General features: G+C 46.2%; 1 protein-coding gene across 2 annotated transcripts; it reads left to right on the top strand.

Moving 5' to 3' along the window:
• The first annotated feature begins 11056 nt into the window (after nt 1-11056).
• On the top strand, nt 11057-106125 carry WNT3A (Wnt family member 3A). 2 transcript variants are annotated; one of them, XM_054390027.1, is made up of 4 exons: nt 11057-11127; nt 66247-66488; nt 101722-101987; nt 105646-106125. In XM_054390027.1, exons 1-4 carry the CDS (start codon nt 11057-11059, stop codon nt 106123-106125), a joined length of 1059 nt encoding a protein of 352 aa, XP_054246002.1. The 2 variants fall into 2 exon arrangements, with proteins under 2 accessions (XP_054246002.1, XP_054246003.1); XM_054390028.1 differs by lacking the exon at nt 11057-11127 and adding an exon at nt 60951-60967.
• Nucleotides 106126-143739: the final 37614 nt, after the last annotated feature.

Here is a 143739-nt window from a genome sequence, read left to right on the forward strand (position 1 = left end):
TGTAGGCCCCCCTCAGGTACTGGAAGGCCACAATAAGAGGTTGAGAGCAAACTGGAGTGATGCAGCCCTTACATCCCCATACGCTAAATCCCCTGGTAGAAATCCCTCTCTAAGGTGCCTTTTGGGTCCCTACAGCACCCAGCACACATCAGTCAGCCCATCTGGGAGCACAGCCCTTCCTCAAAGCACCCCATGGACTCATGCAACCATCTTCACCATTGCTTAGACCAGAGCAAAACAGGAGCAAAGAACCTGACTGGTGGCATTTTGCCTGGTTTTTGACACATGGGCTTGGGTGCTGGGTTATAAAACCATCTGCAGGTGTCACTCCTGCACATGAAGTCAAAGCCCCAGAAGAGAGTCGCAGGCAGGTGGCCACCCAGCAAGTACATTAAGACATCATAACTTGGACTAATTTGTAAACAGACTGAAAGAACATCCACCCTCCCTAGAAGGGGGAGAAGTGTCTCTTCAAACCCTGGGGATATGACCTCTTGTCCTCTCTGTTTATAGGAAGGAGAGGAAAGGGATAGGGGAAGAAAAAAACAAAAAAAGAAAGAAAGAAAAGAAAAAAGAGGAAGGAGAAAGGGAGAGAAAGTCAAACTAGTTGCCTTGTTCAAACTTCTCCCCCCTACCATCCTCTTTTGTGATGAAAATGGTGAGGGACACTCTCCAGTGCCTGTTTTTTTCTCTTTGTCATTCAAGCTTTGCAAGGGAGAGCTCCTTTCTGTTTATTTATCAGCTTGAATCCCTTGTCAACACCTCACTTGCCTGAGGTTTTAGCACCTTGGGGGGGGATCCTTTGTAGGTTTTTTGGTTTGGTTTGGTTTGGTTTGGTTTTAGCTCTCTCCAGCCAAACCCACCTGGTCTTTTTTTTTTTCCTCTTCTGTGCTCAAGCAGCTCTTTTCTTCCCAGGACTTTTGCAACAATACTTTGTCTCTCAGCGTGAGAATGTCCTACAGCAAAACACCAGACAATCCCCATCCAGCCCTGTCCAGCCCTTGACACTGAGAGTGGTTTTCGGGGTGCATGAGAGACACCAACTGCTTAATTCATTCTTTCACACCACACAGCAAAGCTCTGGCCCAGCTCATTGGCCGCCATTGAGTTCCCCTCCTGCATACTGCAGAGGGCTGGTACCCAATGCAATGCATCACAACACTGGAAAGAGTTGCCCAGGGATGGGGTGGAGGCTTCATCCCTGGAAGCATTCAAGGTCAGGCTTGAGGGAGCTCTGAGCAACCTGATCTAGTTGGGGATGTCCCTGTTTACTGTGAGGGTGTTGGACTAGATGGCCTTCAAGGGTCCTTTCCAACCTGATGCATTCTATGTCCCATCAAACAAGCAAGTAAGTTAGAAAGCCTTAGTGTTCTGGGTTCTTGAAACACACTCAAAAAGAGCTTGGAGACCTCGACCAGGGCACTATTGCAATACTAGGCAGTAACAGGAGTACCAGTCTGGCAGATCATGGAATCTCATTAGAATGGGGGTTGAAAGGGACCTCTGGAGATCACCTAGTCCAAACCTCCTGTCAAAGCAGGCTGCCCAGGATCACAATGTCCAGGTGGGTTTGGAATCTCTCCAGAGAAGGAAACTCCACAACCTCCTCAACAGCTTGTGAGGTGTCCCTGCCCATGGCAGGGAGGTTGGAACTAGATGATCCTTGTGGTTCCTTCCAACCCTGACTGATTCTATGATCCTATGTTTCTAACCTCTCTGGGCAGCCTCGTCCAGTGCTCCTCCACTTTCAAATTTCACCCTGTGTTCCTACTCAGTGGTTTTAATGTATCTTAATTAGCTTAATTCTGTGTCTGAAGAGAAGACACTCCAGTCTGGGTAGTTTTGTTTTTTTTTTTTCAGTCCAGTGCTTGTCAGCAGCACTGAATAATCCTTGTTTAAAATGCACATTGATTTGCAAGCAGAAGGCTGAATCCCAACATTCGTCTCCAGCGATGGTATCGCTTGGGTTTCAAAGCGAGGTGTTGTGAGTGAACTCACAAAAGGAGACAATTCTGGTTTCCATTTTAATCCTTGCCTTTTGTTTGCACCTGCAGCAGGAGCGTGGCCAGCCCTTTGAAAAGGGATTTTTATTTTTTTTTTTAATTTTTTTTAACTGTTTATTAGAATGGGGTTAGAATATTTCAACATCAATGCATCAATGCATCAATGATTTAACAAACAATTGCTTCTCTTATTGATCTGTCTCACAAACACTTGGGTTTCCACTTTTTCTTTTTTTTCCTTAATCCAACATATATCCCCTCATTCCCCCCCCCCCCACTCCCCCCCAGAAAAAAATAACTTCTATAAAGAATATAAAGAAAGATTGGACAGAGCAGAGTAAATGCTCCAACACCCTGGATGGAGGTTGTAGTTAGGTGTGGGTCAGTCTCTTCTCCCTAGCATCAGGTGATAGAATGAGAGGAAATGGCCTGAAATTGTGACAGGGAAGGGTTAGGTTGCACATTAGGAACAATTTCTTCCCTGGGACAGGCTGCCCAGGGCAGTAGTGGAGTCCCCATCCCTGGAGGTATTTAAAAGCCTTGTAGATGTTGTACAGTGGGAAATGGTTTAATGGTAACCTGGCAGCGCTGGGTTTGTGTTTGGATTTGATGTTCCTGAAGGTCTTTTCCAAACAAAAATGAGACTATGATTGCAATGGAAGTGGGGCAGGAAAGAAGGACCCCCCCAAAGGACATTTCTCTCCACCCATGGAAGGAACTGTACTCCCAAGGACATGAACTCCCTCTGAATGTGAATTAAATTTTCATCCCCCTTTTAGATGCTGAGACTTGGCAAGATGGCTATCTCCAGAAAAGGATGCAGGATTGGCTCCTAGGGGCCAAAATACCAGACCCTAAAAGTGTTTCTCTCCAAGAAAGCAGGAGACTACTATGACTCTCTTGGAAAGATGTCATTGTCTGTGGTTATTAACACCAAAGTCTGCATTATCCTGGGAATGGTTAGGTTTGGACCCCTGGAGACTCTCATCTTCTTCTTCTTCTTCTGATTAATAGTTTTTTAATCTGAATCTGGCCCAGAGAAACCCCACATCAGCAAACATGCTCCACACATGTAGGGCTCAGGTTATGGTCACATTTATTGAGTTAAAGACTAGGAGAAGGTTTACACTAAGCAGATTCTTCAGTTCCTATTTTGAGTTACGTCCTCCATGAATCTGAAGTTCTCAAGGTACCAGAAAATCAGGACAGGCTCCTTAGGTACTCAGAGAGTTAAGCTTGCTTTCAGATGGTCAGTTATTCAAAACAAATTGGCTTTCTCCAAACCTCCTCCTGTGAGGAAGATCTCAACTTCATCTTCAGTGTTCCTTTGCCAGAGGATGGTCTTCACAAAGTGAATTTGCTGGTGGAGCCCACCTGGAAAAGGCTTTTTGATCCATCATCAAATGGACCTACTGAAAAGAACACTGATTCCTCTTGCCATAAGCCCAAGGTGCTGTGAGAAGCTCTGGAGAAGATGGTTGAAGGTGGCCAACTCAGTGGGTTTGGGTAGCAGGGACAATGAGAGGCAATGTTTCTCTGAACACAGACTTGACACTGACTTCTTTTCTGTAGCTCTCTAACAAAACTGGACGTGCACATTCAGTTCCTTTCTGTTGTACTCTGCTGGGACATTCATTCTGGTTGCCTCTCAGATGTTTTGCCTGCCTCTGAACCTACTCTTCACCAGGGAAAAAGGACAGGGTCAGGGCTGCTGTTGTCCTCACCCTCCCTGTGCTGCTGAGGGTGTGGATGACAAGGAGACAGCTTTGTGGTAGCACCATCCTAGAGCACTGATCTCTCCTGAGCATGCATGGAGGAGGCAAGGGAATAGATAGCACCCATAGTTCACCCTCCCACCTGTCCAAAGCAAGACCTCACCATTCTTCTGCCTACCAGGCCTCTCTGATGCCTCTGTGTCCCCATCAGTGACCTGGAGGCAAACCCCTTCCTCATCTTGAGCTATGCCAAGTCTTCTGTGGTGAGAAAAAGAGAGTCCTGAAACTGCAGATCCCTGGGCACTGGCTGAGCTTTGGTCTCCGAGTTTGTTCTCCTGCTGCACCACTAGGTGGGCCAAAGCTACACCGCTCAGAGTCCTGTTTCTCCCGCAGAAGATGGCAAGGCAGGTGCCTGGCTGATCCCTGCTGGCCAGGGCACAGCCAGCTGAGGAACAGGAGATGGAAGAAGGAACAGGGAAGGGAGTCAGAGAGCCCCGTGGCTCACCTCAAGTATTTCAAGCCCTCGAATGAGAAGAGGAGAAGAGTCCTATCCCAAAGAAGTGTCCGTCTCAGGGCTACCAACCCAGCTAGGACATAACAAGAAATCCTATCATAGACTGGCAAAGGCATGAGCAGAGCTGCCAGCACCAGATCAAGGCCTTCCCAAAGCAGCTCCTCGATGGCCAGGACATGCTCTTCAGAGCCTGCTGTGGAGCAAACAGCCAGCACCATTGCCTGCAGGTAGTAACTGGGAGCACACACAACATGAGAGAAGAACCCTCCTCAAAACAACACTTTTTATTTCACCCAAGATGAGGGGACAGAAGGTCCTGTAGACAGAAATTCAAAGGGAAGGATCATCACCCATGACAGATCTGCTCTGCAAAACGTCTGGCACACTGCTGTGCAGCTCTTTGGGTGCTCTGCCTCTGTTAAACTAAAAGCCATGCCATGTATATCTAACCCTTCCTGTCCTCCTGGGGACACACCAGTACTGAACCTTGGGCTTGCAGCCATCTCTCTCATGAGCTCCATGAGCAGAAGGTAACACCTTCAGATGGAAATGTTTTGATGGGAACCCAGAAGCAGCCAAAACCGCAGTCTGCCATGGGCATAGAATAACCTGGGCAGATCACAACCATAGCCAAGGGTGCTTTAGACAGGATCAAATGTGTGTTGCTCCCTTGCAGTTGAGGACATGTCCTTTCAGCCTAAAGAGCTGAGAAAGCCACCTGGAATGTGCTCCTGATTTGCTCAATGCTATCAGTGTCTCTTTAGAGCCCTAGGAGGCAATGGCCTGTAGGCATCTCACCTAGCTTAAAGTATGTGAAGATTAGGCACCAAGTCTAAACTAGATCACATCAAAGAGAAAAGCAACTCCAGAAGCAATTCACCCCACCTACCATAGACTAGTATCTACAGGGGGCTGAGCTGCTCAGCTCTCCACAGCACCATTGACCACAGGAGCAGCCAACATTATCTAAGCAGGAATGATGAAACTCATCCTATTAGTAGAGTTGGCACGTTTCTAAAAACCCTTCCCACCTCCAGCACTGGCAAAGCCTTCACTTCTGGGCAGCAGTGACCTTTCTCCAGTGAAACCAGCTGGTCACAGAGATCTGTTTTGAAGGGATGACACAAATTCAGCAGGAAAATCCATTCTTTCACTAGCTCTGCCACTGAATCACACCAGGAGCTACCCATTACCCATCTTCTGCCTTCTTCTCCACAACTGATGAGGTCATTATTCACCTACCTTGTTGCTATTTGCATTGCTTGTGACTCCTGGTCAAGGTGAATGGATGACATGGGTGGCAAAGATCTCAGTCTTCAGGGACCTTAAAAGGCACAGGGGCAAAAATGAAAGAGGGAAGCAGAATGACATGCCACAAGTCAACAGGTCCCTGGCACAGCCAGCCCTCCAGCAAGCCAGCACACAGGCATTTAAGGTCTCCAGAAGTTATATGACACTTTCTAAGCACTGGTGGAAGGAGTAGGGATAGTGCTCCCAGCGTGTTTTGATGTCTGGGTGTCCAGATATCTGTAGCAACTCCTACATGCTCCTGGGATTCCTCACCAGCAATGGTTTTAGGAAGGGTGGGTTACAAAGCTGCCTGGTGGGGATTTGTTGGTGCTTACATTTATGTGGTGTGGGCTTCCTGGCACAGAAGGAAATATAAGCCCTGGAGACCACTGTCAGAGGGGGATGTGCAAGGCAGACTGAGTAAACTGCAGGTGGGGAAGAGGAACCATCATCCAGCAAGAACTGTTTCCAGCTGCAATTTGCAAAAGAAGATAATGAATCAGATTTTGCTAGAGGGAGTTAAAATATTAAAGAGGCAAGGGGCAGCAGAATGCACTTCTGTCCTCCACCAAAATAACAAAACCTCCTACCCCATGAGAAGCCTTCCCTGGATCTGTGCTTGATCTCACTGAAGCTGATCTTCCCATCCTGCTCCATAACAAGCCTTCTCCATGGAGGGCAGAGGAGGACAGGAGAGCAAGAGAGGTGGCACAGAATATTTGAGAAGAGTCACAGGCTGCATTGCACCAGTCTGCTCCTCCAAACCTCCTCCCATTGACCCTGATCTCTTTACATAGACTTCTCTGGGGTGGAAGCACCCTGGCCATCCTTTTTTTGAATGTGAGTGAGCACAGCTGTTCCTGCTTGTGACCATGAAGCAGTCATGTTTCTAAATCCAGCTCTATTTACACACTCAAGTGGACCCTATAGATGCCAGCTGGGCCATCCACATGAGTAAGCAAGACAGGGCCAGACTGCAATGCCTTCATAAGGCATCCTAACCCCATGACCACGAGGCCTGCTTCATCTCCTCCCATCCCCTTTTCCCCATGCCAGCTTGCTGATGGAAGTCACGAACCCCCTTTCATGCCAGGCTTAGGGGGTGAGGCCCCCATAGCACTGCTATGGCCCCACAGCACTGTCAAGACTTTATTCTACTTTTGGACAGTCAGGGTGATGGAACTCCATCTCCCAGGGAAGTAATGAACCAAAACTGGTGTTTAGAAAATATGTACAAGGCAGGTTGGGACTTCATCAAGCCTGAGGTTTGGTGCCTACCACTGAGGATTCACAACGCTGCAAGCTGGACTTCCCCCAGAGCTTCTCCCTAGACACTGATAAGCAATGCCAAGAGCAAAGAAGCCAAAGCCATGCTGCTGTCACCCCTCTGAGGACCAGATCCTGCCCACTACAAAGCATATATGCCTATGAAGAAGGCAGAAATTATGCTTTTCATGATGAAGACTTAAATAATGTTCACGAGAATTGTCTCTGTATGTCTTAACTGGGGCTGGAGAGCATTAACTATGATGTTGGGATGCTCCTGCTCTAGCAGGGCACTTTGACAAGTTGATCTTCAGAGATCCCTTCAATTCCCACCATTCTGGGACTCTGTATGCCTGAACACATCTTTGGATATTTGTGAGAAGGATGGAAAACAGCAAACCAGCATGGATGAACTTAGCCAGGGTTTGACATCAAGCCCAAAACTCAATTGCTGGGAGAAAACACCACAGATTTAGGCAACCCAGTGCCAGCAGTACCACATCCATAAAGGCCATGGAAGTCTTTTTTGCTGCTTTAATGGACTGCAAAATCTGGTCCTTGAAGGGTTTGGGTTCGAAGGTAAGGTTGATAGCAGATGACTAATCTCCTGTGGTGGGAATAACTGTGGTACAGCTTTTTATCATAGAATCATTAAGGTTGGAAAAAATCTCTAAGACCAAGTCCAGCCTTCTGCTCAATACCTCTGTGACCACTAGGCCATGTCCCAGAATGTCATAACTGCTCACTTTTTGAACACCTCCAGGGATGGTCACTCCACCACCTCCCTGGCCAGGAAGTGCCATTAAAAGCAGCTGGTGGCAGAGTAAGTAGCAAAGCTGTCTGCTGCAGAAATCCACCCTCCCCTGTTTGTGTGTGTGTGTGTGTGTGTGTGCTGTGTGTGTCTATGACAAAGTGGATTATCTCCATCCTCCCCAAAGAGCAGCTGCAAGAGCAAAGAGGAAAAAGGGAGAGTGGCTGAATTTGTACCTCCAGGTAAAGTTGCCTGGTGCTTCCTGGTGGGAGGGGCAGAAGCTTTGGGAGAATGTTTAAATCTCTCCCCAGGGACAAAAGGAAGGCAGATTAGCTCGACCCCTGGAAAGGATGTGTGTCCTTGTCCCTTCCTCCCCCTCCATCCCTGTTTTGCTGAGACCCTTACACCCAGTGTCTGCAGGTCCCTCTGTGTGTGTGTGTGTGTGTGTTCCAATCTGCAGTGTGAGCAATTTCACTTGAAAAGACAGAGAAATCCCCTCCTTTGAAAGTCTCAGTGTTTGGTTCTTCTCCCACTAATGCTATAATTGGATGGGATTTTCTCTAATACAGAGGGAAAGTCCTTAAGATGATTTTCCACACACCACCAGCCTCCCCCTTTCCCTCATCCTCCCTTATGCAATAAAACTCCCTTTCTGCAACCCCTTTGGTTCTTCCAGGGTGGGGAAAAGCTGCTGAAGAGGAGTGGGGGGGGGATGGATTTAATACCCCAACATCAATTTGCTGGGAGAGCCAGAGAGATCATCCCATTCCTCCTCTGGAAGCAAGCAAAGAAGCTGCTCAGCTCAACTCCAGCTTGGCTACCCAGGGCGATTAGATCTGGGAGCAGTTGCCAGAGCTCACATTTGCAATCACTTGTCATCCAACCCCTAAAGAAAATAATCAGGGCCCGACCCCTGCCAAATTCCCAGTGATTTAAATACCCCCAAATGAACTGCATTTCTAGTATAATTTCACTAGAATGAACATATCTCTCCATCTCCCTAAACACAAACATATCTTTATATATATGTATGCATAGAAATCTCCCTGTGTGTAAATAGAAATATTCCCTACTCAGGGAAAATGTAGATATGCAGTGCTTAATGAGAAAGAAAACACATTTTGATTTGAGCTCATGCAAGGTTGCAAGCCTTCCTCCAGCAAAGCCATTAAAAATTGTGCCTCTCTTTGTTCCCTCTGAGCCACAGAAATGTTCTGATTCGCCGATAAAAATAAAAGAAAGGCAAACAAACACATCAAATCTCATCCAGGTCTTTCTCTTTCCTGAAAATGAAATAAATTAAATATATATATATAAATACACATATATATATAAATGCATATATATAGATAGATATAAATACATACATACATATATTATATATATGTATATATATAAAATAAAAGGCAACCAAAAAAAATCCCAAACCAGCAACAGGCAGCAGACACAACACCCCATCCATCCCCCCCCCAAAAAAAAAAAACTAAATAAAGCAGGTAAAAAAAAGATTCCTCGTTGTTATTCCAGGGAGAAAATATCTCCCAGTGCCTCCATCCCCTCGTTTTCGCCTCTCCAACCCCCATTCAAATGACCCAGGGTAGAGGCAAAGCCCTGTCAGCTGGGGTGACACTTGCTCGCAGCTCCAGCAAAGCTTTAAACAATCTGTTCCAGAGGAACAACAAATCTCACCACGGACTCAAGCCTCCAGGAGCCACCTCTTGATAACAAGCCCCCTCCCCTCCCCTCATCGTGATGATTTGATTTCTATTTTTTTTTCTGATTTCTAACCCACGGGGGGAGGGGGAAAGAAAAAAAAAAAAGCAAAAACCTGCAGAGTTTTGGGAAGAGTGAGATCCGTCCCTGCTCACCCCCCACCAGCCACCACTGAGAGGAGAGAAACTGGTGCACTAGAGGAAGAAATAGAGAAAACAAACGAAAAATAATCAATTACTGGTGCCCCGTGGGGTGGATCTGGTGGATGAAGTCGTTTCAGCAACGTTTTCCCAAAGCCTGCAGCTGGGACTTTCTCCAAATGGTGATGATCTGGATGAGCCTTATTGAGATTTGCATGGAAGAAGTTGATTTCTTAGCAAGATGTCTTCAGTGGAGCTCTTGGCTGGTTGGACTGGTGGGGAAGGGGTGTGAGTTGGTGGGGAAGGAGTGTGGGTTGAGGGTGTGGGTTGGGGGTGAGGGGTGTGTGGTTGGGGGTGTGAGGTTCGTGTGTGTATGTGTGGCTGGGTGTAAATCCTCTTTTTTATATTTTTTTTCTTTTTGTTTTTTCCTTTTTTTTTAATGGAGGCGGGGGGAAAAGGAGGAAAACCCCAAAAAAGAACCTATTGAAAGTTTCTTGAAAGTCAGTTCAAATGCATCCTGAGTGTGGACAGGGATTTGAGAAGAGGAGAGAATGGAAAAGAGTAAAGAGAGAAAATCATAATTTAAGGGGAAAAAAAACCTTCACTTTTCCCCCTCTTTTTTCCTTTTTTCCCCCTCTCCTTCTTTTTTCTCCTCTTTTTATTTACCATTTATCTTTCTCCTTTTTTCCTCCATTTCACCCTCCTTTTTCTTTCTGTTTTTATCTTCTTTTTAATTTCTCTTTTTTTTTTAATTATCTCTCCTCTCTTTTTCTCCTTTTCTTCCTCTCCTTTTCTTTTATTTTTTCCTTCTTTTTCTCTTTTTTCGCCTCTCCTTTTCCTACTTTTTTCTCATTTTCCCTTATTTTTTCCCCCCTCTTCTTCTTTTTTTCTTTTTTCTTTTTTTTTTTTCCTTCCCCCTTGCATTTTAGTAGCTTCAACCCAGGGAGTGAAATCCGGGCAGGTTGTTATAGCTACCCAAATCCACAGGGGTCCCCCCTGTCTATTTAAACCCCCTAAATCTTCCTTCCCCTTTTTTTTTTTTTTTCCTTTTTTTTTTTTTTTTTAACTACATTTTATCCCTTTGGCTTGTGGGCCAACGTGCCCCCTAATGAGTATTAAAACACTATCTCCTTGCAATTAGCTCATTCCTGACTTCGCGCTCCTGATTGACAGAACAAGCCAAAGCATCAGAATTCTCCCTTTGGCAATAAGTGCTGATTGGGTCCTTTTTAAGAGAGAGCTACTTCAAACTTTTTTTTTTTTTTTTTCCCTTCTTCTCTTTTTTTTTTTTTTTTAATATTTGCCTTCAGTGTCTTGGCTGAGAGAAGAGTTTTTTTACTTCTCTGTGATTTTTTTTTCCTTGAGAGTAGTAGAGGAAGCGAGAGAGGATTTACCTGGTCCGGGCTTGAGTTTTACTTCATTTGATTTTTTTTTTGTTATTGTTATTATTATTATTATTATTGTTGTTTTGGATTATTTTTTCTTTTTCTTTTTCTTTTTTTTTTTTTTTGGTTTATTACTTTTTTAACCTTCAAATTATTGTTGTTATTGTTATTCTTCTTATTAAACTAATCATCCTGCCGCAGAAGAAAGGAAGGTTTTTTGGCAACTCTGGTGAAAAAAAAAAAAAGAAAAAAAAAAAAAAGAAAGACAACTTTTCATCAATGGCCTCTTTTGGATATTTCCTGTTTCTTTGTGGGTTGAGTCAGGCTCTGTCAAGTTACCCAATCTGGTGGTAAGTTTTATTCTTCTTCTTCTTCTTCTCTTTTTTTTTTTTTCCTCTCATTTTCATTTATTTTTTTTTCCCTCCTCTATTTTCCCCGCAACCCCTGTGCTTAAGATGACTTGAAATTCTCCTTTCGTTGCCACTTAGCTAAAGAGGTGGGATTGTTCCAGCGCCAGCAAGTTCTTAGAACCTGCATTTCACCTCTTTTATTTATGCATTCACTTTGTTTATTTTGACTGGGTTATACCTGATCTCTCCTTCTCCTACTGGAAAAGGGAGAGAGCGAACAAGAGCGATCGGAAAGTTATTTTCTTCTCCTTTTTTTTTTTTTTTTTAAGTGCTTTGATCCTCTCCTGTGAAGAACAAAAGGCGCTGCCTGAATTAAAGAGATAATGATACAAGTTGACATGAGCATTTCAAGGTGATTTCGAGCTAGTCAGGTGGAAGGAAGCGGGGGGGGGGGTGTGAAAAGGATGAAAACTTTTCTTACCCCCTTTTTCTCCCTTTGCTTTAAGGAATACTTCAGGGAGAAGCCAAAAATCAACCAACCAACCAAATCAAACAAGGTTGGTGGTGGGAACTAAGGAAAGAAAGAGAAAGGAGGAGAGAGTAGGATGAACAACCTGGCTTAGTTCTGGGAAGGCAAAACTGTGAACAAGGATCGGTTTTGGGGAGACGGACCCGGCGCTTCCCCCGCGGAAACCTGCGTAACCCCGCTCTCCCCGGGATAACGCGCTTTTAGGGGCCTGGGTTGTGTTTTGGAGGTGGTTTATTTCTCCGCACTTTGCACCCTACGCCTTTAAGAGTTTCCCCCCCCCCCACCCCGTCTCTCCCCTACAAAAAGCAAATGGTGCAGGGCAAGGCATGTAACTGCAAGAGCTGCTCTAATTACCCCGCGGAGGTAATTGGGCTCCGGGAAGCGCAGGAAGGCTCCTGGCTCCGCAGGCAACTGGCGTAAGAAGCGCGGAGTGGTGCCGAGCAGCCTTGAGCGGTGCAGGCAGGAGGCAAACGAGTGGGAGCTCCGCGCTTTGCTCCGGTTGCGCGGGTGCGGAGCTACCCGAGTAGAGATCTGTGTGAGTGCGGAGCTACTGGAGTAGTGAATTATATGGATAAGGAGCTGCGCGGATGCGGAGCTACTCGAGTAGGGAGTTGTGTGGATGCGGAGCTACCCGATCAGGGCGTTACGGGGGTGCGTAGCTACCTGGGTAAGGAGTTATGCGGATGAGGAGCTGCGCGGGTGCGGAGCTGCCCAGGTAGGGAGTTGTGTGGATGTGGAGCTGCGCGGGTGCGGAGCTGCCCAGGTAGGGAGTTGTGTGGATGTGGAGCTGCGCGGGTGCGGAGCTGCCCAGGTAGGGAGTTGTGTGGATGTGGAGCTGCGCGGGTGCGGAGCTGCCCAGGTAGGGAGTTGTATGGGTGCGGAGCTGCGCGGGTAAGCGCAGCCCAAGCGCCGAGTACCGCACCCGCGGCGGTGTGCAAATAATCCAGAAACTACCCTCCCCCTCCCCTCCCCCAGAAAAAAAAAAGACTTAATGATAATTAATTATTTGAAGTGCTTTTAATGTCTGCCTCCCCCCCGCCAACCCGGGTGAGGAGGGGCCGTAGCGGGGTTCAGGTGCGATCCGTGGGCAAAGGCGATCGGGGCTCCGCGGGTGCGGTAGCGGCCGCGCTGAGCGGAGGGCTGTTGGAGGCGGCAGCCTCGCCAGCTATGTCAGGTATGTCTGAAAAGAGAGGGAATTCGGTGGGATGGGAGAAAACCCATAAAATGCAAATGTGTTCTTGGGAAGAGAGAGGCGGCGAGAGCACCTGGACGGGAGTCATTAAAAAACGATCTTTTATTCCCAGCCGCCATCTAACTTATAATTAGAAAACTCCGGCTGCATTCCTGATTGGAGAAGGAAACGCATTCCTCTAATACCAACATAAATATTTCCTTGTCACCCACCCAGGGGAGCGGAGAGCAGAGCTACGCCGCTGTCCGTCCCCATCCCCGTCCCTTTCCCTATCCCATCTCCTTGCTCTTGGAGCTGCGGGACAAGCAGCTGCCGGGAGTGGGAGAAAGCAGAGAGAGGTGAGGAGAGGAGAGGCAGAAAGGTTCATCCCAAGCCAGTGCATCAGGTGTAGAGGGGCTGCAACAGCGACTTTCGGGGGGATTTGGAGGTGGCTTTCCCCTCTTTCCATCCTTTCAGGTGCTAACCTGCCGGGTTTAGACCTTTTTTCTAGCGTTGAGCAAACCTCCCCTTAGGTCATGGAAATACAAAGGACGTTTGGATTGGGGTGGGGGTGTCGGAGGAGAGGCTGGATACTGTTACACTGGCTGCCTAAATTGTCCCTCGCTTCACACCCACCCACCCCTTTCCCTCTTAATTTATCCTCCTTCAAGAAAGTTGGGGGATAGCCCTGAAGAAGGGTGGGTTGGGGGGGGGGGGGAGCCCTGGATGCATCCCTGCATGTCCTATCCAATCCAGCTCATTTAGCAAATCCATCAGGCTTCTTTCAGTTTTATTTTGTTGTTTGGTTGGTTGTGGGTTTGTGTGTGTATGTGTGTTTGGGTTCGGTTTTGTTTTGGTTAGTTGGCTTAGGGGTTTTGTTTGTTTGGGTTTTTGTTGCTTTTCTTGTTTGAAAGGACTCTAGAGAAGGCCAGGATTTTTTTTTTTTTTCAGTCTTATTGATAGTACAGGCAACTCATCCCGTCATCCACAACTCATCCCTTCATCAACATCTCATCCCACTCATCTTCTTTTTAAAGCCTCCCCTACATCAGCTCCGAGCAACCTCACTGCTTACAGCAAAAAATCTGTCATTTACCATCCCCAAACTGTGCCCAGCCCCCCCCTCACCAAAATTAATAGTTGTTAATTAAAGCTTAAGCTCACCCCAAAGCACACAGAGCTATGGATCCTGCCACTGCTTCCAGCTCCAAGAGGATTTGAGCAAAAGCAGGGAGTGGGAAGCAACACTCGCCTGTAGCTTTTGGTTAGTTATTCTCCCAAAGGAAAGAAAATCAGGGAAACATTGAGCGTGGATTTGTCCAGGGCAGCAACTGGGCATTGTCAGAGGGAGCAAGTGGCTATGTGCCTGTTACTGTGATTTTTACGTCTAAATAGAGTTCCTTATGTGGCCAAGATGTTTAAATTGCTGTTGCTGCCATAGCATAGAGGCACCTGCTTAAAATCAAGCCATGCAGGGCTGGGTGGGCTCTGCACAACCCTGGAGAAGTGGCACTCAGAAAAAGTTCATCGAAGCAAAAGAGAAAAGATCTCAAGGCTGAGGGACCTGGGGGTGTTTAATCTGGAAAAGAGAAGAATGAGAGGAGATCTTACTAATGTTTATAAACATCTGAAGGGTGGGTGTCAAGGAGAAGGGGCCACACTCTTTCATTGGTGCCCTGTGATAGGATGAGGGTCAAAGAGAGCCCAGGAAGTTCCACCTGAACATGAGGGAAAATTTCTTTACTGTGAGGGTGCAGGAGCCCTGGAGCAGGCTGCCCAGAGAGGTTGTGGAATCTCCTCCTCGAGAAACTTTCAAGACCCATCTGGATGTGTTTCTATGTGACCTGCCCTAGGTGACCCTGCTTTGGCAAGGGATTTTGACTGGATGATCTTCAGAGTGTGAGCTGTCCCTGCCCATGGCAGGAGGGTTGGACCTAGATGATCCTTGTGGTCCCTTCCAACCCTGACTGATTCTATGACCCCTTCCAACCCCTCCCATTCTGTGATCCCCCTGAGCAGTGATGCTCTTGTGGTCTGCAGTGATCATGAGAGAAAAGTCATTATGGGAACTTCTTAAACCCAGAAAATTCCTGAATCATGCATTTGGAGAGGGATGAAACAGGCTTTAAAAGGAGTGATTTAAAAAGAAATAGAAGAAGAGTACACCTAATCCCACAGGGACTGGTGTGGCAAGTTTTTAGGGATGTGCTGGTGTGATTTATTGTGGCACAGTAACCCCATGGGGACCTTCTCCAAAGCAGCATTAGGCTCTTCAACCTTCCTCAAGAAGATCCTGGTAGCAGCAACAGGCTCTTCTACACCCAGGGGCCAGATTCAGAACAAAAATATGTGTGGGCTTTGTTTGTTTGTTGTTGGCCTAAAAAAAAGTGCTGTTCACTTTGTTTATTTGTTTAATAATAATAATTAGAAAAAATAAAAGGATACTGGAGTGAAGGAATTCTTGGGAAATTTGGAAGCAGAATTCATGGATGCGGGAGAATTTGATGTTATCTGTCCTCTGGGGGGGTTGGGATCACAGCAGCAGCACAAAAAAAAAAAATTCAACCCTTTGTTTTTTGAAGTGGAGCCTGACTTGCTGTGAGGACAGCCAGAACAGAGAAATGATTCAGAAGGGACAAAGGTTTGGCTCAGGAGATAAAAAAATCACAAAAATTAACACAGAGCTTCAGTGTTGGGGCTCTTAACCTTCTGTAGCCCAGGAAGCTGCTCTTAGGTGATCACAGGAGAGGATCTTTGGCTGAATTAAAAGTTTAGGCAGATCTCTTCACCATGGGAGTAACCTGCCAGCTGGCATCTTGGATGTGCCTGGAGAGCATCTGGAGGAGGATATCTCTTGGGAGGAGACACAGCTCAGACCTCTTGTGGTGGCATTGCTTCGGGCAGTGGTCTGTGTCCCTTCCTCTGTCCCACTGATCATGGTGGAGCTTCTGTCTCCTCTGCTGCTCTCTGTAGCACCTGTACCTCACATCCTAAGTGGGGAAGGTGTTACAGGAGATGTCAGGAAATGGTCAGGAAGGATATAGGCTGTGACCTGTGTTTGCCCTTGGCTTCCTACTCTTTATTCACCAAGAGTGGTCCCAAAAGCTCTGTTGGTTTACTCCTCCATGCAGGATGAAGTTGGTCAAAGCCCACAAAGTCCTGCAATAGCCACTTTACAACACATGAGGGTTGGTGAAAGTGATCTGACAGATCTTTCCATCTCCACTTTTTGTAATTCAGGAACTGTAAGTGCATGGGAGCAGGGTGGGAGGGACCCTGGCCCACAGAGAGGCAAGGAACCTGGGGGCATTACTCCAGCAATACACATGTGCAACACCTGAATGTGTTCCTGTCAGAGTCTGATGGCATCACCTCAATAAAAGTGACACAAGGATGAAGTCCTGGCTTGTGCTCTGGCTTAGGTCTCTTCTAGGATCTCTCAAGCTGGGAGGGACAGTCCCTGATTTACAGTGGGGTGGGTGAAAGCTAGGGCAGGTTCTAGATCCCAGGAGAAACCTGATTCTAGTTTTATTGGAAATCCTGGGGAACCAAGCTGAGTCTTGGCAGACTCCTCACTTGAGAAAGCAAAGCTCAGGTTTGGCAGAGAGCAACTGTGTTAAGTGAGAGATGATCAAGCCTTGCTAGCCAGGAGGGAGGCAGAGCTCTGGAAGGTCACCCAAGGGACAGCATGAGCCATGTGCCGTTGGCACCAGAGCTCCTAAAACAATCTCTAGAGCTCGGAAATATGACTTGCATCTATCCACTTCACCTCTCCATTAGCCACAGGTGAAGGTTTTGATATTTCCAAGGTGATGACATTCCTCCTCCTTGCTTCTGCTGCTGCAGCAGGTTAAAGAGCTATCATGTTCCTCTGCAGAGGTGGCTGCATGTCAGCTCGACGTGGTGCAATCTAGGCACAGGCAGCTTTCTCCCACTCTCGCCCCAAGGCTTGGGCATTGCCTTTACACCTCAGTTACAACTGTATCTCACATGGGTTTGTTTTGCCAGGCAGTGGATAATGGATGGAATGATGAGTTAGACTTTTCTCAGATCCACCAGCCAGAATTTTCTGGTCACAATATGAGTGATTTGCACCCAAACAATAATGGGGATAGAAAGCATCTATTTGGGTCAAGGGGATCTTGCTGTGTGGATGCTAAGTGATAAGAAACAGCCCTTGCCTGGTCCATGGATGTACAAAAGCTAAGGGAACTATTTCTCCATCTCTATTTTCTCATGGTGGGACTGAAGAAACAAACTCAAATGGTATCTATGTTACTTCCTGCATAGTCCAGGTATGGAGGAGCTGTGCTGCTGTGATTAAATGGCTGGACTGAGATCACACCAAGACCAAGGGTCACACAAAAAGCCTTTCTCAGGGCAGGAAACAAACATTTTGCACATTTGTCATAGGAAGAAGCCCCTGATTCAAACATGGGGAGGGCTGGGAGTCTTGCAGAGAGCACAGTGTGTGCTAAAGAGTCCTCATCCACTCAGGTTCTCAGATTTTAGATTCATCTTATTAAATGGTGTTGTCCTGCTGCAAATTTCTTTTCCTTTCTGTTTTATGAGGAGTTTTATAACTTAACCTGCAAATCACAAACTTGGTATTCCAAGCACTAAATGAAGGCATTCATTGCTTCAAACAAGCAAACCTTACCTCACCAAGGAAAAGTGAATCATTTTGCTCCCCAGCCCTTTTCAGGTCGCCCCAGAGGCAAAATATGTCCTCTCCAGACATCAGAACACCTCTAAGACTTCTCACCTGAAAACCTTTGAGCACCTACTAACACAGCTTAAGCTTTGATATATGCCTAGGAAGGGAGAGGTTGTTTTGTGGTCCTGTCTTACAGGTGGGTAAACAGAGGAAGAAGAGTTTAAAAGCCCTGCCCTGGACCTTGCAATGAGCCTGCAGTATTGAAGTACTGGGTTGTCTGGCTCACCAAGGGAAGGCAGGACTTGTCTTCTCTCTGAAGACCTTTCTGCACAGGCTTAATGTCTTTGGGGATAACCAAGGGCAGGGTAACAAAGTGCCTGCTTCAGGGGCAGGGGACATTAATGAAAGAGGTGGATCCTGTCCTCCTCTCTGAGCTCCTGTGCCACCTAGATAAGCCATGTACTTGTGCCCATGGCATTTCTTCTTCCAGACTCAGCTCTACAGCTAGTCACATTACAGTGGTTGGAACAGGAGGATGGGCAGAGCCCTGCTGCTTTCTGTCAACCAGCAAAGGCTTTTTGAGTCTTCCCTCCCTGGCTGGAGGAGTTTTGACTTTTGCTGAGAATGTGTGATCTCTCAGCAAATAACAGTCAGGGATTGCTAAAACAAGAGGAGGAAATGGCCTCAAGTTGTGCCAGGGGAGGTTTAGGATAGACATCAGGAAAAACTTCTAGACTGAAAGGGTTCTGGAAGACTGGAACACACTGCCCAGGGAGGTTGTTGAATCACCATCCTTGGGTGTGTTTAAAAGCCACTTAGATATGGTGCTCAAGGATATGGTGTAGTAATGGCCCTAGTAGAATTAGATAATGATGATCTTAGAGGTCTTTTCCAACCATGGTGATTCTGGGAGGAAGAATCGAGGCTGACCACTGGTGTCTCCATCCCAGATCTATAGGATTCCTTTCCTGCTTGCATCCTGCTTCTTGCGATGAACCAGCTTGACTCCAACCATGCCACTGCTTTTCCAGACAGGGGCTGCCAGTCTCTGCACCTCTTCCTCTGCCATTAGTGCTAAGCTTGGTGAAAAGCACCAGAAGAAGAAGGCTGTTCTGTGCTAGACCTCACGAGGAGCAGATGTTTTTGCTCTGTGTGCACAGGAGAGAGCAAGAAAAGCCCAATGGGTTGATGGACCCACTTCCTCCTTGCTCAGCATCTGTGCTGTGTTCACAGTTCAAATAGCCCAGGCTGCATTTCAAAGGGCTTTATTGGGCATCATGACAGCACTTAATGAGCATTGCACCATTGTGTCACTGGGGGAGTCCTCCAGGCTCTGAGTCACTGATGCTGTGCTCCATTTGGATAGCTGAGCTGGATGCAGCACTGTGAACAGTCTCATCCCCAGGGCCTGCTGTGAGCAGGGATGGACCAGTCCTCCTCCCACCAAACCCCATGTTGAAATCTCCTCTCTGGAGTAGGATTAGACTCCTGATCTTGCTCTGGACCTTAAAGGAAACCTTGCAGGGTCAAAGAATGCAGCTGGGAAGAGGGGAGGTGGAGCATGCAGGAAATCTGAAGAACATTGCTGCAAAGTAGAAGGGCTTTCTAGGCTCAACACAGGCACCTGGTCTGTGTTATTTTGTCTTCTGGTGATGTGGAGTGCGGTTCTTTCTACCCAGTCAGGTGGTGTCAGGTGCCAGGGTGATGGTTCCAGTTAAAGCCATTGAAATGCAATGGAAAGGAAGTGGAAATGGCAAGGGGAGAAGCAGGGAATGTAATGTCTTGCTCACCTGCTCAGCTGAGGCTGCATTGGGCACAGCCCCAAGGCTGCAACAAGAGCTGTTCCCATCCTCTCTCACCAAACCTGTCTCTGCTTTGGTGACATCACCAAGAGCCAGCTGAAGGCCAAGGGTCTGTAAAAGTCAAGGCAGGTCAGTGAGGCTTAATACTGCCAGGAGATGAACCCTCAGGGAAGTCTACAAAGGCAGGAGCCCTTCCATGATGTATCCAGCAGTGCTCTGCTGAATCAGGCCCAGGGCTGCTCTTGCAGAAAAGTCTCTCTGTTGATGCCAACTGCCTCCATCTAGCTTGGGCCATTCATAATGCATTTCCCCCCTTCCTGCCCCTTTAAAAGTGACATGGTTTGCTTTAAGTCCTGTTATCACCTTAGCACAAGAGGTAAAAATTCATCAGTTCCCTCCCAATTCTACCAGTACTTGCAAAAAACAAGGCAAGGGAGGAAGAACCAACAGATTAACTCCCTTGTTCTGAACTTCTAACATAGGGCACTGCTTTCAAAAGCAGCCTGTAAAGGAGGGGAAGAGCCTTCTGCATCACAAAGATGCTGTTTGTCCCTTTTCCTTGTTTGTCACCTGCATATTCACAGTCCCCTTCCCACTTGGATCTTGCTGATACCCAGAGAGCGTTTTGCATTTGTAGAGCCTGGGCCATCAAAGGAGTTCAAGGTGCCTTTGGTCTCCTGCTCACAAGTTTCTCTTCTGGTGTAAATGACAGTCAGTTATGCTTTATTTTGGTGTTGGTGATAATTCTTAGCAGGGATGTGGTTACTCTTTCCCATCACAGATATTTCCCCACACTATTGGTGTGAAATGCTTTTCTCTTATTGCATCCTTGCGCATTCTTCAGCTTCATCAATAAGGCCACACCATAGCATGTGGTCTGGTTCCTTTCTCACTAGGTGTTTGGGATGGTCACTTCTCTTCTGGGGGGGGGGAGGGGGCGGTCTGTAGGTTGAGAATGTGTCAAGGAGTGTCTATAGGTTCAGAATGTGTTGAAGGCTTTGCAGGCTGAAAATGTGTTTGGGCTCTCTGTAGGCTCAGAACGTGTTGGAGGATAGAGGCTTCAGAGGACATGGCTGTTACTCAGCAGAATTCAGACTGTGGGATGGAGCAGTGAGAAAAGGCAGAGCCCATCTCTGCTCTAGCCAAGGCTGTGAAATGAAGCTGAACAGCACTGAGCAGAAGGAACTCCTGCTCCTTCTGCTTCCAAAAGGGTCCACCTTGCCTAATAGAGATATTCCCTAAGGAGTAGGGAGGCAGGAATGAAACTCCTTGAACAGTTGCCAAGCTTACCATTCAGTTTGTCCCTCTGCCCCCAGAAGAACAACAATAGAGCCTGTTGCTAGACAGTGTCGTGTGGAATGACAGAGAGCAATTCTAAATCCTTTGCAGGCTGAGAGACACACTTAAGGCAGCTTTTCCACTAGTTTTTTTTATGATCCTACAGTGGCTAAGAAGAAGTGGAACAGTCTAAACCATTGCTGGGCAGGTAGAGTCCCATGCAAAGCCCAGTGAAGTCAGGCAAAACTTACTGGGAGAGCCACAGTTCCTTTAGAATCATAAAACTCCTGTTAATGCTGGGTTTGGGGAGATCCAGGTTTGAATCCTGGCTCTTCTGGAGGGAGAATCATCTTGCAGCTTTAGCAGTCTCCAGTCAAGTTTCCTTCTGAGTTATTGGTGAGAAGTAAGATGCAACTCATGTGACATACATTAGACATTTACTTGCAGAATAGATGAATCAGATCCCAGTTGCAGTAGTTTTCTCACCATTGCCTGCAAGAAGATCCTGGATGACTAAGTCAGACAAAGATATCTTCTTCAGACAGAGAAATCCTGCTGCTTTTTGTTGTTGTTGTTGTTTTCCTTTGTGTTGGAAGAGGTCTTTCAAGGTCATCTAATCCAAGCCCCCTGCAGTCAGCAGGGACGTCTGCAACTGAGCCTCAAACAACCTGACCTGGAATGATTCCAGAGGTGGGGCATCTTCCTCTCTGGATAACCCAGGCCAGTGTTTCATCACCCTCAGTGTAAAAAATTTCTTCCTTCTCTCTAGTCCAAATCTCCCTCTTTTAGTTTAAAACCATCATCTCCTATCCTGCCCCAACAGGCCCTTCCAAAAACTTTGCCCCTGTCTTTATGATCAGCTTCTTTAAGTCCTTAGGGCCACCAGAAGGTCTCCCTGGAGCCTTCTGTTCTCCAGGTTGAACAACCCAAACTCTCTCAGCCTTTCTTCATGGCAGAGATATTGCAGCCCTCTGACCATTTTTGTGGCCTCCTCTGGACCCACCCCAGCAGGTCTATGTTCTTGTTGGGCTGAGGAGCCCAGAGCTGGGTGAACTGTAAAATACAAAGCTACTTAGACACTGAATTCCTGCTCTATGCCTTAAACTTACTGACTGCATTGCTACAATCTGATCAATTGACTGATTTTTACTGAGCTGCCCCTTTTCAGTGACTTGCAGTGACTGGTCCATGAATACCTTTGGCTCATTCTGAATGTCAGAGAAAGTGAATTAGCTCTGTTGCTTTTGCTGAAGTGCTCATTTCTCCTCACAAGCTGCAGAGAGCCCAGGAGTTAAGCAGCACAGACTTAGCTGTCTAACTATTGGGCACCTGAAGTCAGTTGAAATGCATCCCACTTATACAATAATAGGTATAAAAGCTTCTACTCTCATTCAATCCAGAAATCATCCTCATGGCCTTCAAGGGTGGATTAAATATCGTTAAATCAGAATTGTGAGGAAGGCATGGATAGAAGAGATAGTCAACACTGAGTCATTACTAACAAGAACTATCAGCTGGTTAAGGAAGGAGCTGCTGGATCACAACCTTTTTCTACCAAGACAGGTCATGGATGTTAGTGGATCGATTGCAACACCTAAAAGTCAGGACAGAAGTCTAAGAGCACAGTGGGAACTAGTTTCTGCCTGAAAGAGTATAAGGTCCAGACAGATGGAGCAAACAACTGAGTTGAAAGAGAAGAGATAAGACACATTAGCAGAAGATTGGGAGTCAGCCAGGGAAATGCTAATTCACTGGCCGCTGAAATCCTCGGTGCAACTTGCCCACAGGCATATGGGAAGCCTGTGATAGAAACCAGCCCTGAGTCTCTCTGTCCTGCTGATGCAATGTCCAGTCTCAGGCTCCTGGGGAGCCGAAGTTCAAGCTCAGACGTAAGCCAAGGCAGTGTGTGGTCAGTCCAGCCTCCTGACAGCTCCACTGCAAATTACAAGGAAGTTTTTGTGTTCACCAGAGAAGTCTCCAAATTATAGTGAAGGAATTAATTCAAGAGTGTTATAGTCCATCATATATTTACAGCCACAGAAAAGAGCTGTGGTGTCTCCCACCAAGAGTGATGCTGATGGTGGTTCCTGCTGTCCCTGACATAAGTACTGCAATAGAATAAATTGAGAAGCTCTCTCCTGTGCAGAATCATAGAATTGTTAGGGTTGGAAGGGACCTCAAGGGTCATCCAGTGCCAACCCCCCTGCCATGGGTAGGGACACCTCACAGTATATCAAGTTGCTCACAGCCACATCCAGCCTGGCTGCAAAGACTTCCAAGGATGAGGCTTCTACTACCTCCCTGGGCAACCTGTTCCAGTGTCTTACCACCCTCATGGGGAAGAATTTCTTCCTAACATCCAATCTGAATCTCCCCATTTCTATTTTTGCTCCATTCCCCCCAGTCCTGTCACTCCCTGACATCCTGACACCAGCTTTCTTGTAGTCCCCTTCAGATACTGGAAGGCCACAACAATGTCTCCTTGGAACCTTCTCCAGAAATATGGCAATAAAGGTTCATGTTTGAATTCTTGCATGGAAGAGTCAAGTTTTGTCCACCTCTAGTAGAAGGGTAGGACAAAATGCAAAACTTTGGCTATGTAGTAATTTGCAGACTCTGTGGTAAACCAGTGGAAAAAAGACAATTCAAGGGCTAGGGTAGATGTAAGGAAGACATTTTTTACAATGAGGGTGGTGAGACACTGGCCCCTTTGGCCCAGAGAGGTGGTAGATGCCCCCTGCCTGGAAACATTCCAGGTCAGGTTGTTTGTAGCTCTGAGCAAGCTGCTCTAGTTGTAGACACCCCTGCTGACTGGGGGGTAGTTGTACTAGATGACCTTCAAAGTCCCACGTTGGGCGCCAAAAAATAAAAAGTGTGTCAGTGTGAGCTGAAATTCCCCCCCCCAATGACAATAACCAGGCTAGCCCAGTCTGGAAGCAAATGAAGACTGTATTTACAAGCAGATGAAATGCAATGAATATGTACAAATATACAAAATTCACAACATTTACAAATATATACAATCAACAGAAAAGCACAACCAAGCTCCCTTTGCTTCCCCCCAAAGGTGCCCCTCCCCAAAGGGCCCTCCCTCTCCCAGGAGCTTCCCTCCAGGCCCCCCTGGACAGAGAAGCAGAGTTAGTTAAGCAGAAAGTTGTTAACTTAGCTGCCAAGGTCAGTGTGTGTTATCTTCAGCCAGAAGAGAAGAAGAAGGAAAAACAGCAGCCAGACAGCCCAGCAACTGCCCCCACTGCAGAATGTGCAGAGTGCCTACTTTGTTTTGGGTAATAGTTCTTAAACATTTCTATCTATCCAATGGAAGTGTTTAGAACAATCGTTATTTTGCTTTCTTACACCCAATAGTGACTTATTTACATTCTTTCACTTTCTCTGTTCTGAACTTTGCAAGGAAAAATTAAAAAGACAGTTTCAAACCATCACAGTCCCTTTCAGCCCAAATCATTCTGATTCTATGACATGGGACCACTGTTCTTATCCCTTCTCTGCCTTTCACAAGCCTAAAGAATTATCTTGGGGAGCTGAACAGATGAGAAGCAGAAAGCTGGAAAACAAAACAACTTCGTGCAGTCTCTGTCAGAGGCAGACTGCAGGTGTGCCATGTTCACGGAGGGCATGGGTGATCCTGAGGTACAGGAAGAAAAGCTGTGCTGGAGTTATCTTTGACTCACTGTTTCAAAAAAAAAAAAAACAAACAACACTAAGGTGAGGCCAACAGCCAGGGCAGCTGGACATACATGAGTCAGCATGACAGAAAGCATGAGGGAAGAGCTTAGGTTTGCTGCTTCTGTTCTAAAGACGTCCGTAATGCTTACGTGCTGTGGCTGTGCCAAGCAGGATTCGTCATCCTCCTTCTCAGAGCTGGACATCTCATCCCAGGCAGTCATCTCAGCTCCCTTTCTAGTCAATGAATGAAGGCTGGTACTTCCTCTCTGTGATTCATCAGACCTATCTTTGGTGTCCATCTTTGGATGCAATGACTCTTTAGCAGCCGATCTCTCTGTGTCGGTGCTCGAGAGAGCCACAATGACTTAGCTGAACACCTGACTTCTGCATGAGCAAGGTTAGGTCAAATGCTCTGAGCTCACCATGCCCAAATGCATATGTTCATCCTGACCACAGCTGTGGGTCTTCAGGAACAAGGACTTTGTATCTCTGCAGAAGCCTAGCCTTTAGTTTTTCCTGTGATGCTGGCCTGTGACACAAAGCTGCTGCAAGGAAAGTGCTCTTGCAAAAGCATCATTCATCCAAACACAGGCACCTGGGCAGCTGGCCACAAAAAACAGCCAAGTGCAGGTACCCTGACAGACATCAACCCTCAAGGCCAATCATGATTCTGAAATCACCAGCTCATATTGTCTTCTCCTGAGTTTGAGGTTTTCATGGTTCTGCTGACCTTGCTGATAAGATCTGTCCAGGTTTATTCATACACTTGTGTTGTCTAGTCCTCAAATTCCCAGACTGTTTCTCTTACCATGAAGGAGGAAGAGTTTGGCTTATCTGAAATTTCCTTGATCTTAAAGATGTCAGGAAAGATGCCTGGGACTTTCTTTGATGCCAGAAGTATATGGTGGCATCAATATAATGGCAGAGTGCCTACATTTCAGGTCTCTGCACAGGTTTTGCTATTAAAACTCTCTGGGTGTTAAGTTAGGCATGAACTTAGCCGTAGGTGTTACCATGAGAAGTCAGACTTTATTACTAACATTAAGAGAGAATAGACGGAGACACCTTGGGTGCTTTGTGAGAACAGGAGAAGGATAGATGCAGAAATGCACCCCAGCTGTCTGGTGGATTGGTGTTTGCAGCTCCCAGTGACACAGAATCCCAGCATGGTGGGGGTTAGGCACGATCTCTGCATTCATCTAGTCCCGCTCCCCTGCTAAAGCAGGATCACCCACGGCAGCTTGCCTAGGATCACGATGTCCAGGTGGCTTTGGAATCTCTCCAGAGGAGACTCCACAACCTCTCTGGGTGGTCTGGGCCTGGGCTCCAGCACCTTGAGAGCAAAGACTTTTTTCCTTATGTCTAAGTGGAATCTCCTGTCTTGCAGTTTGTGCCTGTTGCTCCTTGTCCTGTCACTGGGCACCACTGACAAGAGTCTGGCCCTATCCTCTTGGCCACTACCCTTTAGCTCTTGCTGAGCATTGAGAAAACCTCCTCTCAAACTGCTCTTCTCCACTCTAAACAGCCCCAGGTTTCTTAGTCTTTTCTCCTCAGAGAGATGTTTCAAGCCCCTCAGCATCTTCATAGCCTCTGCTGGGCTCTCTCCAGTAGTTCCCTGTCTCTCACGCTGGTGAGCCCAGAACTAGACTCAGCACTCCAATTGTGGCCTCACTAGGAAAGAGTAGATGGGGAGGAGAACCTCCTTCAGCCTGTTTGTCACACTCTTAATGCACCCCAGAAAAGCCCATTGGCCTCCTTGGCCACAAGAGCACAGCGCTGGCTCATGGTGAACTTGTCCCCTGGCACTCCCAGGTCCTGTTCCATGGAGATGCTTTCCTCACCTGTACCAGTGCAGGAGGTTATTCTATCCCAGGTGCAAGACTCCATACCTGCCATTGGTGGACTTCATGAGCTTACTTTTCACTCAACTCTCCAGCCTGTCCTGGTCCAGTTAAGTCCAGTTAATGATTCCTTTGAGGACTCTTTGGACAAGTCCCTATTATGCAAGAAGATCATATACATATGGCTCTGTGTATGTATGAATATGCACAGACAAGGGCATGCATAGATCCCTCTCCTTAGCTTTAACTTCTACTCCAAACACAGGTTGAACTCAAGGGCAATTCTCCCTTGACTTTAGTAGTCTTTAGAGCAACCTCTTTGCCTCCTGTCTAGGACTCAGAGCTCCTTTAGGTCTTGATCCTGCAAGTTTCTTCCCTGGGCCAGGGAAGTGCTGCTTAGCTTCATGTTTATCCTAAATATCAGGGCAGTTCTGTTCATTTTCTGTGTGCAGGCACCAAGCTGGTGAGATCTCACCGTGGCTGAGATCAAGCCTGAGAGCAGGGAAGGTCTTTCCTGTGTGGGGCTGATACACAGAGTGCATACATTATTTTTCTTGCTATCAGGGCCATACAGTAATAATGTATGCAAATTGCAGGCATATCTCTCAGTCCCATCTCCTATCCCATCGCAGGAGAGAGAAGGAACCCAGTTAAGGCTTGTATATATCTGACAAGATGCAGCAGAACTTGGCTAGGAGCTGGGATGGGGTTTGGAGGCATGCAAAGGCAGAACTGCAGAAGTTTTGTGTGCATCCTAATGGGCTTCAGCCTTTGCAAAAGCCATTCATGCACTACCTCTGCAGCCAGGTCTCAAATGCTATGGGTGTTAAAGTGAGAGCTTCTGCCCTGAGCTCCAGAGGTTTCTGGCTGAATCCCCAGCGTTGGCCAAGGCTCAGTCAATGTGAGTAATTGATTTGGTAGTTCTGTGGAACAGCATAATCTGTTGGCAAGGGTGTGCTGCTGCTGAGATTTGAGAAAGTGGGGATCAAAACTCTGCTTCAAATCAAGCACAGGAAACTTTCTGAAGCTCATTTTCTCATCCCATGTGTAAGTGCCCTAACCACTAAGCTGCTGACTCTTGAGTATAAAGGGGGACATTGCGTCCTCTGCCTTCACTTTGGGAAGGGCACCTCAGGGGCTGGGCACATGAACAAATCACCAGGAGGTAGGTTAGGGTGTGAACTAACGAGGTGCCAGTTTTTCTGTGGTAACTGCCCGTGTGAGTGCTTGTACCCTGCAATAAATACAAGATGCTTCATATATACCAGGGGGCAAGAACGCTCACATGGGTGTTCACACCCTGGTTTGACTCCCAGTAACTTGGGTCTGTGCCTCTAACCTCAATATCCTTGAGAATCCATTCTGAAATATTAAACATAAATAAATAAATAAGTGAAATGTCAAGCTCTTCTCTTTAAATCTGCTTCCAAATCTCCTCTGTCTGCATTTCCAGTTACAATTATTTTAGTGCTTTTTTTTTTGTTGGTTTGCCTGAGATTTCCCCCTGCACTTGGCACTGGTGAGGCCACATCTTGAGTACTGCATTCAGGGCTTGTAGTAATAGGACAAGAGGCAATGAAATGAAGATTGGATATAGGAAGACATACTTCCTGAGTAATAGGACAAGAGGCAATGAATTGAAGACTGGATATAGGAAGAAATTCTTTATAGTGAGGGTGGTGAGACCCTGAAACAGGTTGTCCAGGGAGGTTGTGGATGCTTGAACACTCCCCGGAAGCATACAAGGCCAGTGGCCAGGTTGGATGAGACCTTGAGCAACCTGGGCTAGTGGAAGGTGTCCCTGCCCATGCCAGGGAGACTGGAACTGGATGATCTTTAAGGTCTCTTCCAACCTAAACCATTCACTTTGCCTAGGAGCAGACTGAGTGTTACTTCTGTATGAACCCAAATGACTGAACCTTAGAAAAGACCTTTAAGATGTTCCAGGAACTAGACTCAATGTTCCAGTCCAAAAACCCCACTTGCTTGTGGGGTGGAACCTGGTCTCATGATGATCCCAAAGGCTGCTTTGCTTCAGCTATCTTGAAGCACCTCCTTTTAAGTTAGGTTCAGTTCATCCTTGAGGAAGTGTTCCACCAACTGAGGGGACCTTTGCTTTGAAAACAGGACTTTCTCATGAAGTTTACAATGAAGGAGCTGTATCTGTACCCTCCTGGGTGAGACCACACTCCCCTAACAGACCTCTGGATGGAATTCACTCCGGTTTAGCCACACTATGCTGAACTGTCTGAGCCTCTAGAAAGATGGGCATCTTCTGAAGGAGATTCATCCTTCCTGAGATGGGTATCTTTGCAGTGGATGTGATGAGTCACTGTCTGGAGTAGCCTGTCTTTCTCCATCCACTCCAGAAACAACCTAGACACCTACCTTTTAGACAGCTGAAGCTGGGAGGTAGGGCTGAGTGCCTGAACACCCAACCAATGTCATTGATGTGATGCCAGTTAGTGTCTGGAAGGTTTTTAGCCCTATTTTAAGAGTGGCTGATGAGAAGCCTGAAGTGTTTGTCAGGTCCTTGACCTTCCTTGGTGATTTTGCCTGGAGATAAGAGGCAAAGGACCTCAATCCTCTCTGGTGCAAACAACACAACTCTTCCAGTTGAAGCACATAAACAAGCTGAAGTACACATTACTTTGGAGAGTTGTTTCAGGAGAGAGAAATAGCTTGTCATGAAGTAATAAAAGCTGAATGGGGAGGCAGGTCTACTCCAAATGCCAAAAAGTCCTCAGAATGTCCAGAAAGTCCCCATGGCAAGTGAGTTTTATACTTTGTCCTGTGCTAGAAGCAGAACCTGCCAGTCTTTGTCTTTAAGGTGAACAACAGGTTGTTAATGAGGCCAAAAACGTAAGGTTCAAGAGGATTCTTCAGCAGATTTTTTCAAAGCAATATTTACAGAGACATTAAAAATATTCAGGATTGTTACAGTTAATGACAAAAGGTATTTGGGGGGATTTTATTTCTGGGCAGACTTCTGGCTATGGAAGACCAGCATAAAATTCATGCAAGGAAATCCTGTTCCACCAATGTCCTCTGCAGGGCACTTACATTTTCTTCTGGAGCAGCTGGTCCTGGCAACTCTAGGACAGGGTTACAGGCCTCAAGTCTGCTGATGTACTTTTTCTGTAGGACTAGAGCATTGCTACCATCTTGATGTGCAATGTGCTAACCCATTTGTGGCTGCAATGGGGACACCAAGACCTTTGCAGAGAAAATAGAAGCAGTTTTTCATCTCTGCACCCTTCAGAAGGGCAGCTGATGGTTTGTCACTGGCCAACAGCACAGCTGCTTTGGCAATGTTTTAGAGAAGTATTAAGCTGAGTTGCCAGCAATGTGTGCTAACCATGCTAGAAGGTGGTTTAAGGACCTTTCCCTCTGAACTTGCTGCTGAATTTTGGGAGGTGTGTATGCAGCTCAAGAAAAGGGTAGGATCTATTTTAGCAAGCTTCTGCAATCTCAGATTTAAGCACCTAGTTAATGGCTTTCACATAGGCTCCTTTTTTAGGGACTAACTTCCCAGGAAGGCAGTTCAGCCCACCTACCACAGAATCACAGAACAGTGGGGGTTGGAAGGGACCTCTGCAGAACATCTAGTCCCACCTCCCTGCTAGAGCAGGTTCACCTAGACACCTGTTTAGGACAGAGCAACTTGCTCTTCTGAGGCCCTGCTCTCTCTGTAATGAGGACAAAGAGGACCTAGGTGGTATCACTAACTACTTCCCTAGCTTTTAGGTTAGGCTACAGATAGGTGAGATGAACTCTCTTCCAGGGGACCACATTTGATTTCTGCCATGAGCACGTGTGAGGTTGCAGTCCTGGTGAACCGAGATGTCTCTGCAAATCTATTGAAGTCCTGCAGCCTTGAGAACCTGTTTCAAGCTGGAGTGGTGTGAACTGGCACAGCTCTATAGCCTAGAGGATGGGGACTGCAGCTGACAAATATCACACCAAGAGTATTGCAGTGCAGAGATGAAACATGAGGTCATTGTGGCTGAGGAACCTACGGAAGCTGCTTGCACAGTGGTATGGCTTGAGAAGTTTACTAGTACCTACACGTCTCTTCAGAGTTTAATTGTGCTAATGCTAGAGCAGCCTTGACTCCAGGGAAGTTTTTAACCAAGCTATGAGTCTCTGGAAGGTTCTCTCTTGCTTTGCTTCAACCCTCTCCAGTGAGAAAGTCTCTGTCTCCAATCTGATTTCATAAGCATAAACCTCAGTGTTGCATTAGGGTTTTGTGGCTGTGTGGTCAGATGAGGCAACCTGGAAATGGGGAGGTTTCCTCAGAGCATCCTGAGATGTCACTGCAGCTGGTGAGGCTTTGTGGAGTATGGATCTGGTCACTACCCACCTTCAAAATCCCATGGCATTATTTTTTAACAACATTTTCCCTGTTCTTATCATTATGGCAAAAGTGACAAGGAATGTCTAAGGGAACGCAAAGTTTCTGCCTTGCTACATTTAACCCAAATTAGCCACATTTTTTTCTCTAACCAAATATTCATCTACTTTCCTGTAGCTCCATGATGTCTGAACACCTTTCCCTTCACTTCCCTGCCCTTTTCAGGAGTTTTACCTAGATTTTAAGAAGCTCATTTGTCAGTGCAGCACAGTCCACTTCCACTACATCGGAAAACCTCCGAGGGAATGGTGGGAGTAGCAAACTCAGCTCTTTAGCATAGCACTGGTCCTTGTTGCCAGGATTTCCTTGAGAGCTTGGTCTCAGAGGTGGCTAGGGACCTCTGCAGTGTAATTGCAAAATACTCTGTGTGGTGGATTCAGTAAAGCCAGAATTGCCCTGCTGGCCATTTTTGTATGCAGACATTTCTCATCTCTGCCTCTGCGAACTGAGTCCCACCCTGAGAAACTTCAGTGTTAGGTGATGGATGTTTGATCCCTTTGAAGGAGGGTCTGGAATGTAAAGATCTGCTGGTTTGTTTCTTAAAGGGACAGTGAGGATTCCCCCACATTTTCCCTCACTCATGCAAGCAGCTTGTACTGGACTGAAATGTATTTTTGCAGAGCTTTCCGCTGGGAGCCTGAAGTTGTGAAGAGGGAGGGACAATCCTTGCTTGCTTTTGGTGAACTTGGCTGGTTGAGGATTCATTAACTTCACCTTGCTTCAGGTCTACCTCTGAGCTGAATTTGGCTGGTTTCAGTGCACCATCACTGGCTCCCATGGCACTGCTAGACTGCTAAACCCCCCTGATAGAATCCAAGTATCTGGTTGGGAGTTTATCTAATCCTGAATAGGAGGTTTCAAGAGTGTACTATGGACCACTGGAGGGCTGGCAAACAAGTGGCTCTGTATTGCCCTGGCCTTGGGGAGGTGAGCAGGACTTCTGCTGAGATTGCAGCTGATCAAGTCTGGGCAGCAGGCAACACAGATGGGAGAGGGGGAAAAATACCATGGTCAATGTCTGCCCTGAAAGATGTCTCTTTAACAGCAAAGAGGTTGTGTTTCTGACTTAGACCTAGATGGGCTGGTTGACCAGGGAGGTGGTGGAAGGTTTTTAAAGCCAGGCTGGATGTGGCTCTGAGCAACCTGATCTAATGGGAGGTGTCCCTGCCATGGCAGGGGGGTTGGAACTGGATGATCCTTAAGGTATCTTCCAACCCTAACAATTCCATGATTCTATGACTGTTCTGGCACCAATTACTTAAGACCTTTGGTGACCTTTATTTGTTTTCCCTGGTTCAGAAGCAAGAACACTATTAACTTATTTATAACTTCATTTATTTATAAGCTCAGCAGTACTGGTGGATTGTGAGCTCTAGGAGAGCAATTGGACTTGATGATCTCAAAGTTTGCTTCCAACCTTTACCATTCTGTGATTCTAAATAGATGCACTTTACTGATTTCTCTTAGGTACAGCACTGGTGGAAGGGATGCTGGATGCCTCCAGTCAAACAGATTTGTTGCTGCTTGACACAAGTAGCCCTTAAAGTTTTAAGATGGAAAAAAGATCCAGGAATTTAGGGATTTTTTTTTTTCCTCATTACCACTGTCAGACACTTCACAAAATGGAAGGTTTTGGAGGAACAGGGATTGACACCCACCACATTGTAGCACCTCCCAGCAGAGAGGGGGACTGGTGTGACCTCTCCCTCTCCTTATAACAACATTTAGTCAATTTTGTACTGCCTGGGGCTTGAGGAGAAATTAGAACCCAGGTCTGAGGGGGTTGCTAGTGTGTGGAAGTTATAGCAAATTAAAGTCATGATCAAGTTTCTGCGGTGGCAACAAGTTACCACACATCAGCTGACCCTTGGTACCTGGCTGTGTGCTCACTGCTAGCCTGCAGCAAGGCAGCTAATTAGACTTTGCTTACCCACAATAAAAAAGGGGTTAATTTAAATCACATTTGCTTGCCTTTGCTGCAGGCTAGGAATCCACATGGGTAGGATTGCTGTGGGTCAAGCAGCACACAGCAATTTGAGCTCCACTTGCTTGACCATGAGATTGAGGCTTAAGTGGAGGTTTGAATTTGTTGAGCAACGATGTCTGGGTGCTGATTCCTTCAGGATGTGCTTTAGGACATCCCTGCCCAGACATCTGAGACAGAGACACCTTTTTCTCTCTCCTTTATTGTCAATAATAATTGCTCTCTACAACTGCTTGAAAGGAGGTTGTAGTGAGATGGGGATTGGTCTCTTCTCCCTGGTAACAGGTGATAGGATGAGAGGAAATGGCCTGAAATTGCACCAGGGGAGGTTTAGGCTGGAGATTAGGAACAATTTCTTTGCTGCAAGAGTGGTCAGGCACTGGAACAGGCTGCACAGGGAGGTGGTAGAGTCACCATCTCTGGAGGTGTTCAAGAAACCTGTGGGCATGGCACTTTGGGACATGGTTTAGTGGCCATGGTGGTGATAGGTTGACTGTTGAAGTCAATGATCTCAGAGGTCTTTTCCAAGTGAAACAATTCTATGATTCTGTAAAGAGGAGAAATGAATGATTATAGTGAGATATTTTTCTCACTCTAAAATGTTTGAGTTTGGTTTGGGTTGTTTTTTTGGTTTTTTGTGGGGTTTTTTTTTTTTTTTTTGATGACACAAAACCACAGAATCACAGAATCAATAAGGTTGGAAGAGACCTCAAAGATCATCGAGTCCAACCTGTCACCCTACACCTCATGCCTATCTAAACCATGGCACCAAGTGCCACGTCCAATCCCCTCTTGAACACCTCCAGGGATGGTGACTCCACCACCTCCCTGGGCAGCACATTCCAAGGGCTAACAACTCTCTCTGTGAAGAACTTTCTGCTCACCTCCAGCCTAAACCTCCCCTGGCGCAGCTTGAGACTGTGTCCTCTTGTTCTGGTGCTGGTTGCCTGGGAGAAGAGACCAACCCCCTCCTGGCTACAACCTCCCTTGGTTTTCTCTTAATTGCTGAAAAGGAATCAGGATGACTTGCTCAGATGTAGACCTCTACATTGCAGATGTCATCAGCTGGACAAACAGATCCCAGCTCCCACTGCACATCAAGTGTTAAACCTTGTTGCAGACCATGAGTCCAGTGCCACCTGAGGGACCTCCAAAAGGGCTCTGAAAGATCCTGTGGCATATCTGCCAATCCCACAAGCATATCTCAGAACCTGTGCCCTAAACATGGAGAGATGCATCTCTTTTCAAAGAAAAATTTGTTACTTTGCTATAGGATCATAGAATAGGGTTGGAAGGGACCTTGAAAAGTCATCTGGTCCAACCTCCTGCAGCCAGCAGGGACATCTGCAACTACAGCAGGCTGCTCAGAGCCCCAAACAACCTGACCTGGAGTGGTTCTAGGGATGAGGCACCTATCATCTTTCTGGGCCACCTGTTCCAGTGTCTCACCACCCTCAATGTAAAACATGTCTTCCTTTTCTCTAGTCTGGATTTCCCTCTTTTAGTGTAAACCCATCACCCCTTGGCCTGTCATAACAGGTCCTCTTAAAAACATCTGTCCCCAGCTTTCTTATACCCCTCTTGAAGCACTGAAAGACCACCAACAGGTCTCTCTGGAGCCTTCTCTTCTCCAGGTTGAATAACCCCAACTCTCTCAGCCTGGCCTCACTGCAAAGGACTTCCAGCCCTTTCATCATTTATGTGGCCTCCTGGACTCCATGTTCTTCTTGTGCTGAGGTCTCCAGAGCTGGACACTGTACTCCAGGCTGAGGAGAAGGTCTCCAGAGCTGGACACTGTACTTCAGGCTGAGGAGACACGTTCCAGGGTAGGCTATTCAGCTGCACATACTGTTGACTATTTGTATTTCAGGCTTTGTGAGGAACAGGCAGCTTAATCCATTTACAGGCCAGGTTGCTATGTGACAATGTCCCATGCAGGTACACCATTAGTGATTTCTATGCATGTTCTATAGGTGGACAGGGTGAGTCAGAGAACTGGAGAGTCTCTGCAGCATGTAGTTCCCACCTTCATGTCAGCCAAAACAATAGAACTGGTCAAATTCCAAGGCAGTTGGGTAACTGAGTCCACTAGAGAGGAATGGAGAGGCTGAAAGCTGTCAGAACAATCACCTGACCAGGCAGTTTCTTCCTTTTCAATCAGTATCTCTCAGTAGCCTGTACAATTTCTGGTACAATCCTAAGCAAAGAGAAGGAGGAGGACTTTATATGGAGTGAATTTTCAAACTGAACAGCATTAGTCCTCCCTGAGAGTTTGGTCCATTTGGTTAAACATAGGTGCTTACAGCCAGTTGAGCCTTCCCTGGGAGCTCCAGAATCATAGAATTGTTAGGGTTGGAAGGCATCTCAAGGATCATCCAGTTCCAACCACCCTGCCATGGCCAGGGACACCTCACACTAGAGCAGGTTGCTCACAGCCACATCCAGCCTGGCTGCAAAAACCTCCAGGGATGAGGCTTCCACCACCTCCCTGGGCAACCTGTTCCAGCATCTCACTACCATCATGGGGAAGAATTTCTTCCTAACATCCAACCTGAATCTCCCCATTTCTAGTTTTGCTCCATTCTCCCCAGTCCTATCATTACTGTACACAGCACTGGTTAGGCCACACCTTGAGTACTGTGTCCAGTTCTGGGCCCCTCAGTTTAGGAAAGATGTTGAATTGCTGGAGCATGTCCAGAGAAGGGCAACGAGGCTGGGGAGAGGCCTTGAGCACAAGCCCTATGAGGAGAGGCTGAGGGAGCTGGGGGTGTTTAGCCTGGAGAAGAGGAGGCTCAGGGGAGACCTCATTGCTGTCTACAACTACCTGAAGGGAGGTTGTAGCCAGGAGGGGTTTGGTCTCTTCTCCCAGGCAACCAGCACCAGAACAAGAGGACACAGTCTCAAGCTGCGCCAGGGGAGGTTTAGGCTGGAGGTGAGGAGAAAGTTCTTCACAGAGAGAGTGGTTGGCCATTGGAATGGGCTGCCCAGGGAGGTGGTGGAGTCACCATCCCTGGAGGTGTTCAAGAGGGGATTGGACGTGGCACTTGGTGCCATGGTTTAGATAGGCATGAGGTGTAGGGTGACAGGTTGGACTCGATGATCTTTGAGGTCTCTTCCAGCCTTCTTGATTCTATGATTCTATGATTACCTGACACCCTGAAAAGAAGGCTATAGGTCTCCCATGGGGCTCATGTCTTGTCTGCATGCCTTGTGTAGGTGTCTCATATAGGGTCTTTCATGTGGAAACATTTAGGCAGTTGAATTGGTTCCTGAGTTTCAGGCTAAGATCCTTTCTTTTGGGTTTCTGTGAGATGCACATCAATATCCAGCTAGTTTTTGTAGTCCCCCTACAGTTAGTGGAGATCTAAGATTCCATATAGTTATGGGCATGGAAGTGTTTAGTGCCATTTGGGATGTTTCATGTCATCTGAGTTATCCACATGCTTCAGAAAGGCAGCCTGGAGCCAGGTGGATATTGTGAAGCACCTCACAATGTACTGATGGTACTCAACACACCTCTGCTGAAGCAATTGAATTCCACCCTGAGAATTCAATGTGATAAACTAAGGGAAAAAAAAAAAAAAGATAATTTCAAGCAGGCACAAAAAATTTTTCCCCTAAAGCAGCTGTTAGCAGGCTTGTTTCAGAACATGTTTCTCACCTGAAAGTGGTATTATGGGAAACACTGACATTTAAACAAGGTGCAGCAAGGAATATTTATCCTGGGAATGGTAGCTAAAAGATCTGTTAGCCTGGCCATGGAGCTCTTGACCATAACAGGAATTGTTGGGAGTTAATGGAGTCAGTGAGCTGAAATAGAAGAGAAAAAAAAAGGAACTATCTTCCTGTGGTCTGGTTTGGGTAGTTTGGAGCTGTTTTAGCCTGTTGAGTGAAGTGGAAATTCACTTTGCCAGTGGATGTGTGGAGAGGAAGGAAGACCAGTTTCCAGAAACTGGTAGTCTGGCAGCAGTCACCAGTTTCAAATTGGCTTGAAGTACTTTTCACTTTCTGGAATAATCCTGGAATCTGGAATAATCAGCTTTGCTGATTTGGATCTTTGTCTGGTTAGTGGTGGAGAAGAAAATTAAGATGTTAGTCTTTCCTAGAAGTGTAAGTTGTGGTGTTTGGATTGGACTAGAGGATCTTCAGCAGTCCCTTCCAACCCTTACCGTTCTGGGATTCTGTGTGTTGCACAGGAAAATCTGGAGATAGTCAAGAGATCTGGAGATAATCAAGAGAATCTGGAGACAGTCAAGAGAAACTGGAGATAGTCAAGAGACTCTTGAGATAGTCAAGAGATCTGGAGATGTTCAAAAGAATCTGGAGACAATCAAGAGAAACTGGAGACAGTCAAGAGAATGTGGAGATAGCCAAGAGAAACTGGAGATAGTCAAGAGAATCTGGAGATAGTCAAGAGACTCTTGAGATAATCAAGAGATCTGGAGATATTTAAGAGATCTGGAGATATTCAAGAGATCTGGAGATAGTCAAGAGAATCTGGAGATAGTCAAGAGATCTGGAGCTAGTCAAGAGAATCTGGAGATAGTCAAGCCTTGCCTGGATGAGTTCTTGTGTGACCTGGTATAGGTGATCCTGCTTTGGCTTTGGGGTCAGACTCAAGATCTCTTCCAGCCCCTGGCATTCTGTGATTCTGTGATTTAGTCCCACAGGAGCTGCACTGAGGTTTAAGGCTGATGGCTTATCAAAGGATTTAGCTTCCTCTGTGATAAAAAAAGTGCATCCTCTTCAGCTAACTGAATGCAATATAGTTGCTTTGGCTCCACATGCCACCAGCAGGACAACAACTGTACATGACCTCAACTTAATCTAGTGCCAAGGAGAAAGAGGGAGACTGAAGCCTGTGCATCTCTCACTTGGTGTAGGGTAGGAGCACTCACATGAACTGTAGCAGCAGCTCTGCTGGCAGGCAGGAACTTGTCAATTACTTGATCTCATTCATTGTGTGCCAATACTTTGCTTCTCATCACCTTGGAGAGTAAACAGAGGGAGGTAGAGCCCCCAGCCTGCACATTTATGAAGGGTGTTGCCATGCCAACATGCACAACTTCACCTGGACAACACGTGAGCAGGACAGCCAGGCACAGGCACATATCCTTCAGCCTGAGTGGGAAATGCAAGGTGATGGGAAAGAAGGACTGAGCCCTTCAACTGAGTTGATGTGATGATATGGCTCCAGAGAGAGGGCACCTGGACTACTGTATTTCATCCCATGCTCCTGCCAGGAACACGTTGACAAACTGGAGGGTATTGAGACTGAGAGAGTTGGGGCTGTTCAGTCTGGAGAAGAGAAGGCTCCCAGGTGACCTTATTGTGACTTTTCAGTATCTGAAGGGGGCTCCAAGAAAGCTGGGGAGGGACTTTTTAGGATATCAGGGAGTGATAGGACTGGGGGGAATGGAATAAAGGTGGAAGTGGGGAGATTCAGGCTGGACATGAGGAAGAAGTTCTTCCCCATGAGAGTGGTGAGAGCCTGGAATGGGTTGTCCAGGGAGGTGGTTGAGGCCCCAGCCCTGGAGGTGTTTGCAGCCAGGCTGGATGAGGCTCTGGCCAGCCTGATGTAGTGTGAGGTGTCCCTGCCCATGGCAGGGGGGTTGGAACTGGATGATCCTTGTGGTCCCTTCCCACCCTGACTGATTCTATGATTCCAAGAGCCAGAGGGCTGGAAGGACTGATGCTGATGAGCACAGACCAGCAAGTACTAATCCAGACCAAATGGTGATACGATAAAGGCTCTCAAACCTTTGTCAGGTGTATCACAGTACATTAGAGGCTGGAAGGGACCTCAAGAGATCATCAGGTCCAACCCCCCTCCCAGAGCAGGATCACTTAGTGTGGTCCACACAAGAATGCATCCAGGTGGGGCTGGAAAGTCTCCAGAGAAGGAGACTCCACAATCTCTCTGGGCAGCCTGCTCCAGGGCTCTGTCACCCTCACTGTAAATAGTAGAGGAAAGCAAGGAGGAATCATTCCACTGGTGGGTAGAGCCAGGAGAAAGAAAGGAAAGGAGGTACAGTAGAGATATCAGGGAAAGCAACTTGCTGAGACCCTAAAATATCAGGTGTAGAGGAATGTGTTAGGGAAATATCATCATGGAAAGCTGTCTAATGGAAAGGGACCTAAGGGTGTTAGTTAGCAGCTGAATATGAACCCCCATGTGCCCAGGTGATCAAGAAGGTCAAGAGCATCCTGGCTTGGATCAGCAATGGTGTGGGCAGCAGGACTGGGGCAGTGATCATCTCTCTGAACTCAGCACTGATGAGGCCACACCTCAAATATTTGGTTCAGTTTTGGGACCCTCACTACAAGAAGGACATTGAAGTGCAGAGCCAGAGAAGGGCAATGAAGCTGGTGAAGTGTCTTGTGAGAAGTGGCTGAGGGACCTGGGGTTATTCAGCCTGGAGAGGAAGAGGATGAGGAGAGACCTCCTGGTTCTTTACAACTCCCTGAAAGGAGGTTGGAGCCAGGTAGAGTTTGGTCTCTTCTCCCAAGAAGCAAGTGACAGGTCGAGAGGAAACATCCTCAAGTTATGCCAGGTTTAAGTTGAACATTAGGGAAAATTTTCTTTACTGAAAGGTTTGTCAAGACCTGGAACAGGATGCCCAGGGCAGTGGTGGGTTCTCATCCCTTCAGGAGTTTGAAAGCTGTGTAGATGTGGTGCTGAGGGATGTGGTTAAGTGGTGACCTGGCAGTGCTGGGTTGGATTTGATGATTTTAAAGGTCTTTTCCAAACAAAACAATTCTATGATTCCAGTTATTCAGCATGATCCCAGGCAAGATGATGGAGTATCTCTGATGGAGGTGTCCATTTTATGAAGAGGCTGGGTGCACTCAAGATAAATTGGTAATTTTTTATGGAATTCAGTGAGTGCTTCTCTTCAGCTGGTGTGCTCACCACAACCCCCCCTGACTTTAGTGGAGCTGCTGCAGATCTCCAAAGCCATAGAAGAGTCTGCTGAATAGCTGGCATTCAGGGTATGGCTGCATGGATTCCTTAGGCATTAATCCATCTACTCAATCTGAGGGCTTGGACTTTCACTTCTTTATATGTAAAATGAGGACCTTGCCCATTCATGGCTTTGGGTACCAGATATAACAAAGTGCATTGACTCCAAGAATCTGTCCTGATCAGATTTGGGTGCCTTCACAGTGTTAATCATGAAACATAGCACAGAACCACAGCAACACTCAGGTGGGAAAAGACCCTCAGGATCACCAAGGCCAACCCAGAATCCTGCTCTGCAAGGGTCACCCCTAAACCATAGCCCCAAGCACCACAGCCAGACCACCTTTAAACATATCCAGGCTTGGGGACTCCACCACCTCCCTGGGCAGCACATTCCAATGCCTGACATGCCTGACCACTCTTGATGGGAAAAAATTCTTCTTAATGTCCAGACTAAACCTACCCAGTCTTAGCTAGAGGCGATTCCCTCTTGTCCTACCACTAATTACCTGTGAGAAGAGACCAGCAGCAGCCTCTCTACAATGTCCTTTCAGGTAGCTGTAGACAGCAATGAGGTCTCCCCTCAGCCTCTTTTCCAAACTAACCATCCCCAGCTCCTTCAGTTGCTCTTCATCAGATTTATTCTCCAGGCCCTTCCCAGCTTTCCTTGCCCTCCTCTGCACCGGCTTCAGCACCTCCACATCTCTCTTGTATTGAGGTGCCCCAAACTGGACACAATACTCAAGGTGTGGCCATCTTCTAGCCCAGGAAGTTACTGTTCCACAAACAAGATTTTCCTCACTTAGGTTATGATAGATCAGATGTGATAGTCCCTTTCCTGAAAGTCCCTTTCCTTCCATCAGATCTAGTGGGAACTGTGCGAGTAGATAAGATTAGCTGTCTACATTTTAGAGGGCTAACATGAGGTGAGATGAATCCTACCTGAGCTGCAATTGTGCATTTCAGAAACTGCAGAAAGCAGGAGAAAAGGCAACAGTTTGTCAGAGACCCTAAGCCAAGGTCAATTCTTTACTTTAGATTTTCAAAAGATGGAAGGAAGGAGTGGTCTGCCTCTTGCTAGAGTAGGACCTAGATATTTCCCTCTTTTGGACACACCCTTAGTGGGAAATGGGAATTTTCTCAACTTCCCAGTCTCACAGAGTGTGAAAGAGCTGTACCTGTGGCAGATGTTACAAGACTCAGGCTCGACACTCCTCAAGAATTCTGCTGCTTCTCTCTTTAGCACCCTGCTGAAAAGTTGGGCAACCAGGATGCTCCTGCAATCAAAGAGCTGGTGTTAAAGAAGAGGCCCCTCACAGGACATGTAAAATGATGTAAGGAATGCTTATATATGGGGCAAGGAGTCAGAGTTTACTGAATGACTTGACCAGCTACAGAGAAAAGAAGAGGATATGGCACTTGCAAACTCATCTTTGGGGTCCTCCAGACTGTGGCTGAAGTTCCAGTATGCTGCGGAGTTGCACCAGTGCCTAGATCATTCTTTACATACAAAAGCATGAAGCTGATAGGAAGGAGAAAGGGTTTTGTCATCACAGCCAAAGTAGGGTAGGTATCTTTAGAGACAAATGGGCTGCTAAATGCCTTTAAGGACCCAAGTCCTGGTTGTCTGAGAGCCCAAGAGTGCTGCTGTTTGACACCACCTGAGGATCTCCCTTCCCTCAGCCCAGGACAGAGATCACTGGATTTCAACAGTTGTTGTCATGTTACATTATGTACTGCTCCAAAATGCCTTGGGATGAGATTCATACAGAAAGCTCCAGAGGATAGAGTTTGGATGAATTATGTCTGCAGTGAGTTGCTTCCAGCTGAGACAAGCTCAGGAGCAGCGTCTCGCTCTCCCCATCCAGCTGGAGGACAACTACACAAAGAGATCCTCCCCACCCCTTCTGCCAGCCCTGGCTGGACTTCAGGGCTCATCTGCAGGTTGCATAGAGACCCTCATGGTCCTTAGGCAGTAGCTTTATTAGGTGAGTGAAAAATGGAGCCTCCACCCCCTTGGCCGAGCCGTGCTGAACTTGTCTCAGCTGGAAGTCACTGTTTGCATATTTTACCATAGCTACTGCAATATGATTGATTCCAGGCTGAGGCGTGACAGGCAGGTTCCTACCTCATGGAAGCAAATTTGCCTAGTGGATTTGGATTGTCTCCCAGCTGGTGAATTAGCCAAGAGAGATGTTTGCTTTGGGTTTTTTTTCCTTCACGTTCGTGGTGTTGCATTCCAGGATCTGGGGTGCAGCAGAAGCTGAGGTGTCAGGCACCCAGCATTTCCCAGAATCACACAGATGCCAGGTTGGAAGGGCCCCCAAGGCTCCTCTGGTCCAACCTTTCTGTGGGATAGTTTAAATGATAGGGCTTCTCAACACCCTGTCAAGCTGAGTCTTAAAAGTGATCAGTGTAGGGCAATCCCCTACTTCTCTTGTGAGATTGTTCTGAACATCTGGGTCTGAAACGATCCTTTTGCTGAGTCTTGGCCAATCAATCCAATAGAAGTGACCTAATGCCTCTTTCTCACAACCCAAGGTAGAGATTGTGTTAGGCACATGTCAGGAGTTCTGCCATGCACCAGCATTCCCCAGATTCCTGGGTCATTAAACAGCTCTGAGAAGCTCCAAGGTTATTATCAATTATGCTACTATCTCAATTAGTCCCTCCTCTGTCACCTTATCAGCAACAGAGCCATAAAGGTGGCCTTTGTGATTCTTATCTCCTCACTTTGATCAAACCCCTGAATCTTGATTGCATGCTAAATTGATCTTGTCTGCACTGTCTGGGTACCCAAAAGCAGGCAGCTGGCAGAAGCTATGCATGGGACTCAGGTTGCAAAAAGATGACCAAGACCCTGATTTATTTTATCCAAAGCTCTGAAGCCACCTCTTGCCAGGAAATATTGCCTTCACTCAGAACAGGGAATATGCAAAATGCCTTTCGATCACCATTCTTCAGGAGCTGAGCTCCTGGGTCAGATGAGGACAACCTATTCTGGACTTGTTTCTGCTGGGACAGTGTATGTGATAGTCGTGGCCACCTGAATCCAGGCTTTTTCTTTATCTCTCTCTGTGAAAACAAACAAACAAACAAAGAGAAGAAGTAGTAGAAAAAAACAACCTGAAGATTGACATTCTCAGAAATCAGGGTGCTTGACAGGACTGCTTCAATGCCTTCTTCTCATGCAACCTTTCAAATAAATGTCAACAGAAGCTCCCAACTGGTTTTGAAGGGCAGCTGATACAAGAGGATGCACTAAGAGTATGTGTGGTTAAGGGAATTTAAACTGAGTGTGAGAGCTCAGGACTCTTATTTGCACTGCATTTGTGTCACTGTCTAGGTCAATGCCTGGTCAGGATCATTGCCTTCATCTCAGTGAGTACCAGATCTTAGACAACCATGGGCTGTTTCTTCTCTGGGTTCATCTGAGCTTCTTACATCCTTGTGCTTTGCAGGCTGATTCTGGCCTGCTGACCATCATTCTAGGAGATGCTGTAATGGAAAGAATAGGTGAAAACCTTGGGCAAAGACACCAATGTGCCACATTGTTGCTTTCATTTCCTACCTCAGGCTACTGCAGCTTGCTTCTCTTTGGGCTCCTCTTTAAGCCCCACCAGCTGCAAAGACACAGGTTTCCTAGAGGTCTCTTTATTGGAGATCTTTACTCAGCACAAGACTTTGGACTATGTGGATCAGGCTATGGATCAAATTTTCCACCTGATACAACTGCATGAGGTGCTGACTTTTTTTCCTATGACTTCTCAAGTATCCTCATAGAACTTTGCTGGCTTATGAAGGCAGAATACCTGCAAGTATAGAAATTTTGAATTAAATCCATACATGGATGATTGTGGTTGGTAAAGTAAAGCTGAACATACATTTACTGGAAATTTTACCTGAAAGTGTTTTATGTAGTTTGTTGGCTTGGTGTTTTTTTGTTTTCTGTTTTGTTTTGGTTTGTTTTTTCAATTCTTTGGGGTTTTTATGCTTTTCAATTCTGAAAGTCTTAATTTAAAACACAGCAGCAGTTTCTTCAGGGTAGAGTGCAAGGATACAGCACCGAACACAGCAAACTTGGGCCATGCATGGGATCACTCAGATTTATTGCATTAAATCTAATCCTTATGAAAAGTGTGGTTCAGCCAAAGCCTTAGCCACCTGTTTAAGCACCTGGGACACCCTGTGCTCACATACTTGCTTTAATGTCATTGATCCATAGCTTGGCTGGGGCATTGGGTAAGTTAGGAACAAATGTAGTTGACCTAGGAGGAGTGAGAGAAGGAAATTCCCAGCTTCTCACCATCCTCCTTACCTACTGAAGTGGGTTGAAAACAGAAATCGACCAGTGGTCAGAAATGGCTTTGTCAGAACCACAGGAAACAACCACGCTTGGTGTTGCTCCCAAGACAGAAAGGAGAAAAATTCTATGGATGGAGTGGAGGGATTCCTACACAGAAATAGGAGTGAATATAGTGCTAAAGTGCTTGGAAGTGAAGTTTACATACTCCATCACACTCACTGCTAAACAGCTGATTACACAAGAGGCATGATGTGTGCCTCCTACAAGATGATACACCCAGAGAGCCAGCAGTACCTCCTGCTCCTGTGTTCCTGTGGTTGGCAGGAGCTTCAGTTTACCACTGTAATATGGGTCATCATTAATAATCCATCAGCTAAGTGTTAATGACCTTTAATTCCTTAAATACATGGCTGTTTTCATGAAGAGCTATGGTAATAGTGTTCCCACTTCACAGAGGGGGAAATTGAGGCAAACCAAGCTGCCTGATTTGCCTCAAGTCCACAGGGGATCTTTTGTGCAGTGAGGTATTGAACCCATAGTCCTCTATCCATGTCTTAATAACTTTGTCATCTTCTCTTCTAATTAAAGTTAGTCACTGTTATAATTGATCCCTGTGCGTTCTGGAAGGATTATTATCTCAGATCTAATGTCAGCTCCATTAAGGACAGGTTCATAAATCTCTTAATCTTGTTGTTGAAAGTTCTTCATCTCCAACAAGAGGGTTGTGAGGTTTTATTAGTCAAGGAAGTTCCTAGCTGTGCTTCATCCAGAGTTCTGAGTAGGAAATTATCATTCTCAGGGTAAAACAAAAAAACAAAATGAAACGAAACAAAACGAAACAAACCAAACCAAACCAGAACAAAACAAAACAAAATAAAATAAAATAAAAGGGGGGGGGGGGGGGGGAAATCTGCCACAGTTCTGATTGGCAGTGTTTGATGATTAAAAACATGATTCATTCAAAACCAACCCACGCCTCGCAGTCTGTTCCCAGAGCTCTGGCGCCAACCGAACTCTGGGTACCGAAAAGATATTTCTGTCCTGTCACAGCAAGCAGCATTGGAATTGCAGCAAGGCAATTCCTTTCCTTCTGCTAGCACAAGCTGTCTTTCACAATGAGGACCCAAACTAGGTAGGCAGAGTATCACTTACAGGAAGAGTCCAGGGGTGTAAGCCCCTTTCTTGATCAGGATGCTGCAGGACAATGGAATGAACGGGCCACAACTGAGATGTTTCCAAATGACCTTTTTAGTTTAAGATCTTTGCTGATAAAGTGATTAGATGTTCTAAACCAAGCAAAACAAAAAAAAAAAAAAAAAAGTGGTGCTAAAAGGATCAACAAGGAAAGTCTGTGCTGAGTGGGAGCAATTTGCTGGTGAGAATCAACATCCTTATTCCTGTAAGGCTGAAGAGGGTTGGTAATTTCAAGGCATAAATCCCTTTGAGGCTTGCCACATCCTAGTTTCAGCTGGGATGGGTTAAAAGCAGGAGGGGCAGCATTGTAAAGCCATGATCTTATCCAACTCTCATCCAACTAGCTATTTATATGGTTGTAGATATTACATCCCATTGTCTAAGGCAGATCTTGGTGCTCAACCCTTTGAGGGCTTGTGGTGAACGTTCTTCTGATCAGAGAATTTTATAGCACTTGGTGATAGGGGCCCTCATGGCCTGAAGCCACAGACCATCTTGGGCTTGATCGTGTCAGCTTCCTTACCTAAAACAATAAAGAGGTTGAGTCACTACTTGGGTGGGAAGCCTTCAAGGAAATCTTAGTGTGATTCTGTATCTTCAGGACCATTATGACCATGATACCTGAGAGCTACACCTGGTCACTCCTTTGTCAGGTCCAGTAAGTTGTGTTTGAGCTAGAGCCATTAGAAAGCTCTTCAAGGTGGCATCTCCTTGAAGATCCTAAAATCCCTGTCGCTTTCATTCAGACCACTATTCTTAGAGCTTGGAGGAACTTCTTGGTGCATGCTGTGGCATCAGAGAGCAAGAAAATCAAAACTCTATCTCTCTGAGTCACCAGAAAGAAGCTTTGGTAATACTCAAGGCCTCTCCTGTACATGAATGGCCTCAATCTTGTGTCCACTCTCTTCACTGACTGTGAAAGAAGGAATGATGTAGCAGCTGTGGACTGCAGATGGTATGAATCAGTCATTCCTGACATACAACATAAAATCATACAATTGTTTTGGTTGGAAAAGACCTTTAAGATCAAGACCAACCATCATCTAACTCTACCAAGTTTGGTGCTAAACCATGTACCTCAGGACCACATCTCTGTCTCTCTGAAACACCTCCAGGGATTGGTGTTTCAACCACCTACCCAAGGAGACTCTTCCAGGGTTTGGGAGTCTTTCTATGCTTTCTCCAGCTTTTCAGTACATCTGGACGTGGTGTTTCAATAGCGTCCCCACCAGTGCTGTGTGCTGTCCTCTGTATTCACTCCCCTAGTCAGCCCTGCTGTGCTCAACATTCCCATCAGCCTTCAGATCCCTGCATCCTCTTGGCACAGTCTATGTCACTCATGTCATCCTAGCTTGGCATCTGGGGCATGAAGATGGCTGTAGGTGGATACATATTGATGCCTCACTATGCAGCTGCCCTGTCTGTATCTTCTCACTTCCTTGGTGCTTCAATAGCTTACAGATATTTTCAGTGATGATATGATGGAGTTTGTTTTGAACTGTTGGTTTGAAAGTCAAATAGCTCTGAGATGGTCTGGGAGATTTTCAGTTAGAAACAGCCTCACTCCTCTTGATGCATCCTGGGGTTCTCCTTCCACTCCACTCTGACCTGGTGAGACCTCATCTGGAGTACTGGGTCTGGGTCTGGGCTCCCCAGTCCAAGAAGGTCAGGCAACTGCTTGAGAGAATGCAGGAAAGGGCTTCAAAGATGATGAAGGGACTGGAACATCTCTCTTATGAAGAAAGACTGAGAGAAAGGGGAGCCTGTTGAGTCTGGAGAAGAGCAGCCTGAGGGGGGATCTCATCAATGCTGATCAATACTTAAAGGGTGGGTATCAGAAGGATAGGATCAGTCTTTATTCAGTGGTGTCCACTGACAGGACAAGGGGTAACAAACTTGAACATAGGAAGTTCCATCTCAACAGGAGGAGGAAATTCTATACCAAGGAAATTCTATATCAAGGATGGTGGAGCACTGGAACAGGCTGCCCAGATAGGTGGTGGAGTCTAACTTCTCCTGGATGCTATCCTGTGCAAACTGCTCTGGATGAACCTGGGGGGCTGGTCTTGACGATCTCCAGAGGTCCTTTCCAGCCACTATCATTCTGTGCTGCTGTGATCTGATGATGGTTGTCTTGCAGAAGGACACTGGGGAGGTGTGAGCTGTGCATCTCTTTATTTGGGGCTATGCCAATCCTATATATTCCCACTCTGAATACTTTATTCCCCGTTTTCCTTCCTATTCTGACAAGAATGCTCTACCAACACTTTCATCAGCTGTGTTTAACAACCTCATTTTAAAAATTACATGAAATTCATTTTTCATTTAAGTGTGATTACTCCCACTAATTATATCCCAACTCTTTCATTCTCTGTGGGTTGAGTTTAGTATCACCCATTTCCCATTTGGGCCAGATAACAGATTTACAGTTTATCCATTTGCTCTTTAGCAGCAGAGTAGATTCTTAACCTGTTTGGCATTCTCTTGTTTTCCATCATCACTTTGAGATGTATTACAAATGTTAACAGTAGTTATCCAGAAATATCCTAGATTCCCTTCCTTCTTTATCTCCTTGTTTATCTCCTTATGGTTACTAAGTTATTAAGGACTACAGATGGATGTTTGTGTATGAATGTGTGTGGATCTCTCTGCATATTCTCTACCAAGACATGAAACGGTTACTTCATGGCCGTTCTCATGTCCTTAGCATTACTGGTTGTGATTATTCACTAAGCTTGAGCTTCCCTTATCACTTATCTGCCTTAGTTAGTCCTAATTTGTATTAATTAGATTCACAATTTCACAGAATCATAGCATCCCAGCCTGGTGGGGGTTGGAAAGGACCTCTGGAGCTCATCCAGTCCAACCACTTTGTTAGAGCAGAGTCACCCACAGCAAGTTGCCCAGGATCACAATGTCCAGGCAGGTTTGGAATCTCTGCAGAGAAGGAGACTCTACAACCTCTCTGGGCAGCCTACTCCTGTGCTTCAGCATCCTCAAAGTAATTTCTTCTTGAGCTCAAGTGAAACCTCCTATGTTCTAGCACTTAGGGAACTACATTCACTTTACCTAAGCTCCTCATGCCACTCTGTCTGGACAGACTTTTCTTTTACCCTTTCTGACCCGTAAGTCAATGCTCATGTGCCACAGTTAAGGTAATGACATTAATCATGGAATCATAGATTATTTCTTTTTCTAAATACAGGGAAATCTGGGCAACTTTTAAACCATTTACCAAAACAAGCAGGTTTAAAAAAAAAAATTAGAACCCTCCCTGCCCTTCTCATGCAGGCTGTTGTCATTTCTCATCTCACCTTCCAGCTCTTCCCTAGTATTTATTAATTGCAATACATTAGCGGTTGCCAGTTCCAAGCAGCACCCAGCAAGAGGCAGTCCCTGCCCTGGAGCCTTTCAAATCTAATCTAAAGAGACAGAAAAAAAGGTGGGTGAAATGAAGAATTATTAGTATGGCATGATGTTAGCAACTCGTTACCCTGGATCCCTGGCAGCTTGCCAGCTCCCAAAAGGGACTTGACTGCAGATATCTCTTCTTGAGCTGAGAGCAATGTAAGGTTCCTGTGGTGGAAAGGTCTTCATTTACCACAGAAGGGTTTTTTTCCCTGTGGTTTTGCCACACTTGGAGCAGAGGTCTCTCAGTGAAGAGGCAACAGCAGCGATCAGAGCTGTGTGCAGCTGCTGAGGGCTCTCCCACTGCTCTGCCAGAAAATAAATAAATAAATTCCACATTTCTGCAGCTGAGAAATTCAAGGGAGCGTTCGTTCCCCTTCTCCCTGCTGAGATTTGACATGTGTGGACACAGACAAGGAGTGGGGTTTGCTTAGGCAAGGCACCAGTGCTGACTCCTGCTATTCTGCTCACTGCTCATTCCCTGCTTGCTGCTGCCTCTCATCCTACCTCATTCCTGGCCCCTCTCCTCTGTTTCATTCCACCCCTTCATGTCCTGCTTGAATGCCAACACTGAGATTTTTTTTTTTACAGCAGGAATGGGCTCCTTGACATCTCTCTATCAAGTTCTTAACACAATGGGAGCCCTAATCTTTGACTCAAGGCATAATAGTAATAATTATTGCTCTTATCATTAAAATAACAATGATGGAAAGATTTCAAGAAAGCAGGGCAAAAAAAAAAATGTTGCTAACAGCAAGGGAAGGTTATCCTGATCCTGGAAAGAGGTGTGGATCAGCAACTTTTTTTCACCAGATAGCCTTCCTCTTCCAGTGTAGGGTGATACAAGAGGCTGGGAGCTCCCGTTGTGCTCTGTGATGGGGCATGTGCTAGGAGCTGTGTGAGTCATAGAGTGGTTGGGGTTGGAAGGGACCTTTAAAGGTCATCTAGTCCAACTCTCTTGCAGTGAGCAGGGACATGGAATGATAGACTGCTTTGCGTTGGAAAGAACCTTTAAAGGTCTTCTAGTCCAACCCCCCCCCCCTGCAGTCAGCAGGGACATCTTCAATTAGAGCAGGTTACTCAGAGCCTTATCCAACCTGACCTTAAATATTAATGGTCAGTGAATTCACACAGAGATGCAAGGTGCAATTTTCCTGGATGCAGGTGCACAGAAAGATCAGGGATGGACTGGAGACATCTCTCCAGGTTTATCCGCAAGCAGCAACCCAGAGAGAGGTCAATGTTTGGCCATTTCTGGGGTATGTAGGACAGGGTTAACAGGCAGCATGGGCACGTAGGGTTTCTTCCCTCTCTCCTCTTTCTTCTGAGCACTTCCCTCTCTCCTCTTTCTTCTGAGCACACCAGATAAATAGCTGGAGGTGAAGGCCTGCACATTCCTTCTGAAGCCAAACGTGCTGTCGGTGTAAGGAGGCGAATCTGTGGCCCGGGGCACCATGTGCAATGTAATGTGTCTCCAGTCCCTTGCACAGGCTTGTTTGAAATATGTGTCAATAACAGCAGCAGCAGCTTGCTGCTTGGAGAGGAAAAGAAGGTTAGCATGGTGGGGAGCCAAGAGGAAAGCAGCATGGGGTGGAGGAGAGGTAGGTCCCTGGCCTCCCCAGTGAGCCTACTTACACAGTGCAAGCCTTCCCCACCTCCCCACCATGGACTCCCTCTTCAGCTGGTGACATCACCCTCATTCAACTGAATAACACCAGCAGAAGCCCTTCCAGGAGAGATCCAACATGTTTCCTTCCAATCTTACTTTTCAGCAGAAGGAATGAATGATATACTACAGGGAAGCCTCTAATTATTATTTTTAGGGAATTAGATCAAAATCAGATTAAAAATTGTAAGGGAATGACTGTTTTCCTCTTCTTTCTTCCTATTCTAGACAGGATTCAGGTCTCACTGTTTTCAGTGGAGTTAAGATTCACAGAGTCTTGAGTTGGAAGGGTCTTTAAAGATCACCTCGTTCCAACCCCACTGTCATGGGCAGGGACACCTCCCACTAGAGCAGGTTGCTCAAAGCCTCATCCAGCCTGGTCTCAAACATTTCCAGGGATGAGGTATCCACAGTTTCTCTGAGCAACCCATTCCAGTGCCTCACCACCTTCATAGTGAAGAAGAACTTGCTAATATCCCATCTAAATCTGCCCTGCTCTAGTTTAAAACCATTGCCCCTTGTCCTATCACAACAGGACCTTATAAATAGTCCTTCTTCATCTTTTCTGTCAGCTCCTTTCAGGTACTGGGAAGCTGCTATAAGGTCTCCTGGAAGCCTTCTCTTTTCCAGGCAGAACAGAAACTTGCTCAGCCTGCCCTTGTAGGAGAGGTGCTCCAGCACTCTGATCATCTTTGTGGCCTCTTCTGGACCCTCTCCAACAGATCCAAATTATCACCTGCAAGGTCCACATCTGGAAAGCTATATTCTTTTTGCACAAGTCCCTGGAGTGTGGTCTATAGTTGCCACCACTGCCACAAGTGGTTTGCTCTACCCAGCAAAGGTGGGAAGCACATCCCAAGAGGAAATCTGGTAGATTCCCCATCTCTGGATCTCTTTTGAGCAAGACTGGGTACCTTTCTGAGGACACTGGTTCTGTATTAGCCAGTGGTATAGTTTGGATATTAGGAAAACTTTACATGTTGCAAGAGTGGTCAAGCATTGGATCAGGCTCCCCAGGCACCTGGTGGAGTCACCATCCATGGAGGTGTCCAAAAGGTGTCTAGACATGGCACTTTGGGGCATGGTTTAGTGGGCATGGTGGTGTTGATGATCTTAGAGTTCTAAGATCATCAAGCTGGACTTGATGATGTTAGAGTTATTTTCCAACTGTAATGATTCTATGAATCTTCAGTTCAGAATTTTGTGTCCCACTGAGGGTCTCCCCCCTTCAGGGGGGAGCTATAAGGTTTTCCCTTAGCCTTCTCTTTTCCAGGATGAACAGCCCCACCTCCCTCAGCCTGTCCCCATAGGGGAGGTGCTCAAATCCTCTAATCATATCTGCAGCTTTCCTCTGGATTCACCCCAGCAGTCTGATGACCTGCTTGTGTGGGCAGCACCAGAACTGGATGAAGTATTCCAGGTGGGGACTGAAGAGAGCAGAGCAGAGAGGGACAATCACTTTACTCTTCCCTGTGGTACCCAAGACACCCAAATGGGGCTGGTAGCTGCCACATAGATGCTACAGAAGAAGACCTGTGCTCTCTTGGTGTGGCAGCTAGAAGCCAGGTGCAACCCTCAGTCACAGCTGGAAGGGAGAAAGATGCTCCTGCATGGTCATCCAAACTGTCCCTCTCCTGTCTCAGAACACCTCCTTGGGGTTTGGAAGTTTGACCTACCTTGTTCTGAACCTCTCGTTTCAGAATGCTGTTAGTGAGTATTAGCAGGATGAAAAAGGTGTAAGAAAGAGTTCCTTGAGGGCACTCCATGTCTCTGGTCGATGTTTGGGTGTGCTAGAGCAGAAAAACTTTCAATGGTGCCTTCAAAGACAGGGATGTGTCAACAGGTGAGTCCCTGCGTGGGTACACACGGGAAGGGAAGGGAGCAGAAGGCAGAAAACATCTGATGGTGGCATGAAGGGGAAAGGTGTTCTTCTGTGCATGGTTTGGCTGCCTTTGATCTTCTCAGCCTTGCAGTTAGGGAATAGACTGCTCCTTCCAAAGAAAGCTTTCTCTTTGCCCTCCTAGTTGGTTATGAATGGGCTAACATCCTGCAGATGAAGTGTTTAGAAGCTCTGGCATCTTCGTGTTGTCAATCTGCAGGTGTCCCTGCTTTGTGTGAGACAGCTGATCCCTTCTTATTCCTGCTGACCTCTAAACTTTGGTGGTAATTTGTGGAGTGCCATTAATTAATTAATTAGTTGAGCACTCTGCAGGTCCTTCAACTATAGTAATTGTAACATCTTTGTCCCACTTAATATGTTGAAAACTGAACTTTCTCTTTTCCAGACAATATGGGCAGCTGGAAATTTCTTATTGAGAAAAAGAAAGGGAAAAGGAAAAGAAACTAAAACTGATTTATTCAGATAAACAGTTCTGATTAGCAAAACCCTCTCCTTTCGATTTCTTCTTTTCAGTGTTCTAAGGCAGACAGATTCTTTGTTAGAAGTTGGAAGGAATCTCTGGAGATCATAGAGTCCAGTCCCACCACCAAAGCAGGGTCATCAAGGGCAGGTCACACAGGAACACATCCAGACAGGTCTTGAAAGGCTCTAGAGAAGAGGCTCCACAACCTCTCTGAGCAGCCTGCTCCAGGGACTCCATCATCCTTACAGGAAAGAAGTTTCTCCTCATGTTGAGGTGGAACCTCCTGCGTAAAAATGAAAACCTTAGCAGATTAAGCCCAACACTGGCCTGGGTTTGGTGCTCTGTACACTGCCTGTTCACCATGGAAAAAAACCTTTGTGAGGCTTTTGAGGATTTCAGCACAGTCACATCCAGAATTTAAGGTTTTGATTAGAGAATAAATGCAAGAGACTATTCCTGCAGCTTTCTGTCTCTTTCCCTGCTATGATAGGCACTGCCAGATAAATCTACAAGAAAGGGAAGGATGTAGTAGGATCTACAAGCATGGGAAAGCCAAAATCTGGAGCTGAGCAATTTGGTTGATTGCTCCTTGGTGAGACAAAGCTGCTTCTGTTGCATGAATGAGAGCAGCAAGCTTCCTGCTGCAGGGGTCCCCATGGTCCCTGTGGTTGCTCAGGCTTTTAGATCCAAAGCAAATCCACATGAGATCCATGGGTCAAGTTGATTTTCTCTGATGGGGCTGCCTTCCCACAGCCTTCCATTGTCACACTGATCAGATCTGCTGTGAAACCTAATTATTAAGGTTGCATAATCCCCAAGATACCTCAGTTCTGCAGGTAAAGGAGGAGAAATCCAAGCTGGAATGAATCCATCTGCTAAACTGAATGACCCTGCAGCTTCATTATTATGATGATGAAGAGGAGGGCTGTCTCTGGTTTCTAAAGTAAACACAGGAGGTGTCTTGGCAGAGGAAGGTGCATCAGAAAGCTGGGATTGCTTTCCCAAATTCTTGGCTGCTTCCCTAGCTGCATGTCAAAGCTGGTATCTTGGCCTAACAGTGATCACCCCTCCACGAGCTGATCACTATCTGGCAGCCTGTCTGCATTTCCCCAGCCACCTTCAGAAAGAAATCATTAAGGCTCAGATGCTGCACGGAGAGGTCTGCAGGTGCTGCCACCCTCTGAGAGTCTTTCTGGAGGAGGTTCCTTGCCCAGAGCACTGAGGGCTGTTTACCCTCACCAGCCAGGGAAAACAAGCCTGCTGCTATGGCTGTTTGCTCTCACCCAGCATCTTGTTTCATCCTCCAAGGCAGAGGTTACAGTTATGTTCTCCTGCTCCAAGGACAACTCCCTACCCACTTTCTTTCCTCCAAATCCTACCCCTCCTACACGCTTCCTCTCTCTCACCTGAACTTCTTCCCCATTCATCAGCCTGACCACTGCCAACCTGGCACTGAGTCACCAATCATGCTGAGAAGTTTCTAGGCTAGAGAACAGTTATGTTTTGCTTTCTGAGGAACATCAAGGTACCACTTAGAGAAGAAAGTCTTTGAGCCACAGTGCCTGTTGTGCAAATATCAAACTCCAGCAAGTTTAGAGGGAGGAGCCTGCAGAAGAGTGCCTGGACCTTCTTTGCAGGGTCCAGTGATGCATGTATGGTGCCATAAATCTCCAGCCATGGTGCAGGAAGCCAGTCTGAGGTCTGCTGCTTGGTTATTCAAATGACTGGAAGAGCTTTTCACACAAATCACTTTTTCTTGACCAAGAGATCCTGAATCTCCAGCATCTGGAGTGGCTGGCCTGTTGCATAAGATTCCACAGAAAATGGCTAAGAAGAGCCAGCTGCTTGTGAACTGATCCACATTACATACATGCAGGGCTTTCTGTCAGCCTGTCCCAATGCCTGACCAGTCTTGCAGGAAAGACATTTTTCCTCCTGTCCAACCTAAACCTCCCCTGGTGCAATTTCAGGCCATTTCTTTTCATTCTATCACCTGACACTAGGAAAAAGAGACTGACCCCAACTTCACTCCAACCTCCTTTCAGGGAGTTGTGGAGAGCAATGAGGGCTCCCTTCAGCCTCCTCTTCAGGTTAAATAACCCCAGGTCCTCCAGCTGCTCCTCACAAGACTTGTGCCCTGAACACTTCACCAGCTTCTTTGCCCTTCTCTGGACATGCTCCAGCAACTCCTTGTCTGTGTGGAGTTCATTGCTCTTGTTTTTCTTTCTGTTGTGAGAGATGAGCTTTGAGAGACAATTTTCCTCTCCCTCTCAAGGTATACACAAATGCCAGGACACACACTGGCATTTTTCCTGTACCTCTGAGCGACTCATCTGTCTGTACCTCCTTAATTTTACTGAGATCTAGCTGAAACATGTCAAGGAGCCATGAGGATTTTTTTTTCCCCATGCAAAGCAGTTTCTTGGAAAAAAAAAATCCAGTTGCTCTTTTGCAGCAGAAATTGCTGTTTCATTAAAAAAAAATAATAGTTTTTTTAGGCAGCAAAATAGTTTCATGTTCAGCGTTTGTCTTGTTGCAGTCTTGCAAGAGTTCAGCTATAAATCAGAGTTGGCTTCATCTGGGGGTTTGGGTTGTAGTGTTCCTCATGGCTTACTTCCATAGGGATTGTTGTCTAATAACAGGTCAGCCTTTGCTGCAACCAAAGAAGGGGAAGCAGAAGTTCAGGAGGTTTCTGACCTCTGCTGCTTTATGATTTTTTTTTTTTTTTGGAGGGTGGGGTGGAGTGGGGTTTTATCTGGAGGGTTTGGGGTTGGTTTGATGGGGTTTTGGGTTTGTTGGGGGTTTTTTTGGAGGTTTTGGAGTGTTTTTTGGTGGTGCTGTTGTAGGTTTCTTTTGTGTTTTTTTTTTTTTTTTGGTGTTGGTTCATCGGTTGGTTTTGTTGTTGTTGTTTGTTATGTTTTGGGTTGGGTTGTTTTTTTCTGAAAAGAAAAATATAGACCTGAAAAATCTTAGAATCATAAAATCATAGAATCAGTCAGGGTTGGAAGGGACCACGAGGATCATCCAGTTCCAACCCTCCTGCCATGGGCAGGGACACCTCACACTAGATCAGGCTGGCCACAGCCTCATCAATGTATTCTTGGAGAAAAGTTCTTCCCTGACCAGTTGTCATATTCTTTTCCCATTTATGTGTGGACCAAGGTCCCTTCCAAGCCAAAGCATTCTCTGTTCTTTTCCCATACATGTGTGGGCCAAGGTCCCTTCCAACCCAAAGCGTTTGTGATGGTTTTAAGCCCCACACTGCAACAGCATTCTGTGCTCTTTTCCATAATTGTGTGGGCCAAGGTCCTTTCCAACCCAAAGCATTTGTGATGGTTTTAAGCCCCACACTGCAACAGCATTCTGTGCTCTTTTCCCATACATGTGTGGACCAAGGTCCCTTCCAACCCAAAGCATTCTATGATTCTTTGATTCTGTGATTCTTTGGTTCTATGATTCTGTAATTCTATGAAGATTCAGATAAATATTCCACTTAGTTCTAAGTCCACCTTGTGTCCAGAAAAGGTCCTCAAAGAGAGTGTAAGATATCTTTGTATCTTTCTAAGCCTTTGGGATATTTGATTCAGTATTGACCAGACCCTGAGCAATTCAGAGGGCTTGAATGAGATGAGCCTGGTAACATTTCAGACCAAAGCAGAAGCAGATTCTGTGATGAATGGGTGATATGAAAGGAAGCACAACCATAATTTATGGCAAAGTCATTAAATGGGATTTTGATGGATGGTGCAATGAGATGAAAAGCTCTTTCAGGTTTGGGGATCTTTTTTTTTTTCTTTCTTGTCAGTTCAGTAGTTCAAACTGAAACAGCTTTTTCATGCAATCAGGCATTTGATCAGAAATCCTTTTTTCCACAGAAATCAAAATATTCCACTTCAATGCTGAGCTTCTGCATGTATTAAGATAAACACTGAAGATGTTTACATGCAGTGAGGCTGAACAACTCTTCTTGAAACTGTATTTTGACAATGGCCAGAAAAGCTACATTTAGATTCTGAGCACTTGGCAAATGTACAAAGTACAGAGACAGAGGAAAAAAGAAGATTTCAGGGTGGGATTCTATACATATAGATATATATATAGGGAGGGAGAGAGAGAGAGCAACCTGGAAGGAGTCTCTGTCCAGGTGGGGTTGGAATTAGATGATCTTTAAGGTCCTTTCCAATCCAAACCATTTTATGATTTTTATGGGAAATTGATTCATTAAAACAAAACAAAACCAAAGCAAACATAAAAAACAAAACAAACAAACAAAACCCACAAAACAAACAAAACAAAAACCACAAAACAAAGCAAAACGAAACAAAAAACAACCCAAAAACTACTGCCCAGTCCTAACTGCTCCATTCAGTGGAGTAGATAAACTGCTGCAGGAGATTTTTTTTCACTTCCTTAAAAGATCAGGATTTGAAGGCAGCAGCAAAGAGAAATAACAAAATGCTTCGTGCAACGAGAGCTGTGATCTGGGGTATAAAACAAACAAACAAACAAAAACAAAACATAAACAGTGCCTGAGATTGCTCAATGCAAAGTGCTAATTTGGTATTGATAATGAAAAAAAGAAAATTTAAATAAATAAAATAAAATAAAATAAAATAATATGAAATAATATAAAATAATATAAAAGAAAATAAAATAATATGAAATAAAATAAAATAATATGAAATAATATGAAATAAAATAAAATAAAATAATATAAAATAAAATAAAATAAAATAAAATTATATGAAATAATATAAAATAAAATAGTAAAATAAAATAAAATAAAATAAAATAAATAAATAAAAAGACACACAACTGTAACAGAAAGTTCCTTCCTGACTCTCCTGGCACAATAACAATTCCCCAAACGTATGCTCAGTTAAATGTGTGCTTAAGACCCATTAATTACAGAGTTAACTTGAAGCATAGCCTGATGTGATTTTCTAAATCAAGACTTCCTGCATTTTCCTTGACAGTATTTTATGACCAGAATGAAAAGTAGCTGTAGGATTCAGTAGAGGGAGAAAGGAGAAGGAAAAAAAAAAAAAAAAAAACAGAAAAAGAGAGAGGGAGAAAGAGACAGAGAGAGAGTGCAAAAGGAAGGAAAAACAAAGAGGAGGAAACTTTATGGCTTCGTAAACAGCTGTAAGCAATGTCTCTGGTCGGGTCAGACCGGTCTGAGTTGACAAGGCAGTGTCTCCAATTATATAGCATGCTGTAGCCTGTAAAAATGAAATCAATTTGTTATTTTTCTGGGAGAACATTCTAGCGTGAGTTCACACATTTGGTGAGCCTGATGACTCAGTGAAAGCCAAAGAAGGAACTCACCTCTGTGTGTGTGTGTGTCTGTGTGCACCACTGAGTGAGGGAATGTGTGTGTGAGTGGTGTGTGTTCAACGTGGCCAAACACACTCAAAATGCATTTTTTGGAGGAAAAGGTGAGAAAGAGAAGTAACTTGCTGCATTGGAATGGTGGAAAGTGAAAATCACAATTTTCTTCCAGGGTTACCCAAACACCACCAGGATGGAGCTTTTCCATCCTTGCTTCTCGTTTCAAAATTGGCTTCAGCACTAAGGAGTTTCAGGATAAAATTCCCCCGAGCACTTAAGCAATTTAGAAGCCCAAATCCAATCTCTGTAAGGATCTGAGGTCTTGGAGCCCAGTCCTCCAAGGTATTTAGCACTGACATAGCCCAGAACAGACCTCAGTTGAGGGGATGAACATTAATGAGAGGTTTTGAAACCACAATATGTACTTTATATTGCTGATCATTTAAAAAAGGTTCAGGTTGGAATGCTTTGGGGATTGGGGGGGGAGGTGGGACTAGGAAGGTTAAGACTAGCCACACTCCTAATTATTACTGAAATCCAGAGTAGGAGTCTAAATCTCTTTAAGTACTGGAGGCATTTTTCGTTGCCTAATGTGTTACCTTCTCCCTTCCCTCCATTCCCCTCATTTAGCACACTTGACCCAGAAAATTTGCTGTGTTTTCATCTATAACTTGATTCCAACAGGCAAGTTATAGAAGCATTAGAGTGGGTAGAAAGAGGCAGGTCCTCTTGCAGGCCCATCCGTTGTTGCATCACAAAGGCACATGCAGACATATTTTCCATCTGTCATGAAACCTTGGTAGGGGTTAGGCTGGGAGAAGTCAGAAGGAAGGCAGCAAAGGTGTTTACATGAAACTTTAAATTACTCTTCTTTCATTTGCAAGTAACTGTTGTTCCTCAACCCAGGTAAATTTATCCATCAGCAATATCATTAGATGAGTTCATTATAACCACGAGATTTACAGTGCTCATAAACTGCAGTGTAGGTGGCAGATTAAAATGTTAAGGCTTATACATCTCTAATACCCTGTCCTGAGATCCTGGCACATCTGAGGAGATAAAGGGAGCTGGATGGAGGCATATCTCAGCAGGGAGACCTCCAAGGAGAAGCTCCAGATGTAGGATGTGACTTGGAGACCATAGCAGGGTCACTATGTCTTGGAGCCAAGTTTGAAAGTGTGGTTTCAGGGGCCATGATTCTGCTGGATAGGTTGTTTTTCAGATAATATGTGTAACAGAGCTGTTAATTGCTTCTGGGTAATTAAAGAGTTCCTGAGACTTTTTGCAAGGAACCAGGTTGTTAATGCTCATCCTCTCTCCTCTTCTCTGTTCTGTAGATCCTAAGGGAAGACAAAGTCAAAGCAACATCTTGTGCTTGGAGTGGAAGGTGCTGAGTGTTGTGGTGTGTCTTAGTTCCTGTGGGAATTCACTGTCCTGGCCAAGCCTCAACTCAGATAATTACAGTCTACTTTCCTAGCATCCACTCCAAGTTGCCATGGAGTATGTTATTTTCCAAATCCAGACCCAAGTTACTGTTGGGTGTTACAAACACTCTGCTGTGGTCCCTGTTAGAGATAGGTGCCCTCAAGCTCTCAGCAAAAACTTTCCTTGGCGTCCCCTTACCAGCCCTCCAGGGTTTTCTGAGATTAAACAAAACAAAACAAAACAAAAAAAAAGGTGGAATTCCTGGTGAAATTCCTGGTCCCTACCTTTAGCTTGCTAAAAATGAGGTGTCTAGCTTATCCTCATCCCTTTTCCACGACCAGTGCTGCCTCCTGGGCATCTCCAGTGATTCAACCCACCTATCTGAGGCATCAGTCTTAGGATAGGCTGATTTGCCCTCTGGAGATGCTGATCTTGCTCCATGGACTCCAGTAGACAGCTAACTTAGCTGAGATGTCTAATTTTCAAATGGTCAGAGTCGGGTGAGATGAGTCCCACGCTGAGAGATCCTCTGATGAAAGGTGCCAAATACAATGCTGCATCATCAGCACCATCATTATTATTAATGCAGGACAAGGGTGAGGGAATTATTCATGCCCTGTGTGATTGCAGGATCAGACCCAGCTGCACAATTATGAACATACTTTATGGGCTAGAAGAGTGAAAGAATTTAAATACAGCTCTTGTGCTCTACCTCAGGATGGAAAAGGAGATATCTAAGGAGAGAAATGGGAAGAAGAGTTGATCTGGCAGGTTTCAGCCAGGTGGGTTTTTTTCCAGATAGAAAAAAAAAATCTGAAAGGACAGATATCTGCACAGTGAATTTGATCTGTCAAAGCATAGAACTGCTAAGGTTGGAAGAGACCTCTGAAATCATCAAGTCCAGAGCACACAATCCCACCACCCCTGCCAGGCTAAATAATAACAGGCTTAGATCTCTTGGTTCTCTTTGTGAACCAGATGCTCAGAGATGCTGGAGACCCCACTGCAATCAATGTTACAGACACTCAGAATGTCTGAGCTAAAATATGTCATCTCTTTCATTAGACTGTTTAGGCTGAGGTTTGCTTCTTACTGGGCAACCAAAGAAACCAAACCCTCAAACTGGAGCAATATTTTTTTTTCCCGCTAGGAGATAGAACAAGAGGAAATGGCTTGAAATCGTGCCAGGGGAAGTTTAGGTTGGATATTAGGAACAATTTCTTTGCTGCAAGAATGGTCAGGCACTGGAACAGGCTGCCTAGGGAGATGAGAGAGTCACTGTTCCTGGAGGTGCTTAAGGAAGGTGTGGACGTGGTCCTTTGGAAAGTGGCTTAGTGGCCATGGTGATCTTAGGTTGATGGACATGATGACCTTGGAGGCCTTTTCCAAGCAAAACAATTCTCTGCTTTTCTGTTTTCCAGAGCCAGACACACTACTTTGCTGATCTCTGTTAAGGCAGTTTTCAACTTTTCAGCTAAATTGCCAATTAAGACATCATTGCTGTTCACGTTTTGTAACCATTCAGCTTTAGGACAGTTGTAAGGCCATAGAAGACAAATTTCTCTCCAAGATTGATGTTAATTTGCAGAATGAGCTCCTTTTCCACTTAAAAGTGACAGGATTGGGAAAGTTCTATTTCCTTTCTTTCTGTTCTAAGCTTCCTCCAAGCTGTGTTTTCATTTTCATAGGAAAACAGAAAAATAATGAGAATATATGCTAGAATATTGCCCCTTTGGTGTGTGTGTGTGAGAAAGCATGCCAATAAAAGAAGGTAGATTTATTGAGTTTTCTGCCTGTCCATCCACCTGGCCTCTGGGCTGGTGGTTCAAAGCTATGGAAAAGTTTCGTGAAAATTGGGAATTGATGCAGGCTATAGGAGGGTAAAAGAAGACAGTTGGCTTGACTAAATCTCCTATGCTGAGGTCCCTAGCTCTGGTTGAGACATTCTGGAACATCCTTCTCAGATTCCTGCTGTCCATTTTAGCTGAGCACCTCAGTCCTTAAGCTGTGTGGTGAGGGTTTGTGGGAAATGAATAAGAGCTGACCTACAGATCTTATTTTAAAAACCTCTTGAGCACTCAGGTGCTGTTGACCATTGCAAGTTTCCTTTTTTTCTTTGCAGCTTGGTAGCCTGCTAATAGCTCTGTTCTCCCCAGATGTGTTTTCAGGCATCCTCAGTTGCATGAAGTTCATGCTATGTGTATGGGTGACTATGAAAAGGGTACCAGAGAGGGCCCGTTTCTGATGCTGTATGATGAAATAAGGGTTGGCCACTCATCGCTTGGAAGCAGCTCTCCTGGGGGTCCACCTGGTTTGCCATGAGGAGATGTGAAACAACCCTTGCTGGGTTTTCCTTAGGAGCTTGACAGAACCTATGTAGACATCTCCAGCCACTTTCTTCATTTCCATATTTTAGTGTCCTAACACCAAGGCTGTGCTCTGAGTGTGCATCTTTTTTAGTTAGACAGCTCTGCACAACTTATTCTCTTCTTCATAGCATGGTTGGGATTCATCTTCCGAGAGCTGAACGTGGCACTAGCATGAGGCAGAGAAAATGAGTGAGAAAAGAAAAGAGAGTGAGGTGAACCTCTGTGGAACTGAAGCAGATTATGAAAAAAGGTCTGGAGGAGTTGTGACACCATCCTGTTAGGGGAGCAGCAAGGAAGAAGACCCCTCTGTTAGAAGCAGGTGGGCATCCCCTGACTTTTTCTGGAGGACAGGCTGCCAGCTGGCATCTGTGGAAGGTAAAGGGAGTCACTTCTGAATAGTAAGTGAGGACTTCAGTGGTCTCTGAGTCTTATCCTGGGCCACTAGACAAGTTACACTCCTGCTGTACAACATCAATAAATGCACTTATTTCACCTGTGCTGAGGACTCCAGAAGGACATCCGCTGAGGAAGTTCTCAGCCACACTTGGAGCCAGCAAAAGGCCTCTCCAAGATGAATGGCAAAAGAGAGCTCCTACAGAGTTCATGATCAGCTGAATTCAGGAAGAAGAAAGTAAGTGTATGTACAAATACATGCTGCTAGTGATGTGTCAGGGCCATTTGACAGCCACACTGAGTAGGTAGGGACCTTGAGAAGTCAGTAGAGTGGTGCTGTAGAGCAAGGCCATCCAGAACTGCAGCCTTCTCTTTTTCAGAGAAAGCTATGAGCACACAGTGCCTGCATATTTCTTCCTCATCAGCTGGCTCTGGTGTCCTTTCCAAGAGGGAGGGCAGATGAAATGTTATGAAGAAGGTGGCCAGGTACTTAGTTACAACGGCTCTGCTGAAGGAGCAGATATACTGAGATAAGGGAAATGAAGAGCTCTCTAGGTGTGTTGGCAAAGAAAAATGCTCACTGAAGGCTGAATTAAACACTTCAGGGCATGCAAAGCTTAAAGATAAGCCAAGAACTTTGGCTGTGGACATACAGAACAGTGTTTTCACGGCTCCTCCTGAGCTAAGGGGAAGAAAAGGCTAATTGGTTTGAAAAGCAGCAGCTCTTTGACCCTTCTTGGTTCAAACTTGAGCAGAACCTGTTCTAGGGATGAGTGTGTTTGCAAACCTGAGTGCCTCATGAATTCTGCAGTGGAAAAGAGGGTGGTATCATTGCATGCAGGAAGTGTTGGTGTTTAAGAAATTGAAAGGTGATGCTTGGTTAGACCACAGTAGGTGAAACTTGGCTCGTTTCTTGACACCACATTCTCAAACTCACCCACGTGCAGAAGGCAGTTTAGAAGCAGATGGCAGGAAAGGGGGAAATGCCCAAGACAGGTTTAACCTTTGGAAACAGTGAGGAAAAGATGAATGATGGGAACTCCTGGAGAGTTAAGCAACACTGAAATGAGATTATGATCTTTATAGACTTTGACAGAGTTTTCTAAAGGGTTTGGTTGTTGGTTTGTTGTGGTTTCTTGGAGTTAGGGAAGAGCTGGAAGGTTCATAAAGTTCATATGATCAATAAAAATGACAGAAAGCTGAAAGGACTTGGTTCTCCCAAAGATAAATCGACTTTAGAGAGAGGCAGAAAGTGTTTACTACTGGAAGCTGGAAGCAGAGCCCAGAAGAGAGTGAGCTGCTAGATGTTATCACGGGATCACAGGATGTTAGGGGGTGGAAGGGACCTCTGAAGACTCCAGAATCTGGGAGTGGGCTAGGAAAAGGACTATGCTCAGAAGAGGCACTGTTCCTGGAGAGATGTTTTGAGATCCCACCCTGGATCTGGAGCTGAAAGTCAAGTGACTACAGACTCCTCCAGGAATGCCCAATTTGCATTGCACTGTCTCGGTGCCTGATGACGCCTTGAGAACAAGACTCTTGCTGGAGATTGTCTTTTGCAGATTAAACTTTCCAGACTGTAACACAGATCAAAGCAAGGTGTGACTGTTTCCCTCCTGTATTGGGAAGGGAGCAGTGTGAAAAACAATTAAAAGTATTCCTACAAGGTTTCTTTTTTTTTTTTTTTGTTTTTTTAAATCTTAGGTGATCTTCTCAGCAATGGAAATGAATAGTTAAGGGCACAAAACTATAAACTCTTCACCCTGTGACTGGGATTTTCATTCCACCACCAACAAAAAAACATAAAACAGAGACAGGCATGAATAAATGAAAGTTTTTGAGACTGGAATCCTAAAGTTTCACCCAGGTTCTATTGAAATAGCTCAAGGAGGTCCTCCTGGTGTCACAGCAGGATGGATGGAGCCTACAGCAGGTTGATTCTGTCTCAGTGGGTACTTTGTCTCTGGTGGCAACTGAATGGGTCACTTTTGAAAGCTTTGAGAAGGATGTTGGTGACTCTGTTGATGTGGGAATAAGCTCTACAGATGTTTACACCAAAGTTAACCTTAGATACTGCAAATAGCCATCTTCAATTCCTTGTAGAGTGACTGAACTACTTTCTGAGAGCTCACAGAATGGTGAGGGGCTGGAAGAAACCCCTGGAGATCATCTAATCCAACCACCCCTGCTAAAGCAGGGTCACCTAGAGCAGGTTCACAGGACCATGTCCAGGTGGGTTTGGAATCTCTTCAGAGAAGGAGGCTCCACAACCTCTCTGGGCAGCCTGTCCCAGTGTTCTGTCATCCTCAAAGGAAAGAATTTTTTCCTCAGATTCATATGAGTCATAGCAACCAAGGTAATGCTCTTCTCTGGAAGCTTCAATGAAGGACATGAGGAAGAAGTTCTTCCCCATGAGTGGTGAGAGCCTGGAATGGGTTGTGCAGGGAGGTGGTTGAGGCCCCAGCCCTGGAGGTGTTTGCAGCCAGGCTGGATGAGGCTCTGGCCAGCCTGATGTAGTGTGAGATGTCCCTGCCCATGGCAGGGGGGTTGGGACTGGCTGAGCCTTGTGGTCCCTTCCAACACTGACTGATTCTATGATTCTAAGATATTTCTACCCACTGTTTACAGACATAAGGACCACCTGGCTCCTGAACCTAAACTTAGACATCAGTGAATACCTCACAGTCCTCAGGGATTTGAATGGGTTGAGATTTGGAGATGTAACACCCTAAGACTCCACATTCTCAACAAGACTACAGGGGTGACACACTCAACAAGGACTCTGAAGCCTGAAACTGTGTTTTAGAAAAGTGCCTCCTGTCCAGAAACTGATGCAGTGTTTTGTATGCAATTTAATAGCACCACCAAAATGTCCACAGTGCAATCCAAGTGAGAGCACCCTTTGGCTTGGCATGGGCCCCATTTCACAGGTGCTTTTCTGCCTGTAGTTGTTCCCTGAATTAATCTAAAGCTCAAGAAAACCCACATCAAGCTGCTTAGATAGGGTAAACAAGTTAACTGTGTCCTCTCCTTCTCCTTGGTCTCCTCCTGTGGGTTTCTGCAGGCTCCTGCAGGAACTTGCCTCCTTCCTACAGCTGAGCTTTTTGCATGGGCTTCAACAGAGTGCTTAGCTTTCCTGGGTGGGACTATGTCAAGGAACTCAGCCATCCCAGTTGTTAGATGTCATGGCATGATTCATCTGGAGACTTTTACAGTGCAGTTATATCCCACTCAACCACTCACCCAGGCTGCCTTGGTAGTCCAGCCAATGCATGGAGGCAAGGCCATGATTCACCTTATCCCAAAGCAGACATCTAAAACAGGGCAGATGAATCGTGCCCAGAAGTGCCAGTTTCTCTCCACTGACTGACCACAGAACAGGCTGGGGTGAGGAGATCAGCTGGAGATGTCTGTTGTAGACATCAGAAGATGAACACAGTTCCTGGCCAGTCTCAGCTGCCTTCCTTCCTCTTTTAATTCAGTGGAAAGAGAGGCACTCCTGGGGAGCAGTTCATACTCTCTGTCTCACCTTCCCTCCCTAGGGTAGAGTGAATTGTCCTCTAAAGTGAGATTAATCTTCTCCTGGAAGCCCGGCTGAGTTTGGGAGAAACATCTAAGTTTAGAAAATTAGGTTAAAATTCTTTGTTTTCCCACCTCCTAGTTTGTCCACCTAAAATTTATTTGCTGGAGAACTTCATGATCTTGGTTCTAGACTCTTACTTAGAGTCACTTGGGCTCCACAAGGGATGTCTCCCTTGTCTGGAAAGGATTGAGATGAGACTGGGAAGCTACTGAGACATGGCACCTGACTATCTCCTTTTCACTCTCTTCCCTCTCTGCTCACATTTTCTTTGGTGTGAGGGTTCTGAAGCCCTAGAGCAGACTGCCCAGAGAGGTTGTAGAGTCTCCTTCTCTGAAGAGATTCCAAACCCACCTGGACATTATGATCTGGGGCAACCTGCTGTAGGTGATCCTGTTTTAGCAGAGAGATTGGAATAGATGATCTCCAGAGGCCCCTTCCAACCTCCAACATGCTGGGATTCTGTGATTCTCTTTGACCCTCTGGTTGCAGAGGAAGCTACCTGTATGAGCTGAGCATCTTTGGGAAGGAACATCGTGATGGATTAAAGCTTTGAGAGCATGAAGGAAATGGAAGGAGGATATTAAAGGTAGAACTTCAAAAGAGAGATGCTATTGTTTTGGAGGGGGATGGCAGTGGGAGAGGGAAATGCAGAGGAACCCCAGATACTGCTTTTCTGTCCCCATTCTCATGAACCAAGTGAAAAGGTGAAAGCCAGCCTGACAGCATCTCTTTTTCCCTGTCCTTTTCTTTTTTCCAGGTCCTTGGCAATTGGTCACCAATATTCCTCCCTGGGGACTCAGCCCATCCTCTGCGGGAGCATCCCAGGACTGGTTCCCAAGCAGCTACGCTTCTGTAGGAACTATGTGGAGATCATGCCCAGCGTGGCAGAAGGGGTAAAGATTGGGATCCAGGAATGCCAACACCAGTTTCGAGGGAGGAGGTGGAACTGCACAACTGTCAATGACAGCTTAGCCATCTTCGGGCCTGTGCTAGATAAAGGTGAGTGCAGTGCTACAGCTTTGGTGACAGCCACCTCCCTGGTGGAGTAGCATCAGAGATCTTGAGAAACCTATTGTGAACTCATTTGCTTCTGATGTGGATAAACTCATTTGCTTCTGGGTGTCAAGTGCAGGGGGGCAGGCTCTTTTGGGTGGTTCACAGTGATAAGATAAGGAACAAGGGGTTCAAACTTGAACATAGAAGATTTCAGCTCAACATGAGGAGAAACTTCTTTACAGTGAGGGTGACAGAGCCCTGGAACAGGCTGCCCAGGGTGGGGTTGTGGAGTTTCCTTCTCTGGAGACTTTCAAACCCCACCTGGATGCATTCCTGTGTGGATTACTCTAAGTGATCCTGCTCTGGCAGGGGGGTTGGACCTGATGATCTTTTGAGGTCCCTTCCACCCTCTGATAAACTGTGAGACTGTGATAAAGTATCACATTAACTGGCCTGCTGGAGACAGGAATTGAGCTTGATAGAGTTGACATGTGACACAGGGAGGGAAAATTTTGATGACCAGGGCACGACCCAAGCAGCTCAAACCTGACCCAGAAGGTCTTTTGTAGAGATGGGAAGGTTATTAAACTTTCTCATAAGGACATCAAGTACATCTGTGCCTCATCAGTGTAAGTGGTTTGAGCTGGAAGGAACCTTACAGATCATCTAGTTCCACACCTCTCTGCCGTGGACAGGGACACCTTGCACTAGACCAGGGTGCTCAAGGCCTTGTCCAACCTGGCCTTGAACACTTTCAAGGATGAGGTGTCCACAGTTTCCCTGGGGAGCCTGTTCCAGTATCTCACCACCTTCACTGTAAAAAATTTCTTCCTAATCTCCACTTTAAATCTCCCCTCTTCCAGCTTGAAGCCATTGTCCATTATCCTGGCACTACAAGCCCTTGCAAATAGTCCCTCCCCATATTATATCATAACATTCTAGCCCCTAAGAACTGGGCTTTGACTTTTTCAAGTCTTTGCCTCATCAAGGACAAATGTAGTACCTCCTGCTCCCAAATGGTCTTAAATCAGGTGCTCCAAAACCCCTCTAACAATTCTATCCCCTGCATGGGGAAAGTGACCCTCACCTCCTTGCTGACTGAAGGAACCCTGATCCTGCAAGCTGCCAAACATTCTGATCTCACAAGAGTGTCGACACAAAGGGTCAGTCCCTGCTTGAGACTGCACCTTCCAGTAGCCTGGCTGAGGGAGGGAAGGAAGGCTGGGACGATTTCATAGCTGAAGAATGTTGTTCCTTCAGGGAGAATCAAACCACCCTTCAGTTTTGCTTCACCTACAGCAGGAGGGGGGGGGGAGAACAAAAAAAACCCAAAAAAACAGCTCAGTTGCATTCTTGTGCGGCAGATCCCCCAGGGTAGGAACATATTTGAGCTCCTACCCAGAAAGAGAGAAGGAGAAAAAGAGAGAAAAGAAAGCAAGCAAGCAAAACTCTATTTTGCAGATTGTATTTCAAGTCACCCAAGATCTAAGTGGGGCTTCTCATCTGGGTCAGTAAGGACCCCATCCTCCCTCAGCACAAACTCCCTTTTACCTGACATGACTATCTACAATTCTTGCATTGATAAAAATAATGATTTTAATGCCTTCAGGAGATACTTTCTAGGTTCAGATCTCACTGAGGCTGCCCCACTGTCTGGGCTCCTCCTTGCTTTGGTATCTATTGCTAATTCAGGGCTAAGCTCAAGCTGTGATTCAGTGGTGCCAAACTGTCCTCAGACTCTGGTCCTGTTAGGAGCCATATTCTGATCTCTCATCTAGAGCTAGACTCTTTTCTAACTCAAACCATTCTGTGATGCCATATTCTGATGTCTCATCTAAAGCCAGACTCTTCCAACTGAAACCATGCTGATTCCATGTTTTAGCTGCAACTATATATATTTATGGTTTATGTATTCTAACATTTCCATATCCAGAACTAACAAATCAGATATTAAACAGCAATATTATTCATCACCTTGGTGACAAGGGAATGGTGATGTTCAGGGGATTCAGACTTGATGGGGTTTGGAGGCATTACTTGACAGACTTGGTCTTATGTCCCTCTAGCTCATCATATGTCACTCTGGACATACTGAATCATAGAATTATTTTGGTTGGGAGAGAGTTCTAAGATTGCCAAGTCTAACCATTAACCCAGCACTGCTAAGGCACCACTAAAGAGCTGCAAAAAGCAGAAATCCCTCATTCCATCTAGCTGTTCCTTTATTTGGCAAGTTCTTAGCTGTGGAATAAATGTTCCCTATTCAAAGGGAACAGAGTCCCCTTCCTCACCATGCTGTGCTACCTGCATAGGGAATGATTCAGGTAGTAACAGGAGGAGAAGCTGTGACAGGGCTGCTGGAAGAGGGTTTTGCTCATTTGTGGTCTTGGTGTCTGTGCAGGTCCATGAAGAAGACTGAGATAGGTGCAACTGTTGCACCTAGGAGATAGGTGTCTTGGGTACCCTAAACTATTGGAAATGAAAAAAAAAAAAACAGGGTGCCTACATAGGAAGAGAAGTGAATCTGGTCTCTCTCCCTCTACCTATGCCTAATTATCTATCAGTCATACATAAAAGGCTATAGTTCATATGATTTCTAGACTCCTAGAAGTTCAGATCTCAACTCCTGAATAGCAGAAAGAACCTCTCACTTGAATTTTTCTAACAGAGTGATTCCTGGAGAGGAAGAACTTGCTCTCTTTTGTTTTTTCACCTGTGTTGTGGGAAGCAGTGAAGCAGAACATGGCCACAGCCACACGACCTTAAGTGATCACCAAAGCTTAAGGCCAGACACTTACCTGAGAGGTTTAGGAGTTTATAAGACAGTTGCTGGATCTTTCAGTTTCCTAAGGACAAGGGAAGATTTTTGAGTTGAAGGATGACACTTTAGAGAATGCAGTAGCAGGACATGTCATCACTGACAACAGAAAGAGTGCAACCTAAGAGACATTTTCCATCTCACCTTTTAGTGCCATGCATTGGAAATCGTCTTTCACCCCACTTTTAGCTTTTATGGGCTGAAGATATCTTTTCCAACATTAATGATTCTGAGATTCTAAGCTGTTCATCTTGTGGTGCATTTTGTCATCTCTCAATGCCATGCAAGCTCTCTTTGAATCTCAATAGATTGGAAAAGACCTTTAAGATCGTGAATCCTAATCATTAACCTAACACTGACAAGTCCTTGACTAAACCATATCAAAGACTGGAACAGGCAACAGGCTGCCCAGGGAAGTGGTTAAATCACCATCCCTGGATGTATTTAAAAGTCATCTAGACATGGTGTTCAAAGATATGGTGTAGTAGTGTCCCTAGCAGAGTTAGATAAAGGTTGGACTTGATGGTCTCTACTGCAAGAGTGGTCAGGCATTAGAAGAGGCTGCCCAGGGAGGTGGTGGAGTCTCCATCCTTGAATGTGTTTGAGAAACCTATGGACATGGCACTTTGGGACATGGTTTAATGGCCATGGTGGCCTTGGGTTGACAGTTGGACTCGATCTTAGAGGTCTTTTCCAACTGAAACAATTCTGTCACTCTATGACCTTAGAACTCTTTTCCAAACATGGTGACTCTGTGAAAAAAAACCCAAAACAACAAACCCCTTATCATGTCCCTGTCTCTTTAAAGGACCCTCAGCACATAATTAAGTCAAAATCCCTCCCCCCTTTCAATAAAAGTAAATTACCTCAAACTATTTAAGCCCCCCCCAGTTCGTTTAAATATAAAAAGGGAGCCCTTGTCTATCCTATTTCTTTCACTCACTCCCACCTCCTTCTGCTAAAGACTGGCTGGGGCTTTAAACCTGCCAGCTGGGCTGAGAAATGGTTAATAGTTATTGTGGAGGAGCAGCTTTTAATGAACTATTGAAGAATGATACATTGATGGAGTAATGGGAGTTTAAGTCGCTCTGTAATGAAACAGGTTCTCAGCGCGGCCCCATTGTGGTGTAAATACAGCACGTCGCTCCCACTGTTTGGTCAGGACTAAATAGCAGAGGCCAGAGGGGGGTCAGCTTATGGGGTCTCCTCTTTAGTTAATCAATCTGATTGGATTAGGGTCACTGAGATCCCTAATAATGTCAAAGGTTACGCCAAACTGGATTAAATGCTTTGTAAGGGAGGGCTCGGATTCTTTCAGCTTTCGCCGATGGGGCTTGTTGATTAGAGTTTAACACTCATGCAACCTTTGGAAGAAGCTTCACCAGCCCTTTTGCTTTGCTTTGCTTTATTTTTTTTTTTTTGGGGGGGGGTGGGGAGGGTGTGGGTATTTTTTGGGATGTTCAGCAACATGCAGAGTGGGGGATTGGAAGGAGCCGGGGCGGACGCGCGTCCTGTTGCTTTGTCGAGCGCCTGCGCCCGTCGGATGTGCCCTCTGAGGACATACATCAAACTCCCCAGCGGACAAATGAGAGTCTAATGGCTGATGTGGAAACTTGGAGGCATAAATTCAGTCCGGAAATAATCGTGCCATCGTCCCTGCTAGAGGGGAAATGATGAGAGCCACAAAAGAGGTGGAGCAACCCAACTTTTTGTGCCTCCCCACCCCAGGGTTAGCCCTGCTCCTATCCGGCAAAGAGATGTCCTTGTCCAGGCAGCTTCTGTTCCTGCAGTTACCAGAATGAGCAGGGAATGAAACTGACCTTTGAGGTTGCCTTCCAACTCTATGATTCTTCTGAGGAGCAGCTAAGGAATCGGGGTTGTTTAATATGGAGACAAGGAGGATGAGGGAGGAGACCTCATTGCTCGTTGTGACTACTTGAGAGTGAGGTGGGGGTTGGTCTCCTCTCCCTAGTATCAGGTGATAGAACAAGAGGAAATGACCTGGGATTGTGCCAGGGGAGGGTTAGGTTGGATATTAGGGAAAATGTCTTTACAGAAGGAGTGGTCAGGCTGCCCAGGGAGGTGGTGGAGTCGCCGTCCCTGGAGGTGTTCAGGAATCATATGGACATAGCAGTTTGGGGCCTGGCTTAATAGCCATGGTGGTGCTGGGTTGATGGTTGGAGCCAATGGTCTTAGAGGCCTCTTCCAACTAAAAGAGTTCTATGATTCTGTGAAATACAGAGTGTTCAAGACCTCTTCATTTCTTCTTTATTAAACTGGGTAGATGTCTTGCCTTCCAGCACTTTCAATTCAAACCAGGATAGGATGGGGTGGAATGGGATTGAACAGGATGACGTAGTAACTCCTTGTCATCTTATCTAGAGAGACCATGAAGCCCGAAGTATTTCCTTCATTCATGATGTTCCTGCAGGTGACACTGTCCTACAGATATGACAATGTCCTTCAGAACATGATGCCAAATAACTTTTGAAGGCTGCTTGGCAATGGAAAGAAGCAGCAATAATAGTGTGTTACTGGTAGAGATATGAGATCTCTGCATCTCGAATGCTTCTTTCCTTCTCTCATACTGCATGTTTATAGCCTGTCATGACCATCAGATTATCCAAGCAGCCTTCTTGCACTGATGCAGGCTGGAGAATTTCACCACAAGACTTCTGGATTTAACCCAAAATCCAGATTTGACTATGACATCTATTCCCAAAGGAGAGCTTGCCTTGACATACCACCAAGAGACAGACAATCTCTCTACCTCCCTTTTTACAAGTCTCCTCATTTCTGATATGACATGGCTCTGGTGTTGACAAACAGCCACCATATTTTAACTTGATAGATTCAGAATAGCTCTTCAGAACAGAGCATTTTCTCTGCTAATTACACTTTAAAATAAGTTAAAATTGAGGCTTGCAGAAGAGCAGTGGGTCAGTAAACCTTTGGGTCCATTATGTCAGGCAGTGAGACAGCTCAAAGGAGTTCCATTTGATGATGGGGTCCTTCTTAGGCATGATACATCAGGTGTATTCTAGACAGTTAGGATTAAAAGATCTCACCTGAAGTTCTTACATCTGTCCCTCAGTCACTGAGGGAATCCAGGGAGACAGGCTCTTGAGGAGAAGCCTCCTGCTTCCTAGGATCACATGAATCATAGAATTCTTTTGGTTAGAAAACACCTCCAAGATCATTGAGTCCAACCATCAATCTAAGACGACCGTGGCCATTAAACCAAGTCCCAGAGTGCCATGTCCACACATTTCTTGAACACCTCCTGGGACAATGACTCAACCACCTCCCTGTGCAACTTATTCCAATGCCAGCCCAATGAAGGGCAGAGCAGGTATTTGTCCAGATCATGAGAGATGTGGAATGTAAATCATGTTCAGATTCCTAGAGGATGCTGGGCACTGTTGCCTGTGCATCTAGGCTTAGTTTGAACTAGGATTATTTTATGCCTAGGCTTATCTTGGACTCTAGAACTTTTGGGTGCAAGCCCCATGTCTTGTCTCTCAAGAAAACCACAACATGACTGTGTCCCTGTTATTACTGTGGATGAGAAGGTTCATCTTGTGCACAGCAAAACCCACATGGATTTCCCCCCAGATCTAACAAGGACAGAAGAAGGGTTTTAAATTCAGTTATGACAGCTTGGAGACACAATTCTCCTCTGTGTTATTTTCTTGCTGTGTCGTAACAATATCACTCCACAGGCTCTCTGATAGGCCTGATCTCATCTACCAAAGTTAGATGTCAAAGTCTGAGCAAGTCACCCCAGGCTCCCTTTGTAGTCAGTGGAGAGCAATCGGCATCTCCCGAGAGCAATTCATCTGACCTATCTTAGACACCTATCTCAGGATAACATGAATCATACCAAGATGTTTATTTCTCCCCATTGACTATAGAGGGAGCCTAGGGCTACAGGATCAGACTTCCATCTGTAGCTCTTAGAGGCCCAGTTTGGGGGCAAATAGTTCCCACCCACCCATCTTTTCTCCTGTTAGAAAGCAGTCCTGACATCCAGGACCCCTCTTGGAGAGGATATTTGACTAATGCAAGAGTATGACACTGACAAAGGTCTTCTGGACCACTGAATAGAGGCAGTTCCTGGCTATTTCAGGTGTAATACCACCTCATAAGGTCTTGCATGATTTAAAATTCACACATTTAGCAAACCTCATCATATTTTCCTGATGGCATTCTGGCATCTCAGTTGTCTCTGTGCCAAACGCTTCCCCTTGCTTTCCTCGCTCCAGATCAGCCTTCTCCACTCCTGCAATAAAGTAAAGCATGAGCAGAAAGCCACAAGATACTGATCCATCCAGGAGGTTAGTTACATGTAGGAGGTACTCTCTGCTCTCTCATGAAACTCTTCCCAAGAGGATCTGATTTCCAACCACACCCTGTCTACCTCTCTGCTAATGGCAATTTGGGCAGCTGCCCTGGTATCAACAACGGAGATCTACAAACTCTACCCTGTAACTATGGGGAAGGAAACTGGAAGGATCAGGATTTGAAAATGTGACTATGTGAGCTCCACTCAGCCTTCAAGATGCATAAATACTGCAGGGCAGAGCTTTTGCCAGTGCTGCTGAGGAGAAGCCTGGCAGATCCTGGCTCAAGATGGCAGCATCAGTTGTGCTTAGTGTCAGTGCAAACTGAACTCAGAGCTGGGGGTTACCACAGGGGTTGAGACAGTTGGGAGTGCCACCATAACTCTGTACTGCCTGAGTCCACATTCCACCCTAGGGGTACAGGGCAGCCCACATTCATGGCTTTTGTGTGGCTACCTCGACGCAGGCAGCAGCATCAGAGGGGAAATGCAGTCTGGGGAGATCTAGATGAGCTGTAGCCACATCTCTGGTTTGCAGCCCACAACAGTGCTGGGAGATTAGCAGTTTCCACTGAGCCTTGGCAAGGGTTGCAGGTTGTAACATCAGCAAACAGAGAAGCTGAGGAGAGGTGCCAACTTGTCAGTCCCTCAGCCTTTGGGAGCAGGAAACCAATGAGGTGGTAGAGGAGAACCTTCTCTTACTGCTGGAGCTACTGGTAAGACAGGTCACCTTCAGAAGGAGGTCACTTCAGCCTCTTCAGATGTGTTCAAGGACAAGCTGGCACAGTAAGACAGCACCCAGAAGATTGTGATTGGCATAACATCTGGCTACATTTGCCCTTCCATCCCCAATGCAGCTAAAGGCTGTGCATGGCCTGGGTATAGTGTGCTCAAGTGGTTTTGGAGCAAGAGGCCTTGGACCTCATCACCTCTCCACCTGCAAAGTGATCCTGGGATAAAAATCTGGCTCTTGTGCACAGATATGGTTCTCAGGAGAGGAGACAGCCTGTGTAAACAGCTGCAACTAGCTGTAAACAGCCAACCCCCCAGGTGTGGGCTGCAAACCCAGGAGGGCAGTGATGGTGAGGAGGAAATGGCAGCAATCGTAGAACAGGGAATAGTTTTGGTTGGAAAAGATCTTAAAGATCATCAAATCCAAGTGGAGAGGGACTGCTTATAAGGGCCTGTGCTGATAGGAAAGAGGCAATGGTTTGAAACTAGAGCAGGGTAGATTTAGACTGGCCACTAGGAAGAAAGTCTTTACTATGAGGGTGGTGAGACCACTGGAACTGGTTGCCTAAAGAAGTTGTGGGTGACTCATCCCTGGAAGTGTTTAGGACCAGGCTGGATGAGGCTTGGAGCAACCTGCTCTAGTGGGAGGTGTCCCTGCCCATGGCAGTGGGGGTTGGAACTGGATGATCTTTAAGGTCACTTCCAACTCAAGCCATTCCATGATTCTATGAAATGTCAACCCAACACCACCAAACCACCAAACCAAAGTGCCATGTCTACACATTTTTTGACCACTTCCATGTGCTGTGCCTCCAACCCCTCCCTGGGCAGCCTGTTCCAATGCCTGACCACTCTTCCAGTAAAGAAATAGTTCCCCATATCCAACGCCAGGAGCTGGTCCAGTCTGCTTTCCACACTTGCTCTGCCTCCCACTGCAGCAACCCTCCTCTGTCAGCCCTGACACGGAGATTTTTGTCTGGCAACTAAAACATGTCAGTGGGCTGGAGGGGGGACTGGGGAGGGGAGAAGGAACAAGACAACCCGTGGCTACAAAACCAGTGGTGTCTCTCCCGGCGGCGGGAGGCACTGGAAACTTCTGCCTGGGGCAGCGTGCACAATGCAACAGGAGTTATGGATTTATTTCCTTCCCCCTCCCCATTCCCCATTCCTCCCCTTTCCCTGCTGGGTTACATTGCATTCCCCAACTGGGCTCGGGCTGGTTGCAACAAGGAGCTCCCTCTGCCGCATCCCAAAGTGCCAAGTCCAAGCGTGGGAGCTAGTCCTAGACAAAAGGGAACAGTAGAGGGAGCTGATTAGCATCCCTTTGTCCTGGGAGAATCCCAACCCCAAATGGGCCCTTGGAGCACCACGGGAGGCACAAACACACACACACATGGACGGCAGCCAGGGACGGCAGAGGTTTGGTCGCCTTCATCCAAGCACTGGGAGGGGGGAAGGGGGACATGGTGGGTTTCATCCCCAAAGCACTGCTATGGGATGGGTCCTGAAATGGGGTGCAGCTCCCACAGGTCCCACAAGGGTGGTTTTCTCTGGTTAAGGAGGTAGACGTGTGTCTGCTACATACCAAACAGCCAAAACAGGCGAAGTTTCCTGACAAAGAGGGATACAAGCCCATGAATGTGGCTTTTCTTCCCTGTGGGATGTGCTATGAGCTGGCAATGCTGAATAGACGCAGGGATTTCAAGGCCAAAAGGGGCTGTGGGATCATCTGGTTGGATTCCTGTATAACAAGCAGAGAATTTCCTCCTGTTCCTCCCCGAGCAGAAATGACAGGGCAGCAAGAGGAAAAACAGGGTCTATAAAGACACCCTGCATGCTTCCTTCTGTGCTATGGGCTTGCTTGGCAGGGAACAAGACTGTTTCCTGCAGAGCAGACAGCTGAGCCACTTCTTGGCAGAAGATACGTCACCACGCCCCCTGCTAATGCCTGTGGAAGGAGGATGTGTGTGCCTTGACAGATCAAGCTCTCCTATCCCTCACCTACTCAGCCCCATCTTTCAGGGAGCACTTCCTTCAAAGGAAGGACTCATCTTCCAGGAGATCCATAGGATTAAGAGAGACAAACATCAGCCACCAAGAGAAGGAATGGTTCAGAAGTCTGCTGAGGGCTGCAGCTGGGTTTCTGTTGTGCACATGAATTAGGGCAGAGCTGACTTCAGACTGAGCAGTGAGTGAGGAGAAAGCAGCAGTAAGAGGAAATCAGGCTTTTGAGTGTTCCAGAGTCTTGGGAAATGCAAGGTCAACATCATCAGAGAGCCTGAGGGGAGGCAGCACTCGGCTGAAGCAGGGTAGGCAGAGGGGCTGCACTGAAGGGGTAATTTTTGGCAAAGCAGCATGAGCTGGGTAAAGCTGAGGTAGCTGAGGTCTGCATGAAGTAGACCCCAAGACACTAAGCAGGGAAATGCAGGGCACACTGCCTCATGATCACCTCCAACATGCTTCCATGGGTCACTGAGAGGATTCTGGAGACCCTCCAGAAGCTCACTGTAAGATGAGCCCATAAAAGAGGGCTGCAGAGCTGTCATGGGATGCTTGTGTTTTAGGGAGAGACTTGAAGGAATCTGTTGCTGTTTGAGATGGCTTTTTTAGGAAGTGGAGGGCAGTATGATAGACCTCATGAGGCTCTGGAGCTTTGGCTGTAGGTGACTCTAAAACCTGACAAAGCACAGCCAGAAAGCCAGACAGCCCTTTAGATGGTGGGAAACACAGAACTGTCCAAATGGCTCGAGGTGAGGTCCAGAGTGGGTATAGGTCATGGGTGAAGGAATAGAAAGTGTCTTTCACTTTTCATCTTGCTGCATCTCACCCTTCCTAGAGGAGAAAACCAGTTTAAAAAGCATACATATTATCTGACTGGCTTCTTCAGACCCAGCCTGGGACAGTGATGGAGTGCAAAGCAGAAAAGAGAGATTCTGTTTCTGGTTTTGGCTTTTCTTTTGGCTGTGATGAAGATGACAGAGCAGGTCCTCCTTCCTCTGCCTCTCCGTTTCCTGGGGAGTGCACCACAGAAATGACTGGATACTTCCAAATGAGTGGTACCAAAGTAGGTCATGTGTAGGGCCCTAAAGCTCTTGCAACATTATTTAGGTAGTTTGATTGTCCTACTTATGAGTGTTGCTCTCAGGTTTGATGGACAGGGCAGTAACGCTTCATGGAACACATCCTGGTAGGCTGCAGTTTGTTGACTAAGCATCTGGCAAAATTTCTTCTCCCTTATTTTCAGGTGCTAAATCACATTAAATGATAGCTAATAATTATGGCTTATCCTCTCCTAATCATGCTGCTTTCCCAGGCAAGCTGTTGCCACAGGGATGTTGTAGGAGTGCGAATGAATGGGGAGGGCACCAGGAGATGTTTCTGTACACCCGGAGCCATACAAAAGTTGGAGACCCCTTAGGCTAGGCACACAGAAACCAGCTTAGGAGATATTATATCTTGTACCAAAAAAAAATATTTATTCATTTTCTGGTCCAGTTTTCCAGAAGGAAAAAAAAAAATCTCTACAACTCCCTGAATGGAGGGTGGAGTGAGGTGGGGGTTGGTCTCTTCTGCCTAGTATCAGGTGATAGAATGAGAGGGAATGGCCTGAAATTGTGCCAGGAGAGGTTTAGGTTGGAGATCAGGAAAAATTTCTTCACAGAAAGAGTGGTCAGGCACTGGAACAGGCTGCCCAGGGAGGTGGTGGGGTCACCATCCCTGGAGGTGTTCAAGAAATGTGTGGACATGGCATTTTGAGAGATGGTTTAGTGGCCACGGTAGGATTACATTAATGGTTGAACTTGATGATCTTAGAGTTCTTTTCCAACTGAAACAATTCCAGGATTTATGAAAAATGGGTTTGTTGGAGGAGGGGGGGGGGGGGGGGTGGGGGGGGGGGGGGGATTGTGTGTTTTGTTTTGGGGTTTTTTTTAAGGAATCCAAACATTTCTCCACGTTTAACCTGACCTCTGATGTAGACACTTCCTAAACGCATGACAGGCTGCTCAAACAGCCAGAGTCACCATTACAGCTCTGCCACAAGCATCCTGCACTGGTGCTGGCTATGGGACAATACTTGCTCGAAATCTGCAGAGGTAGAAAGATGCAATTTGAAACTCTATGTATCAGCATTATAGCTCCCCTGGAAAAAGAGGCTATAATCACCAGTGTTGCAACTCAGTGAGGTCACTGCGTCACTCTCAGCTATTAACTGCATGTATTTGCCTATTTTATGGGGTTGACCACTAATGGAGTTGACCAAAAGTTGGAAGTGTCTGAGGCTTTTCTAGCTGAGGCTGGGCGTTCTGATATCTGGGAGGCGTGGGGCTGACTTCTGGTTGGTTGATTCAGGGCTGCACCTTCTTTTGTGAGGTTTGTGCCTCCTGATGTTTTAGACTTTTTTGTTAGTTCCATCAACCCTGCCAGAAGAAGAAGGGCCTTCTTAATTCAGACTAGGAAGCCAGGTAGCCTGTCTTAAAGTAGCATAAGAGCTAAGGTTGGTACTGGTTGGGATCAGATAGAATCATAGAGTCATAGAATCAGTCAGGGTTGGAAGGGACCACAAGGATCAGCCAGTTCCAACCCCCCTGCCATGGGCAGGGACACCTCACACTACATCAGGCTGGCCAGAGCCTCATCCAGCCTGGCTGCAAACACCTCCAGAGATGGGGCATCAACCACCTCCCTGGACAACCCATTCCAGGCTCTCACCACTCTCATGGGGAAGAACTTCTTCCTCACGTCCAGTCTGAATCTCCCCACTTCCAGTTTTACTCCATTCCCCATTCTAGCTTGGGATAGACCTCGGTGTGGGGTGGTGGATCTTCTTCACTCTATGAACCCCATGTGAGGTACATCAGGAGGTCCAAGGAAGAGGTGTACCAAGGCTACCTTAGAGGATAACACTGGATCCTCTGGAGCTGCATGGGCTTTTAGCCTCCACACAGCATAGCCCTGCTGCTAACAACCACACACCATAGCTGGGGCAAAGAACCATATACAAAACATTGGAGAGCCACATGTGATTCAGGATCTGCTGGGGAGCCACTCCTGACCTAACACTGTGAACTTAATCTACCCACCTAAGCTAGTACCCAAACATGCTTTGAACTTCAGCTGCTCACCTGAACCAATACACAAAGTGCCTTGCCTTGAAAACCATTTTTAACCCAACTTAACCAACTGAGGTTAACCATCCTGGATGAAGTATGTGTCTTCTTTGTGTGGGGCTTGCCAGCTAGGAGCTCTTTATTGCTGGGCTTGATCTGTGAGCAGCTCTGTGGGAATCTGCAGATTGTGGGCACTTTGCTTCTATAATTAAACAGACTTTGAGCTTCGTGGACCAGCATATTGCACCTAGCACTAAAATAAGGGCAAAAGCAGGTCTTTCAGTTTTAGGAGTCCCTGCAGTTCCTCATCAAAATCTCTTCTTTTAAGTGAGATGACTTCTCCAGGGTGAAGTGAAACCTGTTCCCAGCTCTGTTTAGCTCAGCTCTGCTCTCAACTCCTGAAAACTCTGCAGGCTTTCCCCCACAGAACTAGCAGATCCCCCAGATTAGCACCAGACTTGATGATGGTGCCCATAGCACCTCCTCAGATCAGCACCAGACTTGATGGTGGTGCCCATAGCATCTCCCCAGATTAGCACCAGACTTGATGGTGGTGCCTATAGCACCTCCCCAGATCAGCACCAGACTTGATGGTGGTGCCCATAGCACCTTCCCAGATCAGCACCAGACTTGATGGTGGTGCCCATAGCACCTCCCCAGATCAGCACCAGACTTGATGGTGGTGCCCATAGCATCTCCCCAGATCAGCACCAGACTTGATGGTGGTGCCCATAGCACCTCCCCAGATCAGCACCAGACTTGATGGTGGTGCCCATAGCACCTCCCCAGATTAGCACCAGACTTGATGGTGGTGCCCATAGCACCTTCCCAGATTAGCACCAGACTTGATGGTGGTGCCCATAGCACCTTCCCAGATCAGCACCAGACTTGATGGTGGTGCCTATAGCACCTCCCCAGATCAGCACCAGACTTGATGGTGGTGCCCATAGCACCTCCCCAGATTAGCACCAGACTTGATGGTGGTGCCCATAGCACCTCCCCTGATCAGCACCAGACTTGATGGTGGTGCCCATAGCATCTCCCCAGATCAGCACCAGACTTGATGGTGGTGCCCATAGCACCTCCCCAGATCAGCACCAGACTTGATGGTGGTGCCCATAGCATCTCCCCAGATCAGCACCAGACTTGATGGTGGTGCCCATAGCATCTCCCCAGATCAGCACCAGACTTGATGGTGGTGCCCATAGCACCTTCCCAGATTAGCACCAGACTTGATGGTGGTGCCCATAGCACCTCCCCAGATCAGCACCAGACTTGATGGTGGTGCCTATAGCATCTCCCCAGATCAGCACCAGACTTGATGGTGGTGCCCATAGCACCTTCCCAGATTAGCACCAGACTTGATGGTGGTGCCCATAGCACCTCCCCAGATTAGCACCAGACTTGATGGTGGTGCCCATAGCACCTTCCCAGATTAGCACCAGACTCGATGGTGGTGCCCATAGCACCTCCCCAAATTAGCACCAGACTCAGTGGTGGTGCCCATAGCACCTCCCCAAATTAGCACCAGACTCAGTGGTGGTGCCCATAGCACCTGCACTCATTCAGAATAGAAGACCAAACATGCAGATTAGAAGAAAAGCATGCATGCCAAAATCTTCACTATATCCAAGAGTCAGAGCAGGAAAATTGCACATATTCAAGAAGGCCAAGAGGATGGTGGTACCTGTGGGCAGAAGATAAGTTTTCTTACCAACACTGGCATTGCTCCACTGCAGGATCAGACTGGGCAGTGTATGGGTGACTCAACTTCAACAGCTTTAACTGGCTGACTACCTTCCACACCAGGAGGCCCAGCAGCATGCACAACACCTGACCTGTTGCTGGCCGTAGGTGACAGACTCAGCATGGGAGCCATGGCTGAATTTCTGAAGAGTAATGCTCTGCTCAGGAGCAACAGTGTGGTCTCCAGGAATAAACCAGGATCCAAACCTCATTTCCTATAGCTCACTGACAGCTTTCCACCCTCCCCAGCTTATATCCATTGTCAGCACATGCAAAGGCTCCAATATCCCCTTGCCAGTTGCTTAATCCATTCCTTCCCGCCCCACTGTCAACACAACAATACCCCACTGAGGAGACCCACCCACCAGGAAATCCTCCTTTAACACCCTGCAAAGGAGCAACCAGCTTTATCTCTGCTGCTGTTCTGGAAAACTAAATGAGGACTCATCTGCTCTAATCCCCTCTTAAGATTTCCAGATGAGGCCTGGTGTTCTCATATTAGCATTTCTAACAGCTGCTACGTGGGCACTGCAAAGCTGCTGCTCCGTGGAGGTAAATCACGTCCCAACATACACTTCAGGTGCACTACTCCCTCACCCTGATGACTGAAATGACTGCCCCTCATAAAAATACCTGAAATGAAGGCTTGGGTTAAATGGATTTAGGAGATCTGATTGGCCAGACATTGCAACAGGCTGCCCAGGTATGTGGTTGGAGTCACCATCCCTGGAGGTTTTCAAGAAATGTGTGGATGTGGCACTTGGGGACATGGTTTAATGGCCATGGTGGTCTTAGGTTGATGGTTGGATTCTGTGATCTTAGAGGTGTTTTCCAACCTAAACAATTCTATGATTCCATGATCTTCCTCAAGAATGAGTCTCATGACTAACTCAACCTTCTGCTAGAGAGTTTGGGGACTTCTCCTTGCATGTGTTGCACAGTATTTCCATTGGCATGGGTTTGCAATGGCAGCTGTGATTTTCTTGGTTCAAATAGCAAACAGCCACTCTAGTTTGAGGCTGGAGAGGGGTATTGAACACAAGAGCTATGAGGAGTGGCTGAGACAGCTGCAGATGTTCATCCTGAAAAAGAGAAGGCTGAGGGAAAACTCTCCACAACTCCCTGGAAGGATGTTGTAGTGAGGTGGGGGCCAGCCTCTTCTCCAGATAACAAGTGATGAGAGGAAATGCACTCAAGTTACACCAGAGGAGATTTAGTTCGGACATTAGGCAAAAACATCTTCACTGAAAGGGTCATCAGACACTAGAACAGGCTGTCCAGTGAAGTCACCACCCCTGGAGGGATTTAAATGGCATTTGGATGAGGAACATAGACATGGTCTAACAGTTATGTACAGGGAGATGTTAGGTTATGGCTGGACTCAGTAAATTGAAGGTCTTTTCCTCCTGGGTGATTCTGTGCTTCTGCGTGATAGTCTGACATCCCTGCAGATGCTTTGCACTCAAGCAGTGGTGATGCCACTGATGACTTTCACAAGTCTTGAAAAGTCTCACAAGTCTCAAAAGCCTGCAGGCAGATGTCAGCTGTGGAGCAGTTGAAGTTTTGGAGTGAAGGTTTCTGCTCAGGAATTTGAGTTATTGCTGCTCTTGAGGCTTTTCTGTTTCATGTTGTAAGTCTGGAGTTTGTTAGGGAGCCCTGGGAGTCTCAGGGAGCACAAGTTTTGATGACTTGTGGTGAACAGTGGGAGGCTGACAAGAAATAGGGAAGCCAAAGTCCATCACCAGCCCTACCAGGTGTGGCACCCTTATGTGAGCCATGCAAGACTTCCATGTCCTCACCAGTACACCACACACTCAGCAGCCTTTTGTGGAGAGCTGTTCTGGACAGAATTTTGAAGGAAATTGCTGGAGATCAGACTTTCTGACCAAGGTTGTGAATTGAATCTGGATGATGACAGCATCACTGAAGACTGTGATTTGGTCTCAGCCTTTTCCCAAGACCCAAACCAAGCTGGTCCTCTTAGGGTATACAAATTCAGGTGTTTGCTGTGGATTTTGGGGTCATGGTTTCCATCTAACTCCTTCATTCTTGTAGAACCACAGAATCATAGAATGGCTTGGGTTGGAAGGCATCCTTAAAGGCCATCTTTAAACCTTGCTGCTATCAGCAGGGACATCCCCAACTAGATCAGGTTGCTCAGAGCCTGACCTCGAAGCAGTAAATATCTTCTAATCTGCTGCATGACGTTGTCCACTAAAGAGTCTTGTTAGGCCATGAAATATGCAAGCCCAAGAGTTTTCACTCCTCCCAGCTAACCTGGGAGAAGCATTTATTTGGAGGGATGGATTATCAAGCCCATATTTGTCAGAAACTTTGTTGTGCCAGCACAAATCCCAATTCCCCTTGCCACACGCAGTCCCCCAAGCCTTTTGCTGGCAAGTCTGGAACTGCACTGAAGACGTGAGCCATTTGCATGATTAAAGGTTGCAGGACCAAGATGATTAGAAAGATTCATCAAACTCTCCAATCAGAGCTTTAGCACAGATCCACTAGGTAAGGAGCTGGCTCTTGCTAGGTAGCTGGCTTCTCCTCAGAGTAACTTCCACTTGTTTCCACCAAGAGCTGGAAGTTCTCAGCTTCTCTCAGGATTGATCTTTGCACCTGCAGAGCAAATTCCTGTAAAAGATGTTGTGGTTTTGGTGGCTTTTTCTTTATAATATCCAAACCTGCTGCTTTGATTAGAGATTTAGTGTGGGGGGAAGGGAGGGGGTGAATCTGACAGTGTTTTCTGGCATTTAATCCCTAATTGAAATATTCCCTCTGGGTATTCCATTAAAAAAAAAAAAAAGAAAGAAAAAGAAAAAAAAAGGAAAAAATTAAATTGGCCCAGATATTTTTTTATGAATAACACTTCAATTAAACTTTTACATATTAACTGTACATCAATGGAAATAGTTAGCCAAATAGCATGAGTGTTAGTCACGTATCAGCAGAGGGATGAATCAGTCGAAGGCTGCGCATGTAGCAACCGCCTCTCCCTTCTGAGGGCTCCTGTGAGATGCTGAAAGGCAAGAGAAATTAGCATGAGAGATGGAACAGAGTGAGGAGAAGGAGAAAAAATTTTAAAAAATGAAAAAATAAAAAAGAAAAGACCAGGAGAAAGACAAGGTGCCCAGAGGGGTCAATAGGGAAAGGGCTCCCTTGCTTACGCAGCTATAAGTCATGGAGTCAAGGGACCTGAGCTCTATGCCCAGCCCCGCCACCCATCTGCTGCACACAACTTCACAGCATCATTTTGGTTTGCTCTCTTCCACCCCTTCGATTATGTGGTGGGTTGAAATTCCCCATACCCCACCCCCACGCCCCCAACATTAAATTCACCAGACCAGCTCAGCAAATGAAAGTTGTATTTACAAGCAAAACTACAATCTGCAATGGAATGCAGTGAATAGGTTCAAAACGTTTGACAAGTTCCCCTCCACATCCACTTCAGTCACAGGCAGGGGACTTGGGGCTAGACTTTGTCAAGAGAGGGCTAACGGTAAGGGCAGTCAAGCAAGAGGATAAGATTGCCTGGGGAAGGGGTGGGAGCTCCCACCTGGGAGGTTTGGAGAACAGGTTAGACAAACATCTATCTGTCAGGGATAGTTTAGGCAGAGTGGATCCTGCCTTTGGGCAGAAGGGTGCGAGGTCCAAGCCTGATACCTAAGATTTGAAGGTTTTCTGAACCCGTCAGTGCATCCAGATATCAGCTGCATGCAAAATAGCAAGAAGTGAGGTTTCTGGTTAGAAACACTAAGCTTTTTCTGTTAAAAAGCTACTCCTATTCCCTAGGAGGTGGTGGAGTCACCTTCCCTGGAGGTGTTCAAGAAATGTATGGACAGGGCACTTAGGGACATGGTTTAGTGGCCACAGTGGTCTTAGGCTGAAGGTTGGACTCGATGATCTTCCAATCAAAACCATTCTATGATTCTATACAAGATGCTTCCCTTATTACAGTGGCTTCAATTTTGTGCCACTTCCACTGAACTAGATAATGGTTATTCTGATTTACACCAGGCCAAGAGGAGAATCAGGCCTCATCTTCTTCTGCTGATGGCCAAAACATCTATTTTGTACTTCACCTGATTTATTCAGTAACTGATTTTCAAAGACATTTCCTCAGGGTTCATGGTTGTTCTTCATTTTTTTTTTTCCATTCCTGCACGTCACATAATCATATCTCCCCACTCATTACATAGGGCAGCAGCAGTGATGCCACCAAGGGAGCTTACATTTAAACAGCAAGAGAGGAATCTTTAGCAGCTCTCATCCCAAGAGACCAGAGGATGTGTAGCTTTGATTTCCTTTGCTGTAAGATAGGCAGGGATGAAAGCAATGTACACTGTCAGAAAGCCCTTAAGGTTCCTCCAGCAGTTTGGCAAATGCCTTCCACTCCCACTAAAGTCACCAGAGACAGTGTAGGCAGAGCAGGTCATCACCCTTCCTCCTCCAAAGTTAATACGCTGAATGCCCCATCCCTGGAAACATTCCAGGTCAGGTTGTTTGGGGCTCTGAGCAACCTGCTCTAGTTGAAGATGTCCCTGCTGACTGCAGAGGGGTTGGACTAGATGACCTTGAAAGGTCTTTTCCAACCCCAACCATTCTATGATTCAGTGACTCTCTGATCCCCAGATCATAGGCCCAGTCATGCTTTCATGATGTGTGGAGGGATATCTTCATTTTTTTCCACTTTTTCTGTTGTGATTGTTCTGCTGATTTTGTCATCTTAGCAGAGTAAGATTTTTTAGAACATAACTTGATTGTAAGAGTTCCTGCAAAGGCTTGGCCATACTAGATCTATGCATGAAAAAATGTTGGGGTCTGAGGTGACAGTTTGGGTTAGGTATTGATAGATTTGTTAGTTTGCCCACCCTTAGAAGGTGCTGGTGCTGTCCTCACTTGCACTCCTTCCAGGATGGACAAGAGTTGAGCACAACTTTAGACAAATATTCAATAATATTTAGCTCCCTTTTCCACTTGCAAATTATACAAGAGGTTCAGCTCCAACCAGAATATCTGTCATCCAGAGCTTACCTGCTGGCTTCTAATTGCTTGTAAATCATCTGGTTTCTGTCCAGGGTTTGGCAATTTTCTTATTCCTCTCTGTCTAAAGAGATCTGGAGGACTGGGCCCAGTTCTGGGCTCCTTGGTTTAAGAAGGACAGGGAACTGCTTGAGAAGGTGCAGAAAAAGGCTGCAGAGATGCTGAGAGGACTAGGACATCTGTCTTATGAAGAAAAGCTGAGGAACTTGGGGCTTTTTAGCCTGGAGAAGGCTGAGGGGAAAATCTTATTGAAACTTATCAACACTTAAAAGGTCAGAAGGATGGGGACAGTCTTTTGTCAGTGATGCCCAGTGACAGGACAAGAGATAATGGGCACAGACTTGAACATAGGAAGTTCCACCAAAACATGAAGAGAACTTCTTTACTTTGAGGGTGGTGGAACCCTGGAACAGTCTGCCCAGAGAGGTGGTGGAGTCTCCATCTCTGGAGTCATTCAAACCTCACCTGGATGCTATCCTGTGCAGTCTGCTCTAGGTGACCCTGCTCTGGCAGAGGGGTTGTAATAAATGAGGTCCCTTCAAACCCCTGTTGTTCTGTGGTGCTGTGGTTCTGTGATCCCCCACTGCTTTTGCAGCTGGCTCTATCCTCAAGTGACAGAGACTAAAAAAGAAGGAGGCTAATAATTGCCCACCCATTGTAGGTGGGCATCTGGAGCAGAGGCAGGGCAGGTAAGCCTGTCCAAAGTCATGCTTAGCAAGACTTTGCATGCTTAGCTCCTTCTCCCTTAGGAACCACAGATCCAGTCTCCAAACCATGCTTCCTCTCATGAGCTATTAATAAAAAGTGGCTTTTGTGCTTTGAGAGCTGCATCAAACTTCCCTGCCTCCCCAACTGGGTGAAACTGAAACCCACAGAAAAATGAGGTTACCAAAGCCTGCTGCAGGGGGATGAGCAGCTCCCTGCAGCTCCCCCAGCATCCCAAACCCCCCTCCCTTCTCCAAATTGAGCCTGCAAAGCAATAAAAAAACTTCTGCAAGCCGAAAAATTGCTTAATTGCCTCAAATTGATTCCATGGTTTTATTAAGATATTTTCCCAGCTCCATTATGGTTAATTATTTGTATTACAGTAGACTCAGAGGCCCCAAGCAGAGATCAGGGGCCCATTGTGCTAAACACTGTTAGAAGCACATAATAAAATCACTCCTTGCCCCACATAGCTTAGAGTTACTTGGGGAGCTGCAGTAGAAACACACCACAGCTCCTGGGAACACCTTTTAGGAGAGGCTAAAGTGGGGTTTGAAAGCCCAAAGGGTCCCTGGTGAAAGCTTGGGCTGTTTTCAATGCATGTGCTGCCTGCAGCCCTGTCCTTCCTGAGCTTTGCTGGGAGAAAATCAAGGGGGAATATTGACACACAACCAACAGAGGAACCTCCAGCCTGGCGCAAGGCTGCACACAATCACTTCGGTTGGAAGAGGCTGTTAAGATCACCAAGCCCATCCATTAACCTAGCACTGTCAGGTCACCATTAAACTATGTCACTCAGCACCACATCTACACAGCTTTGAGACTCCTCCAGGGATGAGGACTCCTGCACTGCTCTGGGCAGCCTGGTCCAGGGCTTGACAACTCTTTTGAGGAAGAAGTTGTTCCTCATTTTTGACCTAAACCTCTCCTGGTGCAACTTGAGTGTGCTTCGGCTTGTTCTACCTCTAGGATATGAGGTCCTATGAGTATTGCTCTCTCAGTAGGGTAGGACAAGATGGGAATAGGGGGAAATAGGAGAAGGTGAGGGAAACAAAACTGATTCCTGTGCTACTTTCTCCTTCACCTTTCACTTGTGCTTGCAGGAGGTTCATGAGGGAGTTACTTTTCCCGGGGATTTCCAGGCTCATTTTGCAGAGCCAAGGAGTTCCTTTCTTTCAGCTGGCCTTTGGAGATCCCACAACTGCTACTGCTGCCTTCCTCTGCTTCCCAGCCCAGACAAAGAAGCAGAGTAAAAATGTGAAAGGTGAACCCTAAGTTTCTCTTCTCCCTCCTCCACCCCACTCTACAGCCAGATCTCTGCAGTTGCGCCTTGCTCATGTGTGGGAGATCTTTCTTTTGGAGGGGTCAGCACCAGGGGAGCTTTTCCACACTTGCAAGAGAGTGAGGAGAGACCTTGAAACCTTACTGGAAGTGATGCTCCGTGCTGGGAGCATGGCAGGCTTAGGGTGAAGGTCCAGTTGCTGATTCAACTGAGGGTGCTGCTGAGCTTCTAGAGGTGCTCAGGAGGTGCCTTGCAGAGAGGTCACACATCTCTTCATTGCCCACCTCTGTCTTGAGCCTTCCCAAGAGCTGAGAGGATGTGAAAGGCAGCAAACTGTAGCCCAAACCCAGGGGAAAATCCAATTGTTTCCAAGCACTAAACTCAGACCTCAAGCGGAGCAGGAACCTCTGGAGATAACGCAGTGTCTGCGTGTCTGTGTGTCTGTGTAAAATGGCCTTGCAGAACACCCCCCTGCCCCCCCCAGCTTTAGAAGGGCCTTTGAAAAAGATCTGGGTGGTGATTCAAAATCCAGGTTATGACCTGTGACCTCTGGATGAGAAATTGTTGCCATTTAGGATGTGTTAGGAGGTCCATCCTTTTCATCAGATGCGTGTTTCTTCTTGCTGCGGGAGGCAATCACACCGGTATATCATTAACTCACAGAAAAGGAGGCTGTAAAAGAAGTTGATGGGGGACCTTAGCCCACACCCTGCTGGGGTCTGCTGGGAGCACAATATCCCAGCGACCATGAGATTAAGCTAAAGAGAAAAGTGAAAATGCTTTTCACGATTCACACGCCCTTTAGATTGTTTTATTAAACCATCTGAATAGGGATTTCCCTTTCGGCCGACAACGGGGCCCGGCCAATGCATAGTTCTAGGTTGCTATGACTTAGTTGGTGCTGGCTAATCACAAGTGAGGGCAAATTTCATATAAAATATCTGGGGCCATTGTCAGCCTAATGCAGCGTGACAGTGGCAGCACAAAGGGGGATTCATTCACCCCAGCAGGTAATAAGGACGATTTGCCATACCAACCAGGCAGTCTCGAGGGGGGCTGTCAAATGCGATCAGAGCAGCGAAATGGAGCCTCACATTCCATTCTCAGGTGGGCGAAGGAGATCCTTTTGTTTGCCCATGTTGCTTCTGATAAGGGAATACAATTATTTTAGTTTAGTTTAGTTTTTCCCCCCCTTCCCCATCTCCTGTCGACTGCTGGAGCTGTTTTCCCTAGCGCTGTTGGGTGCTTGCCTGGATTTTTTTTTCCCTCCCCTATTTTTATTTCTCCAGGAAGGAGCCTTGGTGATTCTTTAACCTGGAACACACCCCTGAGAATTTCCCCCCAGTCCTTCCCCACTCCTCTTCCTCCTTCCCCTTTCATTAAGGACTTGGTCCTGGCACAATGAGCGTGCTGTATCTCTGCTAATAACCCACAATTGGTGCACAGCTTCCTTTTGTCTACAGCCTCCCAGGGATGTCATCATGTGGTTGGGAGAGATGAGGGGCTGGGGCAATTTGGGGTGGTTGGAAGGGCTGAGAGGATGGTGCTATTTCAGAAGGTGAAATATTCAGAAGGCAGCTTTTACAGGATGGTGGGAATGGGGGGATCAGGCTCCCACAGTGTTTCACACATGACCAAGCCAACAGAAAGACAGATAAAACGTGCTTGCACCAAGCAGGGTTAGGTAGGCAGACATGGTAATGATTAGATTGACAGAGAGATAGGGTGATGGAGAAAGAGATAGAGGGATATTTGCTTTGCAGGTATCAGAGCTGGGCTACTGATACCAGACCATCCTGCTGATTTGCCTATCTTGGGGGTCTGGTTACCTGTGGTCACCTGGGGTTATTTTGACAGTAGCTAATTAGCCAGAGCATTCCAGCCCTCAGCCCACCCTCAGCTCACATGAGGGCTTGGAGGGTGGCAGGGAGCACCAACCCTGCTCCCAGCACTATGCGTGAGGCTCCTGGGCTGCTCCAGCGTCTGACAATCTGGATCTACCTGTTTCAGGTAGAGCCTGAAAGGTTTGGAAGCTCAAGCACTGGGCTGGAGGTTGGAGTTTTATTGTCCAGTGATAACCATAAGCAATCAGAAGGGGGGTGGGGGGGAAAGGCAAAAAAAAAAAAAAGAGGAAAAAAATGAAAACAAAATGGAAAAAACAAAAGGAAAAAACAAAAGGAAAAAACAAAAGGAAAAAAAATCATTCAGATGTTTTAGGGGAACTTGGCCTACACGATTTTCTGAGCTGTGTTAATCCAACATCCTCCAATGCAACATTCCCTCTTATCTGTACCACCTTCATGTTCCCTGGCAGGAACTGCCCATTTAATAATTTCCCTCCAATGATCTGAATCATGGCTAATCTGATCAAATGTCTTTTTTAGAGCCTTTCATCTTCCCTGGGATGTGTTGACACTAGCACACTGGCTCAGAGGAAACAAGAACTCAATCAGAACTTCTTTCAAAACACAGATGGGACCCAAACCTAACCTTTCCTTTGAGATATGCAAAAGTTTGGTTAGCTTCTTGTTATTAATGCCTGACATTTGCATAAGTCTTTGCATTTAGGGGCCTGAGTTTTAAAAGGATAAAAAAGTCAAACAAACCCTGGAGCTGGATTTTGATGGGAAACCATGCAGGATCAGCTGGGCATGGAGCTGGCATGGCTCCCAGTGGAGAAGGGCATAGGCTGTGGCATCATGCAGAGCCCAGCATGGATCTGCAGGGCAGCTCCTGGATGGCATCACCTACTGCAGTGTGGGTGCTCCAAAGCTGTGTTTTTCCCACTGCTGCATCTGCTCCTGGAACCAGCTTCATCCCATTTCAGGGTTAGGTCTGAAAGCCTTGATGATCTGCAGTCCCTGAGGACTGCTGCAGAGCAGGCTTCTACAGACTTGGAGATAAACCTGTATAGGCAATGCCGCTAAAAACCAGGAGATCTGAGACAAGTCTGCACCCCAGCCAATGGCAGCAGACCTCTGCATTTCACTGGTGTGGCTCCAAATCATACAGACCAGTCTGTAAATCTCTGTCAAGACGATATCTATAGTCTGTCCTGCAAACAGAGCTTTGAGGAATGGTCTTGGTGATCCTTCTGCATCCAAGGGATCCCAGGTAATCACTAGGCTCTGCTCCAGCCCAATGAATCCCATACAATCTCTTGTGGACAAGACTGGAGGTCTACATAGCTCTGGATGTGTCTTCTCTGTGCAACACAGAGCTGCTCTAGAGAGTCCTGGAGCTAGGGGCAAGACCTGTAATGGCTGTAAGTCCAGATGAGATGATGGCAAGAAAGTAGTCACATCCACACAGCTCAGAACAAAGGCAGCTTGAGCTTCTGATGTTCTCATAAAAGGCCTTGTGGAAGAAAAATGATCCAAGCATAGATATCACTCCTAGGTTAATAAGGCAGCATGCAATACTGGGTGAGGAGAAAAGTCCTTCTTTTTGCCTCTCCTCTGGAATGTTGTAGGCTGAAAGGATGATCAAAGCTCAGGCTATTGAATCATAGAATATCAGGTGGGAAGGAACCTCAAGAACCATCTGGTCTAACCTTTCTTGGCAAAATCATGGTCTAGAGTATCCAGCACTGGGTACTTCCCCACTTTGCTGGGGAGATTTATTCCAAAGGTTAATTGTTCACATTGTGAAACTTTTTTGTGCTTGTGTCCAATTGGAAGTTGAGCTTTCTGCCTCTGTCCTGTATGGAGAGCATGCCAAACACGATCTGTGATGCCAGTTATTAGACATCACCATCCCAATGAATTTCTGAGTGGCTTCTTAGTGCCTTAATATGTGGATTCTAGTTGATTTTTGTAGACAGGAAACTGAGGCAGAGTGTCACAGTCACTTGTGTCCAGAAAAGGACTTTGAGCAGTGTTTGTAGCCCACCGGGTAAGGCAGTCAGCAGGCTCCTATCTTCCTAAAGTGTCCAGAGTCTTCCACCAACAAGGGCTTTCTGCCTGCTGCTGCTGTGACTGAGCAGAAAAGCAAGATCATGGCACTTGGCTGCTTGGTGTTCAAACTTGAGTGACACTGAGTGAAGAATGAAAGCTTTAAGGAAGCTCAGCATCTCTTCCTAAAGCTTTGACTTTGGAAAGCATTTTCCAGCATCCCTAGGATGAATACAACACGTGCTGGCTAGCTGGGGAATGGGCTTTGTGGAAGGAAGCCTGACTTCTCCTAGCCTTTTATAGTCCTTGTGTTGATCATATCCAAGGCCCAGAATTAATAGAATCATAGAATAGAATCATAGAATCAAGAAGGCTGGAAGAGACCTCAAAGATCATCGAGTCCAACCTGTCACCCTACACGTCATGCCTATCTAAACCATGGCACCAAGTGCCACGTCCAATCCCCTCTTGAACACCTCCAGGGATGGTGACTCCACCACCTCCCTGGGCAGCCCATTCCAATGGCCAACCACTCTCTCTGTGAAGAACTTTCTCCTCACCTCCAGCCTAAACCTCCCCTGGTGCAGCTTGAGACTGTGTCCTCTTGTTCTGGTGCTGGTTGCCTGGGAGAAGAGACCAACCCCCTCCTGGCTACAACCTCCCTTCAGGTAGTTGTAGACAGCAATGAGGTCTCCCCTGAGCCTTCTCTTCTCCAGGCTAAACACCCCCAGCTCCCTCAGCCTCTCCTCACAGGGCTTGTGCTCAAGGCCTCTCCCCAGCCTCGTTGCCCTTCTCTGGACATGCTCCAGCAATTCAACATCTTTCCTAAACTGAGGGGCCCAGAACTGGACACAGGACTCAAGGTGTGGCCTAACCAGTGCTGTGTACAGGGGTACAATGACCTCCCTGCTCCTGCTGGCCACACTATTCCTGATGCAGGCCAGGATGCCATTGGCTCTCTTGGCCACCTGGGCACACTGCTGGCTCATGTTCATGCTCTTCTCCATCTTTTCTAATGGGCAGCAGATGCATCTTGGACAGCAAACAGCAAGCATGGTACAAGGATCCCCTTTTAAGGGATAAGAGGATAATTGAAGAGCCAGGCCAGTGCTGTTGCAGGAGACCCACATGTTGCGGATGGTGAGGATGGGTCAAAGGAAAGATGAACACCAACAACAGGAGCCTTTCTGCAGAGGAGCTGAAGGAAGCTTGAGGTTGAGCCGGATGGCTTATGTAAAACCTTCACAGCTAGTTTATCTGAGATGGGATCCTCTATTGCTACAATCAAGAGGAATGTGGTGAAACTGCAGCTCGCCTGCCTCCGAGGCTCTGAGTGCCAATATTTGGTTTCCAACGTTCCCAGTATTTTCCCCACAAGCAATGTCATGCTCACAGCAGCCAGGACACCACTGATCCTCCTCCTCCTCCTCTGTGATGGGAACAACACTTGTTCCCCTCCAGCACTTGGGCACTGTCTCTGCAGTGTGGATAGATCTGGCAGTTGGCTTGTGCCAAGGGGTTCCCTGTTCTCTGTCTTCACCTGGTGCTGTGCCAGTATTTAATAGTTATGATTGGCAAACTATTTCCTTCTCTGTGATCACAAAAAATACCAAGTGTCTTTTAACATTTTTTTGCCCTACCTTTTCCCCTCCTTTCCCCAGGGAGGAATATGTTCTGGGCTCTGAGTTGTGACCCTTTGTTTCTTATAACCACAGAGTTATTAAATGGTTTCATCTGGAAGGGATCTTTAAAGCTCATCTAGTCCAACCCCACTGCACTCAGCAGGGACATCAGCAGCTAGAGAAGGTTTCTCAAAGCCCCAGAAAACCTGACCTGGAATGGTTCCAGGGATGGGCTTTCCACCACTTCTCTGGCCAACCTTGTACAGTGTCTCATCACCCTCATTGTTAAGAATTTCTTCCTTCTATCTAGTCCAAACGTCCCTCTTTTAGTTTAAAACCATCACCTCTTCTCATGTCACTACAGACCCTGCTAAAAAGAGTGTCCCCAGCTTTCTTGTAAGCCCTGTGAGTGCAAAGAGCACTGCCAGCTGCAGGACATCACCCCCATGTCCTAAACCTTGAGTTCTTTGTTCGGAGGGATCTGTGCTGAGGTCAGCTAGGGCTGAGGGACAGGAGCATCATCTGCTGGTATCTGGGACATGCAAGGTTGCTCTGCTGCAGGCAGTCCCCTGCATGGCAGATTTCAGGGCCAGCAGGCAATGCTGTTCAGGGTGGTATAAGCCAGCACTGATCTCTGCATATGTTTGTGCAGCTCCTGTGAGCTCTGACTCATCAGTCCCGTTGGATTTCACTTCTGCTATTCAGAAAGCAGCTGTGTCTGCAAGGCTGTCAGTGTGATCCTAAAGAAACCCACTCCTGCTGGGGGCCACCATCTCCTTACCACTGATGAGACTTGGGCTCAAGGTAGCTCTGAGAGCCACCCTTCAGACTTGAGGTTTTCCTCCAGCCTGGACTTCAATGTAGCTGCCAATAAGGAGCAGGCATTCACTTTTATATCATGAGTGCTTCAGCTCTTGCACCCATGGAGAGGAGAATTTGGTCTTTTCCACCATCCTCCTTTTTCATCCAAAGTGAGACAACCTGACTTTGCATTCAGGTCCTTCTGGTTAAGCTTTGACTATGGAGCTTCTTTTGGGTGACCCTGCCCACAAGAAAATAGCACAGTTCTCCACCCACATCTAGACAAAGTGGCTTTCCTTGGTGGATTCAAGGAGGAAACCACAGGATGTTGATAGCAGCTGAGTAGTCCTCTTTATACTGGAACTGAGAACATAATTCACCTCATCTGAGTCAAAGATTGAGCTTCCAAAGCTCTCAAAGCTCACTTCACAAACTCCTCACCACCTTGCTCCTTTGGACAACACCTTCCTCCCCATGATACCTAACCTACAAGGCCTGCAAGTTATGAGGGGGAAAGTGACCCCAGAGTAAGAGGCAGGGCTGTGCTGGATCCAAATACCAGAAGCACTAGTTTGGCCCCACTTTTATTTCCAGTTTCTGGGTTCTTTTAAGTTTATTTAGATTATTTTTTCCTTTTTTTTTAAATGCCAAGTCAATGCAGTGTCAACTGTTGTGCAGATCCTAACATGACAGGTGTGGGTTTGTATCCCCTCAAGCCAAGGAGGGAACTGAAACCCTTCCTCACACTCCCTGGGTACTTGCCCTACCAGAGAAATCTTGGAAAGACTTTACACCTTCCACCTCTCAGAGATGGGTGTCTGAAGTAGCTGGCACAGGATGTAGCTTCCTCTTGTCTTTTAGCCTTGGAAGTGAATCAGAATCATAGAATTGTCAGGGTTGGAAGGGACCTTAAGGATCTTCCAGTTTCAACCTCCCTGCCATGGGCAGGGACACCTCACACTAGATCAGGTTGCTCACAGCCACATCCAGCCTGGCTGCAAAACCCTCCAGGGATGAGGCTTCCACCACCTCCCTGGGCAGCCTGTGCCAGTGTCTCACCACCCTTATGGGGAAGAATTTCTTCCTAACATCCAATATGAATCTCCCCATTTCTAGTTTTGTTCCATTCCCCCCAGTCCTATCACTCCCTGACACTCTAAAAAGTCCCTCCCCAGCTTTCTTGTAGCCTCCTTCAGATAGTGGAAGGCCACACTCATGTCTCCTCTGAGCCTTCTCTTCTCCAGACTGAACAACCCCAACTCTCTCAATCTGTCTTTATAGGAGAGGTGCTCCAGCCATTCTCAGAAAACAGCAGGTCTCCTCCCTGCAGTCCAGTTAAGCAGATATGATATTTTCTACATTTTACCCCTAAGTGACTCTCCCAGGAACACTCAAGAAGTCTGAGATGTCAAAAAGTCAAGGCTTGCACACTGCAGAGTCTTTCCTAGTGTGGCACAGGGAGTAGCATCCTCTGTTCAAAAGCAGACTTGCTAATGATGGCTGGGAGTAGAGACTAAGATGTGGGAACTCTTCCCTTCACTGTCATCCATCTCCAGAAGTAACCTAGGACAATTCTATTCTTTTCATAGAATCAGAGAATCATTTTTGTTGGAAGAGACCTTGAAGATCATCAAGCCCAACTGATAACCTAGCACTGCCAGGTCAGTGCAGCCCAAAAGTCAGTGTTTCACTTCAGGGGCTGTGTCTCAAAAAGGATGGGGACAAGGTCTGGAGTGGTAAAGAGTTGCTGGCATGACAGGCTTGTGTCCACAGAGCAGTCACTAACTGTCCTGGAGACATTAAGGTTCTCTTCACAAAGAAGCTTCCACATCTTCAGCAGGACCATTTAGTAAAGTGGAAGACCCTTAGAGCAGGCTCCATCTCTATTGCTTGGCCATCTGTTCTCCAGCTGCTGATGTCTGCTTCCTTTCTTTCAAGCTGTACAGCCCAGAACCACCTCAAACTAGACATCTTCCATTTTCCTTCCTTCCCTCCTTCCATCATTCCTTCTCTCCTTTTTCTTCCCCTCCTTGCTTCCTTCTGTCCTTCCTTCCCTCTTTCCTTCCCTCCTTCTTTCCTTCTTTCTTTCCTTCTATTTTTCCTTCCCTCCTTCTTTCCTTCTTTATTTCCTTCCCTCTTTCCTTCCTTCTTTCCTTCCCCAGGAACCTGCTGTTGCCACCAAACCACTGTGTGCAGGGAGGAAGGAAAGATTTAGGGTGTCAAGGGTGTGGATAACTGTTGTGCCAAGGTGGTAAAAAGGGACCATAGCTTTTTAAGACAAAACCAAACCATTATGTTCATCCTTCTACATCCTCCCACATATCTGGGATATCTCCTTGACCTGAGGTTAATCATTTAGTCCTTCAGAGAAAGAGTCACTGTCTGGGCAGAAGAACACATGAGAACAGGTTTCGTATATTAGTCAGTTGAGATATTCCTGTAGTTACTCATTTGCCTTCCTCATCTGACTACTTGATGACCCTCTCTTCAGCTTCAACACCTTCTGCCCACAATGCTGAAGACATCACTGAACTGAAGATAAGTAGGATTGTCCTCAGGTATATAGATAAGGAGATAGGAGTAAAGGCTGACAAAAGGATTTGCCCAAAGTCCCATAAAAAAAAAAAAAAAAAAAAAAAAAAAGCCCTGCAAAAGCAGGAAACCAAATGTTAGGTCACCTCATCCTCAGGCCACTGAATTCCCATACTGATATTGCTTCAGCCACGAGTTTTTACATCCCAAGATGTTTCTGCTGCTGAGACAGGCTGGTCAGAGGTGTTCTGCAGAGTTCAGGTGTCCTTAGCCTCACAGATCAGACTTAGGAAACCATCTGAGGGTGGTGAGACACTGGCACAGGTTGCCCAGAGAAGCTGTGGATGCCTCATGCCTGGAAGTGTTTAATACCAGGCTGGATGAGGCTTGGAGTAATCTGGTCTAATGGAAGGCATCCCTGCCTATGGCAGGGGGTTGGAACTAGATGATCTTTAAGGTCCCTTCCAACTCAAGCCTTTCTATGATTCCATGAATTTCAAGAAGTAGACAATGACTTGGAGATTTCTGCATTAGAAGGCAGATACACAGCACCCCTAAAATCCCTCTACAAGGCTCAGCACCTTTTTCACTCATAGCCACCCCCCTCAAACAGAAGGGTCCACGCCAGCCGTCCAAGTCTCTAAGCCCTGCAGGGAAACTCAGGAGCTGGCAGGAATTACACAAGCTGAAGCCAGAGCTTTGGTGACCTTGTGCCACACTGAAAGCAAAGTGGTTAAAATGCTCTTAAGTCAACGTCCCCATGAGGTATTAGTCCCTATTAACCTGCTCTTGCCAGATGACTTTCCAGAAGCTCTCATCAAGTCATAACAAGCTGCTTGTCTCTTGCTACCAGAACCACCCAGAGAGGAATGAGGGGGACCTGACAAATACACTGCACTTTCCTGTTATCTGTGCTGAGTCTCCTGCATTTTTATATGGCACCTTAATAACCCCTCATTTCCATTACAAGTGCATGCTTTCCTTCTGCTTATCTCTACCTCTATCCACTCCTTCTCCATTCCTGCAGCCACACGGCCTCCGGCTACAACCTGGGGAAAGCTCTTCAGGGCTCAGCAGGGTCAGGTCATAGAAATACAGAATTGTTTCTGTTAGAAAATACCTCTGAGATCATTGAGTCCAACCATCAAGTTAACACCACCATGCCTTCTAAGCCAAAGTGCTGTGCCCACATGTTTCTAGAACACCCCAAGGGATGATGATTCCTCCACCTCCCTGGGCAGCCTGTTCCAATGCCTGGCCACCCTTTCAGTAAAGAAATTTTTCTTAATATCCAACCTAAACCTCCCCTGGCACAATTTCACACCCTCTCCTCTCATTAGTAATCAAAGGACAGTCCTACAAGCGAGAAGGTGACAGGAAGTGATTCACCTGATGGCTCTTCTCCATCTGCGTCAATATTGAACTCGGTGCCTGGAGTTAGGGGTAGGAGATGTAAACCCAGTGGCCTAAGTTCGTGGAGTCATTAAAAGAGATCAGTTACAACTTTCTCAAGAGACAACCTCCTAACCTCAGTGCCCCCGGGGCCAGATCTCAGCTTCTTTGCTCTGCCTGCCTACATTCCCCAGGTAGTTACCATCAGATACAACGCTGCTTGCTTCCTGTTGTGTGCTGTTAAGTGGTGGCTGCACTCCACCCCAGGGGTGGCTGCATTTCAAAAGCAGGGGAGTGATTATGGCATCCCTGGGCTGTAAAAGGCATTGGGCTCTTTCTGAGAAGAGGAGAGCTGAGTAGAGTTGGTGCATCTTAAGGTAAATCCTATCAAACCCCTCCTGCAGCTATAGGCATTCAACAGTGGAGAGCTTAGGTAAGGAAGCTGGGATTTAGGATTTGGTACCTACAACAAAGCTGTCCTCCTGTAACTTCTTGTTCAGTTGTGGGCAAGCCAAAGAGTCACAGAATCACAGCATGGTGAGGGTTGGAAGTGACCTCTAAAGCAGGGTCATCCACAGCAGACTGCCCAGAATCACAATGCCCAGGCAGGTTTGGAAACTCCAGAGAAGGAGTTCCACAACCTCTTTGGGCAGCCTGGAATTGGGTTCCACCACCCTCACAGCTCAAAGGCAGCTTTGACTGCAGTGACCATGAAATCCTGGAGTTTAAGATCCTTAGGGCAGTGAGGAGAGTGCACAGCAAGCTCAGTACCTTGGACTTCAGGAGACCAGACTTTGGCAAGAAAAATGGTTTTAAACTGAAAGAAGGGAGATTTAGATGAGATGTTAGCATGAAATTCTTTACAGTGAGGGTGGAGAGACACTGGAACAGGTTCCCCAGAGAAATTATGGACATTCCATCCCTGGAAGTGTTTAAGGCTAAGTTGGCTGGGGCTTTGATCAGCCTGGCTAGTAGAAGATATCCCATGGCGGGGGTGTTGGAACCAGATGATCTTTAAGGTCCCTTCCAACCCAAGCCATTCTATGATTCTGTGGAAAGGTTTCAAGGTTAGTAAGGCCACAGGAGGAGGTGAAAAGTGTGTCAGCTCTTTTCTGGTCATTACACTCTCTACCTCCCCACCAGAAAGTACTGGCATTCATCCCATCAACTCATCTCCCTGGCTTTTGTAAGAAGCCTTTGCCTTTCACAGACCTCAGAACAGGTCATCAGTGTCCTTGGAGACGTCATAAAAGCTCTCCACCCCTAAGGTTTGGGGCTTAGGCAAGTGCAAGATGACAAATCATCCATCCTGTTAGAACTGGACTCCTCTGGTCATGCTCAGAAGTTGAGCTTTCACACAGCTCAGGAACTACACAGTCACCATTTGCAGGAAGCTGGGTTCCTCCAGGCTGGACAGAAGCTGACCAAGGGTTTTTCAAGATCACATTGGGCAGCTGAGGGTTTCTACATTTTCCTTTTGCAGTCCTAGCCCTTGGTGACTTACTAACCTCACAATGCACATTGACAACACGCTCCAGGACATTGCTCATGCCTTCTGCTTGTAAGTTCATGCACATCACTTGATTTGCATGTTGTATTTGGTAGGCTTCCCAAAGTGGTGCTGCACAAGTTCTTGCTTAAGACTTCCATCCAGACAGGACTGCTCTGCAAGCATGCAATTTTGATTTCTCCCCAAGAACATGTTGGCTTTTTTGCTTGGCATATGAAACTCTCTTCACCTTAGTAAAGCCTGGAAGCATCTAGAAGGTAAAGAATGAGCCAAAGTGCCCAGGGAAAGCTCAGATCAGCAAAATGCAGCTCAGAGAAGGTTTGAGTGGTTTTGAGTAGGCACCTTGTCAGCTGGTGAAAAGCTCAGTAGGAGCTGGTGGAGTTGCATCTACCGACAACCTGGTGTTCTGCCTTCGTGGATCTGTTCATATTTCAGCACTGTCCTAGCCTGAACATCTGAAAGGTAGCAGAGACAACAAGCTTTCTTGGCTAACTTTCTTGGTCTATGGGTACAAGTGAGCTCATGTGGGGAATGGTATAGGAGCACAAGGGAGGCCATTTATCAGTTGTGTCTTCTCAGAATTGCCTCCAGGGCTGGAGAATAGCTGTGCTGATGACCTTGCCTTTTTGCTGAAGCCAAAAATCATTGCAGTGGTGTCTGCTGAGGTGTGCTTGTTGAAATCCAGGGTCATTTCTAGTAAGTGAAGAAATGCAGTAAGACCAAATCTTGGTCTTTTGGTATATTCCTCATTTGTAAAGCAGTTTGAAATGTTTGGGGTTTGGCACAGTGCAGGAAAAACACATCTAGGAAAGCCAGGCCAATGCTGAGCTGCTCTTCCCCACCCAGCTCCAGCAAGGATGAAATGTTATGAAGGAAGGTCTACACAGAGACTAAGGCTCCTCAGTCCCTAGCCATGCCATCTGTTGGTTGATCCCCCCCACCATGCTGAGGCAATGGGCAGAAACTCACTTCCAGTGCCCTTGGCAGAGGGTTTAATTCAACAAGTGAGCAAAACCTTGGGTAGAAGCAGCATGCCATATATTGAACATTGTCTCTAAGTGAGCTAGGTAGCCTAGCAAAGAGAAGGTGGCCTCAGAAAAGAGTGTGAGGACAATGTTCAGGTTACACAGTGAGGACTGGGGAGTATTTGGCTGTCCTGGCATTTTCCTACCTTCCAGCTATCAGCAGGTCTCCCAGTCCAAGGAGAAGGAGATGCTTTACCTGGAGCTGGTCCCACCACTAAGGGTGGAGGCTCTCATTAAATGTAGACCTTCATTTTCCACATTATGGGAACACAGCCCAGACTCCTTGCATGTGAAGCCAGGAGTGGAGCTCAGGGTACGTCTCCATGGTGCACTGCCTGCAACACACCATACAGAGCATTCTACACGTTCCCTGAAACTCAGAGTTGCACTGCTTTTGGTTTTGCCATGACCCTATCCTAAGACCTTCAGATGACCTTAGTCAAAACATCTTGGCCTGACCTCAGTGGCCTTGAATCAAGCCTGGTCCTGTCTACACAGAAGCTCATTTCATAGTAAAAGAAAACATCTTTGGAGCAGATCCAAACTGGACCACAGGGAAGAGGCGAGTTTCCTGGCCTTCTGCCATGCCCTCAAGAGAAGGTGTTCACAAGGCTGATCAAAGCCATGCACATTCCCTTCACTGGCCACTGTTTATTGCTTGCTTGCTTGCTTTCTTTCACAGCTACCAGGGAATCAGCCTTCGTCCACGCCATCGCCTCTGCGGGAGTGGCTTTCGCTGTGACCAGGTCCTGCGCCGAAGGCTCAGCCACCATCTGCGGCTGTGACACTCGCCACAAGGGCTCTCCTGGGGAGGGCTGGAAATGGGGGGGCTGCAGTGAGGACGTGGAGTTTGGCAGCATGGTGTCTCGGGAGTTTGCAGACGCTCGGGAGAACAGACCAGACGCTCGCTCGGCCATGAACAGGCACAACAACGAAGCTGGAAGGACCGTAAGGACATTCTCACTTCACCTTCTTTGAGCTCTTGCTAATCTTCTCTTACCTGCCATAGTGAGCGGTGGGAGGGAGCTGACGGGAGTAACCAAAGGTAAATCTGGGCATCTTGGCATCATGAAATGATGAGACCTGCCCTACGATAGTTCTTATCAGGGAGATGGTCAGTGGATGTCATTGGTGAAAGCCAGAAGGAAATTCATCCACTCAGTTGTAGATGTCTACATTGGAGTCAGTTGTCCAGACCTTCTGTAGAGAATGGATCAAGACAGACAGGTCTAGGATAGCTTGACTGAGCTTGACTGAGACTGGGGCAGGTTCAGTCAGTGATGCCCTAGCTGTGCTTGTTCCCCTCCACTGGCTGTAGGAAGAGGGTGATCAGTACAGTCCGAGATGTCTGTACCATGGACATCTGAAGTTAGAAAAGATGGACCACGAGAGGAGTCAGCTGCCTGAGCAAATGCGTCTTCATATAAACTGGGATGTCCTGAAGTCTTCAGCCTGTCCTTGGACTGCTACTGGGAAAGACTGTGTGTCTCCTCCAGGTTCTCTGCCACCTCAAGGTTGATGCCTTAGACATGCCTGGAGCTTACAAATGGCATTAGATGCACTTGTTGAGGCAACTGAATTCTAGTTTGAGTGAAACTGTCCATTGCTTTGGGGTCACCACTCTGTGCTGTAGGCTTGAGGGTAAGGAGTAGCAGAATATTTCCCACCACCTCTCTTCTCAGCACTGTTCTATTTCCCAGGGATTCTTTAAAGAAAATAAGAGGGAATGTGAGTCTTATGTCTTGCTGCCCCAAAACCAGCTCACCTCTTTTCACTTCAAACAGTCATGGAACAAAATGTGTAAGGGACCAGAAAGCACAAAATCTTGCCCTCATCACAGTGATTGCCTTGAGCATAAATGAATCCTTTCTTTAAGGTGGGCCAACCCAAATAAGAGGCCATTCTCTTTTTCATCTCTAGAGTAGCCAATAAATCCCAGAAGAACATAGTCTATAGGAAGCAATTTGTAAAACTGAACCACAAAACTGTTGCTAATGGAGGCCATGACACAGCTTCTCTGAGCTCACAGCATTTTCTTCACATACTAAACTTGAGACACCTTAACCCTCAGTGGAAGGGAGACACCTCATTGTAATCAGAAGAGATTAATAAGGTCTTGTTCCCTGAGCAGAAGGCCTTACACATGCCTAGGAGGACGTGTGACTGTGGAGTGAGCTCAAACAAAGCCACTACAGTTGCTCTGTGCTAGGAATCAGCTATCCTCAGACAGACTAGGACATAGATGTGAGCTCCTCAGGTGGACACTGTCAAACCCTGATGGAGTTATCCCACCTCAGATCACAGGATAAGCCATGTGAAATAGGGAATACAGCTTTCCCAAATGAAATAGCATCAGAAACTGCAGGTGGCTACAAACAATAATGTGGGTTCCACCAGCACTGGCCTAAATTATCCCCGGTAGCCCAAGGTGCTGTGAATTGCTGGTGAGAGTTGCTGGGATGGACAAAGAGACAAACAGGACTGTAGAGAAGCTGGGTAAACTGGGAAAGAGATATCTGCCTTAAAGTGAGACTCTGTAGGAAAATTGAGCTTTGAGCAAGCATCTCAGTGAGTAACAAGACTGTGAGTTTTGTTACTTGACATTGATGGCTTTTGGACATTTTAGAGATGTCAAAGATTAGAATCATAGAATTGTTTTGGTTGGAAAAGCCATCTAAGATCATCAAGTCCAACTATCAACCTAACACCACCATGGCCATTAAACCATGCCCCAAAGTGCCATGCCTGTATGTTTTTTGAACACCTCCTGCAATGGTGACTCCACCACCTCCCTGGGCAGCCTGTTCTAGTGTCTGACCACTCCTTCTGTGAAGAAAATTTTCCTAATATCCAACCTAAACCTTCCCTGGCACAATTTCAGTCAACTTCCTCTCATTCTGTCACCTGATAGTAGGGAGAAGAGGCCACTCCCACTTCACTGCAAGCTCCTTTCAGGGAGTTGTAGGGAACAACAAGGTCTCCCCTCAGCCTCCTCTTCTTGAGACTACATGATGCCAGTTCCCTCAGCCTCTCCTCATCAGACCCAGTCTCTAGACCCTTCACCAGTTAGCAGATGTCACACCATTACTGCAATCCTACTGGTTTATAAAGCCCTAGTGCTTTCCATTCTCACCACGCCAGCACTCAAGGCACAGCTCTTCCAGACCTCCATACTCAAGTGTTTCCAGCTCAACCTGAGCCATAGGCAGTGTTTCATATGAGTTCCCATATGAACTCAAACCCTTCCACTCTGCCAGAAGCTTTGATTAAGTTCAGCATGATTATGTGAACCAAACCTCTTGTGGTTCTCTCTCATTGCTAATTACAAGCTGCTTTGTGGCGGGTGATACTCCGTAAATAACGCAGGAAAGCACCTGGTGAGCATCAAGGTGCTGATTCATGGCATATCTTTTGGACTCAGGCTGGCACTAGTCTGTTCACGTACCCAGAAATTTGCTGATCAGTCTGAAAATGCAGATTATCAAGGCAGTTGCATAAGGGCTTCTCTCCCACCTCTAAATACTGGAGGGCAACACCTCTAGAAACCTCTGGACTATATTAAATGAGATGTAAAAGCAAATAGCAAGCCTCTGGGATCAATAATCACCTTTCCATTTATTCCAAGATGGTGTTTTATGTTGAAATCTGAGCTTTTAAAAATCAAAAGTTGGGCTTCTGTTTATTTTTTATCTTTGAAGTGGTTTTAGGAAGATAATAAATCTGTCTCAGAAATAAAAATACTTTCCTTCCCACTACTTAAAAGGGGGGCTACAGCAAATATGGAGAGGGATTTTTATTAGGTAGTGCAGATGATAGATGAAATAACAGGATATAACATATAGATGAAATAATAAGAAAGAATTCTTCACTGTGAGGGTGGTGAGACCCTGGAACAGGCTGCCCAGAAAAGTTATGGATGCTCCATCCCTGGAATTGTTCAAGGATAGGCTGGATGGACCGCTGAGCTATCTGATCTAGTGGAAGGTGTCCCTGTCCATGGCAGGGGGGTTGGAAATAGGTGACCTATAAATTCTCTTCCATCCCAAACCATTCTGTGATTCAGGTTCCTGAATATTGCTGCAGCAAGGCTAGAACCTTGTTAGCTGAAGTACGCATGAAACAGAAGTAAAAGATGGAATTCTGTGCAGGAATGTTAAGACATTTAATATTTCTTTAATTGCATCTAATTTACAAAGGCGTTGTTTCAGGAGTTTTGATTGATTGTTGTTTCTCTGCCTAGTTGTGTTCTTGCTTGACAGCACTGCAGTATTCACAAGTGAACACTGATAAGATACAAGTTAGTGTGCACAGAAATCTCTTCAGCCCTTAGTGGAAGCCCTTGGTAGGTGTTTAAAGCCCAGGTAGGGATCAGGGATAGTCACCATGAACACAAGAAAGTTTCAGAGGTTTTATCTGCCTTAATCCCAGGATCTGTGCAGGGCATTGACTGGAGCTGGGTTTTGTTCACAAATGTGTAAATGTATCTCTGAAAACACCAGGAAATCCTGCAGGAAATCCTGGCTGGAGAGCAGAACCAACTGTGTGCTTTAATGGCAGGCTGGTAACGACTTCCTTCTTCTCCACCCTCCCTCTCCTCTTTTTTCAGTCCATTATTGAGCTGATGCACCTGAAGTGCAAGTGCCACGGCCTCTCAGGCAGCTGTGAAGTGAAGACCTGCTGGTGGTCCCAGCCGGACTTCAGGGTCATCGGCGACTACCTCAAGGACAAGTACGACAGCGCTTCCGAAATGGTGGTGGAAAAACACCGAGAGTCCCGCGGCTGGGTCGAGACCCTCAGGCCCAAATACAACTTCTTCAAGGCCCCAACCGAGAAGGACCTGGTTTACTACGAGAACTCACCCAACTTTTGCGAGCCCAACCCCGAGACGGGTTCCTTTGGGACCCGGGACAGGATCTGCAATGTCACTTCCCACGGGATCGATGGCTGTGACCTGCTGTGCTGCGGCCGCGGGCACAACACGAGGACTGAGAAACGGAAGGAGAAGTGCCACTGCATCTTCCACTGGTGCTGCTACGTCCGCTGCCAGGAGTGCATACGAGTCTACGACGTCCACACCTGCAAATAAAACCACACACGGACCCTGCACTGGGCTCCGAGGGCTGAAACGGATTCGAGCCTAACCCCTCTGAGGTTGCAGGCGTGAGAGAAGTCTGCTTTGTTTTGATACTGAAAGAATAAAAAAACTAAAATTAAAAAAAAAAAAGAAAAGAAAAAGAAAAGAAAAGAAAAGAAAAGAAAGGCTAGAAGTGGTTGGATAGAATAGGTCTAATGACTTCTGGGCTGTGCTGAGGCACATCTGGCATTCACGCAAGTTCCACCCCAATGAGGCCTCCAGCAGGAGACAGTGGTTTTACAACCCACCAGCCACACAGAGCTGGAAAGAAGAGCAGCAGCAAAAGCATGGATTTGCTCTGCTCTCAGCCACCTGGAGTGACTCCTGTGATTAAGTGCCCTTTGAAAGACTTGCATCTTCCTGCCTATGTCCTTTTTCCTCAGCCAGGCAGAGGCTGTGCTGGACAGCAGCACTAAAGCCTCCTGACATCTATCTACATACCTTAAACGGCCAGACTCTGTGTATAATATGAGCAACAACAACAACAGCAAAAGAAATAAAAGCAGAATAAATTAATGATTTTTTTTAATTATTATTATTATTTTTTTAAGGCAAATACTCCTTTGTTTTACCCTGGAACCAGAGAAGTCAACAAATCCAGAACAGACTTATTCTACAGTGGGCAGTCTCTTTGAGTGGATCTTCTGAGTAGCTTCTGACATATTTGACACAGGATTCAGTGACTCCTGTAGAGAGGGAGGAGAAGAAGGAGGGAAAGAGAGAGAATTGTTGATGGTTTCCTGCAGATGCCCTGTGGGCACGCAGGTGGTGTTCACGGTATGGCAAAGCTCAGTGCTTGACACGTGAAGTGAAGAGGACTTGGTCTGTGCTTTGAGGAGGAGACAGTCCCATGAACAGAGATGTTGCTCCAGTTGTGGCCTAGTACATGGCTCAGCCAATGAGTCTTCCTTGGAAACATGTGGTGCAGAGTAAGTCTCCTGGGGCTGGACACTGGTTGCTGGGCATAGGACATCCAGCTCCTCAGTATCCCAAATTCTCCTTGCAGAGGAGGAAAGGGGAAGTGTTCACCCCTCCCATCTTGCTACAGAAATTCAGCAGCAGCAGCAGTGGAAAGTGCACTTAGTCCATCTGCTCTCTGTACCTCATGTACCCTCTGGGCACTTAGCAAAAGCCCTAGACCACAAGTCTGTGAGGAACATGGCTCTGAAGGACTGCTCCTTACCCATTAGTCCATGTGATGGTGAACCAACCCACCCTCATCACCCCCCACACGCTGGAACAGTTTCAGGCTCGAGCCAAATTTCATTCCAGACTTAATTTCTGCAGCCATTCTCTAAAAGTGGCACAGGCTTACATGCGCAAAAGGCAGACTGAACCCCAATTTAGGCAGTTTTGGACACAGAGGCAAATCTCAGTTTTGCAGAGCTGGCCCATCTCTGCTGCCCCCTCTGACTTCTCCTTTTTGCATGCTGCTCTACTTCTGATTTCAGATCAGGATTGCTAGTTTACAGAAATGGCTCTCACCTCCTCCATGGACATCAAGGCTTACTTCAGCCATGTGGGCATCGAGTGTGAGCTTCAGACCACCATCTTGGTATTTACAACACTGCTTGAGTTCCTCTTGTCAGATACCGGTACAAATGAGTGATGAATCAAATATGGACTTCAGATGCACCTGTCCTGCATCCTCCTTGCCTTCCCCATATGTTTGGGTTCCTATCTTGGGAAAAGGACAGTGGATTGGCATTTTTTTTTCTTTCTTTTCACTGCAGGAACGGAAATGGGGCATCCAGCTCCCAGTGTCCCAGAAGAGGTTTCTTTCATGGCAATATAATCACAAATGCTGGCTACTTCAAACCTGGGTACCTGTATAGAGATATCTGAGTGCTCTTCACTCCCTGCATGTCAGCTTACTCCTGGGAACCAAAGGAGGGAATATGCAGAAGAGGCAGGGAATAAACAGAGCTTAATCCCTTCAGAGAGAAAACAGGAAGAAATGATGCCTCCAAGGGCTGACTGAGTCATGGCGTCTCCTGGGACTACTCCTAGGCTGGTGCAGTTTATGCATCACCCATATGGCTCAGGGCTGTGCCCAAGGGCACAAGCAAGCTCTGCTTATTGATGGAGGCACTACTATCAATGTTCTGCGAAGAGAAGCTGCAATGAAAAGAGAGCAGAGACACAGAAAGGAGGAAAGGGGAGAGGAAGTGATCAAGAGAGACAAAGACAAAAATGGAGAGAAAACCAATCAATTGTATCTGCACATGCAAACATTTGCACCCAAGGGGTGGCCACACACCAACTGGTAGAGAGCAAGAGGTCCCTAAAGGCTGGGAGAATGATACACCAACTAATGGATGTATGACTGATCTTTGTGATGCAGTCTAGGGACAAAAAAAGGCAAACCTGATCATCACAGCAAACACAGGAGGAAGCCACTGCAAGGGGAAATTGCCACAGTAACCAACATTCGAACACAAGCTGTCAAGAAAGCAAAGGCTGAAGAAAACCATAGATGTGGTGGAAGATATTGATGAACTGGAAAAGATGGGACAAGGGAAGACCTCAATCCACTGACTTCAGCAGGGTCACACCCACAACTCAATTTACTCTGACATTTTTAAGCAAAGTGGTTTCAAACTGCTTTCTTTCATACCAATGGGTTGAAGGATTTGTCTTCCATGCATGGAAGCTGGACTGACCCCAGCCCATCCACAGCAGGCCAACATTCACCATTCCTGCTTCTGCATCAGATCCAAGGCCAACATCACGACCAGGTGAAGCTCTTTGGGAAGCATGGCAGGGGGGTGGGAAACAAGCCAGGCATTTGCTGAGTAATTGCCTCTTAAGATGAACAGATTTTGACTGCAGCAGTGGAATCTATTTCTTCTGGCCATGGCATCTACTCTAAGCTGTTTATCTAGTTTTCTGCTAGGATTGATGGCAAGAAACAAACGAGTCCAGAAGGTGATTCATTATAGCCTAGGATGGTATCTAAGCTATGCTTGGTAAATTGCCCTCTGGGTGTACCTCTGTCTTTCCTCTGACTTTAGCTGATGAGCTCATGCAAGATGATGATGATGAGCTCTTAGATGGGTACAGTAGTGATGATGTGAAGTCCACCATGAGTCAAGGAGGTGAAGATGCAATCTGATCATCAGCTGAGATGGGCTGGAAGTTGTATTCCTTCATTCAAAGCTGGGGTCAGGCTTGAAACAGCACAGTGGTTGTGGACTTCCACCCTATTCAAGGGATTTTTGAACAAAGCCTATGCATATGTCCTTGGTTTGATTATGTAATTAGTTATTCACCATAATGATATGATGTAAGGGATTGAGTAGCTGCTACTAAAGTCACTGAAAAATGTCTGTGTGAATTCTGTTAATCGCCCTGCATCTGAGGGTCTTAGTCCTGGATCTGTCTCTGCCCATCCATGAGGAGGGAAGAGAAAGAGCCTGCTAGAGGTCTGGGAGCATGCTGAGTGCATGGGCTAGGCCTGTGTCTGACCCCAGGGCTTTGGAGAAGGGACCTGGGCCATCACTACCTAATCCACATGAATCCAGCAAGTGTCTCTGGAAAACTAAAGTCCCACCCCAGGTGTCTGAGGTCAGGACTGCCACTCCACTGGTACAAAAGGCTGAGTCAATGATGGGTGAGGTGTCATCCCTTCCTACACATCATCATGTCTGCACTGGGCCTCATGTAGGAGATGGTGTAAATACAACCCAGAGCCTTCTTCTCCCTCAAGTTCCTCCGTTCTGTGAAAGCAGAGCCTTCCTTACCAAGAGGTCTTAGGGTTTAACTCAATACTGCAAGCATCTGGTGACATTTTAGATGCCCTCCAACATCCTATTGGGAATCCAGCTGTTGCTTTAATGACACGAGATTCCCAAGTCTTAAACCTGGGAAGATATGTCACAGCTTATGTCCAAAATGACACAAGATGTGCAGGCAACTGAATTGTTCACCTGTTTTCCACCAAAACTTTCCTTCCATCTCAGCTGAGCTGGGTCATGCACCAGTCTATAAATCAAAAGGAAAAGAACATTTCCCACAAGCTGGAGCTGGCCAACTCAACCTCCATGACCCATGGTGCTCTTCCCTTCAGCCTTTGCTTCTGGTGAGGTTTGTCCTCAGGCAGATGGTTTGTGTTGGGGATGTGTCTGGCAGTCCCAGGGGAAAGGGAGATGATACCAAGCAACACAGATATAAAAAAAAGAAACAAAAAAAGAAACAGGATTCCATCCTCTTGCATGCTGCTATCCAACCTTTCCTTTAGCTCAACAGTTCCACGTCCAACCTCATGAAAGACAGTGGAGTTCCCTGCAAGGGGTGAATTGGACCTCATCTCTTTTCTTTCTATGAAAGAAATGCAAAAGTTAGGAGCTTTTTTTTTTCCCTTTGGCCTTTTTTTTCCTCCTTGTTTAGTTTAGTTCAGAATTTGGGGACTTCTCTTTCTCAGAGAAAAAAAAAAACAAGCAAGCAAACAAACAAAACCATGGGGAGGGAAATGCATGACATTTTCTCTTTCTTGACCCCTGTCAGCATTGACAGTCTTCTCCAAGGCATCTTGAAGTCTCCAGAGTTGTTTTCACTCCTTACAAGGGGCTTCATGTGGAGAACTAAAGCAGTCAGGATTTAATTTTGCGAGGGAAGGGCAGAGACAACCACACCACAAGAAGCAAGATGGTAGGAATCTCCCACTCAGCACCAGCCACACCAGCCTTGAAGTGTCATAGTCTTAGCTGAACCTAGGAGGTCTTCTACATCAGCAAACCTCAGAGAGCCACTTGATCTGGAATATTTTTGAAGTTTTCAGTGCATTCAGATCTGTTACCACAGGGATGTCCATGGTTTATAATACATGCACCATGTATCTTCATGTCCCCATCCTTGAATTCAAGTACAAGAGAAACTCTGTGAGCTCTGGGTCACTTCTTTTTTAGCTTCCAAGAGGGGTTTCAGTGCTGAAAGTCTGGGGTTTGGTGTTCTTGGGGATATTCAGGGTCACAGCACCAGCAATCTGCAGGAGCTCGGAGTTGTGCATTCAGTCCTAGGTCTTGCACTGTAGAAATTGCCCCAGGCCTCTCTTGATGCATTGATGATATTGTTTTGGGAGGACAAAACAGGGCCATGGGAAGGCACCAGATCACACTGCCATTGGACCTGGTTAAATGAGCTGCCCAGAGGAAAACCACTCCTGGGTCTTCCAGAGACCTGCTCCAGAGCTGAGCCTGCTGCTGAGGAGGCAAAGCTCTGATGTCAGTGGTGTAGCAAATGAGTGGGATGCTCACTTGGGTCTGTCAGGTTTGTGCCCAAGCAGCTACTTGGACAAGAAACTGGAGAGAGAGCTTTAGACAAAGGGAGTGAAGGTGAGCTGGGTAGGATGAGATCTCTTCTCTTCTTTATAGCTCTATGTCTCCTACTTTCTACCTCCCCACAAGCTAAATCTTGGCTGTTACAGGAGGGACTTCTTAATGTGGGAGAACCTCTTTCTAGATTTCCCTTCTCTCACTGAGCAGCAGCAGTGGCATCTGTCTTGCTTTTTTTGCCTAATTGTTTTATTCATGGTTTCACTCCAAGCTCATACCTCCTGCCCAACCTTCTGTGCTCCAACAAAAGTTACTGATCTAGAGTTCATCACTTCTCATCAAGGGGACACAACCCTCCTGCCTCAGGCCTCCAGGAGTGCAGATACTTCCACTTAGTGGGATAATGGAAGCTCCTGTGGCCTCTGTTTTGAGAAAGGGGTGCTTAGTCCCCATTCCTGACACTTCCAGTGTCTTTATGGCCAAATCATTCTACTTCCACTTTGCTGCAGTTTCCAGAGGTGCCTGTGCTGCATCTCCACCAAGCTGGGGGAGATTTTGTCAAGCACAAAACACAGGCCTGTTGTTGACTCCCAGGCAGTGGTACCTGGGGTAGAATTCTGAATGCAAAGAGAGATGCTGGATCCAGGTACCTCCATGTGAGCTGGGTGCTAAACTCCCATGCAAGCCCAGTGATGGGCTCCAGTTGCCCAAACACAGCATCTGGCCTTGAACTGAATTATTGAAGACAGGTGTCTAAAGCCATTTGGGTGCTCCAGGGTACCCCACTGACTTCAGAAGCTACTTTGGAAGAGTCTGGGCTTCCCTTAAGGTCCATGGTGTATCTGCAGGATCCATGCAGATGCTTCAGAAATCCCAGGGCATCTTAGATGCCAATAGATGCCTGTGAATGAGCAACTCAGTAGAGCTCCAAGTCCATAAGCAGTGGAGGCTAGAGAACAATTCTGCTGGCCACATTTGTGTCCACTGGAGGACAAGCTAAACCCCCTCTGGACTCCACTGACTGCTCATCAGATGTGGGTGTTCTGCTGTCTGACTCACATGGAGACACTCTTGTGGACATCTACAAGTGTGTGTCTTAATCTGTCAGCTGGATCCCACTACCCAGATGCCTGACTCATGTGTTTAAAGACTTTAAAGCAGAGTATGACTTGGTCACCCTGACTGTCTCTGTAGACCTTGTTTTTCTCACACATGTTCTGTGGACCAGGGGAGGTCTTGGACAGCCCTGCATGGAAGTGGAGAGTGAGCAAACTGTGAGGACAGGCTTTCCTTGTTTTTCCTTCCTTTTCCAAGTTTATTATTGTTATTTATTAATATTTATTTATTGCTCATTATTCATCCCACTCCACCAGAAATCCTGAAGGCACATCTGCTACAGACACAGGCTGAGCATCACCCAAGCTTCTGAGGGAAGGCACCATGCCGTCAGAGCCCCTTGCTCCCAACTCTTCCCACTCAGAAAGCGTATGAGGCCTGAGGCTTTTCAAAGCAGGCTCCCAAAACTTCCAAACTCCTCCTGTGTGTGATGAAATTCTCCCCCCTGGCCTGCATTTGACCAACCCCTGGCTGCCCCACTGCCTGCCTGCCCCTTGCTGACTGCAGCTCAGCCTTACCCCTCTTAATCTCAGTGGAGACCCTCTTGATCTATCTCTTATGGCATTGCTTTCTGTCACTCCCAGGACAAAACCTGCCCAAACAAGACCTGTCATAGCTTTGGACTATCTGACAAGCCCACCAGCAGCGTGGAAGACGTAAAGCACAGACCTGCAGCACCCCAGGGGATTCCCCCCATGGTACAAAACATGCTTGTCCAGCAGTCAAGGACAAGTATCTTCTTGTGGGTGGGTTTCTTGGGGTTTTTTTGTTGTTGTTTTCCACTATTGCTTTCCCTTCCCACAGACTGTCTGCCTGATTACATCACCTTCTTCAAAGCTACATCACTGTCTGCAACCCTTCCCCAAGCCTGCCTCTGCCCTCAACCCCACCCCACCACCCCTCTGTACAGTTTGCATGTATGATACAACCTGAAATTCCAAAGCTATTGTACAAAGTAGGATTCTCTCCTTTTTTCCTTTGTTTTCTTTTGGTTTGTTTTTATTTTTGTCTGTTCCCCCCTTCAGTATTTTGTTAAGTCTGAGGATGATGATGATGATGATGATTTTTTTGTTGTTGTTGTCATGATTATTTATTTTATGAATAAATGTATATATTAGTAAGAGTATATATTTGCAGAAATAACTCCTTTGGGACAGTGTTGTTGCTCTGCTGTTGTGTTATGACCTCATATTGGCTTGTACCCTGTTTTCTACTGACAGCACACTAGAGATGTCTTGTAACTGTTCTTTTTTTTTTGGGTTTTTTTTTTGTTTGGTTGTTTTGTTTTTTGGTTTTTGGTTTTGTGTTTTTTTTTTTTTTTTTTTTTTGTTACCAGTTAAGTTTGATAGACATGTTAACTTTATAATGAAAATTTAAAAAAAAAAAAAAAAAGCATTAATTTTAACCTGTCTTTGAGTCTTTTTCCCACCTTTCATATCATGGGATGAAATGATGGTGATCCAAAGGCTGGAACACCTCTTCTGTGAGGATGGTTGTTCAGCCTAGAGAAGAGAAGACTTCTGGAGGACCACAGAGCTGCCTTCCAGTACCTAAAGGGATCCTACAGGAACTCTGGAGAGGGATTTTTCATAAGGGTGTCTAGCAGCAGTATAAGAGGAGTGGCTTTAAACTGAAGGAGAGTAGGGATAGATTGGATCTTAGGAAGAAGATCTTCAGTACAAGGATTGTGGGACTCTGGAAGAGGCTGCCCAGGGAGATTGTGGATTCCTCCTCCCTGGGGGTGGATGAGGCCTTGAGCAGCCAAATCTGCTTGAGAAGTGTCCCTGCCCATGGCAGGGAGGTTGGAGCAGATGATCTCTAAGGTGCCTTCCAACCTAAGCCATTCTATGATTCTATGAAGTGAAACAAGAGGAAATAGCCTCACGTTTAGATTCAATATTAGGAAGCAAAAAATCTTTATTAAAGAGTGGTCAGGTGTTGGAACAGGCTGCCCAGAGAAGTGGTGGAGTCACCATCCCTGGAGGTGTTCAAGAAGCATGTAGACATGGCACCTTGGGACATGGTTTAATGGTGGTGGTGGTGTTTGGTTGATGATTGAACTTGATGCCCCTGGAAGGCCCTGTGTTTTCTCAAGAGACTCTAAATTAGCACATCCATAAACAAAAAGCAAACAAAAATAAAAGGGCATCTTTGGTATGAGAAAGAACATCACCATAAGGTGATGTCCCAGACAGAATATCCTCCCTACAACCACACATCCACACCTTGCTTGGAGTGACACAGGTCAAACACCACAGAGAGCTTTCAGCATTCCAGACTCAGCATATTTTCCAGAAATAAATGATAAACATTCTTATTAAAGAGCACTTGAGATAAGTGTGTTTGTGAAGCTGTGCTGCCTGCTCTACCAGGTTTAGCAAGAGCCTTTTTTCTTAGCTGAAGCAAGAAAAACTAAGAAAAGAGTGGACATCTCAGTCACTCTTACCTTATGCTTCCTATTAACCCCTTCTATGAAACATAGAGGAAAATCTGCTGCTGAGAACTCACTGCTGCCTCATCACCTGGACATTTCATGGTTAGGGGAACTGCAGAAGACCTCTCCTTTGTAGAACAGACTTTTTTCCCCTCTATGAGTTGGCAGGACAGCCTAACCATGGTCACATTTTGCCAAGGCTTTGCTCATGACAGCCTCAGATGGTGCCTAAAGAAGCCACCTAGAAGTCACCTAAAACTATTCCACTACCAAGTGGAATCTATTTGATATGCAGAAGGGTTTAATCTCGTTCCCAAGTACAATTTAATTAATTGATATGCACACAAGCCAGCAGGTAAATAGGCAGCTAACCTCCTTGTAAACAGCAGAGTGGAGAGCTCCACAATTCGTTGAGGAACAGTGCACTGAACTTGACCAGAGGTTGGATTCCCAGCAAAAAATCAGTACTGGCTACACTGCTCCTAAGCCAAACCTGACTGTTTGCCCAGTTGCATCTCTCCTGACTGCACAGTTGCATCTCTCCTGACTGCACAGTTGCATCTCTCCTGACTCTGCCCAGTTGCATCTCTCCCTTTTGCCCAGTTGCATCTCTCCTCTTTTTGCCCAGTTACATCTCTCCTCTTTTTGCCCAGTTGCATCTCTCCTGACTCTTTGTCCAGTCTTGTACTCAAGCCAGTTTTGGGTTCTGGCAGGTCCATAGCACAAGTGCAAATTGATCTGTGCATACAAAGTTGAGCCCAATGCTTCTGAGAGCCCCCAAAAGTCCTTGTGCACCAGTCTGGTGGAAACAAACCACCCCTAGTCAGACAGCTCTGCCTGTGAAGAAGGCATTCCAAAGCCTGACAAATGTGCAGACTTGCCACACAGGCTTCACTGATTACAAGGCATTGGGATTCGACTCCCAGATTCAAACACACAAATGTAGGTGCCCACAGAACCACAAAGAGGCATATGGATGTCCTCTAGGCATTTTTGATCTGGAGCATTCTGTCTGTCCTCCAGGTGCTGTTTGAGAACCTCCAAGATCTCAGGTAAGTCTGTGCTATGTTAGGCAGCTCCCAGAATCATCAAATCATAGAATGCTTTGGGTTAGAAGGGACATGTAAAGGTCACCCAATCCAACCACCCCACAGCCAGCAGGGACATCTTCAACTGCAGCAGGCTGCTCAGAGACCCATACAACATAACCTGAAATGGATCTAGGAGTGGGGGACCTGCCACCTCTCTGAGCAGCCTGGGCCAGCGTTTCACCACCCTTAGCATCACAAATTTCTTTCTTCTCTCTAGACTAAAAGTCTCTCTTTTAGTTTAAAACCATCAGCCCTTGCCCTGCAAAAACAGATCCTGCTAACACAACTGTCCTCATCTTGCAGTCCCCCCTTTAAGTACTAAAAAGCCACAAGAACGTCTCCCTGGAGCCTTCTCTTCTCCAGGCTGAACTACTCCAACTCTACTTTCTTCATAGGAGAAGTGTTTCAGCCCTCAGGAAGATGTCTCAGATACCCCAAGACATGTCAGAAGGCAGTAGACACTAGTCAAGTGAACTGAACCCAATTTAACTGGCTTTGAGGTCTGACTTTCAAGTTCCCATTCTTGCTAATGAAGTCTAATGAGGGATTCACTTCACTATGAGGTCTGAGTGCTGCCTTAGATCCCTTAAGGCACCTGCAATATCATACAGGTTAGGTACCTATGATGCTGCAGACCCCCTAGGAGGACCCTGTCTTTCTGGATTGGCAGGCAGGTGTATCCAGAGGAAGGACACAGTGGTACCATAGAATCACAGAATTGTTTCACTTGGTAAAGACCTCTAAGACTGAGTCCAGCCATCCACCTAACACCACCATGGCCATTAAAACATGTCCCAAAGTGCCATGGCCACACATTTCTTTAACACCTCCAGGGACAATGACTCCACCACCTCCCTGGGCAGCCTCTTCCAATGCCTGACCACTCTTGCAGCAAAGAAATTTTTCCCCAGCACCCAATCTAAACCTTCCCTGGAGGGTACAACTTGAGGCCCATTTCCTCTCATTCTATCACTGGATACTAGGTGAAGAGAGCAACACCCACCTTACTACAACCTCCTTTCTGGGAGTTTTACAGAGCCTCAGCCTCCTTTTCCCCAGACTAAATAATCCCAGATTCCTCAGCCACTCCTCAGCTTTGTTGCCCATCTCTGGACACACTCCAGCCCCTCAATGTCCTTCTTGTAGTGAGTGGCCCAAAACTGAAGCCAGGATTCAAGGTGCAGCCTCACCAGTGCCCAGTGCAGGGGGACAATCCCTTCCCTACTCCTGCTGGCCACACTATTGCTGATCCAGGCCAGGATGGTACTGGACCACCTGTGTTTGGGCAAGCAGATGGAAAATTCCATCTCCATTGACTGTCCTGGGGGCTCAGGCTCTCTGAGCACATGAAGGCAGCACTCTGCAGGCTGCTGCCTACATTTCAATGTCTTCATCTGCAAGTTGGATCCCGCTTGAGCAATCAATTCAAGAGAACATCCTTTGAAGCTATGAAAACCAGCTGAAAGCAATTCCTAAACCAGCAGCTAACCAGGCCATAAAGAAAGCAGCTTTGACCCAGCCTAATTTGAAAGCTTTGCCATCTCATTGCTACCCAGCCTGGCTTTGGAATTTGCTTACTGATCTCTTTTATTTGCAGGTGTGGATTTATTTTTTATTTTTTTTTCCCCCTTACCCCTCCATCACACAGTCATTTGGAGGCACATAGCCAGATTTGCATTCCAGAGGGCTACAATCCGGTCTGGGATTTGCCTGCAAGTGGCAACAGGTGAAGTGTTAACTAATGAACCTGGTGGTAGTGTTAAGGTGAGGTCAGCTCAGTTTCTCTGCAAGATGGTTTCATGCAAGGACTGCAAGGTTAGAATAGGCTTCACCAGCCTCTTGAGCCACATCTGGGCTCTGGGTCTGACCTTTGGAAACCTTGTTCCACGCTCCTTGCTTCTTGAGCATCCCTACACCCTGAAGTTCAGCTGCTGTTCTGTGGGAGAGAAGGGACAGCAAGGCTGTGTTGTCACCCCAAGCACCCTGAGCTCTGAGGAATAACACAGCTTGATGATATCTTCCCCTGGGATGTGTGAGGCCATGGTCCTTCAGTGCAAGTTGCACCAGAAGAGGTTCAGGTTGGATATTAGGAACAATTTCTTTACTGCAAGAGTGGTCAGGCACTGGAACAGGCTGCACATGGAGGTGGTGGAGTTACCATCCCTGGAATTACAGAATCACAGAAAGGAGATCATTGAGTCCAACCCCCCTGCCAAAGTAGGTTCACCTAGGGCAGACCACACAGAAACACACAGAGGCAGGTTTGGAAAGAGTCCAGAGAAGGAGATTTCAGGGTTAAAGGACATGTAGACATGGCACTGTGGGACAGGGTTCAATGGCCATGGTGATGTTGGGTCAGTAATTGGACTTGATGATCTTAGAGGTCTTTTACAGAATCACAGAATCAATAAAGACCTCAAAGCTTTTCCAACTGAAACAATTCTGTGATGCTATGTGGGAAACAGCTGTGGTAATGGTGGTGGGATGCCAACTTGTAGTGAGAATTTCTTTTATGCAGGCATCCAAGGAGAGTCTTGAACCTGTTTTTTCTGTCCTAATCAATGCTGTTGGATTATGCAGGCAGTGTCTTTCATCCTGGAAATATCAAGGCCTTTATGCAAAGTGGGATAGCTGCAGTGAGAAAAGTATCTCACGAGCAAGGACAACTTGGCAGCATATGAAAATCCAAGTGCAAACCTCCCCTCCCTATCACACAGAGATTTGAACCTGCAGCCAATATCCCAGCTGAGTCACCAGCCATTCCTGAGTGACTGATAGCTCCAGTCTAGTCTTGAGCAACCTCACTGGAATTTTGGTTTCAACAAACTGCTGCTTTTCAGAGGAGAAATGCTTCCTCTGAAGTTGCTGCTCCCTCTGCTCCTCATACCACTCCCTCACAAAGCCCTGCACCTGAATTCCAAGGGCTCTCAAAAATAAAGAAGTCACTTGGGTTCCACCCACTCTTTAGACCGAAGATCACAACAGAGGCTGTCACAGAAGCCTTGGCCTAGGCAATGTGCATGAAGATGAGTGAGTTCTCTGACAAAGATCATCCCTTTGGCACACAGACTCCCATGAGACACAACCCCTTCGAACACCTGGCAGATGGTTTTATCTTCCACAGGTATCTACCTAGAGCAGAATCAGAGGCTGGACTTTGCAGGAGAGATTTATCTCCAGTCATGCTCTCTGCAGTGGCCACTGGGACACTAGAGTCATAGCATCATAGAATGGCTTGGGTTGGAAGGGACCCCCAGAGTCATCTAGTCCAACCCCCTGCAGTGAGCAGGGACATCCTCCATTAGAGCAGGTTGCCCAGAGCCCTGTCAAGCCTGATCTTGTGTACCTCCAAGGACAGGGCCTCAACTACCTCCCTGGGCATTCTGTTCCACTGTTCTTTTACCCTCATGGTAAAGAACTTCCTCCTAATATCCAACCTAAATCTCCTCTCTTCTATTTTAAAACCATTGCCCCTCATGGCCTTTGTAACCAGTCCCTTTCCAGCTTTCTTGAAGGCCCCCTTCAGGTACTAGAAGGCTGCAGTAGGGAGGGCAGGACAGTAAAGAGTCCTAAAGGGGGTAAGGGAAGGACTTTGGCTGCTATTAACAGCTAAATCAATAATCACACTCATTACAGGTTCACCCATGGAGTGGGAGCACCATCCCCCCAAGCATGGCAGTCACCCAAAAGGAGTTTGGCACATGGAGGGTTGGCAAGGAACTAACCTCTAGACTTGTTAATGAATGACAGTTGAGTGGTCCTCAAGAGCTCTGAGAAAGTTCCCCAGCTGCTCTTACAGCCTGGTAGGGAGTGCTCCACACACCTCACCTTAGCAGCAGATGTTCCTGTTGGGGAAGAGGAAGGTTACACATTAAAAGGCAGCAGACACTCCAAATTCATATGGAATAAAACAAGACTAAGAGGCTAGCTGCACAACTTCATTCAATTATTTTTTTTTTCTTTACCTTTAATTAGATGCTAATTGATATCTGAGGAACACAGTGAGTTCTAGGTGTCATGGGCTTGATGGTGGTCACAGCCATAATCATACTCCCTCTCTGATGATGGTGCCTCTGGTGCTCATCATAGCTGAAGACCCCCCAAGGGCTAGGTTATGTGCAAGTACAGAACCAGGTGGTGGGCCCTGTCCTAAAGATCTCCAAGTGACCCACTTCTACTAAACCCTATGTACATCCATCAATGATGCTGATAAATGAACCCAGCTCCTAGCCACTGCTGCAGGCTGCCTGAGCCACTCTCTCTGTAGCCACCACAACCATACTCAAGGAGACCACAAAGTTGTCTATGGCAAGCAGAGGTCTTGCAAGTCAAATGGGAAGCAAAAATAACATCAAGTCAGTAGCAATGTCTGGTTTGACTGGAGAAAAGGGAGGTCCACCTTTTAGCATCATTTATCAGACATTCACGTTAAGGAAAAGACTTTTTTTGCACCTGTGGCTTGGAATTAGAATCATAGAATCAGTCAGGGTGGGAAGGGACCACAAGGATCATCCAGTTCCAACCCCCCTGCCATGGGCAGGGACACCTCACACTACATCAGGCTGACCAGAGCCTCATCCAGCCTGGCTGCAAACACCTCCAGGGATGGGGCCTCAACCACCTCCCTGCACAACCCATTCCAGGCTCTCACCACTCTCATAGGGAAGAACTTCTTCCTCACATCCAGCCTGAATCTCCCCACTTCCAGCTTTATTCCATTCCCCCCCAGTCCTATCACTACCTGACACCCTAAAAAGTCCCTCCCCAGCTTTCTTGGAGCCCCCTTCAGATACTGGAAGGCCACAAGAAGGTCACCTCAGAGCTTTCTCTTCTCCAGACTGAACAACCCCAACTCTCTCAGTCTGTGCTCATAGCACAGCAGCTCCAGCCCTCTGCTCATCCTGGTGGCCCTTCTCTGATCATCCTTCCAGCATGTCCAGATCCCTCTTGTAACAGAGGCTCCAGAACTGGATGCAGTACTCCAGGTGGGGTCTCACCAGAGCTGAGCAGAGGGGGACAATCACCTCCCTTGACCTGCTGGCCACACTTCTCTTGATGCAGCCCAGGCTCTGGTTGGCTTTCTGGGCTGCAAGTGCACCTTGACAGCTCCTGTTGAGCTTCTCATCCACCAGCACCCCCAACTCCCTCTCCTCAGGGCTGCTTTCCAGCCAGTCACTGCCCAGCCTGGATTTGTGCTTGGGATTGCCTTGACCCAGCTGCAGGACCCTGCACTTGGTCTTGTTGAACCTCCTGAGGTTGGCTTGTGCCCCCCTCTCCAGCCTGTCCAGGTCCCTCTGGATGGATCCCTTCCCTCCAGCCTGTCTGCTGCACCACACAGCTTGGTGTCATCAGCAAACTTGCTGAGGCTGCACTCAATGCCTCTGTCCATGGCACCAACAAAGATGTTGAACAAGACTGGTCCCAGGACTGACCCCTGAGGGACTCCACTTGTCACTGGCCTCCACTGAGCCTCCATTAGTATAAGCCAATAAAAAAAAAAAAAAGTTACAGTTCTGCTAGCTCACCAAGCATGTGGTTGTACCCTGCTGGCATAAAGAAGATGGGAACTGCTCTGTAAGCAGAGGCCATGGGGTGCAAGCTGGCATGATCTGCAAGAGAAACTCTTGGAGCAGCCAGACCTGGGGAGACAAAAAGGGTTGAAAGGTGAACATAGGACAAATATCCACCAATTCTCACAGTATTAAAACTAGCAGACATCCACTGTAATTAGCAGGTGGAAAACAACACAAAAGAGTGTTTCTTCTCGTGGGACAGAGCCTGACAGTAGAAATTTCTGCCACAGGGAGCTGTGGATATTAAAATTTACCTGGATTTAAAGATTAACCAGACAAAAAGTACAGAGGAAAAATGTCTGAGGGAAGTTTTCACACTCAAAGACAGAAGTCCTCTATCAGAAATCCCAGCCAGGGGTTGCTGGGAGTTGGGTGTATGCCAGTGGAACCATCACCCTCTGCCTGTCCTGTTCATCTACTCTTGCCCAGGCACCCACTCTTGGCCTCTGTCAGCAAGAGGAGACAGGGCAAACACAACCTGCTGTCTGATCCAGCACAGCTGGAATGGAAATGTCCATGAAACAAACCTGGGAGAGACTAAGATTGCTTCTACACTTGTGACTTTCAGGGAAACAAACCTGGGAGAGACTAAGATTGCTCCTGCACTTCAAGAGGAAAATGCCTTTCAGAAAAAAAAAAAAAAAAGGTGACTGATTCCTTCTGGCTAAAAAAAAAGCTGAAGACAGTGGTCAGCCCACCTTAACTTTAAAAAGATTAACAGTCAGACAAATCTTTCCAGCCAACAGAGAGAATGGGACATGTCCAGCAAGTGATTTGCATGTCCTACCTTGGATGTCTGTTTGAAGGATGAATCTCACCCTGAGGGTGACTCTCTTCTGCCTTGACTGCAAAGCAAGCCTGGGCTGACTAACTCAGACCTGGGCATCTAACTTTTAGAGGTGTAAATCAGAGCTGATGAAACCCTTCCAAGCTTGCAGGCTTCACCTCAAATTTGCAGGAGCCTCGACTGTGAGACAGAAAATAGAGAAAGTATCCAAAGGAGTCTTAAACACTGAAGAAAATGCACATGTCATTCAAAATTGGTTTATGGAGGCTAATTTAATTTTGGCACCAAAATTTCCTTTGAACCCTTCAGCTTTACATCCCAACTCCTGGCCCAACAATAGTTCTTCCTGACAAGTCTGCAATGCTTTCCATAAGCTCTTGATAATCAGAGGAGATGAAAAGTGAAGGCCACTTCTAACCAGCAAGAAAATTGTGGCTGAGGACACCCAACCAAATTTCATTTCTGATTTTAAAATGGCCTTAATGTCTGTCCAGACCATTAAAATATATCCTTAATGGGAGTAATCTGAACAGAGTCTACTCAGCTGCTGAAGAAGCACAAAAGGTTAGAGTTGAGTCAGCTGGATTTTGACTCTGTGGTTAGAAGGAATCTAGGTAGCTCAAACCTAGCACTCATCTTGCTAAGCCTCCCTTAGCAAGGAGTCTTTCAGAGCATGCCAGCCATGGTGAGTGGCCACCTCCTTCAGATCTGCTGTCTCTCCATTTCCACAGGAGAAGGGCTTCAATGTCGGATTCAGGAGCTTGGCTGTAAATCTGAATTGAGGGAGTGACTTTGAAGAGTAAATTTAAGGGGCTGTGACTCTGCAAGTGCCACAAACTCAGCTCATACTGAAGTTTTTAAAGAAAATCCTGAATGCACTGTGGGGAAAAAAAAAAAAAGAGAGAAAAATGCTTTGGGACATTTCATTCCTAAGTTGCTGAGATTGACTGCTAAGGAGAAGAAAATGCTCTGTCCCATTGGGAAGCAAAGCCAGTCACAGTTTGTGAGGACAGGCGAAGCTGCACTTACTTATTCCAGGTGCACAATTTCCTAGCCTCAGAAAACTGCAGTTTCCCCTTTTGTTCAGAATACTCTAAAACGTTAGGCTGCCATGATGCTCTCTAAATGTAAAAGTCTCCAAGTAAACGGCAGACAAAAGTTGCTTTAGACTCCAGATAGTTTCAGTGCAGGGGATCTGAAGGATGAAAAGCTTGGGAACAAGCAGTTTGGAGAAACAGTGCATGTTGGAAATGAGTCCTCTCCAGGCTTCTTTGCCATGCTCGGAATTCATGGTTGGATATTCTTCTTTGACTGCTCCATTCCATATTAGACACTCTCCATTTGGAAACCATCTTTTCCATAAAGCTCCTCTGACCTCCTGAGTGACCTTCTTAGTCCTAATCTTTTGACAGTGCTCTCATGTATAACCATGGGCAGACAACAACCTTTGACTTACAAAGCTCCAAAAAGTACTTATTCCAGTCTCTTGCATCAAAATCCACCTATGAAGCAAAGTTATCTCCCTGGAGATACTCAAGGTGAGGCTCAACATGGCTCTGGGTCACCCTGCTCTAGTTGAGGATGCCCCTGCTGACTGCAGAGGGGGTTGGACTGGACGACCCTTGGAAGGTCACTTCCAACCCAGACCATTCTATGATTCTATGAACACCAAGTCCAGGCAGACAATGTTTAGTAAAGACAAGAGCTAGAATCTGTAAAGGAGCACTTCTCCACGACCTGAGTCCCGGTTTTGTCCTCCTTGTTCAGCAGGGGAGCATGGAGGGACATCTGGTGGCTGAATACTTTCCTGCAAGCCGCCAGCTTCCTCTCCGGCCGTGTCCCCGCTGGGGCGGTGCTCTCCAGCAGAACGTGTACCTTCCGAGGCACTCTGCCCTTCCGTTCCCTTGAAGCACCATCACGCACCTCCACATCTCCCACTGCAACAACATCTGCTCGTCGGGGCAAAAGAAAAAAAAAAAAAAAAAAAAAAGCCCGTGCCAAAAATGTGTCTGACAAGACAAACGGAGCTCTTCTTGATGCCTCAGACACTGGATTTCGGAGGAAGTTGCTGAGAGGACTGAAAGGAGCTGGGCGTAGTTCACCTCCTCCTCTGTTGGGACAATGGCAGAAGGCCTGGGAGTTTGAAGAGGGGCAAGTCTAGGTCTGCAGCACCTGCATAAGCAGCTTCATGGAAGCAGCTTCATGGAAGCAGCCTTCACGGAAGCAGCACGTTCAGTTCCTTTTGCTCTATAAACGCTGTTGCCTCTCATTTGACCTCAATGCCCTGTGGAACGCAGAGGAGCAGTGGCCTGAGTGTTGTCCTGGTAGAAGACAAGAGCCAGCAGGTGTATATTGTGCACTGGGGAGAAATAACAGCAGGCACCAGGATGGGTTAGAGGCTGCCCTGCTGGAAAGCAGCTCCACAGAGAAAGACCTTGGAGTGTTGGTGGACAGCAAGTTCTGCATGAAACAACAATGTGGCCAAGAGAGCCAATGGGATCCTGGGGTGTATCAAGAAAGGTGTCCAGCAGATCTAGGGAAGTTCTTCTACCTCTCTACTCTGCCCTGCTGAGACCACACCTGCAATACTGTGTCCAGTTTTGGGCTCCCCTAGTTCAAGGGAGACAGAGACCTGCTGGAGAGCCAGGAGGATGCTTAGGGGACTTGAGCATCTCCCCTGTGAAGAGAGACTGAAAGCCCTGGGGCTGTTTAGTCTGAAGAGAAGACTGAGAGGGGATCTGATCAATGTCTATCAATATCTGAGGGGTGGGTGTCAGGTGGAGGGGGCCAGGCTCTTTTGGGTGGTGCACAGTGATAAGACAAGGAACAAGGGGTTCAAACTAGAACATAGAAGATTTCACCTCAACATGAGGAGAAACTTCTTTCCAGTGAGGGTGACAGAGCCCTGGAACAGGCTGCCCAGGGGGGTTGTGGAGTCTCCTTCTCTGGAGACTTTCCAACCCCACCTGGATGCATTCCTGTGCAGACTACCCTAAGTGATGCTGCTGTGGCAGGGGGGTTAGACCTGATGATCTCTTGAGGTCCCTTCCAACCTCTGATATGCTGTGAGACTGTGAGACTGTGATTGTCCCCTGCATTGCAATGCCACAGCCGCAGTGCTCAGCTATGACCTTCAAATACAGCTGAAGGACACAATTACATTGCCTCCATTGTGCTAGGGGATATAGCAGCACAAAAAGGCTCAAATCTCAGAGATGTGTTGCACAGCCTTAGTGCAGCAAAACTGTTCAATGTAGCTGGTGCTAAGCAGTCCTGCTGCCAGGATGGTCTCAAGAAAATCCTTTTTTCTATTGTATTCTAATTCTGGCACCACCATAGGTTGGCTCCTGTGCATGGACATAATGACAAGCATCCTGTGCCCCACGGGGGTTAGAAACAGACAGGAAGGAGGAGTCGTAGAATCACAGAATCAGATACCCCCTCCCCAGGGGTGTTCAAGGCCAGGTTGGACAGGGCCTGTGGTGGAAGATGTCCCTGCCCATGGCAGAGGGGATGGAACTGGAAGATCTTAAACGTCCCTTCCAACCCAAACCACTTTATGATTCAGTGACAGAACCATAGAATGGTTTGGGTTGGAAAGGACTTTAAAGGTCATCCAGTCTGACCTCTGCAGTGAGCAGGGACATCTTCAACTAGAACAATTACCTACTGGGAAACTTATGGAAGGCTCATTTCAAGGGCCAGTCTTTCAAACTAACCCTTGTAAGAGGTCTTTTGGCAAGAGAGAAAAAATACCTTTGATCCATATATTGAGTAGAGAATTGGTCTTGCCACACACTGGCCTTGCAGCCCATGCTCTCCAGAGCTGTCCATTGACATCCTTAGGAACTGCCTCTGACATAAGGCCAGCCTGTACCCATGACTGCAGCTGGGAAAGGCCCCTAAGGTTCATTCTGAGCATAGCTTGATGAGATAAGGCTCAGTCTACGTCAGAGCTCGAAGGCTGAAAGCCATTTACCACCACAGGGCACAATCTAATCTACCTGCTTCATTTGTCAGATCTCTCCTAATTTTGTCTAATCTAGATGAGAAGCAGATCTTGTGTACCCAGAAGCACATGTCTCTGCTCAAGCTGTATCAGATGACCTAATAAAAGATATTCCCCTTCCCCACAAACTCTCTGTGCCTTGTATCCATTATAGCACTGATTCTCCCTTGCATTTATAGACCATTTTCACCACAAAATCAAGAGCCTGACCAATTTCCTCAGCAATACTTGACAAGAGGTGAACATTCTCGCTCTCTTCTGTCCCCCAAAAGCTAGTCCTGATTTTTCATCAAAGTGGTAGAAACCATGGAGGCATCTCTCCTCTGGGGTAGCTGGCATGGAGGCCTTATGGTCTTGTGGCTTTCTGATGCTGTCTGAACATGATATGCTGTTTTATCATTTGCCCATCAATCATACATGCTCCATAAATCACCCACCATGGGCAGGATTAATGCTTCTGCAGGGTCACTACCAAGCACAGAGATCAGATGGAGCCAAGGGCCAAGAGATCCACTTAAACACAGATTAAATCCACCACAAAACAGGGCAGGTGGTGGGAGCTGAGCCACACAAAAGACACTGCTTGGCAAGGTGCAGTGGTGTGGGCAAATTCATGAGGAGGTGGTAACTTCTAAGAAGCTCAGACATAACCAAACTCAGGTGCAAAGATTCTGTCTGCAGGTGACCTGCTGACATCTGAAACCTTTCTCATAGGGACTGCAAGAACTTTTATCTTAGGTAAGTTCATCCCTGAAAAAGCCATGTCTGCCCTGATCTGATGAGTCCCATTCCCTGGCTGAGAAGAGAAGTCACCTGAAGAAAAGGACTTGGGGGGGCTGGTGGATGAGAAGCTCAACATGAGCCACCAGTGTGCACTTGCAGCCCAGAAAGCCAATTGTATGCTGGGCTGCATCAAGAGAAGCACAGCCAGCAGGTCAAGGGAGGTGATTCTCCCCTTCTACTCTGCTCTGGTGAGACCACACCTGGAGTACAGTGTCCAGCTCTGGAGCCCCTATTAAAAGAACCAGCCTGGAGGTGCTGGAACATGTCCAGAGAAGGGCCATGAGGATGTTCAGAGGGCTGGAGCTCCTCTCTTATAAGGACAGACTGAGAGAGTTGGGGCTATTCAGTCTGGAGAAGAGAGTTGGGGCTATTCAATCTGGCTCCAAGAAGACCTTTTTGTGGCCTTCCAGTATCTGAAGGGGGCTACAAGAAAGCTGGGGAGGGACTTTTTAGGGTGTCACGGAGTGATAGGACTAGGGGGAAGGGAGCAAAACTAGAAATGGGGAGATTCAGATTGGATGTTAGGAAGAAATTCTTTCCCATGAGGGTGGTGAGAGACTGGCAGAGGTTGCCCAGGGAGGTGGTGGAAGCCTCATCTCTGGAGGTTTTTGCAGCCAGGCTGGATGTGGCTGTGAGCAACCTGCTGTGGTGTGAGGTGTCCCTGCCCATGGCAGGGGGGTTGGAACTGGATGATCCTTAAGGTCCCTTCCAACCCTGACAATTCTATGATTCCATGATTCTAAGCCACCTGAAGAAGGATTTGTTTCATCACCCTCTTGCAAACGTTTGGACTTGATGATCTTACAGGTCTCTTCCAATCAGAATGTTTCTCTGGATAAATCTAGATTAAGCTCTGCAGTTTGGCTCCCTTTCTAAGCAGCAGAGAGAAGTGAAAGTTTACACCAAGCAGTTTGCCCACCCTAAGGCAGTGAAGACCAACAGCCTGCTGGAGGAGCCTTTCACTCCATAGAGAGAGCTCACACTGGACAATGTATTTTAGGCAACTGCATTTTAATGAGGAGCAATTTGGGTTTTCTGAATGGATTTAGCTCCATGATGCTGCAGAGAAGAGCATGATGTGAGCATGGCATGAGTGTGGCCACGTTGCTCCTGACCCTCCTTCTTCCAGATATCTCTGAACACTACCCTGGGCTGCTCTGCCCACAGGCGCTTTAGCTGTAACATAACAACTACTTCCCTGAACAGAGGAATTCATCTGGAATAAAATCTTTTTCCTCTGGACTAGTGACACCCTAGAAAGCTAATTCTAAGCTAGCTATTCTGGTCACATTTGCCATGAAGACAAGTCCTAGGGAGATGTAAAACTGGCACCACAGACCTTAGCTTTGCATCCCCCGTAGTGAGTTTCTCAAAGAATGTCTATTGTCTGGCTCGCCTCTGACTGAGAGATGATAAAAACAAGGAGAAAGGCAAAGCTCTGCTGTGTGGAGAGTACTGCTTGTTGCATGGGAAATCTGGGCTCTTTGCTGGCAAATGTATTTTAATTACCTCCTTTTCTTTACAGGAGCATTTCGTGTAGCATACCACAGCTGCCCGTGCCAGGCAGCCCAGCCTCTCCAGTCACTTCCCTGCTAAAATGATCAGACCTGTTTAAAAATTAGGGCACCTTCAAAATAGTTCATGCTGGATGCAGCCCACTTAGCTTCTGATTTCTGTCTCAGACCTGGGTTTGAGTACTCAAAATCCAGGGAAAAGGCTTTCTTCCTTTTAATTCCACGTGTCACCTGGCTGAGAATGGGAACGCTGGGAGAAGTCCACCTAGAAAAGCCTTGCAGTGTGGATCTTTATCTACTTCTGGTACAAGTTACCATAAGCAAGGGAAAAAAATCAGCCCACAGGAAACAATAATTTGACATTGCCCAGAAAGATGTGATTCAAAAGATGGCACAAGTGACTTATTCATGCTCATATTTGTTCATCCTGATGTTGGTGAGGCACCTTTTACACTTGACATCTAGTGAACCCTGCAAGCAAACCTGTGCAAGTCTTTGAATGAAGGTAATAAGCATTTTCTAAGGTTTTATAGAGCCTTTTTTTAACTGTCTAGTATTAAGGCTGGGCTGGCCACTAAAAAGAGTGACAGACTCTCTGGATGAACCTCTCTCCATTCCCAAAGGGAAGAAAATGGGTATAAAGGAGAGAGAGAGAAGGTTGGGAAAGAAACCTCAAACTGCTTTGATGAAAACTACGATAAAATTAAATAGATACAAAGCCAATTTCAAACTAAATGCCCTTGATGACAATTATGTCAGTGTCACCACTGATGTTGTGGGCAGGCACTGGGGAAGTCCCAGGCTGGACTCCATGGTAGATGGAAACTGGTTCAGGAGCTGGATTCTGGAACTGAAATCAGGAGCACATGGATCAGGATTAAAAGCAGAATGAAGAGTCCTGCTTGGGTGCCAGTCCTTGAAGAAGAGGCTTGACCCTGGTGGTCTCTCAGCTTTGCCCTGGAAATGACATCCATGGGATGGATTCTGTTGTTGGTAAGTTTAGGGTCACCTGTTCTGTCCCCTGCTCCCTACAGGTGCCACCTCTGATTTGTTGCCCCCCCCCCTCCCCCCCAAGATAGTACTTAACAACATGTAGCAGTGCCCTTGGTCTCCATAGGAGCAAGTCTAAGCCAGAGGCTTTCTCCAGCACAGCCCTTGGCAGTAACTCTCTCCATCAGAGTTCTCCCTGCTAGAAGCAGCCACTGGCTGTGCAGGCATGCCCTGAACTTCAGAAAGTGTCCTCACTAAGCAGAGACTGAGCTGAGAAGTCAAATCTCTGACCAGAATTAGTCCTGTTCTAGCTCAGAGAGGGACATTTAGATTGCAAAGTGCCATCTGTAAGTGAAATGTGCATCACAACAGCATCAGGAGAAGCTCTATGAAGTCTTGCTGCAATGCTGCACCATTAATGATGGCATTGTGATTTGTACCAAAAAACAACCCCAAATATATAATCTGACAAAGGGTCTTCTCCAAATTTTTATCCTTAAATGAATAATTTCTGCAGACAGCTCCCAAGTTGGGTTGTGGTCTGCTGTGATGGCTCTGCCGAGCTTTCCTTTACGACTTTCCCCTCATCATTGCTGGTACATTCCATTTACCCAGGATGGTCCTCATGCAGGGGAGTAGCTCTGTTGAGTTGAGTAGAAGCCTTCCACGAGGAAGAATGAGTTGTTACAAGAGAGCCAGGAAAAGGTCTGCTCCTCCAGTTTATCTCCAAGCAGGGACCTTTCATTTTCAAACCGTTAACGAAGGGACGTGCTCACCACCGGCAGCCACCACCCACCTATTTAACAAACTGAACTGTGAAATTGGATCCTTCCCATTTAGCCTGGCTTTGCCTTTGATGCAGTTCCAGACATTAGGTTGTCTTATTTGCCTTTAATTTCTAATCCAGGCATATAGCCAAGTTTAGGACACCATTGTCTCCTGTGTTACAATATCTCCGGCAAGCAGCTCTAGCAGCGGTATGAGCATACTGCTACTCAACAACAGCTCTAATGGAGCAGACCAAAAGTCCCTTGAACCCCAAAACTTGTCTCCAAGAGCAGACAAAAGAGAATTAGAGATGACCACAAGAAACAGGACACTTGGAAAAGGATCTCTTCTGCTGCTGATCCTCCTCATCGTGTCTTTATAATGAGGGTAGTGAAATACTGGAATGGGTTGCCCAGAGGGGTGGTAGAGGCTCCATCCCTGGAGACATTCAAAGCCAGGCTTGATGGGGCTCTGAGTAACCTGATCCAGTTGGGGATGCCCCTGCTGATTGCAGGAGTGTTGCACTAGATGACTTTCAAAGTTCCTTCCAACTCAGTGGGTTCTATGATTTTATGATCTCCAAGCCTGTGGAGAAGGCTGAGTACTATGAGGATGAGACATGTGCTTGAGAAGGTTTTGCTCCACAAAACACCATCATGTCACTCATCTCTGCATAGCCTCATCCAGCTGTTCTCCCTTCATCCTGGTCTCAGATGTCCCAAAAGGGGCTGCTGAGGGGGGGCTGGGGGGTCAGGAGTGGGGATCACAGTGGGGAAAATCATAGGGCACCCAATGGACACCTCCTGGATACCAAGAGGAGGTGGCTACTCAGTGAGGTATAGGTGACAGTTCTGTATGATGCCTGAAACTAAGCAGAGAAGGATCCAGGACACCAGCCACTCGCTCACAATAATGGACTTGAGGCTTGGCTAACTGGGAAGATGTATGTAAGGCCACAAGCCACTGTCTGTGGGAACTCTAGGATAGGGTAAGGCTAGTTCCCAGAAGAAAGTATTATTTTCATCTACCTTATAAGATCCATGGATGTTTTTACTCTTGAAAAGAGCCAGGAGCAATGTTACATGAAGGTTGTGAAGTGTTTTTCTGGGACACTGTGCCATGATCTCAGATGGAAGGCACGATGATGCTGTGTCCTTCCCCGAAGCAGACAGCTGAAGAGGAAACATCATAGGGTGGGATAGGGCCTAAACACCTTCTCCAGAGGAAGCTAATCAACAGCTTCTCTGTGTCTGGCTCATCACAAGACATTTTAGTGTCTTGGGCTGCAGTGTAATATCCACCTACACTGGCAATGACTCACCTATGAGATCCCTCACCACCAGCAACCTCGGTGCAGATCCTCCATTCTTCTCCCACTGTCACTGGTGATTCAGGAAAGCAGGGGTGGACTTGTCCTCTTGAGGAGTGCCAGGAGAACAAAGAAAATAAAGTCCTTAGGCACCTCCCTCCCAAGCCAGCACTATGCCAGGGATACAGAGAGACAACTCTATCCCTGGGAGTGCACAACAACGAAAAAGACTCAACTCAAGAAAATGCCCAAATAATGCAACTCCTCACTCCTCCCAGCTGGCAAGGCAGCCCTGGATCCCCCTGCCTCTCCCCCTGTTTAAAACATCTCAGGCTTCCTGACTGAACTTGGCTGAGGTCTTAAAACATGAATAAGCTTCCTCCTGTCTCAAAGCCAACTGGCAAAGACATCTTGGATGGGATCCTCCATTTGTTACGGAAAAAAAATGGCTGGTCCAGTCCTCCTTGTTAAGCAGCGCGCTGCTGGTCGGGAAATAAAGACAGAAGGTCTGTTTGTAAGACTGAACACACAATCCCTTCCAGCCTCAAAGACACTGAGGAGGCAGAAAATCTACCCTATTCACCAAGATGACCTAGTTCTGTTGTCAATAGGTTAGAGCGGAGCAAAGTTGAGGGAGAATATCCTGATTAGAGAGATCGCCCACAATGGGACAGTGAGGACCCTTTTGTCCCTTCATTTTCTCCCCCACACCCCCATCCTGGGCTTGCCATCAGCATTAGAGCTGGGTGGGTTACCAGCTTGTCTGGTTTACCTCTGCCTAGCTCTGCTGGCCTCAAGTTTACACCAAGAGCAGATTGAGCTTTGTCACACCATCCCTCCTGCCAGCCGGTTGTTATGGAGGGAGCTTGTTTGGAGAATTCATTAATAGAAATAGAAATAGAAATAGAAATAGAAATAGAAATAGAAATAGAAATAGAAAATATAAATATAAATATAAATATAAATAAATATAGAAATAGAAATAAATATAGAAATAGAAATAGAAATAGAAATAGAAATAGAAATAGAAATAGAAATATAAAATATAAATATAAATATAAATATAAATAAAAATATAAATAAAAATAGAAATAGAAATAGAAATAGAAATAGAAAATATAAATATAAATATAAATAAATAAAAATAGAAATAGAAATTAAATAAAAATATAAATAGAAATAGAAATAATAGAAATAGAAATTAAATAGAAATAGAAATAATAGAAATAGAAATTAAATAGAAATAGAAATTAAATAGAAATAGAAACAGAAATAGAAATAGAAATAGAAATAGAAATAGAAATAGAAATTAAATATAGAAATAGAAAATATAAATATAAATATAAATATAGAAATAGAAATAGAAATAATAGAAATAGAAATTAAATAGAAATAGAAATAATAGAAATAGAAATTAAATATAGAAATAGAAAAAATAAATATAAATATAAATATAGAAATAGAAATAGAAAGAAATAGAAATAGAAATAGAAATAGAAATAGAAATAGAAATAGAAATAGAAATAGAAATAGAAATATAGAAATAGAAATAGAAAGAAATAGAAATAGAAATAGAAATAGAAATAGAAATAGAAATAGAAATAGAAATAGAAATAGAAATAGAAATGAAATATAGAAATAGAAATAGAAATAGAAATTAAAATAGAAATAGAATAATAGAAATAGAAATGAAATAGAAATAGAAAGAAATAGAAATAGAAATAGAAATAGAAATAGAAATAGAAATAGAAATAGAAATAGAAATAGAAATAGAAATAGAAAGAAATAGAAATAGAAATAGAAATAGAAATAGAAATAGAAATAGAAATAGAAATAGAAATAGAAATAGAAATAGAAAGAAATAGAAATAGAAATAGAAATATAGAAATAGAAATAGAAATAGAAATAGAAATGGAAATGGAAATAGAAATGGAAATAGAAATAGAAATAGAATTTTGTTGTTGTTGTTGTTGCTGTTAAGCCTTCTCCTCCTTCTCCATTCCTGAGGAAGCCTTGAGAAGTTGGCAGTGGCCTGCCCTTCCCCGCACAAAGCAGCTGTGGACGTGGGTTTCTGCTCCCCCTGCAAAGCTGGGGTGCAGCCAAGGTCCTCAGGCCCACTTCCTTTGCAGCCTAGAAGGACCTGGGGCTCAGCTGGGTTTGATGTCCATGCCCCAGCAAGAGGCCTTTTCCCCACCACCACCAAGACAATGCTGCTCCTCCATGGCACGTGCAGAGCAAAGAGAGAGCTCACAAGTGGAAAGCTACTAAATGAAACAGGAGGGGAGTCATTAACTTCCTTGTCTATATCTGCACTAAATAAAACGTGAGGAGAGTGATTAAATCCCTTGTCTGTGTCTACCCTGATGGATTGAGGATGGACAGACAGACAGGCAGGCAGACATGTCCTTTTTCTTCTGCAATGCCATCACCAGCACACCCCAGTTAAATACTCTCCTAAATTTGAAATGCACAGACAGTTAAAACCCATGCCATAGTCTACAGCCAGTCCACTGAACAGCACACTAATGATTTAGTAACTTCTACTAAATGTTGAAGATAGAAGCTCAAAAGAAAAGGTTTCCCTTTCCTCTTCCCCTTTTCTGGTGGCAACTGTTGAGAAAGGATTTAATCACCCATTTTACCTCCTGTTTAAAAAAGAAGGGGCTTTCCTGATAACAGAACAGATGCCCCTCTGGCCAACTGGCAAGGAAAATGGGAATGTATGAGGTATATAAATGGATTTCAGGGGACAGCCAAGAGAAAGATGGAGAAGGGGAGAGAGAAAATGAGAGGGAGGGAGGAAGAGGAGCAGGGGGAAGGAAAAAAAAAAAAGAAAGAAAAGGAAAAAAAAAGATAAAAGAAAAAAAAAAGAACCTGAAAGGATTAGAAATTAAAAAGAAGGTATTTTGTGCTGAGCTAAATATTATTTTGTTTCCATTGAAAGGGTTAAGAAAACAAAGACAGAGTTGACAATTTCTCCCGACTGGAAGCTGGGAATGGCCCATGGTAGCACAATGCTATTATTCTTGCATGGGCCCATTCTCATTGGATTTTCCACAAAATCTTTAATAATTTGATTCTTTTCAGCCTCAGCAGCCAGCTGAGCTCTTTAAGAAACAGTAACAAAAACCCAGAGAAAAACCCACTACTGAGAGGGGAGCTTTGGCGGAGAGCTGAGCTGAAGCCGATTAGTTTGGGCTGAATAGAGCCAGCCGGGTCCTCCAGCTCTTGCTCAGCCTGAAGTCCTCTCTCTCATTCATCCCAGCACAATATCACCACCAGAGCCCGAGCCTAGACACTAAATTACACTATTATAAAACTAGATTGATACACAAACTTTCCCTCCCAGGCTGAGGAGGGGACTTTTTCAACAATGTTGTGGGGGGTGGGGTTTTGGTTTGGGTTTTTTTTTTTATTGGGGGGGGGTGTCTATTCAGGCACCATTCATATTGAGGTATCAATTCTTAATGGTGCCACACACACTAACTGCAAACATGGGGGGATACAATCCTCTCTGGGTTACCCCCGGGGCGGGGGGTAGGGAGGGAGGGAGGCTGACGGCAGAGAGGTTTTGTTGGGGTTATCTCCCCGAAGCCCCAGCGGGATGGGAGCCTTTCATGGGCTGGGGGGGAAGGCTTGCATTGTCTCCAAGGAATTCATGTCAGAGTGGTCATGGGTCTCCAGCATTAAGTGGGAAATGCAGAGGTTTGACCCTCATCTGGGCATCTCTCAGCATCACCTCTCTCACAGAATCAGAGTGGTTTGCACACCCCTCTACCCAGGTTGAGCAATAAATGCACTTTCTAAATGAGTTTACATTTCTCAATGTATGTTTTTGGAGGAGGGAAGAAGAAAAAAAAATTTAAAAAAAAAAAAAAAAAAAAAACCCAAACATCCTCCAGTCCCTCCTCTTTCATTTTGAAAAGCAAGTCTGAATTTGGCCAGACATCCCCAAAGACCATTGCAAAGTTTCCTGAGAGCCAGTCTGTGAGGTTGACTCTGGGTGCAGGTGCATGGAGTGTCCTTCAGCCACGCCCAACCTCAGCAGCTCAGGGTGGCAAAATCTGGTTAGATCATACATCCCTTTCCTGCCCATGCATGAGCCTTCCTATAGCTCCTTTTTTTCAATTCTCCTTGAAAAAAAATACTAAATCCCTCTTTAAGAGAAACAAGTTCCTCAGCAAGGACTCCTCAGCATCATCACCTCCTTCTACAGCCTGGAGGATGCCTTCTCCTCCTCCTCATAAAACATTGCTCATTTCAGGCTCTAAAATACGAAATCAGAAATGTCACTTGGAAAAAAAAGGAAGTTTGAGGAGGAGAGGGGAGAGAGAAGAAGCTGTTTGGAAGCAAGAGTGCTTAATATATCAGAAAACATATTCTGCTGAGGTGCCCCCATCCCACTCCACCCTCATCCTCAAGGGCAGCCCTCAGGTTGCAAAACAGTCCAAAGACACAAACTTGTGCCTGGAGACCTCTGCATAAGCCTCTCTATATTCATTTTCAGTATGTTTGAGGAAGGGAGCTGCTTGTCTCCATGCATTGTCCAATTAATCTGGCATTGGGACATATCTACCTTAATCCCTGCCTAGGTTATGTTGCCTTGCCATCACTGCAACTATTTTTATTAAAGCACATGCCATAAATAAGATAAAATAAAATAAAATAAAATAAAATAAAATAAAATACTAAAATAAAATAAAATACTAAAATAAAATAAAATAAAATAAAGTACTAGAAAAAAATAAAATAAAGTACTAGAATAAAATAAAATACTAAAATAAAATACAATACTAAATAAAATAAAATAAAATTTAAAAATAAAATAAAATAATAAAATAAAATAACAAAAAATAAAATAATAAAACAAACCTAAATTAAACTAAATTAAATAATAAAATAAGATAATAAAATAATAAAATAAACCAAAATAACATAAAATAAAAATAAAATAATAAAACAAATAAAATAATATAAAATAATAAAATAAATTAAAAATAAAATAAAAATAAAATAAAACAAAACAAAATAACATAAAATAAAACAAGGAAGGACAAGCTTTTTGCTGATTTTTTTCTGGGAAAAACACAAGGGAAAAAAAAAATCTTCCATTTCCATGCCCGTGCTGGCACTCATGGAATTTATTTTCCCAAACTTTTTCATTTCTTTGCTGAAAGCCACTTCCATCAATGGAAACAGTCCTCTCCTCTTGCCTCCAGACATCAGGCTCCCCAAATTCTCTGATTATATTACATTCAGCACACACACACACACACACACAAAGAGCATCAACCCAACATGCAAATGAAATTAAAACTTACCCTCTGCAAGAGGGAAATAAACAAACAACACCCCCCCCCCCCCCCCCCACACACACACACACAGAGCTTACACAGACACAAAGAGGAGAAATTAAAAGAGGTTTAACAGTCCAGAGGAATTTGGACTCTTTTCAAGAGCTTTTCTGAATGGGGAGCTCTTAGATGACATCAGCACCAGTTCTAGTATTGGTCAGTTCTGGAAGAGCTTTTCACAAATCATTCATTAACTGGAAAGTCTTTTGGAGTAGTTTGCACTTCACATATTTGGGAGACCGTAACAAATGTCTGGGTAATTATTATCAACATTGCCTTCACGATAGCAAAGCATCAGTGAGAGAAATTTAGTCCATGGCTTTGGAAACCCCCAATTATTATCAACACTCTCTTCATTATATCAAACCATTAGTGGGGTGAATTCAGTCCTTTAATTAAGATGGCATCACTGGGTAGTGATGGCAGCACCACAGAATCAAAGGATCATAGAATGGTAGGGGTTGGAAAAGACTTCTGGAGGTCACCTAATCCAACCCCTCTGCCAGAGCAGGTTGCAGAAGATGGCATCCAGGTGGGTTAAATGACTCCAGAGATGGAGACTCCACCACCTCTCTGGGCAGCCTGCTCCAGGGCTCCAGCACCCTCAAACTAAAGCAGCTCCTCCTCACACTTAGATGGAACTTCCTGTGTTCAAGTTTGTGCCTGTTACATCTTGTCCTGTCACCTGGCACCACTGAAAAAAAGATTGTCCCCATCCCCCTGACACCAGTCCTTGAAGTATTTATAAGTATTGATGAGATCCCCACTCAGTCATCTCTTCTCCAGGCTAAGATCCTGCTCTGGCAAGGGGCTTGGACTCAATGATCTCCAGAAGTTCCTTCCAACCCCTACCATTCTATGACTCTCTGATTCTGTGAAGAAGCCCCAAGCCATGGTTTGCTCTCCAGCACTGGGATCTGACAGCTTTGTGTTGTCCCATTTGTCTGTGGGGTGTCTTCATCCCCTCTGTGTGCTCCTGTGTGTGCTGCGTGGGCTGTGTGCCTGGGAGTGATGCATGAAACCAAATTAGAGCAGAAGAAATAATTAGCATTGCAGCACAGGCAGGAACGACCCTAAAACATCTGAAAGCTGTGGCTGCTTGCAGAGAGAAACAAAGGAGCCTGAGAAGAGAAGAAAGCAGCAATTAGAAAGGAGAGAATGAACCGTGGTGTTGAACCAGGGATCTGTAAATGGACACAAATTGTGCTGATTTGGGCTTTTTTTCCCTCCTTTCCTCACAGGGATGGTCATTTTGGGAAGAGTCATCTAGAAAGGACTTGGTCTCTGCAACTACCTGAGAGGAGGTTGTAGGGAGGTGGGGGCAGTCTGTTCAACTCAGTATTGAGTGGTAGGACAAGAGGAAATGGCCTCAAGTTGTGCCAAGGGAAACTTAGATTGGATATTAGGAAAAAATTCTTCACTGGAAGGGTTCTGAGGCATTGGAAAAGGCTGCCCAGGGCAGTGAAGTCCCCATCCCTGCAGGTATTGACCTAGTGCTTAGGGATATGGTTTAGCCAAGGACTTGTCAGTGTTAGGTTAATAGTTGGACTCCATGATCTTCTAAAGGTCTTTTCCAACCCAGGCAATTCTGTGATTGTGTCAACCCTGCAAATCCAACAGTCAGGGTCTGCTCTCTGCATTTGAAGGCAGGTTCTTGAATGTTAATTAATTCTGATATTCCCCAAGATCAATGAAACAGATGTCTGTGGAGTAACTAGATATTTCCTTTCTATTGCATGGGGGGTTGGACACAGTACAACTGCAAATTTCTTCTTGCAATCAAACATCCCCTGTGTTCCAGCAGCTCTCTGATATCAAGACAACAATCAAGCCTAGCAAAAGGAGAGAGAGAGAGATGGCTGAGAAGCAGTTCATCAGCTGTTTGGCAGTGGTGTGAGCTTCCAGCCCAGGGAGAAAGCAGCATTGCTCCATCAACAGGCTGGCTCCAAATCAAATGTCTGAGGCTGCTTCCTCCTGCAAGTGAGTGACAGACAAGGAAGTTGGGAGCAGTGTCTTGGCTATCAAAAAATAGACCTCAACACCCAAAACAGCTGCCTCAGTTCTGTGATAGCAGAGCTGACATCCAGCCTGAAATGTTTCCAACCCACCAAAGACAGATCTTGCACATCAGGGAGGAAGAGAGAGCAGGAGGCAGGTAGCAGATTGCATGGATGCTTCCGGCTTGCCTAATGGTTAGGGTTAGGTACCCCAAAAAGGCTCCAAAAAAAAGAAGGAAAATCCCCAAAATTCTTGTGATTTCTGGACATCTCTACCGTTACATAGAACCAGAGACTCACAGAATGGTTTGGATCAGAAGGGACCTTAAAGGTTATATAGTCCCATCCATCTACAGGGAGCAGGGACATCTGCAGCTAGAGCAGGCTGCCCCAAATAATCTGACCTGGAGTGGTTCCAGGGATGAGGCATCTGCCACCTCTCTGAGCAACCTGGGTCAGGGTCTCTACACCCCCAACATAAACCCTTTCTTCCATCCAGTCTAAATCTCCCTCTTTCAGTTTAAACTCCTTGTCCTGTGAGGACCCCTTGTCCTCAGAGGTTCATATTATGAAATAAGCCCTAAGAGGTCCAAGCAGACCTTCAGATGGTTTTGTTACTCCTCTAAATCACTTTATTTCTTGCTATTTTTTTTTTGCCTTTTATGCCAGCCCAGCAGCATCCTGCAGCAAGGAGCTCCCCAGATGGGACATTGCCCAATGGCTGTGCCTCACTGCTGTTGGGTTTGCTTTCACTCTGACAGGAATCCGTGTGATCCATCCTGGCCATGAATATTTGTCATACCAGAGTGGACAGAAGCTTTCCCCAAGCCCCTTTTATGGAGCTGCAGCACCACAGCAAGCCAGGTCATGCTCTGCAAGAAAGCCCCCACAGAGCCTTTACTCTCCAGGAGGCTGAGGAGTTGAGCAAGGGGGAGAATCAGGCCTTGGGAGTGTTGGGTGACCCCATCCAGCAGGCAATGAGACTCCTAAACCAAGCCCAACTGAGGTCCCAGACTGCTTCTTCCCAGCCCCACCCCCACACATCCATTTCTTTTTTTTTTTTTTTTTTTGCTGCATTTTTCCAGCGTTTCCTGACGTGTTTTTTCTTGTGTTACATATCTCAGGGAAGGCTGCCTGATGAGCAGCAAATCGTCATTAATTCCTCAGGTATTTGCTCTAATACAATTAACCCCCTGCACCCCACACCACAGGCTGTGCTTCACCCCTCTCCCCATCCATACCCACCCCCTCCATAGTGCTGACCAAACCCAACCCATGGACCAGAAACAGTGTGAGAGAGAGAGCTCTGCTGTTCTCCAGGCAGGTGTTGAGAAAGCCCCTTCAGCCCTGCTGGTTAGGGAAATTTAGAGACCTTGTTAGGAGCTCATCCTCATTTTTCCAAGGTTTTGAAGTGACAGATTCCCCAGCTCCATGCCCACAACAGGAAGCATTTAGGCCATTTGGAAGTTCTTCCAGTCTAAACAGCTGAGGGAAGCCAAGGGCAAGGATAAAATGTCTATTTTTCCGAGGAGGCCAATGCAGTTAGAGAAGGAGCAGCACTGCCAAGCTCTTGTCTAAGCCCAGAGTGTCCCCTTGCTACCTCAAGACCTTCCTTATCCAGGTCTCAAAGACACTCCTTTAGGGTTCCCAGATCATAGGATATCTTTACAACTCTTCCCTGCTGTTGGACTGCCTCTATTCTGCAAGGTCTAAGGCTTTCTGTAGGAAAGCTCTCCCCAGGAGAGCATTTTGATGGGAGTTTTCTGAGCACCACAAAGGGAGGGTTTTTTTTTCTCTGTCATGCCCTGCAAGGGCTTTTTCTGCCAGTTGTGGCACCAGGGCAAGGAGGGTGGATGATTCTGTCAAGCAAGGAGAAGAACAAAAGGCAGAAACAGAACCATGCCAGGACCCTAACGCACTGTTTTTGCTGCTCTGGGTGCTTGACTGGTGGCTCAGGAGCTACAAGGCAAATTAGGGGCCCTCCAGTTCAACCTCCAGTGATTCAAGAGTTAACCCAGGGCAGGAGGGGGAATTCCAGCTGCTGGCCCCTAGCTCTGCTTGAAGACAAGTTGTGCTCAGCTCAACGTCTCTGCAGCTCATCATACAGCATTTCTTGAGATGCATTTTAGGATCATCAAATAGTTTTTAGGTTGGAGAAGACCTTCAAGTCCATCAAGTCCAGCTGCATCACTTCAAGCCAAAGGCAAATGGGGATTTTCATCCCTGACCAGCTGCAATCTGCCTAATGGGGACCCTGCCCCAAGCCTGGGTCTCATCTACCACAGCAAAAGGTGGGGAAAGCCCCTGTGAGGACCTGGAAAGACCAAAAGGATATGGGACTGCCACCTCTTCAGCAATGTGGATTTGCTCCAGCATCCCAGAGGAAACAAGCCAACCCTGAGATAAAGCAGCATGTTGACTTTTAACACCACCTGTTGGGGGTGGGGGGAAGGAAGCAGAGAAACAAACCCTGAGAGGGAGGAGTAAAACAAGAGGTTTACAACCTGCCTTGAAAAGACCTTTAAAAAAAAAAAAAAAAAAAAAAAAAAAAGGAGTGACATTCTTGGCTCTCCTCACACCTATTAGCCTAGGAAATGGTGCCTGGTCTCCGCTGAGACCTGACTGAGACCAAAGGCAAGTCGACCTGTTAGCAGGTACTTGAGAGAGGAGCTGCTGGCTGGATTGGGCTGGAGGCGTGAGAAGAACCCCATTCAGGTCTCCTAATGACCATATAAAAGGCCTGGGGATGGCTTTGAGGGCAATCAGCTCCCTCCCAAGCATCTCCAGCACAAAACCCCACGGCCATAACGCTGCCGTCCCCTGGCCGAGGAGAGCAGCCCGTGGGGACAGCGTTCATGCATATCTATACGGCCCCACCGCTGTGGTGGGGGCTATTGGAACTGTTTTCCCAAGCCTGGGGATGTGTCACACTCCAGGTCGAATAATTTGGCCTTTGATGTGGGTGAGCATCGCAGCATCTCCCAGGGGTTGTTTGGGCAGCATGTGGCTGTGGCATCCCAGATGTACCTCCCCAGATAAAGCAAACCCAAACTGCTGAGTTTTGTAGCAGAATTGCTCTTGCTTTCCCCCAGCCAGGCTCAGGTAATCCTTCTAATGAAAACAAGAACCTGGCAAAGTTACTTTTCTTCAGCAATCTTTTTTTTTTTTTCCACCCTCTATGCTGGTGCTGAAAAGCTTTGCAAGGCTGAGATGATTGAACTGGTGGTTTGGGTTTTCTTTTGTAGGAGGAAAAAAAAAACAAAAAACAAAAACCAAACCAAATCTGTTTATGGACAGTCAGAGGGAATTGGAAATGTTTCCTTTTAGCATTTCCAAAGGAAGAAATACGTTTTCTGATCCTCAACATGACTCAATGACATTTTGGTTATTGAAAATATTATTTTTACTCTTTAAAACAATTATTTTTTTCTTTTAAATAGATATTTTAAATTAGTGCAAAAAAAAAAAAAAGATGGAACTAACCATCAGTTTTGATGGAGGCAAACTTTTCTCCCCACTCATTTGGTTGGTTAAGAACATCAGTTTTAGTTTTCCCACTGCCACAGCCCTTTTTGTTGTTCTTTTACTTGGTTTGGGGGTGGGCATCTGCTGAATGAAGAAAATCCTCCAGGTTTCACCATAAGGTATCTGGTTTGGCAACTTGATTGCTCTCAGTTGCACAGTCTAGGAGGTTAGATCCAGAATTCTCCATCTAAAATCCAACCTCCTGGATCCATCTAGGCCCTCCCTATGCTTAGTGAGAAGACCCAGGAAACCCAAATATCTTAGACACCCTTCTTCCTGTCCCCATCCCTGGCTAAACATTGAACTTTGATTTGAAATTGAATACTCTTTAATATAAGATGTGCTTGCAGGTCCTATGGACACAAATGCATCCCTGGTTTTCTTTTCCATGGAGAGGTCAAGGTTGTCCTCAGTGATCTGGAGATTCTTCCCATGTCCCAGAGGTCACTAGGACTTTGGAAAGGCTGCCAAGTGGGTGGATCAGCAACCTCTCTCTCACCCTTTCCCCTCTATTCCTGTCCTCAACTCTTTCTCAGGTCAGTGTATTTTATGTGGGAGGTTTTAGGGATGGTTTTGGTTTTTTCTTGTCTTTTTTTTTTGGTTGTTGGTTCTGAGCCTTTTCTGATGCTCACACTGTGGTTGGTCCTCTTCCCTCTCGTTTTCAATTATTCTATCTCCCATTTCCTATAATTCAACACACTGCAGCATCTTGAATTTTCACATTGAGCTTTCCTCCAGAGTTCCAGGTTCCAGGCTGTGCATTCACCCAGTTCCACCCTGAAACTGGGCACAGGAAATAATAGAGGCATGAGACACAAAAGTGGGTATGAAATTACTATTCTGCTGAAGGGTCTCAACCTAATGTTAGCAACTCTCCCCAGACCCACCCCAGATCCCTAAACACCTTCCCTCTCCCAAGAAGCCCCCCTTGTTGACCTGTCCTTTCCCCTTCCACAGTCAGCTCTGGAACTGGTGCACCATTCATCTGCACAACCAGATCCTTAAACTTTCAACACCCCCCTTGCTTTTTTTTCTGTTGATTA

This window comes from Indicator indicator, chromosome 20 (assembly GCF_027791375.1).
Source record: "Indicator indicator isolate 239-I01 chromosome 20, UM_Iind_1.1, whole genome shotgun sequence".
NCBI lineage: Eukaryota > Metazoa > Chordata > Aves > Piciformes > Indicatoridae > Indicator > Indicator indicator.

What these genes read in the sequence shown, in the direction of transcription:
- WNT3A (XM_054390027.1), top strand. Translation starts at nt 11,057, where the DNA reads ATGGCCTCTTTTGGATATTTCCTGTTTCTTTGTGGGTTGAGTCAGGCT. An exon ending in CGGGCCTGTGCTAGATAAAG is followed by an intron (nt 66,489 to 101,721) that starts GTGAGTGCAGTG and finishes TTTCTTTCACAG; the next exon opens with CTACCAGGGAATCAGCCTTC. An exon ending in ACAACGAAGCTGGAAGGACC is followed by an intron (nt 101,988 to 105,645) that starts GTAAGGACATTC and finishes CTCTTTTTTCAG; the next exon opens with TCCATTATTGAGCTGATGCA.